Source organism: Schistocerca gregaria, chromosome X (genome assembly GCF_023897955.1).
Source record: "Schistocerca gregaria isolate iqSchGreg1 chromosome X, iqSchGreg1.2, whole genome shotgun sequence".
In the NCBI taxonomy this organism is placed as follows: domain Eukaryota; kingdom Metazoa; phylum Arthropoda; class Insecta; order Orthoptera; family Acrididae; genus Schistocerca; species Schistocerca gregaria.
In genome coordinates this window covers 143,715,798-143,859,976 of record NC_064931.1, presented here as the reverse complement: position 1 = coordinate 143,859,976, position 144,179 = coordinate 143,715,798, and the positions used below count along the sequence as shown (strand labels likewise).

Genomic DNA, 144,179 nt, shown 5'->3' with positions numbered 1-144,179 from the left:
GTTATTTTGCTCCCCAAATAGAAAAACTCCTTTACTACTTTAAGTGTCTCATTTCGTAATCTAATTCCCTCAGCATCACCCGACTTAATTCGACTACATTCCATTATCCTCGTTTTGCTTTTGTTGATGTTCATCTTATATCCTCCTTTCAAGACACTGTCCATTCCGTTCAACTGCTCTTCCAAGTCCTTTGATGTCTCTGACAGAATTACAATGTCATCGGCGAACCTCAAAGTTTTTATTTCTTCTCCATGGATTTTAATACCTACTCCGAATTTTTCTTTTGTTTCCTTTACTGCTTGCTCAATATACAGATTGAATAACATCGGGCAGAGGCTACAACCCTGTCTTACTCCCTTCCCAACAACTGCTTCCCTTTCATGTCCCTCGACTCTTATAACTGCCATCTGGTTTCTGTACAAACTGTAAATAGCCTTCCGCTCCCTGTATTTAGCCCCTGCCACCTTTAGAATTTGAGAGAGAGTATTCCAGTCAACATTGTCAAAAGCTTACTCTAAGTCTACAAATGCTAGAAACGTAGGTTTGCCTTTCCTTAATCTTTCTTCTAAGATAAGTCGTAAAGTCAGTATTGCCTCACGTGTTCCAATATTTCTACGGAATCAATACTGATCTTCCCGGAGGTCGGCTTCTACCAGTTTTTCCATCCGTCTGTACAGAATTCGTGTTAGTATTTTGCAGCTGTGACTTATTAAACTGATAGTTCGGTAATTTTCACATCTGTCAACACCTGCTTTCTTTGGGACAATATACAGAATAATTACTTGTACGCCCTAGGCGATTATAAGAGGACCTGCAGCTTGTTTAAAACAAAGACTTTTTTATTGTGTCTGTGGTAGGGAGTGCGGGAACCTTTGAGGTCGGTCCAAATTCTACAGCCTACGTAGGTGCCGTCTTGCTTGCGGCAGCAACAAAGATAGCGAAAAACGCGGGTAAGCGAGCGGCGCACTTCAGAGCAGTTCCGGGAACAGGGCGGAGGGGAGGGCGAGAAGCCGACTCTCGCCCCCGCCCATGGACTCTGCGGGTCTTCTGCGCAGTATTTCTGTGACTCGTTCAGCTGCTCCGCTGCCGCCTGCATTCCCGCCAGCTCCAAACGCCACGTCACCGCTAGTGGCGTGACAAATCGTAATCTAGTGACGCGTTGAGCCACACCCTTCGGTCAGGATTCTTACGACACAGTTATTAACAGAGCTTCAATTGCTTTGAAATATTTATGGAAACTCACCTATACCGTAGTAAATTCCTCGCACTGATTCTTATTAATATTTTAAAACTCCTAGCGTCGTAGATGACGTTGAGACAAGCAATTTAATAAAAGAGACATGGGATCGCAAATGTAGGGAAATACCCCAGAAGTGGGTAATACATGTTGAAAATGTGATGTCACTCCAAAAACACGGAGGGTATTTTAGAGCGAGTGCGTTGAAGGATGACTGAGTGATGCAATACTTGTATACAAGCAAACGGAACAGATTTCGAAAACTTCTTGTAAATGTGATCTGTTATAAACACAGAATTTTTGTAATTATTGCCGTCACTGTAACCAAGCAAAAGCTGTTCTTGTTCTGTATTTCCTTCCTTTTCCCCCTTCTTGTTTTTTTTTTTTTTTTTTTTTTTTTTTTTTCAGGCGCTATATGCTAAAGAATATGTATGTCATTTACTGGTGATAACGCAGTTCGGAATATTACAGGGTGGCGCACGAAATGTGTTACCATTTTCTTTTTGAATATAAACTTTACTGTCAATACAATCTGAAAGGAACATATACTACAATGAAGAGCCGTCAATGGAGATTTGTTCTAACTCAGCACATGCTCAATATGTACACCATTTCGTTTCCTAACTTCCTTCAAACGAACACTGAAGTTAGTGATTACCCTACGGCACATGTCTGCCGTAATTTCACTTCAAGCTTGAAGAATAAGTCCTCTGAACTCCATTAAATTCCACAGCTTCTTGCTATTGCCTTGCCCTGCAACACGCAGTGGTTTATGCAAGATGGAGCAAGGCCACATACTGCAAACACTGTGTTGGAGTTTTTACACGAGCATTTCAACATGCGGATCATTTCACTCAGGTTTACAGGTCGCTTCAATGACGGACAAAATTGTCCAGACATCAATCCATGTGACTTTTTTCTTTGGGGGTACCTAAAGGAAAAATTTTTCCCGAAACGTCCACGTGATTTAATGGAGCTCTGAAGACTTATTCTTCAAGCTTGCAGTGAAATTACGGAAGACATGTGCCGTAGGGTAATTACTAACTTCAGTGTTCGTTTGAAGGAAGTTAGGAAACGAAATGGTGGACATAATGAGCATGTGCTGAGTTAGAACAAATCTCCATGGACGGCTCTTCATTGTAGTATATGTTCCTTTCAGAATGTATTGACAATAAAGTTTATATTCAAAAACAAAATGGTAACACATTTCGTGCCCCACCCTGTACGAGGGTTGTCCAGAAAGTCAGTTCCGATGACAGTGAAAATCGAAAACCTTTTATTTGCAAGAGTTGGCTACACTTTCCAGATACTTCTCTACATAGTCGCCGCTCCGACATAGACATTTGTCAGGGCATTGTACCACATTCCCAACACCATCGTCATAGAAGGCAGCCGCCTGTGCTTTCCGATAATTCTCTACGCTGGTCTATAGCGCGTAGCCTGGGTCCAAGTGTTGTCTTCGTATCCAGCGTTTCATGTGAACAGAGATGATACTCAGGACGAGCCCGTTAGGGCTGTGTTGTGGGTGATCGAACACTTCCCATCGAAAAGTCTGCAGGAGCGTCTTCACTGTCCCTGCAGAGTGCGGCTGAGAATTGCCATGAAGAAGGAAGTGCGTGGCAGTTCTGTTATGTGGGCTGCATTCATTAAGGTGAAACCACTCAGCAGGCCCTCCTACTTGTCAGGAGACATCGTTGTTCTAGGTTTCGAGATGTATTGAAGACTCCTCGAACACCCAAGTTGTGCAGTTTCCGAAATGCTCGTTCCGAGCCTCTGGGGCATCACAATTTGCCCTCTGTCAAACTCAGATAGATCGGGCACCTTCCACATTCTACACACAGACAGCACATTCGCTGATACTACATGCACCGTGTGTGTCTGAGTAGCAGTCATTCTTCGCCAGGTGACCCTGCTATCATCTGGATGGGTTTATATCGAAAGTAGACCGGTGGTCATAATGTTCTGGCTGATCAGTGCAATGATTGAAAGCAAACTGTTAAAAATGGATGAACGTCATATTTGTTCCTAAGCTTACATATAATATCAAAATCTGCATGAAGGCTCTGATGTCCATCAGAATAATTTAGTAGATGATGACCCTATGGCATTATCGGCCGAGAGATTCCGTCTGCCGTTGTTCGACTGCATAGTTCAAGTCTTTCTCTTTGACGCCACTTCAGCAAGTTGCGCGTCTTTATGGTGAAGATAAGATGAAACGATTAAGACACCACAAACACTCAGTACCCGAAACCCGAATGAAGAAAATCACGCCACATTAACAACATTAACACATTTAGTTGGGTGATAACAGCGGTCTCAGAAGTATTTATCCAAAACCATGTCTGTGCAAAATTTTATTGCAGCCTTGCTTTAGTGCAAGGAAACTTCTGTTTTCCCACTAGTACAGTCTACAGCTACACTAGAGCGACAGTGACGCCACAAGAGTTTACTCCATTTTGAGGCAAAATAATCATATAAAGAAGACTTGGGTCTCCCATAGAGCTTTTGAGTCTTCAAAACTTGAAGATAACAAAAAATATCTTGAGAAACTATATAAAACATAAATGCTAAACATTTAGAAACTACTGTATGTGTACAAATAAAAATGTAAACGTTTGTTGATTCAAAATATTAAATCTCCGAAAGCTTTTCAGCGACTGCTTTGAAATTATGACACTACGTTGGATACGAGTACACGCGTGTTTTAATTACGTACTGGAAGGACATCTTGATATATAAAGTGGGAACGATGTTAATATAAATCTCGATAACCTCTTAATCGATTTACTTCATACGATATTGTAGTCCCTATGTTATTCTGATTACGATGCAAAGTTCCTTGAATAATACAGGCATTGCAATATCGTACTTATCCGTCGATACCGGGCAAGTGAAGTTCAAATTGACGTGCTGGCGTCCAGCTCGCCAGATCTGAACCCAATCGAACACATCTGTGATGTGATTGAATGTGCCATCAGAGTCCCCTCCCTGGAATGCAATGACCTTCCAGTGCCTCATTCCTTCCTTCCCTCGACGCATCGCCGCTGTTATCCATGCCAATGGTGTACACACCGGCTATTAGGTTAGGTCGCCGGCACGGTAACTCAGCGTGTTCGGACAGAGGGTTAGCTTCCCTCTGTAATAAAAAAAACTGAGTTAATGGATCAACAACGAACTGAAATAGGTGTCTTTCGACGTCCGCCTCGAGCAGATACAACGAACAAAAACGAACAAAATGAGAGTAAAAAAATAAAAATTAGGTAGGTCGTCATAATGCTCTGCTTGATCAGTGTATGCATTTGTGCACTTCCTCGATCTTTAGCAACATTTACCTGGGTCTTTTTTTTACTTATGACTTCATTGTCTATCTTCTACTTCTTCTGTACTCTGTTGAGATCGAAATACACTACTGGCCATTAAAATTGCTACACCAAGAAGAAATGCAGATGATAAATGGGTATTCATTGGACAAGTATATTATACTAGAACTGACAACTTGGGTGCATAGATCCTGAGAAATCAGTACGCAGAACAACCACCTTTGGCCGTAATAACAGCCTTGATATTCCTGGGCTTGAGCCAAACAGAGCTGCCCATGCAGCTTCAACACGATACCACAGTTCATTAAGAGTAGTGACTGGCGTATTGTGACGAGCCAGTTGCTCGGCCACCACTGACCAGATGTTTTCAATTGGTGAGAGATCTGGAGAATGTGCTGGCCAGGACAGCAGTCGAACATTTTCTGTATCCAGAAAGGCCCCTTACAGGACCTGCAACATGCAGTCGTGCATTATCCTGCTGAAATGTAGGGTTTTGCAGGGATCGAATGAGGGGTAGAGCCACGGGTCGTAACACATCTGAAATGTAACGTCCACTGTTCAAACTGCCGTCAGTGCGAACAAGAGGTGGCCGAGACGTGTAACCAATGACACACCATACCATCACGGCGGGTGATACGCCAGTATGGCGATGACGAATACACGCTTCCAATGTGCGTTCACCGCATTGTCGGCGCACACGGATGCGACCATCATGATGCTGTAAACAGAACCTGATTTCATCCGAAAAAATGCCCTTTTGCCACTCGTGCACCCAGGTTCGTCGTTGAGTACACCATCGCAGGTACTCCTGTCTATGATGCAGCATCAAGGTTAGCCGCAGCCATGGTCTCCGAGCTGATAGTCCATGCTGCTGCAAACGTCATCCAACTGTTCATGCAGATGGTTGTTGTCTTGCAAACGTCCCCATCTGTTGACTCAGGGATCGAGACGTGGCTGCACGATCCGTTACAGCCTTGCGCATAAGATGTCTGTCATTTCGACTGCTAGTCATACGAGGCCGTTGGTATCCAGCACCGCGTTCCGTATTACCCTCCTGAACCCATCGATTACATATTCTGCTAACAGTCATTGGATATCGACCAACGCGAGCAGCAGTGTCGCGATACGATAAACGGCAATCGCGATAGGCTACAATCCGACCTTTATCAAAGTCGGAAACGGGATGGTACGCATTTCTCCTCCTTACACGAGACATCACAACAACGTTTCACCAGGCAACGCCTGTCAACTGCTGTTTGTGTATGAGAAATCGGTTGGAAACTTTCCTCATGTCAGCACATTGTAGGTGTCGCCACCTGCGCCAACCTTGTGTGAATGCTCTGAAAAGCTAATCATTTGCATATCACAGCATCTTCTTCCTGCTGGTTAAATTTCGCGTCTGTAGCACGTCATCTTCGTGGCGTAGCAATTTTAATGGCCAGTAGTGTATTTATTTTGTAATCCTCTTGCCCTGATGGGCCAAACAGATTGACTAATACAGAAAGTGAAACTGAATGCTACCTCGTTGCGTTGTGAGAACGTGCTACGAAGGGGGAATAATTCTAGCAACGATACGGGAAACATTTGAGGAATATGCTGACATAGGCGACTGTGACAAAGTGCCGATTGTTACGCCCTGGGACCTGGGGGCGAAGATCTCGGAAAAGGCGACGCTATGGCTGGGTACTACTGTCGTCAGCATCAATGGAAACTGGTCGAAGGACAGTAAAACCACGAGTCACGAGTAGTAGGCGACAAGACGTTAGACAAAGTACTTACGGGCATTCAGCCAGGTTGAATTTTCGACAACTGCCGATATTTCGGCGGATGCACACTCCGCCATTTTCAAGGCTTAACTGCAACGACCAGTTAAGCCTTGAAAATGGCGGAGTGTGCATCCGCCGAAATATTGGCAGTTGTCGAAAATTCAACCTGGCTGAATGCCCGTAAGTACTTTGAACATAGTTTACGCCAGGAGAAGCTCAGGTATCACAAGACGTTAGACGTCCACCCCCCCCCACCCCCCCCCCCCCCACCACAAGTCACATAGCTTGAGGATTACCGACTCTGTAAGCAGGACAGGTGTCAGTTAGTGGCAGACCTAAGACAGAGTAGATTCTGGTGCAGTCACAAGGGTTTGGGAGCAGACCGTTCAGTGAAAATTGCTGAACATGAGGTTTTGCAGCACACGACCGTTATGTGTCCTCCTGTTGGCCCACCTACAATCGAGATTGGACTGTGGATCAATGGAAACGTGTCGTGTGGTATGGGTGAATCACGTTTCTTGTTATACCAGGTCGATGATTCCATCCAGATATGCCGACGGCCAGGCGAACGGCTGCTCGAAACATACACTGCCCCACAGCCGCATGATGGTGGGAACAGTGTTATGCTATCGGGGGGATTCACAAGGGCTTCCATGGGATCTGTGACCTGCAGCCCTTCGCGTTTGATGTTCGTTTATTCATTTATTTATTTACACGTCAAGTTTCGTAGGACCAAATTGAGGAGCAAATCTCCGAGGTCATGGAACGTGTCAGTAGATGAAATTACAACATAAAAGCAATAACAGATAAATATAAATGTTTATGAACCCGAAAAAAGTCACTCCATAAGTTTAAGTAAACGCAATCAACAATACAATAAGAATCAACTTAATTTTTCAAGGAACTCCTCGACAGAATAGGAGAGACCCATGAGGAAACTCTTCAGTTTCGATTTGAGAGCGTGTGGATTACTGCTAAGATTTTTGAATTCAAGTGGTAGCTTGCAGCAGTATACTCCACACTTTTTTGCACATGAGTTAAGGAAGTCCGGTCCAAATCCAGGTTTGATTTCTGCCGAGTATTAACAGAGTGAAAGCTGCTTATTCTTGGGAATAAACTAATATTGTTAACAAGAAATGACAGTAAGGAATATATATATTGAGAGGTCAATGTCAAAATACCCAGACTCGTGAACAGGGGTCGACAAGAGGTTCGTGAACTTACACCACTTATTGCCCGAATCGCCCGTTTCTGCGCCAAAAGCATCCTTTTAGAATGGGAAGAGTTACCCCAAAATATAATACCATACGACATAAGCGAATGAAAATAAGCAAAGTAGACTAATTTTCGTGTCGAACGATCAGTCACTTCTGATACCGTTCGAATAGTAAAAATAGCAGTATTAAGTCTTTGAACAAGATACTGAACATGGGCTTTCCTCGACAGCTTACTATCTATCTGAACGTCTAGGAATTTGAACTGTTCAGTTTCACAAAACATATGCCCGTTCTGTGAAATTAAAACGTCAGGTTTTGTCGAATTGTGTATTAGAAACTGTAAAAACTGAGTCTTACTGTGATTTAACGTTAGTTTATTTTCTACAAGCCATGTACTTAGGTCATGTAGTGCACTATTTGAAACTGAGCCAATGTTGCACACACCATCCTTTACTACCAAGCTAGTGTCATCAGGAAACAGATATATCTTAGAGTTACCCGTAATACTAGAGGGCATATCATTTATATAAATGATGGACTCTTTCTACAGAGTAACTGTCGGTGTTGCAAGGTCAGAGTTTACGTAGATGTTTGGACCACCAAATTCGACTGATACGAAACCAATGGAACATATGTGGGACGCAACCGTGCGTCAGCTCCAGGCGCACAAAGTGAACAGAACTGCGTGACCCGGGCGGAGACATCTGGCCTCCAGAATTTCGCCACAGGCTTACCGAACCCATGGCACACTGAATCAGTCCTGAATTGGGCTATCCTACTATTAATCAAATGGTCATTTGGCTCATCGGGACTTGTTTGAGCCACGTATCGAGCTTCAGTCAGAAATCAAATATTGAAGTGAGGCATGTGGTACCGGCTCGAGTGAAACAGTAAATACAGTAGAACCGCACTAATCCGTCACCTTCTGGACCGGGACCGTGGTCGGAACGAAAGAAGGTCGGATTATCCGAAAAATCTAATATTTACTGCAAAACTATAAAAGACATTTAGTGCAAAAAATTAAACTCTTTAAGAACTAAAAGACGTCTACAGTAATATAAAAAGATGATTTTTTACACAGTGTTAAACAATATATTAACTAAACAACGTCTACACACGCTATAATATGTATTTGTTTTAAAAGGAAAAACGACAAACAATTTACAGTACTGGACTGTTCTTAATAACTTATAAACGACATATACTGTAAACTAAAAATGTATATAGCACTGTATATAAAAAAGAAATTTTTTACAAAGAAATAAACAACTGCATGTATAAACTAAGAAATGATTATACTACATGCATTGTTTTTACAGTAAAAATGGAAACAAATTACTTGAAAAAAGTCAGTGACACATTTTTGTTTAGCAGATGTTATTCTAGATTTAGCTGCAGTGTCCCTCCATTGTTTTATCCACAAAACGTCCATTGGATGTGAATTTGGATTCTGCTCGATGTATTGAAGGGCGATGTCAAAAGCGTTTTTTGCATCGTTGTGTGAAATCCGGGTGGGGGTTCGTCTTCGCCGCCCGAGTCCTCACTCACAGTTTCCTGGCTAACAGCGGAAACAACCTGGTCGTCATTGAGTGTCTCAGGCTTTGTCACATTCGTTGATCCACTCTTCAACTTCATTGACAGGGACGTTCGGCTTCAGAGTTTGTAGATCTTTAACGATTTCCAGTGCGCCGTTGTTTTGCTCGTCTTCGGTATGTTCATTTTCAGACATAACTTGTGGCCAAAGCCTACGCCACGATTTCCGCAGTTTGTCTGGTTTGAGTTCATCCCACGCTGCAGCGATTGTGTAGATAGCATCTTTGATGTTCAGGGCTTTCATTGTCTCAAATGAGTTATGATCTGCTTCAGAATTTTCCAAAATTGAGCTGATATACTTTCTGCGACATCGCCCTTTTAACCATTCTATAACGCCCTGATCCATTGGTTGGATGAGTGAGGTCACATTAGGAGGCAGAAAGAGAGCTTTTATGTCCCGTTTCACCAAAGCTTCCTCCGATGGATGTGATGGTGCGTTTTCCAACAGCAGTAGAGCACGAACAGACATATATTTTTGCTTCTAGTCTTTTTCGACCGATGACACAAACTCATCGAAAAACCAGGATTTAAAAAGGTTGCAGTCCATCCAAGCAGATTTTTGATTGCGGCAATAAACCGGCAAGGAAGATAAGTTTATATTTTTGAATGCCCTTGGCTTCTTTTTGCCAGTGACGAGCAAGGGAAGCTTGAGGGTACCATTTGCGTTGGTACAAGGAATGAGTTTCGTTCTTGCCACGGATTCATTTGAAGCTTCGAGCGTTTTTGTTGGCAACATTTTAAAGTCCAGCCCTGTCTCGTCGATGTTATACACTTGGCAGGATAACAGTTCGTTTTCTTCTACAATTTGTTGAAACTTAACAGAAAACTCCTTCGCAGCTGCGGCATCGAAAGATAGTTTTTCACCGAAAATAGAAACAAATCGAACACCATGGCGAGTTTTCCAACCATCAATCCAGCCTTCTCTGGCAGCAAATTTACTTTCGGTGTCCAGTTTTTTCTGCAAAACTATCGACTTTTTTTTAGAATTGGCCTGGATATTGGAGTTCCTTTCTTTCTTTCTTGACAAAACCATATCCACAATGCGTATCAAGTAGTTCAAGTTTAGGCTTTTTTAATGTTTTGCGATTCTTCAGAGTGTTTTCACCATCAATCGTAACTGTATAGGATTCAATGTCCTTCCGATTCTACCTACAATCCTTCATTGTCGTAACACCTAGATTCAGTTCCTTTGCAATTTTTTGGAGCGACTCTCCTTCGTCCAGTCTTTGTAGCATTGCTAATTTTTCATTTAGTGAAAGAATTGCGTGTTTACGTTGGAGTCCAGACATGTTGAAAAACAGACAACACAATGAATCTACATTAATAAGTACTGTAGAGGACACTGAATAAAGCAAAACTGCACAATAACCTACAGTATAACAATATGCACATTTATAAACACCGCAACAATGGCCCCAAAATCGTACAGTCAGTGACAAGTCGGCACAGGCTCGCGAGCCTTAGCATGGTCGGACTAACCGGAGTGACGGACCATCCGAGGTCGGATTAGAGGGGTTCTACTGTAACAGATATTTTTGACGCCTAACGGTACCCTTCACCTTTCCACTGTACCTACCACAACCTCAAAGCAACACGTCAAAATTTTAGTGTTAGGCGCTGGACGTTTTTTACGATGCCTTTAGCACTCGGCCGGCCGCTGTGGCCGAGCGGTTCTGGGTGCTTCAGTCTGGAACCGCGGTGCTACTTCGGTCTCAGGTTCGAATCCTGCCTCGGGCATGGATGTGTGTGGTGTCCTTAGGTTAGTTAGGTTTAAGTAGTTCTAAGTCTTGGGGAATGATGACCTCAGATGTTAAGTCCCATAGTGCTTGGAGCCATTTGAACCATTTTTCTTAGCACTTGTTCGTAAGTAAATAATTTGCACAAACGTTTACATCTTGCGCTTCACAATGTACAGTTAAATAAAAGAAATCACAGGCGCTGTAACAATGAAAATAAATTCATTCTGTAACGAATTCTGAGCTTTCGTGCTTTAGCCGACCGGTGTGGCCATGCGGTTCTAGGCGCTTCAGTCTGGCACCGCGTGACCACTACGGTCGCAGGTTCGAATCCTGCCTCGGGCATGGATGTGTGTGATGTCCTTAGGTTAGTTAGGTTTAAGTAGTTCTAAGTTCTAGGGGACTGATGACCACAGGTGTTAAGTCCCATAGTGCTCAGAGCCATTTGAACCATTTTTTCGTGCTTTAAACAAGTTCAGAAACAGGCTGTGGTTCAATGATTTTGTCATTAAGTACACGGAAATTGTGCAGTGAAGCCCCTTTAACTGGACTTTAAAGTAAAACGCAACTTATTTGGCCCCCATCTCTCAGGCTGTTCCCTTTTAACTTCATTTCTCAGAGTTACAGTTCAGTCCTTTGCCTTCACTTAAAGTAAAACCAGGATTACGCTTTCGTTGTCATTGCACTATTCTCGTGAACTTCAGATCATTACTTGTAGCCATTTATGAAACGAACTGAGCTACTAAGCAGGAAGAAATGGCCTCCTGCCGTTAGTTAAACAGTAATAATTGCTTACATACAATATGATTCACACTGTAAAGTCAGATTGTGTGTGTGTGTGTGTGTGTGTGTGTGTGTGTGTGTGTGTGTGTGTGTGTGTGTGTGAAATCTTATGGGACTTAACTGCTAAGGTCATCAGTTCCTAAGCTTACACACTACTTAACCTAAATTATCCTAAGGACAAACACACACACCCATGCCCGAGGGAGGACTCGAACCAGCCGCACAGTCCATGACTGCAGTGCCCCAGACCGCTCGGCTAAGCCCGCGCGGCCCAGTGACATTAATGTGACGACCAGTCATAAACCTGAATAACCACCTTTTGCAACACGGACCTTTGCGAGATGTGCAGGAAGAGTCAGCAAGGTTCCAGAAGGTACGGAAAGACACTTGAGGGAATTTTGACACCAATGTCAGCTGCACTAGGTTTGTCGGTTGACGATCCATGGTGCGAACAGCCCCATCGATGTGGTACTGCAGGTTCTCGATTGGGTTTGAATACGGGGAGTTTGATGGTCAGAGGAGTACGATAAACTCAACCTGGTGCTCTTTGAACCACGCTCGGGCACTGGCAGCTGTGCGACACTTTGCACTGTCCTGCTGGTAGGTGCCATCGTGCCGAGGAAAAATAAACTCCGTGGAGGTGTGTACCTGGTCCCGAGGATAAATACATTCTTGTATGGATCAATTGTGCCTTCTACAATTACGAGGTCAACTAGGGAATGCCACTAAAACATTCCCTAGACCATGACACACGGTGGATATTTACTTTCAGACGTTCCTCGCCGTGCGCGTCATCGGCCAATGTCCGAGGAGCTTAAAACGCGATAATATTCTTCTCGGGTGTGCAGCCGGATCATAACGTCATCTTGACAAAAATATTTCCGCGGTCCAATTGGCCGCCATCTTCAGGTGAGAGTGCTGATACACGATCTCGCCGGAACTGACTTCTCAGCGCAAGCGGTGGCCCCTATATAGGCCGCAGAAGGCCCACAACGCGTGCGCGAGAAGGTGCTGTAACTGCCCTCTAGAGCAAGTAAACATACAGCGCCCCAGTGGTGGGAACAGGTGACATCGAAATATGGCTATCAAAAATTAAAAATTTATTCCGACGATCGAAACACATTCCGTTGTTTTTTAATGTCTGACAACACCGGGTTCCAAGTCTTGCTTAAAAGATAACCCTTGTCTCTATTAATAAGATTATCAGATAAACGAATCTCTACGGATTCTTTTAAAACACAGTCCCAATAGCGAGAAGTAGGGGCAACCATTTGTGTCTCGTCATACAGCATTCTATGTCCCTCGGTGAGACAGTGCTCCGGCACTGCAGATTTCTCAGGCTGAAACAGCCGTGTGTGCCGCTGGTGCTCTACACATCGATCCTGAATGGTCTGGATTGTCTGACCAATACAGGGTGTTACCAACAGGTACGGCCAAACTTTCAGGAAACATTCCTCACACACAAAGAAAGAAAATATGCTATGTGGACATGTGTCCGGAAACGCTTACTTTCCATGTTAGAGCTCATTTTATTACTTCTCTTCAAATCACATTAATCATGGAATGGAAACACACAGCAACAGAACGTACCAGCGTGACTTCAAACACTGTGTTACAGGAAGTGTTCAAAATGTCCTCCGTTAGCGAGGATACATGCATCCACCCTCTGTCGCATGGAATCCCTGATGAGCTGATGCAGCCATGGAGAATGGCGTATTGTATCGCAGCCGTCCACAATGCGAGCACGAAGAGTCTTTATATTTGGTACCGGGGTTGCGTAGACAAGAGCTTCCAAATGCCCCCATAAATGAAAGTCAAGAGGGTTGAGTTCAGGAGAGTGTGGAGGCCATGGAATTGGTCCGCCTCTACCAATCCATCAGTCACCGGATCTGTTGTTGAGGAGCGTACGAACACTTCGTCTGAAATGTGCAGGAGCTCCATCGTGCATGAACCACATGTTGTGTCGTACTTGTAAAGGCACATGTTCTAGCAGCACAGGTAGAGTATCCCGTATGAAATCATGATAACGTGCTCCACTGAGCGTAGGTGGAAGCACATGGGGCCCAATCAAGACATCACCGACAATGTCTGCCCAAACGTCCACAGAAAATCTGTGATGATGACGTGATTGCACAATTGCATGCGGATTCTCGTCAGCCCACACATGTTGATTGTGAAAATTTATAATTTGATCACGTTGGAATGAAGCCTCATCCGTAAAGAGAACATTTGCACTGAAATGAGGTGTGACACATTGTTGGATGAACCATTTGCAGAAGTGTACTCGTGGAGGCCAGTCAGCTGCTGATGTGCCTGCACACGCTGTACATGGTACGAAAACAACTGGTTCTCCCGTAGCACTCTCCATACAGTGACGTGGTCAAGGTTACCTTGTACAGCAGCAACTTCCCTGACGCTGACATTAGGGTTATCGCCAACTGCACGAAGAGTTGCCTCGTCCATTGCAGGTGTCCTCGTCGTTCTAGGTCTTCCCCAGTCGCGAGTCATAGGCTGGAATGTTCCGTGCTCCCTAAGACGCCGATCAATTGCTTCGAACGTCTTCCTTCGGGACACCTTCGTTCTGTAAAGCAGTGAGTCGCATGTCAACACAAGCACCGAAGTCAACATTACCTTCCTTCAATTGGACCAACTGGCGGTGAATCGAGGAATTACAGTACATACTGACGAAACTAAAATGAGCTCTAACATGGAAATTAAGCGTTTCCGGACACATGTCCACATAACATCTTTTCTTCATTTGTGTGTGAGGAGTGTTTCCTGAAAGTTTGGGCGTACCTTTTTGTAACACCCTGTATAAGCCTTCCCACAGTGGCAAGGGATCTTGTACACACCGGGCTTCCTCAAACCCAAGTCATCCTTAACTGAGTCAAGAAGTGCTCTAATTTTGGCTGGCGGACGAAAACTACTTTTGATATGATATCTTTTTAGAATTCTTCTTATCTTCGAGGAAACGCTCCCAGCTAAAGGCAGAAAACCCACCGATTTGCAGGTATCTTCTGGTGGTTCAGGTGAAGGTCCAAACTGAAAACCACGACGGACAATTATCTGTATAGCCATTCTGCTTGAACACAACCTTAAGGTGGTCCAATTCTTGTGTCAAGCTTTCTTCATCTGAAATGGCATAAGCTCTTCTCGCCAATGTCCACAGGACCCCCGTACGCTGGAACGATGGATGACAGCTAGAAGCATGCAGTTAACGGCCCGTGTGCGTAGACGTTCGATAAACACTATGTCCCAGTGTCCCATCAACCTTTCTGAACACCAGAACATCCAGAAGCGGAAGTTTTCCATCACTTTCCACCTCCATGGTAAACTTGATGCTAGGATGCAGGGAATTAAAGTGATCTAGGAGGCGGTCAAGAACTTCTCTCCCGTGAGGCCACACCGTAAACGTATCGTCGATGTACTTCCAGAAACAGGTTGGTTTTAAAGACGCCGTCTTCAGCGCCGTATCCTCAAAATCCTCCATAAAATGATTGGCGACTATTGGGGACAATGGGCTCCCCATAGCCACTCCGTCAGTCTGTTCAAAATATTTGTCATTGAATAAAAAGTACGTCGACGTCAGCACATGGCGACAAAGCGTGGTTGTTTCCTCATCTAGTTTCGCACCAATTAATTGCAACGATTCTTCCAGAGGAACCCGGGTAAAAAGCGACACGACATCAAAACTCACAAGCAAATAAAGAGAAAAGGACTTCAATCTCTGAATAAACACCATAGAATTGGGAATGTGATGTTCACATTTACCGACGTTACGGCCAAAAAGAAATGGTAAATACTTGGCTAGATTGTAGGTAGGAGCACCCAAATTACTCACGATCGGACGAATCGTGACCCGTTGCTTATGAATCATGGGTAGGCCGTATAATCTCGGCGGAACGGCAGCACCAGGACGAAGTTTTTTGAGAACATCGTCAGGTAAAGAACTCTTCTTCAGAAGTGAAAGTCTTCCGTTTTATCCGTTCAGTTGGGTCGTCCTGCAATCTTCGGTATGTTGAGTCTCAAATAAGTGATCCATCTTTCCCAGATAGTCATCCCGTGACAGAAGAACCGTTGCGTTGCCTTTGTCCGCTGGTAGAATTATCAGATCTTCCTCTTCTCTAATAGACCTGACTGCTGCCCTTTCGAGAGAGGAGATGTTATTCCGTGGAGACGGTGCCCGACGCAATGTATGTGAGACCTCTTTCCTAATATCTTCAGCTTGCTCCTCAGAAAAGTTGAACACCGCTTGTTCGACTGCGCAAATGAATTCGGTGATGGGCACATTCCTCGGTGTAGGGGCAAAATTCACGCCTTTCTCCAACACTGACAGCCTGGCGTCGTCCAGGTCTTTACTCGTGAGGTTAATCACTGTCCGTCGACGGGTGTCGTCATCACATACCACGGGTTGAGAACAAAGCTGTTGCAACTGCGAAGACTGTTTCAAAACGGCGCTCCTATTCATCCAATCTGATAGTGCCCAAGAAGAACTATCCATACATTCCCAGGACGCAGCCGTCAGCAGCGCTGATACCTCCAAGTGCAAGAAAAGTCAATCCTTGGAAAAGAGATCCAATTGTCTTCAAGTGAAACGAATGCGCTCCTTTACTAAGGCGAAGCTGTCACGCTTCTTGATGTTGTTGGCCGTTTTCGTATCAATAAAATGCACAAATCTAGCGAACTTAGGTATTACTCTTCCATCATGGCATCTCAGCAAAAAAGCGAGGGCACTCAGCAACTTCCCTTGCTTCTTAGGAAGTTTATCAAACTTCTTCACAAGTTCCACCATCTCCTCCCCGTAGAGGCTTCTGATGTGATTACGCCAGCAAAGCCTTCGTGGTCACAGTTCATTCTTTTCTTTCTTTCGCTTACGCCATAGTCCCACAGCGATCGCATGGTCGGTCTTCCGTAATCAATGTACCCCAACTGTCTGCGTCTAGTGTAAATCGTGAAATAGTGTGGAGGTGTTTCAAGTGTATGTGACGCGTGTAACTGAGGCAGAACGTGGGAACCAGTCCGGTATTCACCTAGTGGGATGTGGAAAACCGCCTGAAAACCACAACCGGGCTAGCCGGCACACCGGCCCTCGTCGTCAATCCGCCAAGCGGATTCGATCAGGGGCCGGCGCACCTATCCGAGTCCAGAAAGCAGCGCGTCAGCACGCTCGGCTACCCTGGCGGGTCCCTTCGTAATCACAGTTATCTACGAGTATTACAACCAGTAGTAATAATTCACTTTGTGTAGCGCGCTTTTTTCTGCGACTTAAAGTGGACCTAGCGAACGAATTTTCGATCTACTTTGCAAGTTGCTTTTCCCACAGAGTTCTTAAGCTCGTCACGACTAACACATTTTTTCTTCACTCCTGTTATCATAGTTTCAGTGAACGAAGGCAGCAATAAGAACTGAGATATTGCACTGCGAACACATATGAAATACCAGAATGGAAAAGCAGGCTACATTAGTGTAATTCAGTGAATTATGTGATGGGAACTAAGTTATCGACATTAGCTAGTACTTAAAGCAACACCAACCAGATCGAGTCGACAAAAGTCTCCCGGGTGCTACACGGGCTCACTCTAACAACGCTTATCCGTTGACGATACAAAACTGATTGTTACAAATCGGTAGAGACCATAGTGCGCAACGATGTTTGGACCAGCCATGTGACGGTTTCTGCCCACCGGCTCTGTCAGGCACTAGAATGGCGACAACCGTTTAGTGTGAAGGACTGCTGGTGGTTTTCTTGAGACTGAAGATTTTATTCTGGTTGTCGTATCCACTGATTTTAACACTTTTGTTTGACGTTGCAGGTAAAATACACTGATGGGAACAAAATCGCAATACCCATGAATTATGCGACATAAAGTAAAGTTGATAGCCACGTTCCTACATCTGAGAGATGGTGCAAATGGCTCTAAGCACTATGGGACTTCACATCTAAGGTCATCAGTCCCCTGGACTTAGAACTACTTAAACCTAACAAACCTAAGGACATCACACACACCCATGCCCGAGGTAGGATTCGAGCCTGCGACCGCAGCAGCAGCGCGCTTCCGGACTGAAGCACCTAGAACCGCTTGGCCACAGCGGCCGGCTATCTGAGAGATGACTATATTCAAATTTCGTTCCACTCGAGAAAAAGTGGAGCTAGTACCAGCAGTATGAGGATGCAAATCAAGTTTGCTTTAAATACATTCCGTAACGGTCAGGAGCTTCGGCTACCTTTGAGACTGGTCGAGGTCAGTTGTTAGTCAAGAATGCCTGTAAGGCGACAAAGACGCCATTATCAGCACGTCACTGAGGTCGTGTAACGGGGCTACGAGACGCTGGACGTTCCTTCTGTTGTACTGCTAAAAGACTTGGCAGGCATGTAACCACTGCAGATAATGCTGACAGTGGTAGTCAAAAGAATGTATGGTCGCAAGAAGACCCGGCTCCGACTGCCATGTGACACTTAAGAGAGGAAAGACCATCACGTTCGGCGTATGGCTCTGGCGGATCGTACTGCATCTGCAGCAACAATTTGAACAGCTGTTGGCGCCAGAGTGACACAACGAACTGTTACACATCGGTTACTTCAAGGACAGCTCCCAACGAGGGTCGAGGTCTATTATGTTTTCTGATGAAAGCTGGTTCTGCCTCTGTGCTGATGATGGCCGCTTGCTGACTAGAAGTAGGGCAATTGACAATCTGCATCCAACCTGTTTGCGAGCTAGACACACTGTACCTACATCTGAAGTTGTGGTCTGGAGCGTGATTTCGTATGATAGCAGGAGCACTCGTGGCTATACCACGCACTCTGATAAATTCTACGTCTACATCTACATCTATATCCATATTCCGCAAGCCACCTGACGGGATGTGGCGGAGGGTACCTTGCGTAGCTCTATCGGTTCTCCCTTCTGTTCCCGTCTCCTATTGTTCGTGGAAAGAAAGACTGTCGGTATGCCTCTGTGTGGGCTCTAATCTCTCTGATTTTATCCTGATGGTCTCTTCGCGAGATATACGTAGGGGGGAGCAATATACTGCTTGATTCCTCGGTGAATGTATGTTCTCTAAACTTCAACAAAAGCCCGTACCCAGCTAATGAGCGTCTCTCTTGCAGAGTCTTCCACTGGAGTTTATCTATCGTCTCCGTAACGCTTTCGCGATTGCTAAATGATCCTGTAACGAAGCACGCTGTTCTCCGTTGGATCTTCTCTATCTCTTCTATCAACCTTATCTGGTACGGATCCCACACCGGTGAGCAATATTCAAGCAGTGGGCGAACAAGTGTACTGTAACCTACTTCCTTTGTTTTCGAACTGCATTTCCTTAGGATTCTTCCAGTGAATCTCAGTCTGACATCTGCTTTACCGATGATTAATGTTAAATGGTCATTTCATTTTAAATCACTCCTAATGCTACTCCCAGAAAATTTATGGAATTAACTGCTTCCAGTTGCTGATCTGCTATATTGTAGCTAAATGATAAAGGATCTTTCTTTCTATGTATTCGCAGCACATTACACTTGTCTCATTGAGATTCAATTGCCATTCCCTGTTCCATGCGTCAATTCGTTGCAGATCCAACTGCATTTCAGTACAGTGTTCCATTGTTACAACGTCTCGATATACTACAGCATCATCCGCAAAAAGCCTCAGTGAACTTTCGATGTTATCCACAAGGTCATTTATATATATTGTGAGTAGCAACGGTCCTACGACACTCCCCTGCAGCTCAACTGAAATCACTCTTACTTCGGAAGACTTCTCTCCATTGAGAATGACATGCTGCGTTCTGTTATCTAGGAACTCTTCAATCCAAACACACAATTGGTCTGATAGTCCATATGCTCTTACTTTGTTCATTAAACGACTGTGGGGAACTGTATCGAACGCCTTGCCGAAGTCAAGAAACACGGCATCTACCTGGGAACCCGTGTCTATGGCCCTCTGAGTCTCGTGGACGAATAGCCCGAGCTGAGTTTCACACTGTCGTCTTTTTCGAAACCCATGCTGATTCCTACAGAGTAGATTTCTAGTCTCTAGAAAAGTCATTACACACGAACATTATACGTGTTCCAGAATTCTACAACTGATCGACGTTAGACGTCGGTTTGGTGATTCGACCAGTTGTTATGCCTTTCATGAACATCATTCCAGGGGGCGTTTTCCAACAGGATAATGCTCGTCTAAAAACTGCTGTTGTAACCCAACACGCTCTACACTCTCCAATCGACCACATATGGGACATCATCATGCGACAACTCCAGCGTAATCCACACCCAGCATAACCGTCCGTGTTCTGAACGACCAAGTGCAACAGGCATGGAATTCCATCCCACAAACTGACCTTCGGCAGCAGTACAACACAATGATGCTGGCGGTTACACCCATTATTAAAGTACCAGCATTTCACATTTGCAATGACTTATTTCGTGGTTACATTAACCTGTGACCTTTAATTGTTAATCACTTAAATATGTTACCTAGACAAGTGTATTCCAGAAATTTCATTACTCTACATTAATTGTTTTTTGGTGCTGCGATTTTTTTCTACCAGTGTGTTAATGTTTGTGTAACAAATACAAATTAGCTGTGTTAACACTGATGTCACCTTCCTCTATAAATTCGTTCTTAATATAATAAACTACTGGACTTTGTGGATCGCTCTCGAAACAATAATTCTAATGGCACTTAAAGGAAAATAAGTCAATAAGTTACAGGGCACAGTGGCTATTAGATTTATTAACAGAGCGTCTGTAGTGCACAAGTAAGTGAGAAACGAATTTTGTAATTTCTCGAACAAGAGTGGCAAACTTTAAGGCTACTTCTTGTTTATAATTCCTATACAATTACCCAAAACTATCAATGCTGACAATCGATTGTGAACCTTCACAGCTTCAGCTGTTTATTAAGTCTGATCAGCTGCCATACCACCGGTCAACAAACGACGATACAAGTACTGTCTTTCTCACATTTTTCTTGCATTTCTATTTCTTGTTAAGTTTATCTTGTGGTAACAACGAATGCTTATAAAATTGTAATAAAAACGGGAATCGCAAACATTACGACGAAATTATCGTTGTCATTCACAGTCTTCTTCCATAACCTTGAAAAAATCTGGTTAGGAAGAAAATAAATATGTGCAACAGAGAAATGTGTTCCACCAAACTAACTTCTCGAAACCATCATATCCGAACAAATAATGGTGTTTTTATTTCTTATTTTTCAATAATAACACAAAAACTACATTTTTGTGTAAGCAGCATTAAGAATTTTAATTGGTGACGATATCCGTCTTTGTAAAGGTCTAGTCTAATCCGATTTCACTCCGGCCAGTATTGGGGAGACGTCATGGGTGAAAAGAATTCTAAATAACGGCGGCACCCCGCGTTCTTCATTTGGCATTGCCAGAGGAGAAGGAGATGTTTTGGTGTGAGTTAAAGACGTTACCGCTGGTGAGTATCTAACTCGGGACCTTTCACATACCAAGCAGCAACTAACCCGCCAGGCCGTCCTCAGCGAAAAATGCAACTCTAAGAAAGCAGACTTTTCTACTATCGTCTTATACTGAAATGTGACGTATTTTCCAAGTTGTAGGCATTAATCTGATATTGAGAACAGCGAAACCAAAGATGCTGAGTAACTATCAAGAGGTAAAATATCGTGCCAACGATTCAAATTTTCGACTTTCTTCTTCGTAGAGACAGACGTACTGTGTGAAAATCAAGACAAAAATTTAAAAAAAATTGTTAAATGATTCGTACATTGACCTCTTGGATTCAAAAGCTGACACTCATTCTACTGCTGACGGTGATGTAGGACAGTATTATACTGTGGTAGGTCTCAATAAGTACTTGAAAATCAAAATCACGATTTCTCGTCAACAAACGAAGGGAGCGTTGTTTCTGGAAGGCATGTATCACTTCTCCATAAATAGAATATTCCTGCAGAAGTTCGAAAATCGATACTTCTCTTCTTACAGGAGGGGGTACGGAAATTTCCTCACCCATCTGATCCATTTTTAAACACACGTAAGTTGCATGACCGGGACATGAAACAGCCAGAAGAACAAGACGAAGTTTTTAGCCAATCTCGAGAAAATCCCACTGAAGAATTTTCGATGCTGTTCGCAATACACAATATGTTCACATTATATTTGAGGCACCCAGAAGCAAACGGCAGTAAATCGACTTTTTCTCGAAGATGAGATGTTGCCTTCATTTTGTTCTCTATGCAGCCGCCTATCGATTAGCCCCTTAAAACACGAGCAGAACAGCTTATGACTGCCTTAAAACGTACCTGCAAAATAGGTTACTGGTGTAAAAGCCGTTATACCTATTTCTGGCTGCAAAGTAAAACTGCGTGAACCCATTGCATGATGAAGTAGCAGAATTTGGCGTATCCTTAGAATCGCCATTATCTAAAGTCTGAAGATGCAAAACTCGCCATGTACACGTTATGTATTTTGTCTGAATAATGCTGTTCCCCAGCTTACCGGCCGGAATGACCTAGCGGTTCTATATGCTACAGTCTAGAGTCGCGCGACCGTTGCGGTCGCAGGTTCGAATCCTGCCTCGGGCATGGATGTCTGTGATGTCCTTGGGTTAGCTAGGTTTAAGTATTTCTAAGTTCTAGGGGACTGATGACCTCAGAAGTTAAGTCCCATAGTACTCAGAGCCATTTGAACCATTTTTTTCCCCAGCTTATTACTTCATGGACGTTAGTTTTAAGTCTATGTGTGGCAGTTTCGTCAAGTTGTCCATTCTGCACGCTACTGACAAACAAGAAACAGGAGCATTCTCGCTGTTACCTATCCATAGTTGGGGTTTTTCTTGGCTTGCCTACTTTGTGAATGCATGGAGTACGTTTCTAATATTTTTCTCAGATAAAATATCAAGAGTGCTTCACTAGCTCCTCCATAATCATGGATGTTAATCACGGAACATATGTACAATCAGGGTCAAATGGGAAAGGCCGTGAAAGATGAGCAAACCCTTATGACTGGGTGAGGAACAAATCAAAACGCATGTGGTAAAATTCTATCTCGTATTTTCTGCTATTTCACTGCACGGAAATAATAAGAACTTCATGTAGACAGGGATGTAGTCTACGCTCCTACTGTTCAATCTGTACATCGAAGAAGCAATGATGGAAGTAAAAGACAGGTTCAGGAGTGGAATTAAAATTCAAGGTAAAAGTTATCAGTGATACGATTCGTTGACGACATTGCTATCCTGAGTGAAAGTGAAGAAGAATTTCATGATCTGCTGAATGGAATGAATGGTCTAATGAGTATATAATATGGATTGAGAGTAAATCGAAGAAAGACGAAAGTTGTGAGAAGTAGCAGAAATGAGAAGAGCGAGAAACTTAACATCATAATTGATGGTCACGAAGTAGATGAAGTTAAGGATATCTGCTACGGCAAGGAGGACATCAGAAGCATACTACCACTGGAAAAAAGGGGCATTCCTGACCAAGAGAAGTCTGCTAGTATCAAACATAGCCCTTAATTTGAGGATGAAATTTCTGAGAATGTGAATGTGAATGTGAATGTGAATGTGAGTGGCAGTGCCTCATGGACTGTGAGAAAACGGGAACAGAAGAGAACTGAAGCATTTGAGATGTGTTGCTACAGACGAATGTTGAAAATTTGGTGGACTGATAAGGTAAGGAATGAGGAGGTTCTGCGCAGAAACGGAGAGGAAAGGAATGTGTGGATAACACTGCCAAGGAGAAGAGACAAGATGATAGGACATCTGTTAAGAGTTCAGGGTTTGAGTTCCATGGTACTAGAGGGAGCCGTAAGGGCAAGCACTGTAGAGAAAGACAGAGATAGGAATACATCCAGAAAATAATTGAGGACATAGGCTTCTGGCAGCGGAAGCACTGGGAGGAGTCTTTCTTGTTCCATAAGCGTTAGATGGTGGCTTTGATGCCATCCGCCCTCTTCACCGAAAAGAGCTTCTTGTTCTCAAGGTTGCGATCACCAGAAGCAAACATGGAAACACACTAGTAAGAAGTGAGGCGGCCTACAGAATGGGCACTGGTGACGGTAGAGAGATATGCAGACGAGAAAATGCCTACTCGTCCGTGGAACCAAATGTTGGCTGAATTAGAAGAGTCTTAAAGGAAGCGAAACTGTGGGATAGTGATTTCTTGCTCAAAAAGCATTTCGGGCGGGCTTGGTACGAAAACGAAAATCTTGCTTTCTATAAGAATATAATCGATCGTCAAACAGCTTTGAATAATGCAAAGGAGGACTCAAACTCTGACATTCATTCAGAGGATAGTGAGTTGCCAGTGTACTTTAGAAGGAACAGGACAGGACTTGTAAGTATACGACAGCTGAACTACTAGTACTTTCAATCTTTTGTTTAATGACAGATACTATTTTAATCACTGTCACTTATAGTCTTTAAATCTTTTTCTTTTCTCCTTTGTACCGGTATTAAGGTGTCTTTTTGCTGTTACGTGATGATTGTATTGTATTGTCTTGTATGTTAAACGGGGACCTAGAAACGACGGAGAAGCTCCGTCCCCACCGCAGCCACAGTGGTCCTCAACCCCACGACGACTACCGCAGTCCACTTCACCCCTCCGCTGCCCCACACCGAACGCAGGGTTATTGTGCGGTTCGGCTCCCGGTGGACCCCCCACACCAGACGAGTGGGACCCCTATGTTTGCATGGTAGAGTAATGGTGGTGTACGTGGAGAACTTGTTTGCGCAGCAATCGCCGACATAGTGTAACTGAGGCGGGATAAGGGGAACAAGCCTGCATTCGCCGAGGCAGATGGAAAATCACCTAAAACCGTCCACAGACTGGCCGGTTCACCGGACCTCGACACAAATCCGCCAGGAGGATTCATGCCGTGGACCAGGCGCTCCTTCCCGTCCGGAATATGTGATGATAATGTACGCACATCCATCTCTACAGAAACCTACAGCAAAACTCCGTGGGACAGATGCAAAACTCGGTGAATCCAAATTATTTTAGGTTGTAATTAGTAAAGGAAAGCCGAATATTTCAGGAATTGTCACAGATATACTCCCTAGGTACACATAAGTGTACAATGAAAAGGAATTTCGAATACCTGCCACTCGAAGGATGTAAGTAAGAAATTTTTTGCGTTTCTTGGGGAAAATGTTCTTGTGCACTCACTGTGTTTTGTTTCTGGACGCCTCATTTAGGAATTTGTGGTACAGGCGTAAACGCACTGATACGTAAAACGATGTCCTAGAATCGAGCCAATCTCCCAGCAGGACTTTCGTAATGTATACTCGCGTGTGAGTGCAAAATATTTGCAGTCCTTATGTTTGATACTCAAAAGTGCCTAAGTTATGTGTCCAATAACAATTTTTTAAGGGAACATAGTATCTAAAAATTTCAACTCTCCCTTCAACCGTTCATACCACTTTTTGAGGAATATATTACGTAAAAATTTGAACTGGTCTCTCAACCAGTTCATACAATGGCTCACGTAATGACTGTGAGAACGTTGGACGAATACCAGAACATACTTTTCATTAGCTAGATGGTAAGGTTCTTACTTGACTCTCCACTGTCAATGGAAAATCTTTTTGCGTCGAGATGTTCTGAACACCACTGTCGCGGAAAAATGGAACTGAGATACTATGAGTCATAGTATAAATTTGTCCCACAGACGCATCGTATTTCTACATAAACCGTTTCTTAAACAGATGTTTTAGGGCACGTAGCGTATACATTTACCAATATTAAATTCAACACTACGTATAGCTTAGTAGCTCAAATGAATGTATACTGAAAAAAGACGTCTATATGTGGCCTCAGTACTTCGACATGACGTGCACAATCCAGAGTGCTTACTGCTAGCCTCCACTGCTCCACAGTGACAAATAAGTATCAAGTGCATAAGAACTACGCCGTCAGTCTTCGAATGCGATTTTCTTAATGGTGGCTGAGAATTGTGCCTTATACTCTCTCCTTTTGGAAATCTCAGTCACGAAACTTACTGATGCTGAAAGAGGGTAGAATCGTTGACAGAACGTTCACATCCCTCCTTGTTAGTGAAAATTCAACGTGTGAGAATCTTCTCATGAATGGTCTGCTGTGGGAATGCGAAATCCGGGGTTCTGTTTCATTCGCAGCATTAACCAAATAACTTTAGAAATATAGTGCATGGAGATATCTGTCTCTTATAAATTCATAATGATGGAAACATTCAGCCATATCTACCAAAACCGACGCTACGAAATAGGCACAAATCCAAATTTTAAAACGGACATGTTTCTCACGGTACTCGATCTCGTGACTGTATGGTTTAGAGGCACATGCGCTAATAGGAGATCAATTTTGCGTAAATCTTAGGACAAAAAGTATATACGAAGTGTGTAAGAGAAATAATGAGATTGACAACACTGCGAGCGATCTGCCAACACTGTGTTGCTCTGCTTGCCTAGACTGGTGTGTTCATCCCTTCCAGATGCTCAGTCCGAGTTTCAACTCCATACAGCCATACCGTGATTTTTGAGAGCGCTATCGTTGAAGCTGTGTTTTTGTTGTGTGTTACGAAAATGGAACAGCCAACTTTAGAGCAACATAATTCCATAAAGTTTGTGTTAAATTTGGGCAGTCCGCGAGTGTGACCTCTGAAAATTTGGAACAGATCTATAGGAAACATTCCTTAACAAGAGTACATGTTTTTTTGCTGGCACAAATCAATTTCGGAAGGCCGACAACACGATGAAGATGAATCTCGCTCAGGGAGACCTTCAAGTTCAAAATCCCGCGAAAACGTCGAACGTGTGCATGCTCTTGTGAGATTTTTCCTCCAGATCAAATTGCCAACCAAGTGTTTCACAAAGATCTCCTTGAAAGGCTCAGTAAAAGGGTGAATCGAGTGAAACCAGACATTGCTTAGACAAGTGGACGCTGCAAAATGGTAACGTCTCATGTCGCAGAACCACTTCCATCACAGAATTTTTGACCTCAAAACCATTCCTACTGTTCACAGCTCCCCCGTATTCACCTGATGTGAGTGAGTCCTTGTGAATTTTTTGTCTTTCACCGAAATTGAAAATGTCTTAAAAGGACGTCATTTGGCACTCCGGACAACATTCAAAAGAATGTGACCAGCGTGTTACAGGCCCTACCAGCCGAAGCCTTTCGGAGCTGCTCCAAAGACTGAGAACAATAACTCCCCCGGGTTCCTGGGTTCGATTCCCGGCGAGGTAAGGGATTTTCTCTGCCTCGTGATGACTGGGTGTTGTGTGATGTCCTTAGGTTAGTTACGTTTAAGTAGTTCTAAGTTCTAGGGGACTCATGAACATAGATGTTAAGTCCCATAGTGCTCAGAGCCATTTGAACCATTTTGAACAATAACTACGCACTGAAGAGAACTACTATGAAGCGCACGATTTTATTGTCTGACAAATATGAAAACTGTGGCAGATGAAAAAATCAGTCTCATTACTTCTCTCACACACTCCATACCTAAGTAGACCAGTTCGTTTTCTAAACACACCATCTTGGCACGTCGAGTTGCGTACTCTACTGTCACTCGGTGTTGCACTAGCAACAAGAGAACTAGTTGTTTATAAATGAAAGGTGTTATTTTACCACAGAAACACTGAATTATCATTTTCACAGTTCCATATAACGGGTACAACTATAGCAAGAATAATTCTAAAACGTCTTAGACACGCTGAAGAACAGCCAGCCGGAGTGGCCGTGAGGTTCTAGGCGCTACAGTCTGGAACCGAGCGACCGCTCCGGTCGCAGGTTCGAATCCTGCCTCGGGCATGGTGGTGTGTAATGTCCTTAGGTTAGTTAGGTTTAATTAGTTCTAAGTTCTAGGCGACTGATGACCTCAGAAGTTAAGTCGCATAGTGCTCAGAGCCATTTGACCCAAGCTCAAGAGCATTCCATGAAGCAGCAGGTTGCCGTGTAAAGGAAACCTTGTTTATCTTCGTTCGTCGTGTCGTCCAGTGTCATAGGTCTAATGCAGAGCTCTCGCGAGCGTTAAGCACCCACAGGAAAACGCGCCATGAGCTCCGAGTAGAGTATAGGAATGCATCGCCTTTCCTCGATTGCTCATTGACGGGTTTGAAAATTGCGTTCCTTATCCTGGCAGGTTGCCATATGAAGGATAGGTTTCTTGATAAAGGTTTACTAAACGGCTCTTCTCCTAGTATATTCGTATCGTACAATGGAGCTTTTGGAATGTACACTACTGGCAATTAAAATTGCTACACCAAGAAGAAATGCAGATGATAAACGGGTACTCATTTGACAAATATATCATACTAGAACTGATATGTGATTACATTTTCACGAAATTTGGCTGCATAGATTCTGAGAAATCAGTACCCAGAACAACCAACTCTGGCCGTAATAACGATCTTGATACGCCTGGGCATTGAGTCAAACAGAGCTTGGATGCCGTATACAGGTACAGCTGCCCATGCACCTTCAAAACGATACCACAGTTAATAAAGAGTATTAACTGGCGCATTGTGACGAGCCAGTTGCTCGGCCACCATTGACCAGACGTTTTCAATTGGTGAGAGATCTGGAGAATGTGCTGGCCAGGGCAGCAGTCGAACATTTTCTGTATCCAGAAAGGCCCATACAGGACCTGCAACATGCGGTCGTACATTATGCTGCTGAAATGTAGGGTTTCGCAGGGATCGAATGAAGGGTAGAGCCACGGGCCATAACACACCTGAAATGTAACGTCCACTGTTCAAAGTGCCGTCAATGCGAACAACAGGTCACCGACACGTGTAACCAATGGCACCCCATACCATCAAGCCAGGTGATACGCCAGTATGGCGATGACGAATACACGTTTCTAATGTGCGTTCACCGCTGTAACGCCAAACATGGGTGCGACCATCATGATACTGTAAACAGAAGCTGGCTTCATCCGAAAAAATGACGTTTTGTCATTCGTGCACACAGGTTCGTCGTGAGTACACCATCACAGGCACTCCTGTCTGTGATGCAGTCTCAAGGGTAACCGCAGCCATGGTCTCCGAGCTGATAGTCCATGCTGCTGCAAACATCGTCGTACTGTTTGTGCAGATGGTTGTTGTCCTGCAAACGTCCCCATCTGTTGACTCAGGGATCGAGACGAGGCTGCACGATCCGTTAAAGCCATGCGGATAAGATGCCTGTCATCTCGACTGCTAGTGATACGATGCCGTTGGGATCCAGCAGGGCGTTTCGTATTACCCTCCTGAACCAACCGATTCCATATTGTGCTAACAGTCATTGGATCTCGACCAACGCGAGCAGCAATGTCGCGATACGATAAACCGCAATCGCGATTAGCTACAATCCGACCTTTACCAAGGTCGGAAACGTGATGGTAAGCATTTCTTCTCCTTACACGAGGCATCACAACAACGTTTCACCAGGAAACGCCGGTCAACTGTTGCTTGTGTATTAGAAATCGATTGGAAACTTTCCTCATGTCAGCACGTTGTAGGTGTCGTCACCGGCGCCAATCTTGTGTGAATGCTCTGAAAAGCTAACCATTTGCATATCACAGCATCTTCTTCCTGACGCTTAAATTTCGCGTCTGTAGCACGTCATCTTCGTGGTGTAGCAGTTTTAATGGCCAGTAGTGTATCATATCGGATATCTACATATATTATTTCCGGATAGTCCGTTCGTTAGTTCCCATGTATTGCGACAAGGCTTTCCCTAGTCGCTAAACGATAAGATTCGAATTATCTCTAAAACTTGGTAACATCGGTAACAGGTTGTGATTCTTGAAAAAAGATATGTATGGTGCACTAAAATGTGTTCTGTTGAATGTGTAACACACTAAACTCAAATGCTGCGATCAGTGGCAAGATAAAAAAAAAAAAAAAAACGTAATGTTATCTTAACTATGACGTGTTGATGACATATTGAACTGAACATAACGGTTGCTTGCTGCTTTTATTATTTTTATTTCATTATTTTTAGCTGTAGACAAATATCAAAAGTGCTTAAAAGCTGATACCGAAACAATGTGTGATGTAGTAAGCACAAAAAGTACAATAAACTTCGAACTACTTGTCATAGAGTCATGTATCTGCCAGGTGGTTCAGAAGTGCATACTGCGGACGACTTCAAACAGAATTTGACTGTAATATCATAAAATTTCGGTGTTATGAAGATCGCGAATTGGTGGCGATTACAGTTCATACCGTCAACAGCCCAGAAATATTAGAATTCTTTTATATCAGTGCAAAGGTCTTCGCAGACAATTTAGAGAAAACAAACTTTCAAAAATTCTAGACTTTCCGTATGATACACTCTACATAAGCACTCTGGCAATGAAGACGTTGCATAGATCTGTAATTTACTTATTCATTGAAATTACCATTGTATCAGAACAGTGCAAATATATTTCACAAAAGGAACTGGCAACATTACAGTCAGCTATTTTCCACCTTTTGCCGAAAACATTGGGCGTTCCCTGGATTTATATTAACACAGATAAAACAATACACCTCCCTTCGAGTCAAAGTATGATCGTGTTTTACAGATAGTTCATGTTTCTACATAAATGATTCCGTTAAAAAGTGGTTGTATTTGTTATGATTTTCAGTCGTACGACTGTTTTGACGCAGCTCTACATGCTAGTCTGCGTTGGCCTTTTCATCTCGGCATATCTCATCTCTTTGAACCTGCTTCCTATACCCGAGCTTCGGCCTCTTCCTTGAGTTTTTACCCCGTACACTTCTATTTATTAGCAAACAGACGATGTGCATCATTCACCGATCCCTTCTTTTAGTGGGGTTGTGCCACAATTTATTTTTCTCATTTCGGTTTAGTATCTCTACATTAGTTGCCTGATCTACCCATATAATTAGCAACATCTTCCTGTACCATCACTTTCCTGACGTTTCTCTCTTCTTCTTTCCATTACCGTTTATTGTCTATGTTTCCTTCCGTAAAGGACTACACTCTAGTCAAACAGCTTCAGAAAAGGCTTCCATAAATTTAAATTTATATTAGATGTCAGGAAATTTCTCTGTTTCAGAAGTTCTTTTCTTCTTATTGTCAGTCTGTATTTTAAATTTTCTCTGTTTCAGACATCATCATTTATTTTGCTATCCTAATAACGTAATTCAGGAGTAACTGACTGAATAACGCTTGTATTTATAAATATTAAAAACATTAGTACAGGTATTTTGCTAGCTCAAATGAGTGTATAGTATAAGTAGACTCGAAAGACCTTGCATGCACAAGTCACACCACGTAGTCGCCACTGCTCGAGAGCAACAACCATTTTCGAAGTGTATTAGAACAATACAGTCAATTTTCGAATGCGATTTTTTCGTTGGTCGCTGAGAACTGTGTCATAATTTTGCTTAGTGTAATATTTCGTTATGAATTTTATGCATGTCGTAAGTGGTTCGAACTGATGACGAAACGTTCACACGTTTTCCATGTTGGATAGCTAGAAAATGTCAAATTACCCAGAATAACTTTTCTATTCGACCATAAGAAACAATTCGGCTTAAGAATTTTTTAGGTTGGTCCATTTGTGTTCGTGTTATGGCGTCTATCCATGTTTGACAGACCAAAATATTTTTTTGTTTTAATTTCAATTTTACCAATATCTTGTAACTTTTTTAAGTAAATTAAATCAGTTTGTTTACTTATTCAGCACATCGATTCCCACATGAGGAGTCAGAATACAAATTCGCGAGTACGATATTGATAATTTAGGAACTATTAAACTATTGACTTCAAGATATTATTTTTGGGTTCTATCAATAGATAAAATTTCATCCACTGACAATTAGTATTTTAAAGTTTTAGAAAGTTATATATGGTACTCAGACAGTAAAAAAATTAAATTACTCAAAAATTAAAGAACTAAAAGTACAGTTAATTGTCATTTCGATCCGATATTAAAATGTCATTATATTCAATTAACTTTGAGCAAATAACGTCACAAAGAATTCATGGTAGTCGTTTTGGAAATCAACTATCAAAATAAAATTCTGACATATTTTTCTGGATAGTAGTAGTCGTATGGGATGATTGTCTTGGAACCAGTGGAGGGGGGTGATCACAGGCCTGGTGTAAGTCTTTTAATTTGACGCCACTTCGGCGACTTGAGTGTCAATAACTTACTCTAATAATACCACTGGCGAAGGACGACCTTTCAGTTTAATGTCGAATCCAAAACATGTGCTGTTCCTGGAGTATACTCGCATCATTGATAAGTGGAGGCAAGGGTAAAAGAAAACTAAAAAATATCAAGACCTGCCTGAGATTCAATACAAAATTGCCAAGTATGCACTTCATCACTTTTTTATTGTCTATTTCGATTCGTTTCGTAGTAAGAGGTTCTGTGCGGTTGTCGCATAACCTCTTCTAAATTCATTCGCTGAGAACTTTTTTAGAAGATGTCCGTCTCCTGACCAAACATGCTGAGTTATCATGCTATGAAGCCTGACTTGTGTGGTTATCAAGGGACGTAGCGTGGTTAATTTAAGGGGTGGCTGTCGCCACTCCATTACTTCCTGATCGTAGTATACAATGAGTGCCAAAGAAACTGATACACCTGCTTAATAACGTGTAGGTCCCCCGCGAGCACACAGAAGTGTCGCAACATGACTCGACTAATGTCTGAAGTAGTGCTGGAGGGAATTCACACCATTGCCACACGGGATTAGCCGAACGGTCTCGGGGGCTGCAGTCATGGACTGTGCGGCTGGTCCTGGGGGAGGTTCGAGTCCTCCCTCGGGCATGGGTGTATGTGTTTGTCCCCAGGATAATTTAGGTTAAGTAGTGTGTAAGCTTAGGGACTGATAACCTTAGCAGTTAAGTCTCATAAAATTTCACACACATTTGAAAATTTTGAATTCACACCATGAATCCTGTGGGCTTTCCATAAATCCGTTAAGAATACGAAGGAGTGGAGATCGCTTCTGAACAGCACGTTGCAAGCCATCCCAGAGATGCTCAATAATGTTCATGTCTGCGGAGCTTTGTGGACAGCGGAAGTGTTTGAATTCAGAAGAGTGTTCCTGAAGCCATCCTGTAGCAATTCTGGACGTGTGGGATGTCGCATCGTCCTGCTGGAATTGCTGTCGGAATGTACAATGGACATGAATGAATGCTGGTGATCAGATAGGATGCTCACGTGTGTGTCACATGTCAGAGTCGTATATAGACATATCAGGGTTCCCATATAGCTTCAGCTGCACAAGACCCACACTATTACAGAGTCTCCACTAACTTGAACAGACCTATGCTGACATGCAGGGTCCATGGATTGATGAGGTTGTCTCCATACCCGTACATATCCTTCCACTCGATACAATTTGAAAAGAGACTCGTCCGATCAGGCAACATTTTTCCAGTTATCAACAGTCCAATGTCAGTGATGACAGGCCCAGGAGAGGCATAAAGCCTTGTGCCGTGCAGTCATCAAGGATACACGAGTGGGCCTTTGGCTCTGAAAGCCCATATCAGTGATGTTTCTTTGAATGGTTCAAGACAAATAAACTTGCTTCACTGTAGGCAAAAGAAAAATAAATGTTTCTTATAAAGTATCAAATTGCTCTTCACACTATTTCAGTATATAAAAATCTTAGATTATATTAAAAACTAAAACAATGCATTTGAATATCATATTAAAAGAAATTCTGCTAAAATAACAAATAATTTGAATATAAGAATCAATGTACATCCATTTGATGAAGAGAATAAGGTGTGCCATCTGCAGATAATAAAAGATGAGAAGGAAGAGTGTGTTAACTATATAACAATAAGACAGACAAATGGTCATAAGACTTTTATACCCATTACATTCATAAGTTATCTGAATTAGTGTTTCTCATGTGCGTTCTCTAATGTCTTCTACCTGTCTTCCATTAGGTAGTAATCATAGTCTTATCTGTTGTATACTGAGGTTCAAAAGTCATGAGGTACCTCCTAACATTTGGCGATCCTCCTTTTGCTCAGAGTTGTGCGGCAACTCGACGTAGCATGGACTCAACAAGTCGTTGAAATATTGAGCCATGCTGCCTCTATAGCTGTCCACAACCAAAAGTATTGCCAGTGTAGGATTTTGTGCATGAACTGACCTTTTGATTATATCCTGTAAATGTTAGACAGGATTAACTTCGGACGATATGGCTGGCCAAATCATTCACTCGAATTGTTCATAACACTCATGCCAGTCATCTGCTGCCATAGCCCATTTACGAAACATTTCACAGCACTGTCATAACAGATACGTTCGTCACATGTCCCACATTAATATCTGACGTTATTTCATACAGTGTTTCTTGTCTGCTAACGCTGACAACTCTATGGGAACGCTGCTGCTCTTGGTCGTTAAGTTAAAGACCTTGTCCACTGTGTTGTCTGTGGTGAGATATAATGCCGAAATTCCGTGTTCTCGGTACTCTTTTGACACAGTGGATCTTTGAATATTGAATTCCCTAACGATTTCCGAAACTACCATTCTCCATTCAAAGTCTGTTAATCCCTGTTGTGCAGCCATAATCACATTGGAAACCTTTTCACATGAATTATCTGAGTACCAGTGCAGTGCCCTATCAAATTCGTACCTTGTGTGTGAGATATTACCACTAACTGTGTGTGTGCACATTGCTATCCCATGACGTTTGTCACCTCAGTGCAATCCTTCAGTGACTGTGGGTAGTTCAACCGCCATCCATATATGTGGAGTCATATGCTATTCACCTCCTTTTAATTTCGTTAATTCTGAATACAGAGTTCTACTGTAGTCTGTGCCAAATGCTATTTGTGTACTTTGCCCTTTGCTCCTAGCAATACCGAAAATACATTTGTCCTTTCTTCATTGGTAGACCTTACTTTCTGAATTGTTTTTACATTAATAGCCCATGATTCACCTCAGAAAATCAACACCATCAATAAACGACGATTGCAAACTTTCCATTTACAAAAGACCAAAAGTATAGATTTAGTTCTGCTTCCAAAAAATTTAGGCTGTGTATTTTGTATGTTTGAGAAAGATAGTATTTAACATGTTGATTCAAGTGCCATTGATCGACTAAAGAAGTTGATAAATGAGTTCCACTGCAGTATTATGGAACCAATACACAGAATTGACACCACAAGAAAATAGGAAAGTCTTTGAAAATTAAAAGAGCTGTGCTACAGAAATACACTCACAAAATTTCTTGAACTCCAAGAGATTATTATACCTAGTATCTCTTCCTATAAAATTATTGTATAGGGTAAAATTATATCTCAAGCAGATATATTTTTAATTAGTTTTACAATTATGTTTGTCTGTTAGCCATTCAGAACACATGGTAAATTGTCAAAGAGTTTTATGTTTAAAATCGGTTAGAACAAATGATTTCTGTATTTCTTATAATGATTATGAGCAAGTATTTTACTTTTTTGATACAAAATGTATCTTCATACTATTACCAATGTCAGTAACAGAGGAAAGTATATCATAGATTACTCACTTGTTTTCTGTGACATCTTTTGTCATTAACCTACCATGTTTTGCACTGATCCAAGAATCATTTTGAAGATACCAGAATGTGTGTGGCTTAATCGAAATAACATGACATTGCAGCCCAAAAACACAGAAGGAAGTTTGCAATTAAACATTCCTTTATCAATGATATTGTGAGAGACAGAGCTTAATCTCCAGTTGGACACAGTCTTGGAAGGAACTCGACCAAGTACTTCAGAAAGACACTATCCTCTTACTCGTATTAACCAATTTAGGGAAACCACAGAGAATGTACAGTTTAATGACTGGACAGTTATTAGACCTCAATCCTCACAAATATGAGACTGGTCTGTTGACCACTTGCCTCATTGTTCTAAAGCCATTTCAAAGTGGATGTTTTTCAATGACAAAACATCTTATCCTGAAGAGAGTGAAATCATTGGTTTCCTTACACTTAAGTTTTAAAAAAAACCGGTTTCACGTGTTATCAAGAGGGTGGTCATAGTTTATCTGAATATCTACTCTCTATTTGATATGTGTTGTTCTTGTTACCCCCTCCACCCATCTTTGTTTCTACTGAGAGAAAATGGCCATATACCTCACACATTAATTTAGCTTTTTTATTTAGTTATATTTGTGTGTTTCAGTAAGTATTGCATCAAGTTATAGGTCGTGATGTCTATAGCCAGTGTATGCTTATGTATCATTGCCAGAGACCATAGGTTTTGGGAAATATTATGAACCAATTTCAACAAAATCTCATTGATTCAAAATTATGGTGATGTACCGAATAATATATACATTTACGTTATATTTCACCAGAATTGTAAGGAAATAATAACCGAAGAGGAGCTAAGCAAGATGATTTGACATGACCATAATCATTACATTTCTGTTTTTCATTCACATTTGTCTGATAACAGTTTACATTTTCCAGGGAGTCAAAACATTAACATAGACGAACTAATAACGTATGGCACAAGTAATAATGGATTAATAAATTTCAATTCTTCTGTGTGCATGATAATGAGCTCTTCAGTCACCTTATCTTCACTTTCTTCGTCTACTAAATATACTTCATTCACTTTATCCACAACACTTAGCTACTCAAATCCTGGTTTGTATGCATTGATATTTAACAACTTGTATATATTTTCCATTATCTACATCTTCACAATGTCTTGCATTGTAAATTAAAATATTCGTTTTACTTGTAACACAACACCTCATGCATATTTTCTAATTTTTTTTAAATCGTGTTCTTACTTACCCTTTTGATAAACCATGGACCTTGCTGTTGGTGGGGAGGCTTGTGTGCCTCAGCGATACAGATAGCCGTACCGTAGGTGCAACCACAACGGAGGGGTATCTGTTGAGAGGCCAGACAAATGTGTGGTTCCTGAAGAGGGGCAGCAGCCTTTTCAGTAGTTGCAAGGGCAACATTCTGGATGATTGACATATCTGGCCTTGTAGCAATAGCCAAAATGGCCTTGCTGTGCTGGTACTGCGAACGGCTGAAAGCAAGGGGAAACTATGGCCGTAATTTTTCCCGAGGTCATGCAGCTTTACTGTATGATTAAATGATGATGGCGTCCTCTTGGGTAAAATATTCCGGAGGTAAAATAGTCCCCCATTCGGATCTCTGGGCGGGGACTACTCAAGAGGATGTCGTTATCAGCAGAAAGAAAACTGGCGTTCTACGGATCGGAGCGTGGAATGTCAGATCCCTTAATCGGGCAGGTAGGTTAGAAAATTTAAAAAGGGAAATGGATAGGTTAAAGTTAGATATAGTGGGAATTAGTGAAGTTCGGTGGCAGGAACAAGACTTTTGGTCAGGTGACTACAGGGTTATAAACACAAAATCAAATAGGGGTAATGCAGGAGTAGGTTTACTAATGAATAGGAAAATAGGAATGCGGGTAAGCTACTACAAACAGCATAGTGAACGCATTATTGTGGCCAAGATAGATACGAAGCCCACACCTACTACAGTAGTACAAGTTTATATGCCAACTGGCTCTGCAGATGACGAAGAAATTGAAGAAATGTATGATGAAATAAAAGAAATTATTCAGATAGTGAAGGGTGATGAAAATTTAATAGTCATGGGTGACTGGAATTCGGCAGTAGGAAAAGGGAGAGAAGGAAACGTAGTAGGTGAATATGGATTGGGGCTAAGAAATGAAAGAGGAACCCCCCTGGTAGAATTTTGCACAGAGCACAACTTAATCATAGCTAATACTTGGTTTAAGAATTATGAAAGAAGGTTGTATACATGGAAGAACCCTGGAGATACCCAAAGGTATCAGATAGATTATATAATGGTAAGACAAAGATTTAGGAACCAGGTTTTAAATTGTAAGACATTCCCATGGGCAGATGTGGACTCTGATCACAATCTATTGGTTATGACCTGTAGATTAAAACTGAAGAAACTGCAAAAAGGTGGGAATTTAAGGAGATGGTACCTGGATAAACTGAAAGAACCAGAGGTTGTACAGAGTTTCAGGGAGAGCATAAGGGAAAAATTGACAGGAATGGGGGAGAGAAATACAGTAGAAGAAGAATGGATAGCTTTGAGGGATGAAGTAGTGAAGGCAGGAGAGGATAAAGTAGGTAAAAAGACGAGGACTAGTAGAAATCCATGGGTAACAGAAGAAATATTGAATTTAATTGATGAAAGGAGAAAATATAAAAATGCAGTAAATGAAGCAGGCAAAAAGGAATACAAACATCTCAAAAATGAGATCGACAGGAAGTGCAAAATGGCTAAGCAGGGATGGCTAGAGGACAAATGTAAGGATGTAGAGGCTTATCTCACTAGGGGTAAGATAGATACTGCCTACAGGAAAATTAAAGAAACCTTTGGAGATAAGAGAACCAATTGTATGAATATCAAGAGCTCAGATGGAAACCTAGTTCTAAGCAAAGATCGGAAAGCAGAAAGGTGGAAGGAGTATATAGAGGGTCTATACAAGGGTTATGTACTTGAGGACAATATTATGGAAATGGAAGAGGATGTGGATGAAGATGAAATGGGAGATACGATACTGCGTGAAGAGTTTGACAGAGCACTGAAAGACCTAAGTCGAAACAAGGCCCACGGAGTAGACAACATTCCATTGGAACTACTGACGGCCTTGGGAGAGCCAGTCCTGACAAAACTCTACCATCTTGTGAATAAGATGTATGAAACAGTCGAAATACCCGCAGACTTCAAGAAGAATATAATAATTCCAATCCCAAAGAAAGCAGGTGTTGACAGATGTGAAAATTACCGAACAATCAGTTTAATAAGCCACAGCTGCAAAATACTAACGCGAATTATTTACAGACGAATGGAAAAACTAGTAGAAGCCGACCTGGGGGAAGATCAGTTTGGATTCCGTGCAAACACTGGAACACGTGAGGCAATACTGACCTTACGACTTATCTTAGAAGAAAGATTAAGGAAAGGCAAACCTACATTTCTAGCATTCGTAGACTTAGAGAAAGCTTTTGACAATGTTGACTGGAATACTCTCTTTCAAATTATAAAGGTGGCAGGGATAAAATACAGACAGCGAAAGGCTATTTACAATTTGTACAGAAACAAGATGGCAGTTATAAGAGTCGAGGGACATGAAAGGGAAGCAGCTGTTGGGAAGGGAGTAAGACAGGGTTGTAGCCTCTCCCCGATGTTATTCAATCTGTATACTGAGCAAGCAGTAAAGGAAACAAAAGAAAAAATCGGGGTAGGTATTAAAATCCATGGAGAAGAAATACAAACTTTGAGGTTCGCCGATGACATCGTAATTCTGTCAGAGACAGCAAAGGACTTGGAAGAGCAGTTGAATGGAATGGATAGTGTCTTGAAAGGAGGATATAAGATGAACATCAACAAAAGCAAAACGAGGATAATGGAATGTAGTCGAATTAAGTCGGGGGCTGCTGAGAGAATTAGATTACGAAATGAGACACTTAAAGCAGTAAAGGAGTTTTGCTATTTGGGGAGCAAAATAACTGATGATGGTCGAAGTAGAGAGGATATAAAATGTAGACTGGCAATGGGAAGGAAAGCGTTTCTCAAGAAGAGAAATTTGTTAACATCGAGTATAGATTTAAGTGTCAGGAAGTCATTTCTGAAAGTATTTGTATGGAGTGTAGCCATGTGTGGAAGTGAAACATGGACGATAAATAGTTTGGACAAAAAGAGAATAGAAGCTTTCGAAATGTGGTGCTACAGAAGAATGCTGAAGATTACATGGGTAGATCACATAACTAATGAGGCGGTATCGAATAGAATTGGGGAGAAGAGGAGTTTGTGCCACAACTTGACTAGAAGAAGGGACCGGTTTGTAGGACTCGTTCTGAGGCATTAAGGGATCACCAATTTAGTATTGGAGAGCAGTGTGGAGGGTAAAAATCGTAGAGGGAGACCAAGAGATGAATACACTAAGCAGATTCAGAAGGATGTAGGTTGCAGTAGGTACTGGGAGATGAAGCAGCTTGCATAGGATAGGGTAGCATGGAGAGCTGCATCAAACCAGTCTCAGGGCTGAAGACCACAACAATGGTAAAATTAGCAACAAAATATCTCATCCTAAAACGTAATTGCTTCAAACCTATTTCATTTATATTGCCCTAAAATGTGTCTTTTGTTATTAACTGATTAATAAAGGAAAATAAGGAGCCAATTGGTAAATCAAGCATTGGTAACTGACAAGTGTTTGTAAAATTAATGAACATAGTATCATAATATTATAAAATTACAGCACATAAACTAGTTCTGTAAGTAAAACCATTAAATAGATGACTTATTTAAAATAAAGAGGAAAGAGGGAAGAATAAAGGAAGTCACATTTTGGAACAGATTTTATAATTGTAAATCCCTACAATCTTTAGTTTTCTTTATGATGTAGATAATTTTCAGAACGAAGCAGAGTGTGTGTAGATTTCAAGCTTCCTGGCAGTTTGAATCTGGCAGGAAGTTTCGATGTAGATAATATACCTTTTAGTTGAAATCTGACACACAGACTGTTCATGTTGAAATCTAATCGATAAATGAGGCAGCACATAAATTTTATTTCGATAAACTTACTGTAATTTTGTCCATTTTCATTGTAATACAAAATGCATATTTTCTAGTATGTAAAAATAGATTTTTTAAAGAGGTCGATGTAGTTTACAGCAGATCTGGCAACAGATAATCTGTCTGTAAAATATTAGTGTCTCTCTGTTCTAGGGATGGACAACCCAGACATTTGCCTGGGTCCCAAAATCTAGGAGCGCCATTTTGGATATAAGTGTGTGAAAAATGTTAATGTGTCAAATACTCTATAACAGTAAAATATTATTGCATGCAAACATTAAATTTAAACTTCAGTGATATGATCAGTTACCTTGCACCTGTTATCTACGCTTCAATTTTTATGGCGAGGTCTCTCACTGTGTGGCCTGTTGCTGTGCTGCCGAGAGCCTCTGTTTGTACTTCGCTACTCCTTGCTGTAGTAAAAGTTCCCCACTTCTTCCAAGATACCACTGTTGCTGTTCCGTTACCTATTGTTATGTGGCTCTCAGTGAAGCGATAGGCACCTATGGGTCATTTTATGGAATGGAACACTAAGAGCATGAGTCCTACTCACACATATTCTTTTTTTAAAGATAAGTACACCTATAATTAAGCTGTTGTTTTGTTTGAGATGTATTAGTTTATCATAAATCCATTATTGGTTCAAAAAATGAAAGTGTTTGTTAAGAAGATAAATATTCAATTTAGCAAAAAGTCTATTTATTACCTCAATAAAGTAATGTATCAAAATAGAATGCATTCTATAGGTATAATTATTTATATTTCTAATTTATGAAAACAGTATTTTGAATAAGTAATTCAAGAGCTTTATTAAGTTCATTCCTTCGATAAAATGCGTTTTATAATAATATGTATGAATAACTGAACTGAATGGAATTTCAGAATCAAGAATTATAAAATTTTGTATTTTGGTATAACTGTCATCAAGGAGTGTGGCTGAATGAAATTCAAAATGTTTATTTGACACCACAAACGGTCGTCATGCCACAGTCACTAAAACAATGAAATTTGTAAAAGTTTACATAGATTACATAACTAGTTTCGACACACAGTGTCATCATTTTCAAATTCAACCGCAAACCTGCAAAACTGCATTAATAACTGCAAACACACTTCTTTCAAATGTTATGAAAATACACTAAAACCAGTCAACTGAAGCAAAGGCAACAGTAATGGATTACAAGACGTCATGATACTTTTTGTCTGATCAGGCATTTCAGACCTTAATGCAGTGTAGATGAAAACTGCATCGTGATGAAAGATGCAAGAGTAACAATTCTTGTATTAGCACCAAATGGGAGTGCAACGTCTGTGTAAGATTTCATTAGCAGAACACAATACAGTTCTGTTCTGTGTTCTAGTTTTGGGCTTGCTGCACGTTATAAGATAACGACATGTGACCCTTTGTTCGCAAAATGATTGTTGCATCACTGCAAGAGATAATGCAAGAGCGTAGAATATCTTCCATTGTGGTGCAGTTTTCATGTACACCACATTAAGGTGTGAAATGACTGATCAGCCAAAAATTATCATGCCGTCTTCTGATCCGTTTCTGCTGCCTTTGTTTCAGTTTACTAGTTTTAGTGTATTTTCATAATATTTGAAAAAAGTATGTTTGCAATTATTAATGTAGTTTTCCAAATTTGTGATTACATTTGAAAATGAGAATACAGTATGTCGAAACTAGTTATGTAACCTGTTAAAAATTTCGTTGATTTAGTGACTGTGGTTTGAGAACCATTTGTAGTGTCAAACAAACATTTTAAATTATAAAATCGTTTTTAATGACTATTTGTGTATTTCTGAAATATTTGTTATTACAAAGCACATATACGATAACATTAGGCATCCTTTAAATTCACAGGATACAAAAATATTTTGTGTAGGTCATAAACATGTTTTATGTTAGTTGGCGGACATAATTTTGAAGTTATGTTAATTTCGGTTGTACCTTATTTATATCAAGGACAAATTTTTATTTTTGTGTTTTTTGCTGTCTGCATTCGTTAATTTATGTGCATGTCTTTTCCAGAATGTCTAGTGATCAAAGAAACTGGTTACCAGAACAAAAAAGAGGCTGGAAAAAGAAGCCAAGAGCAAGAACAAGCTGCTGCATTCGAATATTATTTCCAGAGTTTTACCAAAATTAATAAAACAATCGGGAATTGTTATAGAACAAAATATACATTCACCCAAGGATGTTAATGACAAACAAATGTATGAAGTTTCTAAATCAACTGTAACTGACAACACTCTCACTCTATCATCACCATACGAAAGCATTCAAAAGTTCTCACCGATCTGAAACCCACAGAAAGCATTCCACAAATTTTAAAATCATTTAGCCCAAGAATTTTACGAGACGCTAAAAAACTTTGGTTAGTAATACAAGGTCCATCTAAACCACTGCATAATTACAAATTTACTTCCTATGATAACAGTAGATGTTTTAGTGCAAATTATTGTACACAAATTTTAACTAATGGAGAGCAAGGATTACGGGACTGGTTAGCTCATATTCACAAAACTGTGTTTACAGATTCTGTTGCAAAATTGGCTGCTGTTAGTTGTTTTTCTTCAGAGGAAGGTTTCTGAAGTTGGAAGCACATCGGCAAAAGTTTAGAAGAGCATGAAATTCCAAAACTCCGTATTCAGTCCCAAATGCCATGACTAAAAATGATTCAAAGGTTAAAGTGTTTTAAAACAACACAAGCAGCCAATCAATGAATTATTAATGCCAAAACAAATTATTGAAATGATGTGCTTCTGACAACCATAGCAATTAGTGAAATGCATGGTAAAAGTGGTCTGGGTCTTCAAGTTACAAGTGACAAGGTGTCTATGTACAAGAAAAGAATTGTAATGTCTTTAAAAAAGTTGAGTTTCTACCTGAATTTGATTCTATCATAGAAGAGCACATTTGTAGGCTGATAAAGAAAGAAGAGACTAAACTTCACTATCTCAGGAAAAATATACAAAAATCTAATAGATCCACAGTATCAAAGTGTAAAGTCTCATATTATTGACAAATAAAACAATCCAAATATTTCTCCATGATTATAGACTGTGCTTCTGACATTAGTAAAATATAGAAGATGACTCTTATAATCAGACATGTTTCAGTCGATAACATTGACAATGACATTGAAATTAAAAACAATAAAACCATTTTAGGCTTTTTACCAGTCAAAAGATTCACAGGAAAGCAAATGTCTGATATTATATTTGGAGACCTTTATGACTTGGGTTTAAATTTGCAGGATATCAGAGGGCAGGGATATGACAACAGGTCCAATATGAGGGGCGATAAAGGAGGAACACAATCTAGAATTAAAAAATAGTTTGCAAGTATTCTGTTTATTTTTTCGGCATCTACTTTTTTGGCTAATACCTTTAGAACATGTTCACAATTCGGCTTTGAAATCACTGAGTGATACTAGATGGGAAAGCAAGACTGAGGCCTTAAAGCCTCTGAGTTTTCAGTTGTGAAATGCATACGATGGCTTAATCAGAGTTCATGAAAACCGAGAAATTGATAATTTAACAACAGGTGATGGCTTGGGTTGATTAAATTATTGTGTAAACATTTAATTCTTGTGTTAATTAGTTATTTGGCATAAAATACTAAATGCTATTAATCCAATAAACAAGTTGATGCAAACAAAAGAATTTGAGCTAGCCTTTACACTTGATCTATTGCAAACTACAAAATACTTTTTATTAATCTTCTGTTGAATTCATTCTTTGACAAAACTATCATTCATACAAAACAACTTGCTACCAAAATTGATGGGAGGCTAATTTTCGAACAACAATAATATGATACATTTGAAGAATAAAAATGAACACCTCAGTAATGGGACAATGTGGGCATCAGTGCAGTTTCTCAGTGTGGGTTGCCTACTTCAGGGGCAAGTATAAATTCAGAGCCAAACCTATTGTTCTCTTGTGATTGACAGGTCCTTAACCTATTGTTCTACTAAGAGGATTATAACCCCTGCGGATAGTCTGTCCTTTAGCGTCCCCCCATCCCCTTTCCGCTCCCCCATCCTTCTGGGAACTCCCCTTAAAGATACAAGCACACTTTTGATATCAGTATGATTGACTAATTAATTAAATCGATCAATCAATTAACCGCTCTCCTCTGGGAAACCCCTACCCCTCCTCCTCCCCTCCCTCACCTGGAAATTGGTGGGAGAAAGACTCAGTTTTCTGGCCATTTGGAGGAAAACCGATTGCAGTGCATGTAATATTGTTGAAACAATTTAGGCAAGTGTGGAATAATGTTTAGTTAAACAGTTTGTGGGATACAAGACTGTGTATGGAATATAGTTTATTTATTTATTTAAGGAACTTGATAGATATCGATTGCAGTGTATGGAATTTTGTTTAAAAAATTTAGAAAATGTGTCAAATATTGTTTATTTAAACAACCTATGTGTACAAAGTGAAGTATGGAATATTTAAACACTAACAGTGCTTTTCATTATGATCACCTAAGGAAACACCTATTTACACTGTCACAGACTGGTGAAACATACCTGTAAAACTTACTTGCATCTCAGCATGCACGCAGGCTGTGTAAAGTCAGGGTGCACTTGAGGGATTTTGGAAATGTCAGTGGGTTCGGCGCACCACTTACAGCTGTCGGCTGCTATCCCAAGTGATCTCTATGCGTAAACCAACCTGCCTCCCAATGTATCAATTTGATTGCCTAATTAATTAAATTACTATCCCTCTGTTTTCCTTACCCCTTCCCGCTTCTGGAAATATTAATTGATCGATCACAGTGTATGGTATGTTGTTTAAACAATTTAGACAATGTGTGGAATATTGGTTATTTAAACAATTTACAGGATACAGTGTATGGGGGTGTATGGAATAAAAATTTAAAGAATTTGTCAGGAAATTCCAGTGTATGGAATATTTAAACAATTATGGCACTTTTTTCATTCCGATCATGTAAGGAGACACGTAATTACACCATCACAGATCCCTTAAACATGAGTGAAAACTTTCTCGCATCTTGCCACCTGCACAGGCTACCCTGGCTGGGCACTCCATGCCCCATGACAGCTGTTGGCTGCCCCGCTGTGTAGGCCTGTGTAGCGGCACGCTCAGGCTCATGCACCAGGGACTTGGAACCATCAATGTCTATGCCAGCTGCTACAACTAGCAGTGACCTAAGCCCTCCCAAAACAAAAACTTGCGTCCTGGCGGAGTCCACTGCCATCTCAAATGGTCTGTATGCATGAACCAACCTGTCATTTTCAGGTGCCCACGAGAGATGCCTTTCTTTCAAGGGAAATGCCTGATTCTGAATCGATCCAGAAATACTTCTGAAGTTAATAAATAATTAATTTCCAGTCACGTGATCATGATTTAGGGGATATAAATCGGCCATGGTAGGTATTTCACACACACAGGTCACAAAACTAGCAGCAGGCTGAATTGAAATACACTTAAAAAGAAAAAAAAAAGATAGTTGCATACGAAGAGAGAGACAGAGAGAATTGTAGTTTGCTTTGCAGATGACATAGGAACTATGACATATTTCGTTCCGCCATGGCCTCTAAACTGCCTATGCCTTCCTGGCGCACTTCCTTGCGGTGCATTTCATATAGGTAAGAAAAAGGAGACACTACACTTTCAACTACCTAGTTTCAACTATTTTTCAAGGTCATCAAACCACCCACTTCCCATATTTGAAATACATGCACATTGATCACTGTACATGGAATATGTCTTAGGATTTTTTATAGGTTAGCGAATAAGACAGGTAAATATTCTCATACAAAATCTTTAGTAACTTTTGCATGTACATTTTCACACAGAGAACAACTGTTTCCTTATTTTTGTGAGGTTTAGTTTTAATAATGTCCAATTTAATTTTTAATTTACAACTTAAATCCACATCTGAATCATCTGCTTTTTCTCCAAACAGCAATTTGACATATACAGAGAAGGTATATTGTCGAATTGTAATATACATAATTTTCTTCCTCTAAAATACTTGTTTTATGGCTTTGACTATTAGCTCAGTTCCCTCCTGCAGTTCCTATAGGCGAGAGCATTTGAGGATTTTAATCTTTCTTCTTATCTTCCCATGCTGCTATTGTTAAAGTGTTCCATAGCTTCCTGTGTGCATGTCAGAAACTCTTCTGCTCCACATTCTTGCAGGATTTCTATACTGAATTTTAAGTTTCCAACGTTTGCAAATGAGTGTCCATTGCCAGTTTCAAACTTGGCATGTGGCTATTTTGTTGCTAGGTGGACAACATCCAGCTCTCCACAGTTAGACAGAATATAAACATCCTTTTTAAGTCTATCCAAATGGGAATACAGCTTAATAAACATATTTTCATGTATCCCATAATATAGTAATAATGTAAACATTCTCGATTCCATTTATTTCGGCCAGTACTGCAACACATGACCAGTTTCCACTGCTGTTTAATGTAAATGCCAATAGTTTGTATTCTCCCTTTCTAGTCAGATTTTTCCATGCATTGTGTTTAAATCCATATGCAAACCTGGCCTGCACATCCAAAATAGCTCCTTCCTTTCCCAGTTGCAGCTTATATTCTTCCTTTAGGGCAGTTATCTTCTCCATATACTCCATTTTTATTTTCTTTATTTCAAGGTTCTTCATTCCTGACTTCTTTTCCATGCACTTAATATTGTAACTGCACTTAAAGGAGTAATTTCTTTAATGGGAAATGGTCTAGGTCCGTTTGATACATTGGTTCTTTTTCTTAAGGCTTGTGGTATAACATTATTTGTAGGAACCAGGCCAATTCGGCGATATCTATATCAGTCTGTATTGTGGAGAACGAAGTTCTAGACTGAGAAAAATAAGTTTCTCCTGCTCCTGAGACTCACATTCCCAACTGTCCACAATTCTACATATATAATGTACTTTATAGATATTTGCCCATTCACTCATTACTCACGGGAAGCATGCAAGGGATAAGTCCCTGCAGTCACGCTATTCATCTGTGTCCTCGGTGGCTCAGATGGACAGAGCATCTGTCATGTAAGCAGGAGATTCCGGGTTTGAGTCCCAGTCGGGCACACATTTTCAGCTGTCCGCATCAAGGTATATCAACAACACCTGGCGGCAACTGAGAGTTTCAGTTAGTCATCATTTATTCCAGGGAAAAGCTGCACGGTCATCAACAGTATTCTGTTCTTTTGAGAACAGTTACTGTCTTCATACATATAGTCTTGTGTTATGTCCTAACCCAAAAGGTAATAGTCATCTACATGTAGCTGCTGCAATGTTCCAGACAGCTCTTCCATCAAAATATCCATTCTAACGTCAGCTAGTTCCACTTTACATGATATAACCACAAGACTTTTATATTTCCTTTAAGTAATTTCCAGTGCTTCCTTGTCAATTTATTCCTGTATCCCTCTTGCTGTCACACTGTTGTTCCCATATAGGAAAAAAGGCCACAATTGTTTAAATATTCTACACACTGGAATCATTTCCTGGCAAATCCTTTAAATTTTTATTCCATACTCCACAATACACTGTATCCTATAAATTGTTTAAATAGACAATATTCCACATATTGTCTGAATTGTTTAAACAATATTACATACACTGTGATCAATCACCCAGTATTTGCAGAAGGGGGAGGGGGCAAGGTAAACAAAGGTGTAGTAATTTAATTAAGTAATCAATCAAATTGATACAGTGGTAGGCAGGAGAGTAATCGAATAACCTGAAGCAGCTCGTGAATACCTGCACTTTTGGCCAAGAATGAAAGCCTAAACAATCTTCTGAACTTAATTAGAAAGTTAAACATTCTCCCTAATCTTATTATTGCCTTAGGAATATTGCTAGTGATACCAATAACTATAGCAAGTGACAGGGGAGTTTCTCTAAATTAAAATTAATTAAGAAATTTTTATGATGTGGTTTGGCCACTTTGGCAACTGAACCTGAACTTTCGGATCAAGTAAATTTAAAATATATAATTAAAAATGGTTGCAGAACTGGAAGTAAGAAAAAACCATTTTTGTGATTTCAGCGTATTTGATGTTACCTTGTTTTATTTTCAAGTAATTACACGTAAAAATGTAGAAAATCAAATGGTTAACAATTTGTGGCTAGGTATAAATATTTCTTAGTTAATTTCTGCTGTTTTGTACTGCTTTGTGTTCAATTTCATTTTTGTTAATTTTCAACAGTGACTCTATGATTTTAAATCCTTTTTTAAAATATTTGCTTGTTCAGTGGAATGTGCAAGCACAGCTTAGTATTTAGAACTAGTGCAAACAACCTAGACTTTAGATTTAGAATTATCCCACAAGTGTCTGTTCAGAGAGTTCTGTTGACGAATGATCTTTTTATGTTCTCATTCATTTTATTCCAGTAAAGTTATTATTGAATTTACATGAGCTTTTAGTCTAGTTTTGTACAGCTCCCATTCACACGCCATAAACGCATATCAAGATTTAATTTTCATGCTCAAACAGCTACTTTGGTATTTTTGTCCTCAGTTGTTGTATCTTTGGGGTTGGCAGCATTTTGAACCTACAATCAGTCAGTGTCATATACGGGTTGCAGTTGGTGTCGCTGTGTAGGTGGATTCTTCTTCTGTTGGAGTGCGGCATACTTTGTAAAATATATTGTGGACACACACTGCGCAAAGTATGGCTAAGGTAAATAAAAATAATTCTCTATTGTACCAGCTGTAATTTATCAGCTCTGTTTCTTTCTTTATATCTCCCCAGGAGCATTGTCGGCATTATGCTTGAAGGCGCGGGTCCCTTTACGATGGAACACCGTTATTGCTGTCGCAATTTAGAAGTAATAAATTGTGAATCAGACACAGCGAAGAAAATTCATTGTGCGTAATTGCGAGCGATTGATTGCTGGATAAAATTTTGGAAGTTGTCGTTCGTTCATGTCGAGTCTTTCCAAAAATGCCATCTGTTTTGTACGGATATTAACTGTTTACTGTTATGTTATTTTGCAGAGATTTTGCCAGTGAAAGTATGCAATATATTAGCCGCATACTGGAGGAAAATTTTGCCTCATTGTTTGAGGCGATATGGTAATGATCACGTCCTTTAGTTCAGCGGACTAATTCGCGCAAACGCACTTTCCAATAAATTTGCACAAAAAGAAATCTGCCTTCGACTGAAATACGGAAGCGCAAAATACAGCCGCGGCTGTGCGTTACTCTGAGCCAGCAACACAGTGGAAAGAAACTGGGACGCAGTACTTGACAATATGGCTTCTGTCCGCACCCATCTGCTCGTCTCGAAACTTAGTCTTGCGCACAACATTTTGGTATGAGCGCGTTGGCGCTCGTTAACGGTTGCTCGAGAAAGCATAGCAAATTACGAATTGTTGCCGGTTACGAGCAGTGTCATCGAGTGTCCCCGCTCTAAGAAGCGCGCATACGTGCGCATAACCATCATGTACTGTAAATCCCATTCAAAAGTTGAATCCTAAGGGTTGTGGAGTTATTAAAGAATAACAAATATCATGCCTTACATTACTGAGTAACACCGACTGACAATACGTAAGAATGCAGGTAACTATGGTCCACAACAGCTGCTACTTACAAGGATATTGTAACTTACAATATTATAATTTCACCTGTCTTTTTAAAGCTGTAATCTTTATAAGTGTATATTAAAATACACTCCTTTGTTGTTTGCCGAAAATTCTACGTCACGGGTGTTACGACAGCTATGTGAACTTATTTACAGCATAAAACGTTTATCTACAGTTACCGTAATGAATAAGTAATCACCTTCTGGTCACGGCGACTATAGCTGAAAACTAATTCATTATTATAAAATTGCAACCAGTCTGCGTAAAACGCACTGTCATTGACAAACTATTCTAGTTTCTGTTTGAATGCTTTCAAGCTCTTAATATTCAGTCTTGTATTATAGGAAAGTAAAATCAACTTAATCTTATAGGATGTTTTTAACATGAGCATGCGTGATGCTTTTTTGAGATGTCGGTAGCATGATATACCTTCCTGAACAAAATGCCGTCGTACGTTGCCAGTTATGGTATAACGTGGAAACAGATCCATGGCACAGCCTTTACGTTTGTATATGCGCGAAGCATTGTCGGTATTCGTAGCCACGTGAACGGTCAGAAAAGAATTAGTATCCAGCGAGGATCGAACACAGCGCTTACATATTCTAGCTTGTGAATCAAGCGCCAGTAATTCCTTCATAAAAAAAATATTATTATACATCAAGTTCCGAAATCGTGTCACAACTTGACCAAAAAAGACGTAAAAATTGTTTGTGTACAATAACATTATCGTAATACAATCTCAATAGCACTTTGCATTGTAGTGCACTGTTAATAGAGTAAGTTGTGGTCTCAAACTCTCCGACGTTGCTACGTCATTCTTTTTATTGCGAATCATGTCTAAACCAAACAACGTTTTTGAACTTTTTTTAAGACGAAAAACCTTGTACACTTATTTTCAGTTTATGAAGGCAACACATAACGTACTTTGCGTTTATTTTTCGATCATTGTGTCAAAAGCGAAATGATTTTATTTCTTTATTTCCACGACAGTTTTAGTTTTACAAGAGAGTCTTCTAGCAGCCATGATGTTTCCCCCAACTATGGCCAACACCTTTGTTCTGTGCCCACCGCTCGCTGCAGAAAAGTGACATCTACCAGTCAGCCGTCCAACTACTTCGATACATAAACAGTACTTCGTTGCAGTTTAATTTTGACCTTTTAATATAGCAGACATACTGCAACTGATACATTTTGAAATAAAATATTGATAAAGCGAAAAGCACGAAATTTTCAGCATTTAAAGTGTGCTATTTTTACACATATATGCATTAGTTTCCAGCATAAAAAACATACCATCGCACGGTCATTAGCACACATATAGGCCATAAACACTAAAAGCAAGTTTTGCATTAAATAAGGCGCGTTATTCAATGATATTTCCTTTAATACACAGCACCAAAAACAACATTTTTTACCACATGTTCATAAGCGTCTTGTTTCTTAAATAAACTATTCTCCCAGTCTCTTTCTCTCTATGATATAGCTCATTTACTGATTGGAAAAATGAGTGTATCTTAAATTATAAATTATTAAGTGCAGTATACAGAAAGAGGTGAAATCGAAAAAGAGACTAAGAATACATAAAATTTACTCTTCAGTTGCTTCAAATAATTTAGGGAGTAATATTCCTGAGATTAAAAACAGCATAACATTAATAATTCTGTGCACGTTGTTCCAATTATTGTACTTTGGAAGTGGGTTGCTGTGACATACAAAGCAAAATGTTATGATGGTGAAGTTATTAGAGTGATTTTTCCAAATAAATATGAAGTATCAGTGACAGCAGGGACATATATACCAGCTCCGTACAAATGAATTCACCCACAGATTGCATGTGCTGTAGCAAAGTGTTGAAAGGTATTTCTCCTTCTGTTATAGGAAATAGTAGGGGGGCCTTTCAAGTTTGATGACTTTTAAAGCAAATTTTGTCTTTCTGTTGTTTCCTTTAGTCTGTGGACTGTTTTAAGACTCTGTTCTTTCACTGGAACTTTATTTCTGTTACTGCTACCACTCTATTTAATTTTTTCTGTCTCAGTCATTGGACATGCCCCTTCCAACACATCTCTGTCCTTTCTATCTCATAACTTAAATTTGGTAATGGTCGTATGTCGAGATACTGTATGGTATGTAGCCTATAATTCTTGGAGTTTCAAATCCATGTACAAGTTAGGTTTATTTTCATTTGTGTACATAAATCACAGAGTTAGTACAACATTCTGCAGGCCATAGTGCCAGAGACTCAATTTTCATTACGTCCATCATGTCATTATTATTATTATTATTATTATTATTATTATTATTATTGTTTTTGAACTGCACACAAACATAACGGTGAATTGTTAAAAATTGCTCATTAATCTTCTTTATCAGATAATAAAAAAAAGTTTGGATTCCAGACTGAAACCAAAGATTTTCCTAACTCCAAATGCCTGTCCATCACTCATGGAAAAACATGTATATTACCCCATAGTATGTTGTCCATAGAGTACCTGCATTTAAAGTTTTGGGCATTGTCCTCATAGGCATGTACTAGTACTTGCCTCTGGAAAATATTATTTACATGTTCTCTCATGGCCTGTCAACAATGCCCAAGTATTAGCAACAGTCCACCTGATTCATAATTGAACATTCAAGTTTAAGAGAGATGTTATTTGACTTAGCAGTTCTGCTTGTTTTGCATTTAATTTATATTACTTTTTTCTTCTCCTTTTTTAGTGTTTATAAATAGGTTACCTTTGCTAAAGTGTGTGTTTGTGTGACTTAATGAGAATCTCTCTCGTCCAGCTCTTCTTCTGAATCAATGCTCGCTATGAAAACAATGTCATCTGCATGCATCATTAAATTGTCATTAACAGCTGAAGGTGTATCATTTACATTTAACATGAAGATGTATGGCCCCAGAACTGATCCTTGTGGTATTCTGTGCTTCACTAATTTAAAATTAGAGTACATTCTTGTGGCTTTAATGCAAATAGTATAGTAGAAACAAATGTGCTGTGTTGTTTTAGGATTTACAAATAGATGACATACACAAAATCAAGTGTTTGCATGATTTAATGAGAATCTCTGTGTTCCAGCTTTTCACTTCAATCAATGCTTGTTATGAGAAAAATGTTGTCTGCATGCATGATTACATTGTCACTAACAGTTGCTGGCATATTATTTACATGTAACATGAAAAGGTATGACCCCAGAATTGATCTTGTGGTATTCTGTGCTTTAAATTTAGAGTACATTCACATGACTTACTGTAAATATTATACTAGATACAGATGTGCTGTTGTCCTGTTTTAACATTCACAAATAAATTAAATATGCCGAAGTATGTATTATTTTCATAGCTTAATGAAAAGTTCTCTCTTCCAGCTCCTTTCTTCAATCAGTGCTTGCTGTGAGAAAAATATCCTCTGCATGCATGATTACATTGTCACTAACAGCTGAAGGCATATCATTTACTTATAACATACAAAGGTATGGCCACAGAAATAATCCTTGTGAAATTCTTTGCTTCACTAATTTAAAATTGGTGTACATTCTTGTGGCTTTCCTGTGAATACTATATTAGATAGAAATGTGCTGTCTTATCGTAACATTAACAAACACACTGCTGACAAAAAAGTGAAGCACCCAGAAGCGGAAGAAGAAACAAAATGGAACTTCACAGTTTGAGAGGGTATATGATGTTGTTTCATTTAGGTTAAATTTGAAAAGGACTTGGCAGTTTGATGCCACATATCAATATGAAGTTGCACCCCCTCTGACCTGGGTGCAAGGATGATTCCATTGGGAAGTGTGTCATGAAGCCATTGTCTCCTCAGCTGAGGCAAAGTGGCCCACAACAGTTGTAACTGATCCTTGATAGCCTGATCAGCAAGAAGAAATAGCTTTGTATCTTTGAACATAGAGTGGAAAGTCATTAATATGTATTAAGAACAATAAGGAACCCAAGATTGAATCTTGTGGAACCCCATTCTTGAAACCTCCATAGTTTGAGGAATATGCTGATATTTGTGCATTATGTGAACTGCTTATATCAATGTTCTGGAAAAGTTTCCAGCTAAAATATCATACTCAGTCTGTCAGGAAAAATGCCATGTTTCAGTGAGCTATTATCTACATAACTGAGAATCCTTCTTATCTCAGGAACAAGCTTTTAGAACTTCCTTCGAGATGCCACCAGTTCTATGTGAGCTATTCACTTTTAAGTGAGTATATTGTTTTCCTAACTTCAGAAGAACAGGTGGGTAGAAATTCAGTTTTATCAAATAGCATAGATATTGTTCTTCCATATATAGGTTTGCCTTTTATAATGATCATCTGGATCCTATTTTCTCCACATTTAAAAAATGATAATTAAAAATATTTTTAACCTCTGACTTTTTGTATATAAACTTTTCATTCAGTTTCATGGTAATACAATCTTCCTGTGCTCTTGGTTGCCCTGTTTCACATTCAGTAATATTCCAAATTGTTTTAATTTTATTTAAGAGTTGCTAATCTCAGACATTATACACATACATCTGGATTTTAATAACTTTCTTCAATGCAGTACAGTCGTTTTTATAATATTTGAATGTTTCTTGCTGTTAGATACATTTTCTTTTTCCAGTTTCCAGGTATTTTTATCCGTTTAGTAAGCCATGGTTTCTTAGTTATATTTTACTCTTTTCTTAGGGAAACTGTTTTCTAAAATACTCACAAAAATATAATGAAAACAGTGATATTTCAAATCAGCACCAACTTTCTGGTACACCTCTTCCCAGTCTAACTGCTGCATGTTTCGGCTAAAATTTACAATCATTAAATTGTTAATTGAATGCATCATTTTGGAGGACTGTTTTGCATTACTGTGTGGAGCTATGTTATATACAATACTGTAACTAGCTGTGCATCATGATCAGGAAGGCCATTCTTAACAGTATACATGTTTATTTGATTAAATGTATCTTGGTCTATGAAAATATTATCTATCAGTCTGCTTCTTTCTCATATTACCTGAGTAGGAAAACCAATAACTGATGTCAGATTGAAAGAACTGAATAATACCTCAAGATCATTCTTTCTATCAGACTCTGTCAGAAAACCTACATTGAAATCTCCACAAATAATGATTTGCTTCCCTCTGGCTGACAGAGAGCACAACAAGGAATCCAAGTTTTTCAGAAATAGTTCAAAATTTCCCAGTGGGTACCTATATGCAGTTACAATTATAAAATTAGCAAGATTTGGTTTAAGCCCGCAGGCACATACTTCTGTATGTTTCTCTCCACAAAATTTTTTTTGTCTATATTTTTCACACTATAATAACACTCTTTTCCATATTGTCTCTGGTTTCATGTTCTGAAAGCTTATATCCACTTACATTTATCTTTTTCATATCTGTGACTATATGATGTTCAGACAGGCATAGTACATCTATTGCATTCTCTGTTTCTAAATCTTCCAAACAAACAAGAAGTTCATATACCTTGTTTTTTAATCCCTTGATATTCTGATGCAATATACTAACATTATTTTTCTCTGTACTTTTATAAGAATTTCGTGATATTGTAACATCTTTAGTACCTGCCTGTCTGATAATCTCATTATGAGTGATTCCTTTCAATGTTGTATCACTGGACACTGATCTTAGCCTAAAAAAGAGGTACTCCCAGGAGTTTCAGCACCCCTTAAGGATTTTGCTATCAACCCAGCCAATTTATCCTTACCTTTCCTATTGAAATGCAGAGTATGCCTAGTGAAATCACACCTTCCAGTAGCAGTGACAGAAACCAAACCTGTGTCTGATCCAGTAGCCACCCGAAACAGCTGATCCAACTCCATATTGACCCTCCTCACTGAGCTGTTCAACTGGGACCAATCATCACAAAAGCAGGCACCAGCCCAACATTTGTATGGTACATTGGATAAATTATTTTTACCAGATGACTCTCAAATTGTAGCCCTGGTCCCTATCAATACTGTTTCCTGCTCCACACATTATCCCAATATGATCCTGCTTTGTAAAACCCATGCACAAGGATCCTACATCCTCTACTTCTTGGCTGAGATATGCACTGGTCTTGAAAAGTTTGTGATCTGGTACATGTCACCTTATATTTTCTGCAAAATTTGGCCCACACTTATTCCATGGCTACTTCCTAGCAACAGAACTTTCCTCCTACTTTCTACTTTCTACTTTTTTAATATTTTTTAAACAGCTTAATGAAAGTCTGTTGGGTATTCACCACACCTATGTCTACTTGAGCTCTTTCCTTACTTAAGTGAGGTATCAAGGCAAATCTATTTTTTGTGCTAATGATGAAACTATCAGATACTGTTCCCTGCTACCACTTCCCACTTGTCTTCACCCTTCTCTCCCCTTAATTTCATCAGTTCTTCCCTAGCACTATCCAGTTCAGCCTTAAGGGCACTAATCTTCTATTCCTGCTCAACTATTTTCCTGTCCCTTGAACACATTTTGAAATACTGTGGAAGAGTCTCATTTACTTCCCCAATTCCCATGCCACTACATCCACCCACTGAAACTGTCTGTTGCAACAGCTCCATAGAACTAAATTCCCTCTGGCAGCTCAAACACTTTGCACTCATGGTTGTTTACAAATTTATTACAAAATATAGCTGAAAATAATGATAATATTCTATTATCTACAGATCCCAGGAGACACTAAAGTTATATATATAATACTATCATATGTTGTTGTTGTTGTGGTCTTCAGTCCTGAGACTGGTTTGATGCAGCTCTCCATGCTACTCTATCCTGTGCAAGCTTCTTCATCTACCAGTACCTACTGCAGCCTACATCCTTCTGAATCTGCTTAGTGTATTCATCTCCTGGTCTCCCTCTATGATTTTTACCCTCCACGCTGTCCTCCAATACTAAAATGGTGATCCCTTGATGTCTCTGAACATGTCCTACCAACAGATCCCGTCTTCTAGTCAAGTTGTGCCACAAGCTCCTCTTCTCCCCAATTCTATTCAATACCTCCTCATTAGTTATGTGATCTACCCATCTAATCTTCAGCATTCTTCGGTAGCACCACATTTCGAAAGCTTCTATTCTCTTCTTGTCTAAACTATTTATCGTCCATGTTTCACTTCCATACATGGCTACACTGCGTACAAATACTGTCACAAACGACTTCCTGACACTTAAATCTATACTCGATGTTAACAAATTTTCCTTCTTCAGAAACGCTTTCCTTGCCATTGCCAGTCTACATTTTATATCCTCTCTACTTCGACCATCATCAGTTATTTTGCTCCCCAAATAGCAAAACTCCTTTACTACTTTAAGTGTCTCATTTCCTAATCTAATTCCCTCAGCATCACCCGATTTAATTCGACTACATTCCATTATCCTCGTTTTGCTTTTGTTGATGTTCATCTTATACCCTGCTTTCAAGACACTGTCCATTCCGTTCAACTGCTCTTTCAAGTCTTTTGTGGTCTCTGACAGAATTACAATGTCATCAGCAAACCTCAAAGTTTTTATTTCTTCTCCATGGATTTTAATACCTACTCTGAACTTTTCTTTTGTTTCCTTTATTGCTTGCTCAATATACAGATTGAATAACATCGGGGAGAGGCTACAACCCTGTCTCACTCCCTTCCCAACCACTGCTTCCCTTTCATGGCCCTGAACTCTTATAACTGCCATCTGGTTTCTGTACAAATTGTAAATACCTTTCGCTCCCTGTATTTTACCCCTGCCACCTTTAGAATTTGAAAGAGAGTATTCCAATCAATATTGTCAAAAGCTTTCTCTAAGTCTACAAATGCTAGAAATGTAGGTCTGCCTTTCCTTAATCTTTCTTCTAAGATAAGTCGTAGGGTCAGTATTGCCTCACTTGTTCCAACATTTCTACGGAATCCAAACTGATCTTCCCCGAGGTCGGCTTCTACTAGTTTTTCCATTCATCTGTAAAGAATTCGCGTTAGTATTTTGCAGCTGTGACTTATTAAACTGATAGTTTGGTAATTTTCACATCTGTCAACACCTGCTTTCTTTGGGATTGGAAATTTATATTCTTCTTGAAGTCTGAGGGTATTTCGCCTGTCTTCTGAGGGTATTTCGCCTGTCTCATACATCTTGCTCACCAGATGGTAGAGTTCTGTCAAAACTGGCTCTCCAAAGGCTGTCAGTAGTTCTTATGGAATGTTGTCTACTCCAGGGGCCTTGTTTCAGCTCAAGTCTTTCAGTGCTCTGTCAAACTCTTCATGCAGTATCATATCTCCCAGTTCATCTTCATCTACATCCTCTTCCATTTCCATAATATTGTTCTCAAGTACATCACCCTTGCATAGACCCTCTATATACTCCTTCCACCTTTCTGCTTTCCCTTCTGTGCTTAGAACTAGTTTTCCATCTCTTAATATAGAAATGTAACACATTTAAAATTACTTTTAAATGCTAAACCTGTACACTCAAAAACTTAGTCCGAAAATCGCTTGAGTGTTATTTGGATATTTTGCACTTGAAAAACACATAGAAGATGTAGTATAACCCTTCAATTGCCAAAATAGATAAGGCTCTACTTTATTCATGTGAAATGAAAACAACTTCAGTTGTGCACTTAACACACACAGATATCTTAAGTTTGTGTATGTCTGGAAAACATGAAACCCGACACCCATAAAATGTTTTGGTTTCTCAATACAAATTTTCAGAAAAGTGAAATCTTCAATAGGTAAGTGAGGATAGGCACTAATTAATTGTTTCAGGGCATAATATTAATGTAATTAACAGCTATTACAAAATTAATCACTTATGTTTACGAGCTCAATATTCCAGCATATGTTTTCTGGGTCAGGGCTGTCAGCTGCCAACATACCATTGTGCCATCACATTTCAATTAGCCACTACCAGTCATGACCTGAAGTCATGCCTGATGACTGCCCACATCATTACACCAAGAGTAACATCACTGGGCGTGTCCATATTGTAGGAAGAAGAGGACCTCTCCCCAGGTTGCCTCCCTACTCACTCGTTTCAAACTCTGTCAGATGCTGATAACATTTGCTCACGTGAGTATAGGACATCTTCACAATGACACTCGGCATTTGACAGTTTTCAAATGCATTTTGTACCATGCTTGGCCTGGTAACGATATTAAACATGAAAACACTAGTGCACTCTGGTGGCTGTTCTACTTGTCACAGAGAATTGCAATTCTAATCATTTAGATACCCGCCGATGGTTTGTACACATATAAAGTTACTTTGACGTGCAACAGTATCTTCTGGGTGCTTCATTTTTTTGGCTGGTAGTGTGGATTACACACAATGAAGTATGTATGTGTATGAGTTAATGAGAAACTCTCTCTTCCAGCTCTTCACTTCAATCAGTGCTTGCTATGTGCAAAGTGTCATCTGCATGCTTGATCACGTTGTCACTAACAGCTGAAGGAAAATCTTTTGAATATAATATGAATAGGTAAGGCCCCATCACTGATGCCTGTCAAAATCTGTACTTCACCAATGTAAAATTAGAGCACATTTTTGTGGCTGCATTACCAATATTATACTTCATACACACACAGTGCTGTCTATTTTCCACTTACAGTTTATGTTGGCAACTTACTCTTATGCTAGAATTTGTAATAGGTTTCTATGACACATTCAGTTGAAAGCTTAGGAAAAAATCCAAAGTAAACTGCAAATATTGTTTTGTTAGCCCAGTGCTTCTGGTTTACCAGCTACAATGTTTTGTATTTCTATGTTTGCACCTCTGCTTTCCTAAAACAATCTTTTAATGCTAATATAAAGGTTTCTGGTTGTCGGCTAGGTTTAATCTTCCATGATCTTTTGGGGAAGTGTTGAAATGGATTAGGTGAGGTGGGGGGGGGGGGGGGGGGGGGGGGGGCACACATGTGTCCCTGTGTGATCAGTGTGTCTCCACTCACTCCCCCCCCCCCCCCCCCCCCCCCCCTCAAGCAGAGTTCAGTCAGTGACCACCATCTCTGTTTGCAAGGCAATCAATAGTCTTGACGTTGATGATTTCCCTTGATTATGCTGTCCCAGACTTTCACTAGAACTGAATAGCGCTCTAGTCTATTCAAAATTAAACATTTGGCTTTCTTTCTAATTATGCTCACCAACTGCCAATTTGTTTTTCTACTAAAGTTGAATGTACCTAGCATGCTCCTGGCAGCAATGCAGTTTATAATATTGTCTGCACTATGTACTGCAGCTTACACTCACACTTAATGCTGTAGATACCGGTTGTGGGCAGTCAAACTGGATTCTGCAGTGGTCACAAAACTTTTAAGCATCATGAGAGCAAGTGACTTCACATTTCCATTATATGAGATCCCAAACAAACCTTTGTGATGCAGTCACAACATGTATCCCCCCCTTTGGTACAAGCCAACATAAGACCAACCTTTACATTCCTAACATTGAATCCACTTCTCTTTGGGACGAATGTGGTGGAAAGGCTCGACACATACAAGGCAGTAGCTATCATTGTCTTCCGATGATGATTCTTCAGGTTTTTTCTGTTTTCACACTCTTGGCTGGCTGCTTTTTAAATTTAGCTTCTTTTCCGCTTTTTTGCCTGAGGACAGGCCTTTAGCTCTTCTTCTATAGCCAGTTTCTCTGGAGTGTTTTTAAAAATTGCAGACTTTCTCCTCTTTCTTTCTTTTCTTGTTTCTTGCCTTGGACATGCTTTTGGTAATGGACAGGCCTTTAGCTCTTCTTCTTCTATAGCCAGTTTCTCTGGAGTGTTTTTAAAAATTGCAGACTTTCTCCTTTTTCTTTCTTTTCTTGTTTCTTGTCTTGGACATGCTTTTGGTAATGGACGAACACCTTCGGCTGAAAAGGCTGTGCAAATTGAAGAAGATGATTGTAAACCACTAGGTCCTGCATCACAGGCTTTGGCATTTGAAAGTGTTTTCTCACATACTGCTACTGGATCAGGATTAGATGTCCTCCCAACTTCAGACGGGTCACTAGAAATTGCTAATGATTCTGCTAAGGACATAGTTTGCTCTCCATAATTGAAAGCTTGTGCTGGGCGATCAGTGACAGAAGATAGTGCAAAATCAATTTCACTGGTACTATACCTGTGCAGTGAAACCCTGCTGCAATGTTTCTGGGAGCTACAGCAAGTGGACATGCTTCCCTTGCAATTGAAGGGATGTCATAAATTGACATGGTCTTTCCCAGATGATTCTGGATCCAGTTGTCAGCAAAAGCATTCACGATCTTTTTAAATGGACCATAAACTGAACGGTCTAGAGTCTGCCTCCTGTGTGTACAGTGCAGTGGAAATGACAGCATAACAATCCCATTGCTTTTGCAAAAATTCTGGCTTCTGATCGATATAAGAGATTCATGATTGTCAAGAAGCAGTAAACATTTATCATCAGGAGTTGGTTTACAAAATGGTGCCACTCACATTTCCTGCTCTAATGCAACCAATAGGACCGTCTCAAATAAAATGGTCATGTTACCCCAAGCGAGGGAATACAAAGAGAGGTGGTGTACTGTTTCCCTGAGCATTGGTGGTAATAGCAACAGTGACAAGAGTGCCTCTTTCAGCCGACATGATAGCTCCTACCTGCTTTATTCCGCATTTAGCAACAATCCTGTTTGGTTTCTGAACAGTGGTAACACCTGTCTTGTCCATATTCCAGATGTCCATGGGCTCTAACTTATATCTCTCCATAATGCTAGCCAGGTTGTTGAAAAAGGCATTCACATTTGTTGGATAAAAGCTCGTTGCTCAAGTAAGGCTTGTGGGTTGAGTTGACTGAGTAGACAACTGGGGATTCCTCTTCATGAATGCTGAAAACCAGTCTGGACCAGCAGTTTTATTGTCCTCCCAAGTTGATGAAATTGGTATATTGTTTATTGTTGCCAGCTTGCGAGCTAATTTACGGATATCCTTAGGGTAAAGTCCGTAAAATATCCCTGATGCTTTAATCAATTATTCAGTTATAATTTTTTCTTGTTCATCGGAAAACACTCATTTTACACTTCTATATCCAACACGAGGCATTGCTGTGCTGCTATCACTGATAAGTTTCTCTTTCTTTTTAATGTACTGATGCACTGTCACATGGCACACATTGTGTTTCTTTGCTGTTACTGTAATACTTATATTATAATTTGCAACATCATCTGCCACAGTTTGATAAACAGTAGTAGGAGTTTGTCCTCTTGTAGTCGTCCTAACCCGTGTTCATGGCATAATTCCCTGTAACAAAATGACTAGGTAAATAACAAGCCTGCTCAGTAATAACAATTTTGTTCAGCAAGACACTGTAACCCCTAATAGTATCATACCTAATTTACTTTTTTTGCTAATGAAAAAAAAAATAGCATGCGATCTGCAGCTAGTAACAGGTATGAAAGAAACACTGGTACTTTCTCCCAGGCAGTATGCTTCTTTTGTCCCCAACTATGCTTTTCTGTTTAATTGATATTTTAGACACAATCTATACAAGTAATGAAAAAGTTGATAGTGGAGGCATAAAACTGAAAAGTTTCACATAGTTAAATTATTACAGTAGACTTACGTTTACAGCATAATGCCACCGTCATCACGAAACTAAGAAAATTTATGTGAGACACTGAAAAAATGTTTTACTGTGCCACACTCAGTAGAGACTCTCCAATACTGGCCAACAATTGGCAGGCAGTTTGGAAACATGAAGGGAAGACATTGTTTGAATCAGTCATTTTTGGAGCTACATACGAAAGTAGGGGAGGGATGTTACTTTCATACCCTGTTACTTTTGTCCCCGGTCTCCCCTACTGTATTCAGTATGAATTCTAAAATAGTAACAAAATAAAACTATCATTCAATCTTGCACATCATCTTATAATGCTTAAAAATATTAAATTTCCGGTCAGCTCTCAGAGTTTAAGTCTCACTGGACTCAGAAATTTTATAAGCATGAACGAATGTGAAAATATTTGGGTGGTCATGATTTCCACCCTGAAACCAACACTTTACTGCACTGTTAGGTCCATAATGTGTTACCTGAAGACTCCTTGAACCAAATTTGAATTCTGTATCCTCTGCCCATTTGAAACAATGTGTCTCCCAACTCAGCTTCTCAAAAATTCCTTGCTCCCAAGAGCCACTCAAAATGCTCAAGTGCCTATCCGCTCATGCCAACAAGAACTTTCATTTCCCCTCCATACATAATCGTAGCTGCACATTAGATGCAACAACATTGGAGGATATCTGTGGAGAGGTGAGAAAAACATGTGGTTCCTGAATAGGGGCAGCAGCCTTTCACTAGATGCAGGGGCAACAGTCTGGATGATTGACTGATATGGCCTTGTAACATTAACCAGTGTGGCCTTTCTATGCTGGTACTGTGAAGAGCTGAAGGCAGGAGGAAAATTTGCAACATAACAAATATTTTGGAAAGAATCTGACCAGATTAAAGTTTGAGATGTAGGATGTAATGGCTGGTTCAGCTGAGGCAAATTGATGCAGAAGATGACAGAAGGCGCTTTCACAATCAGCCATACACTTGATGACGGAGGGATGTCCAGCAGCAGGTAAACGATAGTTTTTCCCAAGGCAGTTGAAGTCCAGAATGAGCTCCTAGCTAGCTGCAAGCATGGTCTGGTAGACAAGAGCTACTTTCAAATATTTATTAATTTTTTAATAATTCAGTGTTTCATCACAGTGCAAATCAAATCCTAGCAGCATACTCAAGGCACTGAAGTGCATCTATTGAGACAATAATATTATAAATATCACAAAAACTACAGAAGTTAGGTAAGCACAGTAAATAAATATTCTTACAATACTCGTCGAAAACTAGTAACTGCTGAACATTTCATGTGATCTTAATAAATAAGGTATCGGATAATAGCTTTTGACTCTAATCATCCCCAAAAGCCACACATTTGAATGTAATTTATATATTGTGTTATTATGTTTTTATATATTTTTCATTGCATAAATGTTTTAGATCATCATTTATTCCACAGTAGCAGAGCAAATGAAAGCAGTATAGCAATTCTCAGGTCTTCCAATATGTTATCTTGTTGCATTTATCTAAATTATTAAATCTTTCTGATTTATTTAACTAGAAGTTAAACTGACCAATATTAAAAACCAGAATGAGATTTTCACTCTGTAGTGGAGGGTGTGCTGATATGAAACTTGCTGGCAGATTAAAACTGTGTGCCAGACCGAGACTTGATTTCTGGTCCTTTCCCTTTCACGGGCAGGTGCTCCACCAACTGAGCTATCCAAGCATGACTCGCACCCTATCCTCACAGCTTTACTTCTGACAGTACCTCGTCTCCTTCCTTCCAAAGTGTACAGAAGCTCTCTTGCAAACCTTGCAGGACTAGCACTCCTGAAAGAAAGAATATTGCAAAGACATGGCTTAGCCACTGCCTGGGGGATGTTTCCAGAATGAGGTTTTTGCTCTACAGTGGAGTGTTCACTGATATAAAACTTTCTGGCAGATTAAAACTGGGGCACAAGTCGTGCTTGGGTAGCTCAGTTGGTAGAGCACTTGCCCGTGAAAGGCAAAGGTCCCGAGTTCAAGTCTCAGTCCGGGGCACAGTTTTAATCTGCCAGGAAGTTTCATATCAGCACACACTTCACTGTATAGTGAAAATCTCATTCTGGAAACATCCCCTAAGCTGTGGCTAAGCTGTGTCTCTGCAATATCCTTTCTTTCAGGAGTGCTAGTTCTGCAAGGTTCGCAGGAGAGCTTCTGTAAAGTTTGGAAGGTAGGAGACGATGTACTGGCAGAAGTAAAGCTGTGATGATGGGGCATGAGTCATGCTTGGGTAGCTCAGTTGGCAGAGCACTTGCCTGTGAAAGGCAAAGGTCCCGATTTCAAGTCTTGGTCCGGCACACAGTTTGCCAGGAAGTTTAATATTAAAAACGTTTGTAACTTGAAAGTGGCAAATTATCCATAAGATTTAATACCATCAATAGATTGAGTGTGAAAAGATGCTCCAGTTAAGCAGGCCAAATTTATATTTTTAAACATTTTAGTGTGCGTTCTTTATTATTTGTCATGTGTACACATGCACTAGATCCATATTTAATTATTTATGTCCAAACTTTTATATGTAGAATATTATGTTTGGTTTCTATAGAACGTAGAAAAAATGATATTTCATTTAAGCCATATTCCTAATTTGTAACATTACTATTATGAAAATAGTGGTCCATTTTCTATTTTTTAAACTTGTACTAGTCCACACACAGTCTGAAATAACAACATATCTTAATATTTAATATATAGAATGGGTGATACAACACATGATCAATTGTCTATACGGCAGACACTATACAGAAAAAAAAGAGTGAAATGGGAACTCTAAATCTTCAAACAGCAAATGAAATAAGAGGGGGAATCATGAAAAGGCTAGGATGAATGGAAAAGAAAGTTGGGTGGTAAGAACTAGTTGAAATTGAGTAATCATAATTGGTGTGGTGAGCAAGTGGGACCACACTGCTAATGAAGATTCCCAGGCAATATCATACAACCGACACTTTTATTAAAAACACAGAACATACAATGAAACTGATATGACTGTTAACCAGGGATGTAGGCCTATGCAAGTCTGAGTGATACAAAATAAAAAGTAGCTGAATAAGTTCCACAAGGAAAATAGAAAGTGGCTGATTAACAAGTTTATCAGTTATGATGAATAAACTCTAAGAGTCAAAGTCCTATAGAACATAAATCTCTGAAGGCAACTACTTGGAGATAGAGCAGATTCTAAGTCTAATTGGTTTATAATGTCACTGAATCATAGAGTTTCCTGGCTTCCATAGTGACTACTCAGCTGCTCATAGTGGTGCTTTTGTGACAGTCCTCCAGGACTGGAGCTGTGGCTGGAACTGCTGCTCTGGTGCCAGATAGCCACTGAAATGCAGGCCAGGTGAAGTGCTGCTTCCTCCATGCTCTGGTGGTCACATGATCAACACAAGCAGAACAGTACTCCACCTGTTGTGTCAATCAGCAGCAGCATGCATGTCATGGTGTGGTGTTGCTGGCACTATAACTTTCCCGGGAGCTGTTTACAGGTTTCCTTGAAAACATTCCAGGATGTTTATGTTGGCTGATGTATTTGTATACACGTAGAAAGTGCCAGCCTGTGTTACTGTGTGGAATGTATCTGTTAGCATGTCAACCCACTGGTCTCAGCTTCATTGCCGGTAGATGCAGTTGCAGGATGTAGCATCCCTCATCCCCTCCCCCCCTCCTAACCTCCCCTTCCCATCCTCTCCTGGAGAGAGATGGTGGAAAATCATGTCAATGTCTGGGAGTTCGATAGTGATGGGTACATCTGCATCTCAGGTCTGTCAGAGTCCATATCTACATCTACATCTACATCTACATACATACTCCGCAATCCACCATGTGGTGTGTGGCGGAGGGTACCTCGTACCACAACTAACATCTTCTCTCCCTGTTCCACTCCCAAACAGAACGAGGGAAAAATTACTGCCTATATGCCTCTGTACGAGCCCTAATCTCTCTTATCTTACCTTTGTTGTCTTTTTGTGAAATATAAGTTGGCGTCAGTAAAATTGTAATGCAGTCAGCCTCAAATGCTGGTTCTCTAAATTTCCTCAGTAGCAATTCACGAAAAGAATGCCTCCTTTCCTCCAGACTCTCACCCAAGTTCCTGGAGCATTTCCGTAACACTCACATGATGATCAACAAACCTAGCAGCCCGCCTCTGAATTGCTTTTATGTCCTCCCTCAATCCAACCTGATAGGGATCCCAAATGCTCGAACAGTACTCAAGAATAGGTTGTATTAGTGTTTTATAAGTGGTCTCCTTTACAGATGAACCACATCTTCCCAAAATTCTACCAACGAACCGAAGACAACCGCCTTCCCCACAACTGCCATTACATGCTTGTCCCACTTCATATCGCTCTGCAATGTTACGCCCAAATATTTAATCAACGTGACTGTGTCAAGCGCTACACTACTAATGTAGTATTCAAAGATTACGGGATTCTTTTTCCTGTTCACATGCATTAATTTACATTTATCTATATTTAGAGTTAGCTGCCATTCCTTACACCAATCACAAATCCAGTCCAAGTCGTCTTGTATCCTCCTACAGTCACTCAACAATGACACCTTCCCGTACACCACAGCATCATCAGCAAACAGCTGCACATTGCTATCCACCTTATCCAAAAGATCATTTATGTAGATAGAAAACAACAGCAGACCTACCACACTTCCCTGGGGCACTCCAGATGATACCCTCACCTCCGATGAACACTCACCATAAAGGACAACGTACTGGGTTCTATTACTTAAAAAGTCTTCAAGCCAGTCACATATTTGGGAACCAATCCCATATGCTCGTACCTTAGTAAGGAGTCTGCAGTGGGGCACCGAGTCAAACGCTTTCCGGAAGTCAAGGAATATGGCATCCGTCTGAGACCCTTCATCTGTGGTTCGCAAGATATCATATGAAAAAAGGGCGAATTGCATTTCGCAGGAGTGGTGCTTTCTAAAGCAGTGCTGATGCATGGACAGCAACTTCTCTGACTCAAGGAAACTCATTATATTCAAACTGAGAATATGTTCGAGAATCCTGCAACAAACCAATGTTAAGGATATTGGTCTGTAATTTTGAGGATCTGTCCTTCTACCCTTCTTATATACAGGTGTCACAATAAACTGATAATGACTGTTAACAGAAGATGGAAGTCCACACAAGTATGAATGATACAAAATAAAGGGTTCCTTAATACGTTCCACAAGGATAATAGGAAGTCACAGACTAACAAGTTCACCAGTTATGATAAATAAGCAATGAGAGTCAGAGCCCCACAGGACATAAATCTCTGAATCTGAGTACCTAGAGACAGCATAGATTCTAAGTCCAATTGGCCATATACAGTCCCTGAGTCATGTAGTCTGTTGAAGACATGGTTGGCAAAGAGTGCTGTCTTCCATAGAGACTGCTGGGAGGTGCTTTTGATGTGATCCTCTGGGGCTGGAACTTCTTCTCTAGTGCCATGTCATCACTTAAATACAATCCAGGTAGATAACTGCTTCCTCAATGATGTGGTCAGCATGTGATACATCGAAGCAAAATAGTTCTCTACCTGTAGAGCCATCAGTGGGGACATGGGTGCCATGGTGTGTTGATGCTGGCACCATGACTTTCCCTGGAGTTCTCTGTAGGTTTGCTTGAAAACAAGCAATCATGTGTATGTTGGCCAATGTGTTTATATATAAATGTCATGTGCACACTTTTGTTGCTGCTGGCAGTGTGTCTGTTATTGTGGCAACACATGCGCTTCAGTTGCAGTTCCAATAGAAATAGTCAGAGGATATAGCAACTGGGTTGGGGTTGGTTGTTTAGGGGAAGAGACCAAACAGTAAGGTCATCGGTCTCATTGGATTAGGGAAGGATGGGGAAGGATGTCAGCCGTGTCCTTTCAAAGGAACCATCCCGGCATTTGCCTGGAGCAATTTAGGGAAATCACAGGAAACCTAAATCAGAATGGCCGGACGCGGGATTGAACCATCGTCCTCCTGAATGCGAGTCCAGTGTGCGCTAACCACTGTGCCAATTCGCTCGGTAGCAATTGCTAAATCACCCTTTTACTCAAGTGGTATCCTGCACATACAATGAATTCTATTTTGTTTTTGTACTTAGAGCCAGTGCAGTAATACAATCTCTGGATAGTTTTTGCAATCAACAAAAGCTTCACAGTTTAATTGAGCATCTAACTTGATGACTGGAACTCATCTTGTTGATGACATTGCGATAACCTCATCTTCAATGCCAAACAATCATCTAGAGCAGTGGTTCCCAACAGGTGGTCCGCATACCCCCAGGGGTCCGCGAGCTATGCCAGAGGGTTCCGTAAGATGCTATTAGAATAAAAAATATATTAAATATATTTTGTATGATAACAGAATTTTTGTTTTGGCCACTCAATATTTTTTACAGTAGTGAATATGTCAATGTTTTTTCTAAGTACCAAAAATAGAAAACATATAAAAAGACTCTTAATTTGGCTTTTTTAGGTACTTGATACTGTGATATGACAAGGTAGCAATCACGCTCGACGAGGGGGTCCTCAAGAAAATTTTGTTGGGAACCCCTGATCTAGAGCATGTGCTTTTCGGAATAGCTTAGTCAGTCTGGAGCTCTGATCTTCCACAACCTATGAGCGCTTGTAATACTTGCAATGAATCCCATCCAAGAATAACATTATGGCTACATTTTATTAAAATGACAAAGTCAGAGGGCTGAGTTTTGTCACTGATAGTTATTCTTGTAATATATGCTCATATTGATTGTACCTATGTCCCATTTCAAATAGTGAACACAATCACTTTTTTATCAGAGAATATAGTCTTCTTTTGCTGGCAATAATGAGCATTTTACATTACTGAAATAGAAGCCACCGAGTCAGCTAGAACCCATCCAGGCTGGCTGTCAGTAATGACATCAGCAACATTTCTTGACATCTACCTGCCATCTATGGAGGATTTTCATCTGTGGCAGCCTCACCTCCATAGGTGATCACCTAAGTTACTTTTCCTAAATTCAACAACTAGACTAGTGGCTGGTTCCTCTGTTGGGCAATGGGGAACAGCTGCAGCATGCTGTGGAGTGATTTCATCTAGGGTACAGCTATGAGCTTCATCCCACAGGTTGACTACAACTATTTGTAATTGAGAATAGTAGCGCTGGGATGGATGATGTCTTGTGTTGTAATATTCATTGACCACTTACTTGTCTTCTTTCTCTGCAGAAGCATACAGTGGGTCTACAGTGCAAACATACTGGCATGTTGTCCTCTGCCCCCCCCCCCCCCCCCCAAATGTATAGTCATCTGTGGGGTGATGCATCATCTGTTGGGTTGATAGTTGTGGCATAAGTGCAAGTTGGCTGAGTCCATTCTTCATGATACATTTGTCTGGTAATGTAGATTAGTGCTAAGGATCGATATGCCTCTTCTTCAACATTCTCTATTACCTCCTGTCATATAGGGTTGACATTCATAGCTGCTGTCACTTGCTTCCTCAGTGTGACAGCTGTGGCTGCCATAAAATGCTGTATTATTTTTCTTATAACCTGGCATTTGAGGGAAGCGAAGTCCCTGCCATAGGGATCACATTCAGAAGTTGATCATACCTCATTCATCCAACGCTTTTTTTTTTTATGTTGCACTTCCTCAATTTGGTGGCCTCACTATGTGAATTCCTCAGTCTTTGTGACATCCTTTATAAGAAGTGCTCAGTACATGTCTTCTGCAACTCCTTTCATCAGGTGTGAGATTTTGTTGTCTTCTGTCATATTCAGGTTCACGGGGGGTCTAAGGCCAAAGCATTTTGTATGTACAATTGTGTCCTTTCGCCATGATGCTAGGCCCTGTTCATCAGTTGTATTTCTGCTAAGTAGACCTGCTGCTGATTGTTGCCAAACATTTGCTTCAGCTCAGCCTGGAATTTGTCCCAGCTATTAAGGTTCTCTTCATTGTTCTTGAACAACTGCTGGGCTGTACCATCCAAGTAAAATTAAACATTTGTTAAACACACCACGTCATTCCACCAGTTTTTTATGGCTGCTCAGTCAAATCCTTTCAGCCATTGTGTCAGTCCCAACCAGGGTCTCAGTAAAACACTGATGTATGCTTGACGTGCAAGTGACTTTTGCTGTTTTGAAATCCATATATGGATCTTAAAAACAATGTACTGACTATCTTCCAGTACTTTCCCATGTAGGTAATGCTACTACACTGCCTAATTGGTGCCAATCTGTAGGTGAGTGGTCATCATAGATGGTTGTTACACGGAGGACCTCGGCCCGATTCCTGGTACTGCCTGACACATGTGACATGAGCTTAATAGCAATTATGACAACCTACTATGGCTGAACTCTGAAAACAGTGCTGAGGGACCAAACACCTTACAGGAATGCAGCTATGTGATGTCTTCAACAACCAAACATTCCTGTAAGTTGTTTGACCAAATGCATTACAAGTAATTCATTCACATGATAATATTGATCTCCACGTGTGTCTGGAATCAAGTGGCCTGCAATGTTTTTTAAATCTGTTGAAGTGTGTATGGTGGAGGATCCACCTAAAAACACAACAATCTAGGTAACCCAACAAGTGTTCAGTCAGGTAAAGATTAACAAAATTTTATGACCAGGGATGTTGCTTGACCTCAAACTTGTAATTTTTTGGCTATTTGTAAACATTTCTACCAATATAACAAGATGGAATTTACTGCTGAAAGCCTCCCTCTGCCCCAGAGAACACAGTTATCATGTCTTGGGCAACATTTTCTCCCAGGTCACATTCATAAGAAAAAGATGCAGTGATGTGTGTCTTCCACTTCAATTAATGTGTGTAGTAAAAACCATGCCATGAAGATATTCTTCAGACAGTAACACTGCACTTACTGCCATCTTTTATTCTGATACTGGCTGCAAAGCTTTCTCCTTCCACATTTCTTGCTTTCTCCATTATATTTATTCAGAACATCATCATTAATCCACTCATAATAGGCCGGCCGGAGTGGCCGTGCGGTTCTAGGCACTACCGTCTGGAGCCAAGCACCTGCTACGGTCGCAGGTTCGAATCCTGCCTCATGCATGGATGTTTGTGATGTCCTTAGGTTAGTTAGGTTTAATTAGTTCTAAGTTCTAGGCGACTGATGGCCTTAGACGTTAAGTCGCATAGTGCTCAGAGCCATTTGAACCATTTGAGCCACTCATAATACACTTCACTATAAATAAATGCAAACAGTTATTAAATTTTACGATATGAGCAATACTATCACATTGACCCAACAACTGATAATCCCTGTTTTGCAACTTACATAAACTGGTTCTTTCACTCATGATAGCAGAGAGTGTAACATGATGAGACAGCCTGTCACCCCCCCCCCCCCCCCCCCTTTGTATACCTACTTCTCATAACATACACCATGAGTTATGTTTTGTGGACATTATATCTAGAGGTGATTATAAGTCTGTGTCATTGTGGTGCATTCTGTATGTCTTTCTACTTTTGCATGTAGCAGTGAACCTATGTCACATTTGTGGCGCACATGCAACATCTTATGAACTCACAGTGCCTATTCTCGAAATACATGCCACAACAAATTTTCTTTATGTGGCATGAACTACTTTGTGTACCTGACTATACAGAAGCTTTTTACCTATATGTAGTTTATAAATGGCAATTTCCAAGATTTCTTATATGGCTAGGAGCTAGTGATGTTTTCAGGTATTAGCTAGGTAATTTAAATATTTACACATAGATGTAACTGTTCAAATTCTACTTAAGTAGATGTAAATTCACTTAACTTATTCCCAGTTTCTGCACTAATTTCTGTTCATACTAAGTATTTTAACAGTTACATAGTCATAAAGAAAATCTTCAAGATTTTCATTCCATAAACTTTAAATGAATCCATTGTTTCAATGCTACAAATCGAAAACCCATGTTGTGTTAACTGAAAGCACTGAGGTTCATACAAAATATCCTGTCAAAAATATTTTATTTACCAGAAACAGACTCATCAGATAAGAAGTTAGAAATGTAGTTTATGAGAATTTATCTAAAAGGAAAATATACAAAATTAAATAAAGTAGCTAGTTCAACATCTTAGAAAACAAGGAGGCAATTATTTCATAAAAGATGCTTATGCAAAAAGGAAAAGGTGTTGCAAGTGTGAAGAAAACAAAAGAAATGAAAATCACAAATGGAGCAAGGCAGCTATTAAACAGTAACTAACAACAACAAGAAAATTAAGTAAGTGTTTCAAGATTTTTTTAAATTTTTGTATACTTCAGCAAATGAATTAGAAACTCAGATAGTTGATAATGCAAATAATAGCTTTGTGAAGGTGATGCCAGATGTGTACAAAGCTGTTTGAAGTATAAAGAAATGAAAGATGATGCCAGATAATGTTTTTTTTCATAAAAAAATGATTTACACAATGTTTATGAATGAAGACAATTTCCCAAAACTGAGTGTAATTAACCCTTCACAAATGTGGAGGCAGGCATAGATCAGGAAACAGACTGGACTGGGAGATGTAATTGTGGCCATAATGGAAATGGGATGGGGGTGTGCGGGCCATTAGTTATTCAGCTTTTTAGGGTTGTTGGGCCATGGAAGTTCTTTGCTGGATTTCAAGAGAAAAGATGAAGATGATATCCTAATAGAAGGTGGTTTGATGACATTAGAAACATGCAGGACCAACATGGTTTCACATAACTGAAGGCTTTAATATATGGAAAGGTCAAAACGAGGTCTCTATTCAGCAGTGGGTCTCAAATGGATGCTGCTAGTGATGATGTGCCATATACAAGCTTTCAGAGATTCCATTCTTTATATTTCCTCTGCAGTTTGGCAAAGAGTGAGTGGTGGCAATTAATTCCCTTATCCTTTTCTTGATGATTAGAGTACAATCACCTAAAGCATATAAAAACAGATACTGGCACTGATAACAGTATGTATTACATAGGACATGATGTTCAAGTGAAATCATACCTCATGAGATGATATATTCTCCATAAACAGGAATCAAGGAACTATAAGGTGATGTGAATAGCTGACAGCAGTGAACGATTACATTCTTTGAACAAATGTGTAATCTGGGTCAACAACATCAACATATCAGTTCCCATTTTGGAATCAATGATATCAGGTGTAACTGAATCAGAGATTTTTAAAGATAGGGAGCTGAGAAAGACAGATAGCAGATATTTCATGGAACAGAACTGCGCTAAAAATAACAAATAGAAATGGAAATCTTTGTCTGTTTTTTTCTTTTTTTCTCCCATATTAGTCAATGTGTGTGACAAATCATAAGACAGGCAACTAACATTACAAAATAGCGAAATGTGCCATTCTATAGACAAACCAGTTTGAATTGGGGAAGAAAGTTAGCTTTTGAACTGTCTTTTACAATTTATGGATTCTTATTTCTAACACTGTTGTGCTCAACAAATTAGGTAGGTTGAACTTGTTTCTTTCATTCTAATGTTTTACTGGTTTTGGGTATTTTGCACAATTCCCCACAGCAGTGGTCCTCCTTAATCTAAATATTTAAAAAATAAGACTGAATGTTCATGCTGTCATAAACCACAGTGTATCTTCTGTTTCAGGATAAAGTACAATCCTCTAATAAATCAATGAAAATATCAGCTCGTGGACAGATTCTCAAACGCAAACAGACTAATAGCAAAAAGTATAATGTAACACAAAAGGTGTTAAAAAAATATAACTTGCGAGTGAAACCATGCCCTTTGAGACAGTATTTGATCCAGAAACAGAAAACCGGAAACTGTAAGGCTCTTCAGAATGAAACATCAGGAAACAATAAGGTAAGAAGAATTGCTGCAATGAGAAAGCAGTCTGATGCCTTAAACAGTTTAATACAATTTGTGATAACAACTACAACAATCTTTGATACTAATTTTATAGGAAATCAATTGTCACTCAGTGCAAGAAACTGTACAATAGGTGAATTCCTTAATGTTATAAATGTTTTTATCTTCTCACACAAAAATTACTATTTACCCTTAAAGGGTCAGTGCATGGAGCACAAAAACACATAACAGAAATTGGCATTCACACTATCTTTTGAGTACTGGCTCTTTTTCTAGCAATAGTACACACCTGCTCACATGCAACCACACAGAGTCTTTGACTCTTCTCTTTGGCTACAGGAATGTGGATTTGGGTGTCTGTGTGGTTATGTGTGTTACTAAAAAAAGACCTAGTGCTGAAAAGGCAATGCAACTGCTGTTTTCTGTTATGTGTTTCTGCAGTTCACAACACTGATCTACTATAGGGGAGTGGTTGCCTTTCCCTTATTTTGTTTATTGCTTCATCCAAGAATTTCCATTATTCTTATAAATTGTTATTTGAGTCTCTGCTGTGATATAAAATTGGAGAGAAAGCCAATGATTGGCTTAAATCACATATCTCAAAGTGCAAAGAGTTGTAATTACCTCAAAGAAAAATGTTAAAACATAGTGTTAAGAGACTAAATGCTCAGGCAAGACACACATAAATCTTCACTCATTAACAGGTGGTATCATCTTTGACAAATAATTTCAGGATTAAATATGTACGTGAAACAAGGGGTGCTATTATCTGGTGTGTGAATGGACCAAATATTATATTGACTGTTGTGATTGTCAGTCAAGAGACTGGTTTGGTACAACTCTTCATACTAGTCTATTCTGTCCAAGCCACTTCATCTCTGGATAACTAATGCAACATATGTCCATTTGTACTTACTGTAGTGAAGCCTTTGCTCCTTCTACAACTTTTTATGTCCCCCTCCCATACTTCCATCCATTACCAAACTGATGATTCCTTAATGCCTCACATTGTGTTCTGTCAATCTGTTTCTTCCTGTATTCAAGTTGATCCATAAATTTATTCATCATTAGTTATATTATTTAGACATCATTAGTTATATTATTTAGACATCTAATCTTCAACATTGTTCTGTAACACCAAATTTCAAAAGTTTCCTGTTTGAGCTGTTCATCATCCACATTTTGCTCGCACACCAGGCTACACTCCAGACAAATGCCTTCATAAGAGACTTCCCAGTACTTAAATTTATATTTGATGCTAACAAGTGTTTCATTTTCAGAAATGCATTTTTTGTTATTAGCAGCTCTACTTCAGCTATCATCACTTACTTTGTTGCCCATATAACAATACTCATCTACTATTTTTCCTAGTCTAAATCCCTGAACTCACCTAATTTACTAATTTAATTCAACTAAACTCCATTATTCTTATTTTACTTTTGTTCACATTGGGAGGCCAAAGCCACAACCAAGTCCAAATCCAAAGGCAGGGTCATCAATGAAGTATAACACTTTGCACTGAAAGCATGTTTATTACTGGCACCAATGTACAGCCATAACAGATGCTGGATGGAGAGTGCACCCTTTTTACGCACACATTGAATATTGCAGAATATACCAAAATTACACACATAAAATATTTCAAGAACTTTGCAAAAATGATAAATACTAAATAATTACTGGTGGTTGAGTTTGAACTGGCGACATACAGCACACTAGCCCATGGTGTTGACCAGCATGCCTGTCGCAATATTCATCTGGTAACGTCATTGCAATAGAATCTTCCAAGTCCATTCCCATTTGTGACAGAATTACAAGTCACTGGCAAACCTCGAAGTTTTTATTTCTTCTCTCTGAACTTTAATTCCCTTTCCAAATTTCTCATTGGTTGCTTTTACTTTTTGCTCACTGTATAGATTGGGTAACATAGGACACAACTCCCATTTCAACTACTGCCTTCCTTTCATGTCCTTCAATTCATAATTAGTTTCTGCACAAACTGTAGATAACCTTCCCCCTGTAGTTTTCCCTCCTACCTGTAGAGTTTCAGTCAATCATGACAATAGTTTTCTCTAATTCTACAAATGCTAAAAACATATATTTGCCTTTCTTCAGTCTGTCTTCTTGGATAAGTCAGTATCACTGTGCATGTTCTTACATTTCTCCAGAACTCAAACTAATCTTCCCCAAGGGCAGCTTCTAAAAACCCTTCCATTCTTCTGTAAACAATTTATGTAAGTATTTTGAGACAAAATATTACAGTAGACATATGAAGGATGGTGTTTTCTTTGGGACCACACTATGGGAAATTAATGTTTATTGAATATACATGTCCACAACCCAAGCTTCCAGGCTTGACACCGTTTCACCCATTCCATAACTCCACAGTATACTTCAGGGTATGGTAGTCTGTCATTGTCTGTCTTTCGTATTGGCGTTATTGATCATCACTTCTGTTACTATTAGTAGGAATTTTATTCATTCACAGATCACTATAGATCTATATAGATTTTTGGCATGTCATGGTATTACAGTTTAAGACTAGACAACTGTTAATCATATATAAGTCCATTTAATACTTACTTACAGGCTTGTGTCTGTATATGTGCGGATGGATATGTGTGTGTGTGCGAGTGTATACCTGTCATTTTTTCCCCCTAAGGTAAGTCTTTCCGCTCCCGGGATTGGAATGACTCCTTACCCTCTCCCTTAAAACCCACATCCTTTTGTCTTTCCCTCTCCTTCCCTCTTTCCTGATGAAGCAACCATGGGTTGCGAAAGCTTGAATTTTGTGTGTGTGTTTGTGTTTATTTGTGTGTCTATCAACATACCGACGCTTTCATTTGGTAAGTTACATCATCTTTGTTTTTATATATCACTTATCTTTGTCTTCTGTTTGGAGTACAGTCTGGAGTCACCTTTTGGCCCACTTTTCTGTTCAAAATCTGGTTTCCCCATATATGTATTTTATTTTTGTCTCTTTTTATTTTTCCCTGTATTATCTATTCTTGGTTAAACCACACATCCTCTTGGTTGTTTATTCTGTTCAAAAGCAACTCATGCACTTTCTAAATAAACATGGGCTTCCATTTCCATATTGACTGCCTACCTATCTCTTTTTTTTTGCACACTGCCATAATCAAAGGCATATGTACAAAACAACTCAGTTACAAACTGCTGGCAAAGAACATACATTGCCAATTACAATCGAAGTACTTCAATTGCAAACTGCTGACAGATATAAATGATAAAATATTACAATATTTTTCAAAAGTGCAGCTTTTCAAAATTAAATTCCGATTTACCTTTCCGTGTTTATGATGTCTGCCTGTCAGAATGTCTATTTTTCTGAAATCTCATGTTTTGAAATTCTAATACATGAAATGTTCTTGCTAATTTCAAACAAATAAGGAAACTGTATAGCTGTAAAATACTTCAGTGTATTGAGTTATAATGCAAAAAGCAAGCATCGCAAATCTCCAAACTAATATGTCATTGGGCCCACCCGGTTAGCCATTTGGCCTAACACACTGCTTTCTGGGCAGGAAGGCGTGCTGATTCCCAGCACGGATCTGCCTGGCAGATTAGTGTCAAGGTCCGGTGTGCTGGTCAGTCTGTAGATGGTTTTTAAGGTGGTTTCCCATTTGCCTCAGTGAATGCGGGCTGTTTCCCCTTATTCCACCTCAGCTACACTATGTCGGCAATTGCTGCGCAAACACTATCTCCACATACACGTACACCATAATTACTCTACCAAGCAAACATTGGGGTTACACTTGTCTGGTGTGAGATGTTCCTGGTCGGGTCTCGCACAATAACCCTGGGTTCGGTGTGGGGTGGCAGTGGAGTGAGTTGACTGCTGTAGCCTGTTGTGGGGTTGTGAACCACTGTGGGCTACAGCGGGGTCGAAGCCTCTCCGTCATTTCTAGGTCCCCAGGTCCACACAATACAATACAATACGTCACTGAAATCTTCAAAAGGGGCAGCAAAATATTTATTTTGTATAATGAGTGCAAATCTAGATATATTTCAGCATCAAGTACCAATTTTGTAAACTAGTATGACTGATTCTGTACATCTACTACTTTGAACACAAACTGTGATGTACGTAGAAGATTATATTTATTCGAGTAAATCATTACTGTATCTACCACCATTCATTATATTATTTTCAAGAATGATGACAGGAGGGAAAAGGGGATGTAGATTTTTTTTTTTTTGTGTGTGTGTGTGTGTGTGTGTGTGTGTGTGTGTGTGTGTGTGTGTGTGTGTGTGTGTGTGTGTGTCCTCTGCATTACTTTTCTTTAGCGAAAACACAGCTCGTACTTGTTTTTGATACCTGTAGTCAGTTTTGGCAAGAAATTTGCTTGTGTAAAATGGTTTCTATCCTTGCTCTTGTTTTGAATATGATGGCAGCTGGTAAGCTCCCCATAAACCTTCCAGTAAGTGATGGCATATGTGTCAATGACAGCTGCTGCTTAGTAGTATCACGTTCTTCTTCCTAACATTTTGCACACACCTAACTTCGAGATCATAATTGAAGTGTACTTCACATATCCTGCACCTATTTCTACATGAGGCTCTTCTCAATTAAACTCTGGCTTAAATCTGTTATTAGAATTTACAGAGCAACTTTTAGGTCACATTTTCTTTGCCCTTGCCTTCTTACCACCTGACAGTTCCCATCAACCCCACTGTCTCTCTTGATCATGACCTGTTTCCACCATGCTTTATCCATCTGCACCTTTCCTCTGTGCTTTATCGATCTGCACCTGAAAGGAAAAAATTTTTCCTTCCTGCCCTTGATCAAAATGTTTCGATGAACTTACAATATCAGGAGAGAGTCTTCAGTTTTCCTAGTGTTCTCACCACTACAACTCCCAGAATGAAAATATTTTCTACAAGATTGGCAACAATACTAACTACTTATTACCCTTTGGCAATGGGTGAAAGAAGAATTAATTACAAGATTTCTGACCAGACATAACTTGAAAGAACATACAAAAGTTTGTTATGGATGTAAATTTTGCTATATGTAAGATTTACAGGTGGCCAAATAATAAACTAGTAGTTGTTTTGTTTTGAGAAGATTCAAATTGCTAAATTTGTTATAGTTAGGTTTTCTGACACACATAACCTTGAAAATTTAGGCTTAAGTTGCATCTACTGAACTAGAAAGTATCATGAAACATGTTCCGCAATTCAACCCAGAAAAGCTAAACTGCACTTTTATGGTAAGAGTAGTTACTACTGAACTAGTAGCTGCCTTTATTGAAAGAAATTTATTCTATTAAGAAAATGTCAACATATTTCTTTTAAGTTTGTAATGTGAAAAATTTTGGCTTAGGTCGTGATTATCAAGGTTTCAAATAACACAGATTTTTTAAAGAAAATGTACTACAGGAGTGATAAATATTCACAGATGTAAAATGAACTGACACTACAGAAAGTGAGAAACATGAAATAAAATTTAAAAAAACATTTTTTACTCTTAAGTAACCACTTTTTGTGCACAAAATATACATTGTCTCATTTGAGAACCATCTTGGATAATGTTAATTTTTGACAGCATTCCAATGGATGTTTACAGTAGACAACAGCAGTAGAAATCAAACAGACATGGACTTCACACACAGATAAGTGAATGGAAAAGGTCTGCATCAGAAAAAGTATCTACACCAATGGCAACTACACCACTAAGGCTAAATTGATGTTGGTCTCAGGCGGGGGTGTTTGCAGGCATGGATGATCATGGATGGCAGGTGTCTCCGGCATATACACTGACTGTGGAGGAACCTGTAATTAATTGTAGAGGATTACATCTATAGTAACATTAAACATATAATCCATCAGTATGCAATGATCAGGGCGATTGTGTGGGAAATGTTCCATGAAAATTATTGTTATGTATATCACTGGCAATATATACTGCATTTATTACTGACAAACTTTTTCTTACAAGAACAGTTTTGGTTCACTCATCATGGATCAATCTTGCCAATATTTGTACTGTGTCAGACAGTGCAGTGCAGCAATTTGATGTGGCATGTACTCAACAAGTCATTGGAAGTTCCGTGTAGAAATATTGAGACATGCTGCCTCTGTAACTGTCCATAATTGTGAAAGTGTAATCAGTGCAAGATTCTGTGCTTGTTGAAATTGTCCAGAATTTTCTTCAAACCAATTATGAACAACTGTTGCCTGGTGACATGGGTTCATTGTCATTCATAAAAATTCCACCATAGTTTGCGAACATGAAGTCCATGAATGGCTGAAAATTGTCTCCAAGTAGCCAAACACAACCATTTCCAGTCTGTGATTGGTTTAGTTTGACCAGAGGACCAAGTTCATTCCACGTATACAATGCCCAAACCATTATGGAGCCACCACCAGCTTGCACTGTGCCTTGTTGACAACTTGTGTCCATGGCTTTGTGAGGTCTGTGCCACACTCAAACCCTACCAGCAGCTCTTATCAACTGTAATTGGGAATCATCTGACCAGGCCACAGTTTTCAGTTGTCTAGGGTCCAACTGATGTGGTTACAAGCCCAGGAGAGGTGATACAGGTGATATCGTGCTGTTAGCAAAGGCACTCACATTGGTTGTCTGCTGCCATAACCCATCAATTCCAAATTTTGCCACGCTGTCCTAACAGATACATTTGTTGTACATCCTATGTTGATTTCTGCAATTATTTCGTGGAGTGTTGCTTGTCTGTTACCAATGACAATTCTTCGTAAACATCATTGCTCTGGGTAATTAAATGAAGGCCACCGTATGCTGCGTTGTATATGGTGAGAGGTAGTGCCTGAAATTTGGTGTTCTCTACAAACTCTTTACACTATTGATCTCAGAATATTGAATTCCCTGATGATTTCTGAAATGGAATGTCCCATATGTCTATCTCCAACTACCATTCCACATTCAAAGTATTTCAGTTCCCATCATGTGGCCATAATCATGTTGGAAATTTTGTCACATGAATCACCTGAGTACAAATGACAACTCTACCAATGTACTGCCATATTATACCTTGAACATGTGAAACTACCAACATATGTATTAGTGTATATCACTGTCCCATAACTTTTGTCACCTCAGTGTAACAAGCTTGTGGTGCCATTACAATGTAGCCTGATACATTTAAATGAGCGTGGCAGCCCATATTTTGACATGTTTGTAGATGCTTCGAGGACCATATGAACCATTCCCAATGACTTCTGTAAATCACAAGGTAATGTCTTGCAAATTGGACCATACTGTATAGGGTGGTGCATGTTTTGAATAAAATGGCTCTAGCATGGAACACATCCATCTCTGGGCGGTGTTCATTAGACCTTGATTGTTCCTTATCCTCACACATAACATCCCCTGTAGTTTGTGTTGGGTATTCAAAATCACCCTTTCAGAAGGGAAATTATTAAATGCACTGAATTTAGAACTCATAGTTCATTATGAACATATAAAGAGCAGTTAAATGAAAATGAGACAGATAAAAAAATTAAGTAAGCTGTTTATTATCCCATAAGTAATTGCAATAATTGTTAATACATTTATCGCACCATAACCCGAAATTTTGCATGACATAAACACAAAAAATTCTATTCAAATTTTCTTGATAGTGCAAAATTCGATAAAAAAGGCAGCTACTAGTTTCATCAGTGTCTATTGTTGCAATAAAAGTGTAAATGTTTCTAAATCATATGTTACTAACATTTCGTATTCTTTACTAGTTAGTTAGACATGATCTGGGCCTACATTTTCTGTGTTATAAATGATTAAAAACCTGACCAAATATGCTTGATAACATAAATTCTCTTGTATGTCTAAATCAGTACAAAAACAACAACAACTGCACATAAAACCTCTGTGTCGTTTTTTGTTTACATACAGCCTGTCTCACATCCTTGACAAATTTAAAACATTCTTTAAATGTAATTATTCTTTCGAAACTGGCCATGAATGAGAAATGTGGGCCCTGTTATACGGTAGTGAGTAGAGGGATTTGTTGCCAATCTTGTAGGAAAGATTTTCATTTGGTGGTGTTGGGAGGGGGGGGGGGGATAGGTGGGGGGGGGGGGGGGGGGGATGCAGTGGGGAGAATGTTGAGAGAACATAAGAGGCTCTCTCCTGGAACTGCAGAGTACGCAGTAGGAACATTTTGATTGGGGAACAGGAAAGGAAAATCTGTGTCCTTCAGGCACAGTTGGAGTAAGCAAGGAAGGAAATGATAAGGATCAAGGGAGATAGGGGGGAGGAGGATGGTTGGGAACTGGCAGCTGGTAGGAGGATAGGAAGAAAGAGAATGCGATCTGACATTTTTATCATCAGCACGAAAAACAGGTATATACGACTACCAGAATTAAGTGGAGAAGAGCCTCAGCTAGAACAAGGAGCAGGAAATGTGCAGCACACTTCAACTGTGGCCAAGAATCCTAGGAATGTACAAAGTGTTAGGGAAGAAGAAAGTGCTGCTGCTAAGTAATATCCATGGGTGAGGTGTAGGCCCTAACTTACAGGAAAGTTTAGGGGCAGCATACCAGGCCACTAGTATCTTCAAGCTGAATGCAAGGCTAAGCCATGTTATAGAGGACTTAGGGTCTTTATGTAAGAACTTTACAAAAGAGAACCATGTAGTGGCAGTGGGTGGGGCGGAGACAGTTTGGACAGGGGTGGGGCATATGACATAGGTGGTGACCTGGACAAGATACCATATTTACTCGAATCTAAGCAGCACTATTTTTCTGGTTTTTGTAATCCAAAAAACTGCCTGTGGCTTAGAATCGAGTGCAAAGCTAGCGGAAGTTCTGAAAAATGTTGGTGGGTGCCGCCACAACTAACTTCTGCCCTCGAATATATGTAGTGCTACACAGGCATGCTTTGCAGGCACAAAGATAAATACTGGTGCCAAAACTTCTCGTCAGTAAATAAATTTAAAAAAGAAGGTGGAAGACGAGCTTTTTTCCTCCTCCCCGAGTTTCGACCACTGCATTTTCATACATTATCCAACGAAGTAAATACAAATTCCGTATTGTTCATCTTGGAATGTTGGAGCATTTCAATGTACTATGAAAGTCCAACTGGCAAGACTGTTTGGAATGTTTGTCAATATGGCCAACTCTACGTTCTGAATTTTTTCCTACCTGTGAGAAGAGATGGTTGCTAATAGGAACTTTTATGAATTGCGAAGAAAGCAGCAGTGTAAGTAACAACAAATAGCAGTCTCTTGCCATTGTTTTGCTAATGAGATGATTCCTCTCGTTTTTTTTTTTTTTTTTAATTGTAAGTGGCGGTAGCTCACACAAAAGCAAGCCATGCCGCGAGTGGTGACAGGCCATAAACACGCACTATCAGAATGCGACAAACAATGCATGACACAGTACAGTAATGCATTTTCAGCTTAGAGTGACGTAAACACCTATAACAAAGAAAACGGCGTTTATCAGATCAAAGAAAAATAAGCAATCAATTCAAATCAGATGAAGCACGTGAAAAAGGAAGGGTACCCATATAAATAGGGAAGGAGCGCCTAACGCATAGCAATGGCTACCTGGTAAATCTTAACTGCTAAGCTTACGACTCGAACCAAACTACTATAGCTGTTTCGTCATTCATTTGACCTAAATTGTGTTTCATATTACAATGGACCAACTTTGTTTTGATTTGGAGATGCGGCCTAAAACTTTTCTCTCCCCTTGAATTTTGAGTCTCAAATTTCAGGTGCGGCTTAGATTTGGGAATATTTTTTTCCTTGATTTCGAGTCTCATTTTTCAGGTGTGGCTTAGATTCGAGTGCGGCTTAGATTTGAGTAAATACGGTAGCTTCCCTGACTCATGACACCAACGTACAGTTTGTTGAGCTGTTCCAGCATCATGATTGACCACACCTTGATGGAGCTGTGAGGCGAATCAATGTGAGTTTAGGGATGGCTCTGAGGGCAGACAACTTTGTTCATGTTTCACTAGTGCCCATCAGGACTATCAACAGATGGGGTTTCGCTACACATGGCATACACCCAAAAAGGACTGGGAAGGGAAGATTGGTGCAGCTGATTCATGAAAGTATAGTGGGTGGATCTCGGGCCACACATGGTCAAATACCTGTTGTCATGGGCAGAAAAAGTAAGTTGTTTTTAGGATAAATCCAGACAGCAGGTTCCCCTACCTAAAGAGTATCTCCAGCAGTTTAAAAAATACTGAAACAATCAATCACAAGACAGATTTTAACACTCTAAATATCACACATACCAGATGCCACAAAGAAAAACAAACCATGGGAAAGACTAACTACCAAAACATGCAATCAACAAAAAATAAAATATAATTATTTGAAGTTGAGCTCCAATAATTGAACTGCACTGTAGTTTGTGTAACTGAGAACTGGTGTAGAGACACAGAAATCCAACATGTAGTATTATCATTATATGAAAGGGTAAACTCTTACTGCAGAACTGCTTCAAGGGGTGGAGGGTCATTCATTTATATCAGAAAATGAGCACACTTCAAATCAAGACATGACCTCAGTACAATAAGTGAAGATAAACACTTTCAAATATCAGCTATTGAATTAACTGGGCTTGATATCACCAAGAAATTAATCATTTTGTGCGTGTATATATCTCCCAGTGCTAGTGTTGACACTTTTTTCAATAAATTAACACAAGTTCTAGATAAAGTCTCAATTACAAAGGTCAACATAATTCTATGTGTAGGCATTAATGTCAACACTAATATCATAAATGAATCTAGCAGCATCCTCATAAATATCCTTCAAAGTTTTGGCTTGTTCCTATTGGTGAATAGTGCAACAAGGGTTACTACAATGACTGCATCAGTAATTTACCATGTGGCCACAAATATGGGCAGGGAAAAATGTGATGTAGCTGTAAAGGATCTCAGATTATCAGACGATCTCTGTCAAATAACAACAGTAAAATCAGGCATCGAATCATTCCCTAAACTACAAGCCTACAAACGAGATGTATCGGAAATCAAAATTAAAGATTTTTCAAAAGGATTACCAAAACAAATCTGGGATGAAGTGTATAAGGAAACCAATGTGAATATGAAATTCTCTAAATTCTCCACATTATTAAAATTGAACTTTGAAAAGGCATTTCCAAAAGTATGCATGTCTGTATCAACATCTCACCAAAACAGATGGATTACAGCAGGTATTAAGAAGTCCTCCCATACACTTAAATACCTCAGTTCCATGAAAAAGAGCTGCAACAATCCAGAATTCTTAAATTTCTATCGTAGATACAAAAAGATCTATAGGAAGGTGCTGATTGCTGCAAAAAGTCATTTAATGACAAAATAATATATAATACAGAGAATAAAAGTAAAGCAGTCTGGGATGTTATAAAAAAGGAAAGGGGGGAGGCAAACAAACACAGAATAACATACTGCTAAGGAAGATGTGATCTACAACACTTATCAAAGTGATCCACAACACTTATGAAAATATGTAAACGAGTATTTTTCAATAATTATGGAGAAGTTAGAGCAAAAATTCCCCAAAACAAATATAACACCTGTAAATAATGTTGCACTAAATACAATGATGTTACTTCCAATCACAGAGAATGAAGTCAATAAAACTGTTCAAAAACTAAGAAATAAAAAATCTGTAGGCTTAGATGAAGTACCAATTTATGTTCTGAAACAATGAACAGAGATTATACAAGGCCCCTTAACAAATATAATAATGGATCCTTCACATCAGGGACATTATCAGAGCAGTTAAAACAAGCAAAAGTTGTACCTTTCCTTAAGAAAGGTAATGCAGAAGACATAGAAAATTACCAGCCTATTTCCCTGCTGTCACCGTTCTCAAAAATAATAGAAGCAATTATGAAAGACAGATTAATGAATTAACTGAATAAATACACTCTTTTGAGTGAATCACAGTTTGGTTTCCAAAGTGGCAAAAATACAGAGTCAGCCATAGGAGAATTCACAAAAGTTGTACTTGATGTTCTTGACGAAGATGAGTGTGTCACAGGCATATTTTTGGATCTTTCTAAGGCCTTTGATACAGTTGACCACAAGTACTATTAAATAAATCAGTAGCATTAGGATTAAGAGGGGTAGCTAATGACTGGTTTCGATCATATGTAGCAGATGAGTAGAGATAACACATAGTTTTAATAGATCTAAACTTTTAGTAAAACACTTATCAGAAGCAAAATACATTAATATAGGGGTTCTGCAAGGTAGCACATTAGGACCAGTAATATTCCTGATATACACCAATAACTTTCTCAGTAGTGTTACTTGTGGTGAAAACATTCTCTTCACTGATGACAGCAATATTGTAGTCACTGAGAAAACAAGAGATCTCCTTGCAGAGAATTCAAATGAAACTCTCAAGAAAGTTTACAATTAGTGAATAAGCAACAAAGTGACATTGAACATAAAGAAAACTAATGTCATGAATTTCAGTTTGAAGAGGAAAATGACAATATTAAAATTACATGTAGATGACACATCTATAGACTGTGTAACAAATGCAGAATTTCTAGGAATGAATATTGATTCTCAGTTGAAGTGGTGTGGACACAAATAGATACTTGCAAACATAATGTCATCAGCATATTATGCCCTTAGAATCCTATCATCAGTGTGTTACAAGCAGTGTCTTGTACTTACATACTGTTCATATGTACACTCAATTCTTAGGTATGGCATTCTTTTTTGGGGAACAAATGCACAAAATATGAACACAATTTTGAAACTCCAGAAAAGAGGCATAAGAATAATAACCAAAAATAGTAGTTGAGCTCATTGTAAAGATCTGTTCAAAACACTGGGGATTTTAACTGCTCAGTGTGAATATATTTAGCAGTTGGTTGTACACATCAAAATAACATTGGTAATTACTACACAAACAGCTCTGTCCATGACCATGCAACAAAAGCTAGAGTCAACTTACATTTGCTAAGAAAAAATAAACATAAAACTTAAAACAGCATTTTCTATCAAGGAATAAAACTGTACATTAAATTTCCAAAAGTGATAAAAGAAATTGCAAAATACATTTATTTAAAAAGGCAGCTAAAAAGTACCTGTTATTCAATACATTTTATACATTGAAGGATTACTTAGATAAAACAGAGTAGCGGTTTGGTAAAAAAATGTGATACAAATAAATAATAATAATGATTATAAAACATCCACCAATCCACATAACACTTTCACACTATGTTTCTTTCCTTCTTTTTTTCCTTTTCTAGAAAAACTTACCTCCAAGCTATGCATAGCACAGTATTAACACCTCTTCCTCTTTCTGAGCTCAACATCTTACTCATTACAGAGGGATGCTGACTTAGTTTTTCAGGATAGCAAATGGGAAGCTACAGTACAGAAAATGGCCCAGAGATCACCACAGTGTGTGTGTTTGTGTGTGTAGTGAGTGAAGTGTTATAAAACAATGTATGTATAGTGTGTGCAGTGACTGATAGTGAGATATGAGTGAACAGTGTGGCATTACATCATTTAATAAGTTGTTTGTAAAAAAAAATCCCACTGTGAGACGAGATGGTCAGTGCCTTCATGGAAAAATGTTTGCAGGTGCCTGCAAAACAAAGCAAATCAATGTCCATGAATGTCTTCTTCATGACTGCAAAAATATGTAAACAACATGGGGAGAGATTAGGACTCCACAGAAATTGTGTTAAGGGCTTCCCAGTGAAACATTATCTGTATAGCCAAAACAACATGGGAAAAATGTGGGTGGGCATCATCCAACAGAATGACACTGTCCATCAACATTCCAGGTTATTAGGACTTGATAGCATGCTTCAGTTTTTGCAAAGTGTCCATGTACCAATGTGTGTTAATTGTGGTGCCATGTTCCAGAAAGTCAATAACGGCTGCTTGACAGACATCACCATTCTGTTGCTGGATAACGCCTGCCCACATGTTGTGAGGATGGTGTTGACTATGCTGAAGATGTTTTGCAGGGAAGCCCTTACACATCCTCCACACAGTCTCTATCTCTCCCCATTTACATATTTTTGGAGTCCTGAAGTATCACATTTGTGGCTGTCAATTTGCTTTATACAAAGGGGTGCACACTTGGGTACAATCATGGTTCCTCAAGCAACTAGGATACACCTAATTCCATTAAAAATTCATGAAGAGTTTCATTTCACACACTTCCACAATAAAAGCTTGTGATATATCTGATGACCTCACTGTTGATGGGGTGTCAAACCCAAATCTTTCTTTCTCCTTTACCTAGTTTACAGAAATGAAAGAAGTTCACCATTATAAAAACTAGCATTCCAGTTAGGAATTTGTAGCTGGTAATTAACAATCTAAAGATAACAATAGTACAATATAAAATTCTGGAAATGATGCACAGGAAAATAAGAAAAACTAGTGCTTCAGAAATAGTTCTTCTGTACATTGTAGATATTTTAATGCCAATCTACAAATGGCTAAGTTTCATATTCTCATCTGCATGTATATTTCTGCTTTTGAGTAATTTTCCTGAATTTTTATGGACAATAGGACCACAGCCTTATGTAATTACTGAATCTACACCTACATCAGACTCCACTAGATATCAAATGGTGTTTGGCAGAGTGTACTTGTGGTACCACTAATGGATACCCACTTCACTGTTCCACTTGCGAAAGCATGTGGCAAGAATGGCTGTCAGTAAGCCTCTGCATTAACTCTAACTTCTCTGATTTTTTTGCTGTAGTTACTTTGAAAGATGTACATGTTGTTTGACTCTTCCCAGAAAGTATTCTCCCGAAATTTCAATAGTAAACCTCTCCATGATGATGTGGAGCATCTCTGTAACGCCTTCATGCTCACTAAAGTGATCCAGTGGCGAAATGCACCATTCTTCATTGGATCTTTTCTATCTCTTCCATCAGTCCTGCCTGGCAAGGATCTCATACTGACGAACAGCACTCAAGATTCAGTTGAACAAGCACCTTATAAGCCACTTCATGGATGAGTTGCATTTCCTTAAAATTCTTTCTATGAAACTCAGTCTGACATCTGTTTTTCCTACTATTTGTTTTATGTGGCCATACCACTTAAGGTCTCTCTGGATAGTTATGCCTGGATATTTTACACTAGATACTGTGCCAGCAGTTTGTCATCAGTAGTGTAGTTGTACAGCAGTGGATTTCTTTTCCTACATATATATAAATTATCTTACATTTATTCATGTTCAATATCAACAGTCAGAGCCTGCACCATTCTTCAATGCTCTACAGGTCATTTTGCAAACTGATACTGTCTTTAAGCATTTCTACTTTCCTATAGGTAACTGCATCATCTGCAAATAGTCTTAAAGAGCTTATGATAGTTTATACTATATCGTTAATATACGTTATAAACAGTAATGGTCCTATCACACATCCTCGGGCTACTCCAGAAATTACATTGACATTTTGTCGATTTTGTTCCATTAAGGGTGAAGTGCTGAGTTCTGTCAACAAGGAAGTCTTTAATCCAGTCACAAATCTGGAGCAATACTCAAGAAGCTCATATTCTTTTTACTAATCGTCTGTGTGTGATAGTGTAACATGCCTTCCTGAAGTCAAGGCATCAACCTGAGCATCATTGTCTACAGCACTTTGGATGTCATGGAGAAACAGTGAGCTTAGTTTCACATGACCTCTGTTTGTGAAATCCAAGTTAATTTTTACAGAGGAGATTTTCATTCTCCAAAAGCATCATAATTCTTCAGCTTCAGCATTACTGTGCTCCCCCCCCCCCCTTCCCCCATGAACTATGACTCTACCATTGGTGGGGTTGCTTGCATGCCACAGTGATACAGACAGCCATACTATAGGTGCAACCACACCAGAGGGATACCTCTTGAGATACCAAACAAGCTTGTGGTTCCTGTAGAGGGACAGCAGACTTTTCAGTAGTTGCAGGGACAACAGTCTGGATGATTGAGTAATGTGGCTTTGTAACATCAACCAAAATGGCCTTACAAACTTCCAGCATACAGGAACAATTGTTGGTCAGCAACTTCTATTATCAGTACTACAAAAAACCAGCAAATTTCACTTTTTATTCAGTTGATGACTAGTTTTTGGCTGGGAATTATTTTCAAATCATCATAACATATTCAACATTGGTATTTCCAAAAATGCGAAAATCATGTTAATAATGTGCAAATGAATAGTTACAGTGCATACATCTGTATGTATGTACCCCTATTTGATTTCGTACGTATGACCCTGTATACACCTGACAAGAAGTCCTGTTCCTCCTGCCACTTAACGTCACTGATTCTCACTGTGCCTAAATTCAGCCTATCCATTTCCCTTTTTAAATTTCCTAACCTATTCTCCAATTAAGGGATCTAACATTCCATGCTCTGAGTGCAGGGCATTTTTCCCCCTCTCCTGATAACAACATCCTCTTGAGTAGTCCCTGCCTAGAGATTCAAATGGGAGACTATTTTACCTCCAGAATATTTTAGCCAAAAGGATGGTATCATCATTTAACCATGCAGTAGAGTTGCACACTCTTGGGAAAAATTATGGCTGTAGTTTCCTCTTGATTTAAGCTGTTCACAGTACCAGCACAGCAATGCCATTTTGGTACAATGAAAAACCAGTCAAAGTTGCAAATTTCACTTTTTTTAATCGCACAATTATTAGTTTCAGGCCAGGGCCCATTTCCAAATCACCATAGCACGGTCAACAATGGTATTTTCATAAATGCAAAAAACATCTATATGCACTGTAACTGTTCATTTGCACATTTTTGACAAAACAATGATAATGGAATGTAGTTGAATTGCTGAGGGAATTAAGTTAGGAAATGAGACACTTAAAGTAGTAGATGAGTTTTGCTATTTGGGCAGTAAAATAACTGATGATGGCTGAAGCAAAAACATTTCTGTAGAAGAGATATAGATTTCAATGTTAGGAATTCTTTTCCGAAGGTATTTGTCTGCAATGTAACCATGTATGGAAGTAAAACATTGATGATAAATGGTTTAGTCAAGAAGAGAATAGAGGTTTTTGAAATGTCATACAACAGAAGAATATTTGTGGCGGGGGGAGGGGGGGGGATAAAATTTGTAGAGGGAGGCCAAGAGATGAATACAGTAAGCAGATACAAAAGTATATAGGTAGCAGTAGTTTTTGGACATGAAAGTGCTTGCAAAGGATGGAGTAGCATGGAGAGTTGCATCAGACCAGTCTTTAGACTTTAGACAATAACAACAATATCAACAACAACAAAAGATGTTCCATAACTCTACAACAGATTGGTATCAATGACATATGTTTATAATTATGTACACCTGTCATATGGCCCTTCTGGAAAGCATGAATGACTTGCACTTCATAGCAGTCACTTGGTACCTTTGGTTGCTCCAGCAATCAACAGTAAACTGCTGATAGAAGGGGAGGAAGTTCTTTTGCATGATCTTTGTAAAATTTTATAGGTTTCTCATCTGGTCCTGATACCTTCCAACACTAAGGAATTATTGTTGCTTTTGTATCCCACAATTGGTTATCTCAATATCTGCCATTTTGATATTCATATGATGACTGAAAGGACTGACAGTGTTATGATCTTCCACGGTGAAACAATTTCCAAAGGCCAAATTCAGTATTCTCTGTTATCTTCGATTTTGGTGCCAGTATGGACACTGAGTGAATGGAGGATTTAGAACCACTTACTGATTTTACATAAGACCAAAACCTCTTAGGGTTTTTACTCAGATTGGTTGACAAAATTTTACTTTCAATGTCATTGAATGGTTCTCCTGTTGCTCTCCTTACACTCATTTTCACTCTGTTCAGGTTTTGCTTGTCTGCTACATTTTGATTTCTCTTGAATCTGTGAGGAAGCTCTTTTTCTTTACATAGCAGTTTTCTAATATGGCTGTTAAACCATTTTGGGTCTTTCACATGCCATATGACCTTGCTCAGAACATACTTGTCAAACACATATTGAATGATGCTTTTGAATCATTTTTCCATTTATGCTCCACATCTTCCTCATCATCACTGATATTTGATGCTGACTACTTAGGCACTCTGCAATTTGTATGCTGTCAACCTTGCTAAGCAAAAATATTTTCCTGCCTTTATGAATATTCCTTGTAATACCTGTAGTCATAATTGCTATCACAGCCTTGTGATAACTGATACCTTCCTCTATGTTAACTGTTTCAATAAGTTTGGGTCTCTTTGTTGCTAGGATGTCTAAGATGTTACCTTCATAAGCCGGTTCTCTTAACTATCTGCTCAAAGTATTTTTCAGATAAGACATTCGGAATAATGAATCCTTTTCTCTGCCACCAGTTTTGATAGCATGACTCTCCCACAGCATGACTCTGGCAAGTTGAAGTCACCCCCAATTACAATGGCATGATGAGGAAAATTATTAATGATATTCTGCAAATTCTCTCTGAAGTACTCTACCACTACAGCCCCTAGCCCAGGCACTCTGTAAAATCATTCAGTTATCATTTTTGACCAACCTTTGATGCTTAACTTCACCCAAATTAATTCACATTTGGAATCCATCATAACCTTGCTAGATGTTAGAATTTTTTGCTGCAGTAAATGCTACACCACCCTTGCAACTAACCTAACCTTACAATAAATGTTCCAATCTGAACTTAGGATTTTGTTGCTATTCACTTCTTGTTTCAGCCAGCTTCCTGTTCCTAATACTATCTGGGCATTATAACCTTCAATAAGTGATACTAATTCTGAAACCTTTCCTTGGATGCTCCTGCAGTTTACTGATATCATATTAACCTTTTCTATATCTGATCTTTGAGGACTAGCATTCTCTGAGAACATTGGGAATGTTGTAACTTCGATTTTGACATGCATTTTGTCTCCAATCCCAAGGGTGAGTTTCTCTAACCTAAGAACTCCCCATGTGCACTTACTGCATGTAGTGCACACCTGACCTATTAAGGGGAACCCTAAAGTCCTGTAACCGATGATGGAGGTCAAGATATTCACATCCAAAACTGTTATAGAGTCATCTGAGCCTCTGGTTTAGACCTACCACTCTACTCCAAGCCAGAAGACCATGATCAACCCTGGGTGCAATGTTACAAATAATCAGCTTAGCCTGCACTGTGCAAGTGATGCTAATTGCCTTCATCAAATCAGACAACTGCTGAGAGGAACCAAGGGTGGCCTTAAAACAGAAGCAGCAGGCATCATTCATGCTTCCATGTGCTGCTATTTGTAGCCAGTTGCACCTAGTGTGCTTGATAGCTGCCAGTGGGGTCTCCTCCTCATCAAGGATGAGAACCCACACCAAACATACTAAGTGTACACTGACATTCTTTCCCATCTCGCATGCTATTTCACTAAGAGGCTCCACTACCAGTCTGACAATGGTGCTCCCAGTGACTAGCATACCGTCCTTCTGCACTTGTCCATTCTGGGCAGGAAAATTGGCCACTGGTCCAAGAGAAGAGGCATCTCGTGCTGTCTCAGAAGTGTTATGAACACTGACAGTACCTCATATCTGTTTCTTAGGCATTCAGCCATGTGGCCTGTTCTCTCTTTTGCCTTCTGCCCAGTGACACACGAACCCACCACTGTGTGCCACTCACTATTGAATGAGGATGCAGAGTTCTCACTATAACCTGAGATTGCAAGATCCACAGCTTTTAAAACAAGAATGAATTTCTCTACTGAAAATGGATGTATCAACAGTTACTTTTTACTAGAAACTCTGGTTGCACAAAAGTCTACTAGGAATGAAATATTCAAGCTCTAGTGCACTGATCTAAACTGTATGCTGTGTACTAATAGGAGATTTAAACATGGTCACGTGACATAGTGCCTCTGACGACCAAAAAATTGCACAAGGAAGCCCCCTCACACAAGGATATACACTAAGATTTCTGCAAAAGCAAAAACTTACAGTGAGTTGGTAAACACTAATTTGCCTAGTAAAATACACAGATACAGTTCACCCTTTCACAGAAGTATGTGAAAAAAAAAGAAAACATAGAAGCTAAACTAAATTACTGTGTATCAGGCAACAACTACTACTGCTATCACTACAGGCATATACTTTTGAGTTGGCATCTGCCACTCTACAGATGGTTGGAGCATTCTGCACATGGCTGTTAAAATATTTATTGCAATTTCTACTCTAGGTCATTTTCAAGCATTTGGGATGTTAAAGTCAAACTCTACAATGCTACTTAATGACCTCCTGGAACATAGTTCCCAGCAGTATACATGTAGAGCAGCAAGTAGACTTAAAGCACCACAAATATCTGGTTTCATACTGCTGGGAACTATGGTCCAGTACCATGCAGAGTGACTGCACGGTTTGAGCACCATGTCAAGGACTAAGCAGACCTTTCCACTGGAGGTTTGAGTCCTCTCTCTCAGGCATGGGTGTATGTGTTGTTCTTAGCATGGTCCCTTAGGAATACAAACACATCTGAACATTTTTTATGGTCCAGTATGTCCCAACATACACTATGTGATCAAAAGTATCTTGACACCTGGCTGAAAATGACATACAAGAAGCTCCCTCCATCGGTAAGGGTGGAATTCAATACGGTGTTGGCCCATCCTTAGTCTTGATGACAGCTTCCACTCTCACAGGCATATATTCAATCAGGTGCTGGAAGGTTTCTTGAGGAATGGCAGCCCACTCTTCATCAAGAGCTGCACTGAGAAGAGGTATCGATGTTGGTCCGTGAGGTCTGATATGAAGTTGGTGTTCCAAAACATCCCAAAGGCATTCTATAGGATTCAGGTGAGAACTCCATGCAGGCCAGTCCATTACAGGGATGTTATTGCTGTGTAACCACTCCGCCACAGGCCGTGCATTATGAACAGGTGATCGATTGTGTTGAAAGATGCAATCGCCATCCCCGAATTGCTCTTCAACAGTTGTAAGCAAGAAGGTGCTTAAAACATCAATGTAGGCCTATACTGTGATAGTGCCATGCAAAACAACTAAGGATGCAAGCCCCCTCCATGAAAAACATGACCACACCATAACACCGCCACCTCCAAATTTTACTGTTGGCACTACACATGCTGGCAGATGATATTCACTGGGCATTCGCTATACCCACACCCTGCCATCAGATAACCACATTGTGTACCATGATTCGTCACTCCAGACAACATTTTCCCACTTTTCGATCATCCAATGTTTATGCTCCTTACACCAAGCAAGGCGTCATTTGGCATTTACTGGTGTGATGTGTAACTTATGAGCAGCCACTCAACCATGAAATTCATGTTTTCTCACCTCCCACCTAACTATCATAGTACTTACAGTGGATACTGATGCAGTTTCGAATTCGTGAGTGATGGTCTGGATAGATATCTGCTTATTACACATTACAACCCTCTTTAACTGTTGGTGGTCTCTGTCAGTCAACAGATGAGTTCGGTCTGTAATCTTTTGTATTGTACGTGTCCCTTCACATTTACACATCACTATAACAGTGGACCTAGGGATGTTTAGGAGTGTAGAAATCTCACATACAGACATGTGACACAAGTGACACCCAATCACCTGACCACGTTCGAAGTCCTTGAATTCCACAGAGCACCCGATTCTGCTTTCTCACAATGTCTAATGACTGCTGAGGTCGCTGATATGGAGTACGTGGCAATAGGTGGCAGCACAATGCACCTAATATGAAAAACATATGTTTTTGGGGGTGTCCAGTTACTTTTGATCACATAGTGTAGCTTCATAGAGTGGACTTCAACAACCCACATTTGTTGACAATGACCAAGTTTCAAAATTGAAATCACTATATGTAACAGCCACATAATTAATGATTTCAATCAGTAATTTTAATTGATTATTTCTTTCATTTTGTTACTGTTATTACTAGTTTTATAGTATTAATTATTTATAATTATCGCTATTTGTTACAAGTAGTGTACATATGTACAAATACATTAAATCATAGGTCTCTCTCTCTCTCTCTCTCTGACCTGTATAATATTTACATGTATAAGAAAATGATAGGAGTAGTGATTCACTGTTAACAATGTATATCATATTTTTAATGAATACTTTAAAACATCATTTATATTACTCAACCATTCCTTGTGGCTAATTTTTAACTTCAACAAGTATTTATTGCACATTTACCACAGTACATAGCATGGTCATGCAGAGAGAGGCCGACATTGATGCAGAACAGATTATGGATGCAGCAATCACACTTAAGTTAGTTTGTTCATAAGCAAAGGCCATAAGCCTGTCAGTGGCAGAGTTTGATGCGCAGCAGTCACTCATTAGTCCGAATATTAATCCATAAGTAGGGTCCAGGACACAGTGATGGTGTAGGAAACTTTAGGCAGATGGCACATGCTGAGAATCAAACATAAAATGCCTATAGCTGATTCTGGCAGTCTTATATATAGCCCCGGATAAGTGTAACAGCTCAGGTCACATGGTGCCACTGGTGTGGCTTGAAGATCACATGGAATTAGAGGTGCCCTCCATTTTGTCATCAGAAACTTCTGTTGTCGGCTCCATGTTTATGTCTACTGAAACTTCTGTTGTCGCTTCCATTTTTGAGGAGGAGGAGGATATTAGTATTTAATGTCATGTCAACAATGAGGTCATTAGAGATGGTGCACAAGCTCAGATTAGGGAAAGTTGGGGAATCAGCCGTGCCAGGAACCTTCCTGGCATTTGCCTAACATGATTTAGGGAAATCACAGAAAACCGAAACCAGGGTAGCCAGACACAGGTTTAAACCATCATCCTCCCAAATGTGAGTCCATTATGCTAACCACTATGCCACCTAGTTCGGTCAGGTCCATGTTTATGTCTATAGCCTGTACATCAGCCTTGGCATTCTCTGAAACTAGTGCCATATTTACATCTTCAGTTTCCAGCCAGGATACAAGATCTGCAACCCCCCACCCTCCTTGTGAATTTTGGATAAATTCCAGAGGGCCCCTCTTGCAGACGTGTGGCTGAGTTTGGTTATGGATGGGTTATGTCCCGCTGTCAATAACTGGTTCCACCAGAACTTGGGAAGTGGTGTTGCCCCAAGGGCAGGTAGTGCTGGTGCCTGGTGATGTCCTGGTGGAGGAGAAAGAGCTGCCTGCTGTGGCATGCAAGTATTATGGAAGTGTCAGTAGCTGTGTCACTTCATGGGGCTACATTTGGTTGCATAGCACATAATCTTGTTGCTATCAATAGAGTCAACATACATGTGCCATCCCAGATTGTTGAAGGGTTTTGCAAAAGCAGATGCATGAGGATGCACAGTTGTTGACCATGGAGTACTTCAACAGGGCTGTTACTACTGACTGTCATGATCAGGCCAAGCCTCTGTTGGTGTCTCTCCCATGGATGCTTGAACATGTGCACCATTCTTTCTGCCTAACCATTAGATACCAGGTGAAAAGGTGCCATGATGTGCAATATGCCACTCCAGGAGCAAGCTTCTTCAAATGCTTTGGATATAAATTGAAGGCCATTGTCCATTACTGTGATGTGCTATGTTCTTCGTGCAGTTCATTCCTCAGTCACGTCTATGTAGTAGGTGTAATACTTGGGACTTCTTTGATTCGGAAATGACCTTACAGAAGTTGCTGCAATCTGTGGCCAATAGCATAAGTCCATCAGTTATCAAAATGAGACCTTCCAAGTGAAAGAGTATCTGCAGCAGCAAAGTTGCAAAGGCTGGTAACTTGTGAGGTCACTCTTGACCAAACCAGCACAGGATTTGCTGGTGCTTTGAGTCTTGTCTTGTAGCATAGGCTAACGTGAGGGCTGTTATGAAAATGTTTTGCGCAGTGTCATGGTCTGAAAAGTTGATCTGAAAGCAGACCTCTGCACCCCATTATCAAATGCTGGGCAGGGAACCGTGGAGAGGCAGGACAACATGTCAGTGTTAGTGTGTTTAGTTGTGGACAGGAGTTGCAGCTACAGAGACTCAAGATCACTGCAGGTGCTATGTTGTCCCCTCTGGTAGCCTATTGCATTATGTGAATATTACCAGTAAGGGCTTATGTTCAGTGATAGTTGGAGGTGGGCTCCATAGAGATAGATGTGAAATTCTGTGATGGCATACAGAATGGCTAAGGCCTCTCTTTCTATCTGGAAGTAATTCCTCTGGGAAGGTGTTAGCATTTTTGAAGTAAAAGCAATTGGCTGACCAATCACTTTGGCATTCTTTTGACACAGCAATACCCTATGCCATATTGTGATGCGTTGGCTACCAAGATGAAAAGTTGGCTAGTTTTACATGATGCTAGACATGTGTCAGGCGAGAGTTGTTCTTTTAGCTTTTTGTGGACCCTGTTGCAGGTTGTTTTCCACTTAAGCAGCACCCCGTCCTCCATAGCAGTCTGAGAGAATGGGTAATGGCAGCTGCGTATAAAATAAATTTCATATAATAGTTTTATTTTGCTAATTAAATATTTCAACTGTTTTATATGCTTAGGTATTTTCATCTTATCAATGGTTTCTAAATTATGATGTGTAGGACAGACACACTTTTGTTTTGAATGTGGCCCAAATATTGCATTTCCGCCTGGAAGAACTTGGTTTTGCTCATTTCGTAGCATAGCTCAGCTGCATGCAGTATCTTGAACAAGATGCATTAGATTTGACAGGAATTTCTGTTGATTAGCTCCTGTGATGATGGTGTCCAAATATTATATATGCTTGACATCACTCAATCATGGCTGCATTATAGAGTAATATGAAATATAGAAGTAAAAACTTCAACAGCCAGGATCCTTAATTACAGTTTTATTTTTGATGACTAGTTTAGGCATATCTTAGTTGCCATCAATGGATCTTTTGCAAATACACCTAAATACATCTCTGTCATATCTACAATATCTTGTCTCATGTTGTAACACATCATTCCAGGAACATGAAGAAAAGATACATCAGCATATCAGTAATAAAACAAGATTTGCATAAAACGTCATGCATATTGCACTGACTATATGAGCTCATCTTCACACAACATGTGGAAGGAGACTTTTCTTTTATCTGTTGTGTGAACATGAGCTTTCACAGTCATGATATTTTATGTAAATGTTGTTTTATTATTGACATGCCATTGTCTGACTTCTTCATGTTCTTGGACTGATGTGTTATGACATCACAAGATATTGTGCATATGATGGAGATATTTTGATGTGTATTTTGGATAATAGTGCAATGTAGATTTTCCAAATCTGGTCATGAAAAATAAAATTCCAAATAGTTTACAATTATGGCATGTTTCACACCAGTTATTTAACTACTGTTGGAATAGTGCTAGTGCAACAGCAGTGCTGAAAGGCAGCTGCTAAAACTGGTATAGATCAAATAGTGTATTAAAGACAGGGACAAAATAGGGTAGGCTCTGCAGATATTTATCTGCCAGGTCAATCTTTGAGAGTCTGGCCAAGAGTCACTGACTTGACAGCAGGTACCGAAGGTAGGAAATAAGCTATGTATGTTCATCTATAATGTAAACAATTTGATATGTGAAAAGAACATTAATCTTTGTACTAACCTTTGAAACTGTTTATATTTTTGTTTATGTCATTATTGTGCTAAAAAAACCAGCTTAAATATAGTTTGCACCATTTTTGCTTGTAGCTTTCCTCCATAATTTAAATAAAGAGAAAGAACTATTGCAGGATGCCCTCAATAAACAAATTTTATTCTTATTACAGATTGGAGTGCCCTCACCTAAAGCACATGTGAAAAGATTATGCCGTAGAAAACTTCACAAAGGTACACAGACTGACATCAGTATGACTTTTGCAACAGGAAATATACTGGAAGAACATGATATAGTGGCATCCTGCTCTAAGGGACAACATGAACAGTGCGCTATAAAGAAGGAACCAGGAAACATTCAGGTCATAACAGGTGCTGACAGGAAGAATACTGGTTCCACTGACAGTTTAATCCAAGCTATTCCATCAACATCAACAGCAAAGCCCCATTCATTGCCAGAAATATCAGCTACAGTTTCACCAAAAAGAAGTGTATGTGTAATGACAGATGCAGTCATTACAGTTCAAAAAGCAGTGGCAGCTACACAGGCACTACGAGTACCACAAAGAAATGCAGCCGTGATGTCAGAGAAAATTATTACACATGACAAAACAGTATCAGCAAGATTGCCACTGACACCACCAAAATGTAATGTAGCTGTGATGACAGATATAGTAGATGAGAAAATAGGAAACAAATCAAAGCAGGCATCAAAACATGGAAAAAGAAGTGCAGCAAAGACCTCAAGAAAAGGAGATGATATTATATTAATAAGTAATGCGTCAACATCAGACACAGGTGTTCCACAGAAAAAAGATGTCGGAGTAATGACTGATGGTTGTGTTAAAATTTGTCTTCATGCACATGAAATATTAGATGATCTACCAGATTTGATGGCTTTGGACTGAAAACTGAGTTTATAGAGAGAAAACTTGAGTTTATATAGAGAAATGAAGATTTAATGGTCAGAGGAAATAAAAACCTACTTAGAATACTATCTTGGGGGGGGGGGGGGGCTCTTTCATTTGTTTAGAGACTGAAGTAAAATAATGTGTAGTGCAGCTAAAATTTCAAATCCTACAGATAAAGTGGATAGGATATCCAATGATGTAGAACATAGACAAAAAAGAAGTAGTGAGAGAGGAAGAAAATGGACCACAAAAGACTCATGAAAACAGAGGAGGGGAAATAAAATAAAGGATGAAAACATCAGAACCATAAAAATTGGAACTAATAGAAAATTCTCAAATTAATTAAGGTCAAAGGTATCATATGACAATGTTACACTATGTAAAGTAACTTCTTATCTGTAGATTTTTTAAATTACGTAACTGTGAAAAGTAAGAGATGGCTTGAGTGTGGAAGTATAACAGAATAAAATATGCCGTTAGTATAAACTCTTTGTGCATGCTCATACATGTTTGCATGTTTTATGCTGTACACCTCAGTCTATGAAACTTGATATTGTGTACGAGTGAGATGACATATAAATTGATAGTAAAATTCAGATTCATAGGTCTCTCCTCCACAAACCTGCAAAGAGTTCTTCATTTATAGCAATGATTAATCATACATCTTTAGATAATTATTTTAAAATTGGATTGTGTGTTGTGTAATAAAATGTAATCAAAATGCTGATGCTTTTGTTTTCTACTGTAATTTCAATTAATGACTGTATTAGCACTTCTATGTTGAAATAAAGAGTTTATTATATAGATTATACAATTAAAACAATAATAACCAAAACAATGAAAGAAGGTGGCATTTTTTTCTATTTTTACTGTACTAATTTTATTTGTTCACAACCAGTTTCAGTCTTCTAGGCCATTCTCGAGTGCAAAAGAAATGAAAGAAATATATTCACAGCTGTGAATACAGTGCTTTTGTTTCATACAGCTGTTGATTGCTGTGGACATTGCATAGTATGCCATATAACATAATCATTGCAAATAATACATTCTCAATTGATTTTTATGGCTCTACACAAAATTGAAAATGCTATATTATCTCCACAAATAGTGGAAAATGCCAGCTTCTTTTAATAAATTCAGTCCTGTAGTACCCACTATGAAGAAAATGTACAAAAATGACAATGAAACATTGTCTTAGGTCAAACATTTATTTATTTAGTACTGTTCAGCACATCCGTTGGATTTATTGATGCAACTTACTGAGAGCTCTAGCAGTAACCTGGCTAGGAATGTTGGAGGTATTCATCACTGCGTGTGCAAATTCCACATTAAATAACTGTATTTGATGGCTTTTCTTTCACTGTTTGCTTAAACAAAGAAAGTTCTGAAGGTTGCTGTAAATATACATAGCAATATAGGATATAAATACTACTACTACTAACATGAAGAATGCCTTGATGTATGTCCTGCTTTGAATTTAACTACATATTTCAACATCCTGTCTTTGTAAAATAAAAACATTGCCAATCGCTGCAACACTGGTCATAAAATCTTACACTGCGTGACATCAGAAACAGTACAGAGTCTATATCATAAATTGCAACACCAGAGTTACAAGTAAACAACCACAGAGCAGTCCAAGTAGATACATATCTGTAGGAAGGATTTGAGCATTGATATAGGGAGAAGGTATAAATGGCATTCATGTTAAACACAGAACTGGCTTTACACTGCTGAGGTTGCCCCTTTATGTCCAGATCACAAGTAGACATGTTGCTTATAAGAGACAATGAGAGTGGCTTTCACAGCTGGTATCTGCAATCTTGCATGGCAGCATGGAATATCATTCATCTTTCTTGTTTAGAACTTGCAGGTATACTCATAAGTTGCAAGGTTTGAACTAGAAACTGCAGATCAGCAATAATGGCTAAATGGTTCAATTACAAAGTATTGTACTTAGCTTTTGTTGCATTTGTTTCCTCCAAGTTGAAACTGCACTGTGTATTTCCCAGTGGCACTTGAAATATCATGTAGAATGTGTTTCATATACTTGGTTACCTCTCAAATATAAACACTGGTCATAAAGTTTGCTGGAAAACTTCATTTATTCACTGCCAAACTAATCTCTATCCAGTGTACTACATTGCACAATCTGCAGTAGTGTTTTGCAATAATTGTATATACAGAGCATTTGACAAGTGCATCCACATTGCAAAATTCTTTTGCCTTATAAATGTAATTTTGACAGTCATTTGTGATCAACAACAGGTTAGATTGAGAGATATTGTGATTTAAATTTTGTTGTAATTTATTATTTTTGGTTTATTGGATATCTTCAAACATGGTAGTAATTTTGGCTTGTAAACAAACATTACTAATCAGGAGAAAATAATTGATTGTTATGACACTAAGTAAATATAGGTATCACAGACAGTATATGGATAGTCGTCATTCCAATTATAAGTGTTATTCATTAACCTAAAGCATAAGAATGTCAACTGGAAGGACCTTTTTCAAGCACACTATGATTTGGTGCTCTACAGGATACCGAGCTATAAAGTGAATTGACCTATACCAGGCATTAAGTGTTAAAAGCACCCTCAGTGGATAACTAATCCCTCCACCTTTAATCACCCTCTACATTCAGAAACGAACAGGATGTAATGTGATTTGTCTACAGGGAGAAGGCACTGTGCTGGAGGCTCAAGTATGGAAGGTGCTGACAAAGAATATTCTGCTGGTTGTTGAGAGTCCCTGAAGAGGGGGGGGGGGGGGGGGGGGGGGGGGAATGGGGATACTGATGGCAATTGATTTGGATGCAATAATTGTGTCTTTGTCAGAATCGACTTCTGCTGTGCTGAATTATCGTAATCCTGAGGCAGTGGCTGGGTGGTGATGGCCAGTAGTGTCAAGGATTCAGGTTGCATTGGTTCTAAGGCAGAGCTATCAGAAGAACTTTATTGCAAGAAGGCTGAAAGTGTTCCTGACAAGGTGCCTATATAGGCATCCTCTGCTAATGCAGCTGTTTACGGTGGCACATTGGCCACCAACAAGTGAGCATGTGTAAGTAGTATGTTATATTACAAGCATTCCGAGTGCAAACAAAGTGTCTTAGCAAAGTGAAAAATTACTCCATTAAGAGCTTCACTTCGAAAATCAAGATCTCACCTTGATGAGATATGCTTTTGCTGGATATTCCACAATCTTTTCACGATTTTTTCCTGAGTTAGGTATCCCGATATTCATTTTCTTAGTTTGATTTATCTTAGCTCTGTGACAGCTGTTCCAGAGCATGATGAAGGTGTTGCAGACACTCCTGAGCTCAAAAAACAGCTAAATCTGTATATCAGCTACATATTCAGTCATTTGGCTGTGGTTTCCTGAGGTTTATTTTCTGAGTTCAGATTCTCTAAACTCTGTGACCACCACTCCAGGGCATGATGAAGGCAGTGTGGACAATCCTGAGCTCACAAAATGGCAAAACCTGTAGATCAACTACAGATTCAGATGTTTCATGAGCTCAGTATCACCCATGATGCCTTCATTGTGCCCTGGAGGTTGTTTGGAGAAAGCTGGTGCCAGTTTATCAGTTGATAAACCATTATGTGTTCACTCATGATGTTCATGTAAACGGAGTCCTGATGTGATTCTAATCAGCTGGATTAAAGGTCATGTTGATGCTAAATTTCTGTAGTGGGTGATTGTACTGTACATACTAATTTTTGATGTATTGTATGTTTAAGATCAATAAAACTACACACTGATCTTCCCAAAACCTGAGAACTGATGTCTTCTTTTCTTTTGTAGTCCCTCTGGGTCCTCAACATGGTATCCTGTCTCTGTGTTTGTGCTCTGTGATAATGTGTATGAATAGCTTATTTGGTAAGGGGGTGGTGTGGATGGGTATCGTAAATGGTACACTCCATTGAACATTTGGTTTATCACTGGACAACAATGTAACTATGAGTTTATTTGCTGGTGACACAGCATTTTAACCACCAGCAGAAACCTACAACAAATAACAGAGCATGTGCAACAACAGCTAAAAATCTCAAAACTTGACACATTAAAATATAACCAGGTTTAATAACGAATTAAGGATGCTTCCACCTTTTTGCAAGTGCACACATTATTGTTTTGTTTTATCACCCATACATGTTTCACTATAGTTGTGGCATCCTCAGTGGATTCTTTTATTATTATTATTATTATTTTCATTTTATTTTACACTATGTGTATCCTGTGGCTGCCAAAACCAAAATCAGCTGCATGTCTAAATTAGCACAACATGTCACCATTATAGTATTTTGCTAGTCCTTAGATGTGACAGGTTTGTTTTTATGCACCAAACATGTTTTTGTGTAGTTGAGATGAACAATTTCTTCTGCTCATTTGTAAGTACTGCATCCTGTTATATGGCTATGGCTTGGACACAAGTTTCACTGCACAAACTTACATTTCTGATGTTCAAGTTTAAACCAATTGAAACAACAACTGTATTTTCACCAAAAAACAAATATTGAACAGAGAACTAAAAATTTATAATGAACTAATTCCATGGTAGGAACATGCAAAATATCTCAAAGTCTGACTAGGCATCTACAGTAAAATTTATCAGAGCACTATTTCCAATGCTCCTCAGCAAAGAACTTCACAAAACTCAAACTTTTCAAAGTCAACATTCAACTGACAATACTATATGGAAGTGTAGTACAGGGCACTACCAGGCAAATGAGTATCAAAGATCTAAAAATCTTAAAAAACAGATGCCTCAAATAGAGTCTACAATCGCAATGGCACACCAGGACAGTAGAAGCATACAGATCTCCATGGGAAAATGACATACAAAACACAAAAGCTACACAAACAGACTCTTTGCCAAACTAAACAGTTCTAGAAATGTAATCAGACAACTAGAAAACACAGCAACAATTCACCTTAGACTGTGGCTCAGCTATGAAGTGCTGAACAACTGAACAATTAATAACCAGTGTTGAAGATAATCTGCTTAAGGCCAAATTAAAATAAAGATCAATTAAAAACACAATCATGAGGGAAAAAGCCCAACCCACTTAAAAACTCGAGTTACCATAGGAGAAAAGGATCCAATTAGCAGCCCGATGCCCTCAAAAAGTGTAAATAAAGTCAATTTTTTGTCAAGCTCACACTCTAGAAGCAAAGATGGTTAGTCTTCAGCACAAAAAACATTAAGTTTTGATGGAGAAGACCTGGCATCCTTGGTGTATAATGATTATATCTAGTGCCCATTCAAGCCTGGATCCAAATGTATCTGTGCAGATCAGCAATCCAGGTCAGAAAAATGGCTTCTTTGGGAGGGGGAGGGGTACAAGAGCTCCATCAAGGAGGAACAGTGGTGACTAAGCAGAATGTAGGTTGGGCTGCATACAGAGTTGGGTCTACAGGTAGCCAAATAGTTTGTCAGAACTTTGTCCTTTGTTGTCATCTGTAGCACTTTTTTTCATCTGTGACTTAAAATGTCTTTATCAGCACCTCAGCCTCCAAGTTGGATGTGAACGTGTGTGATTGTGAGGTGCTGAATTCTATTCCTGTGGCAGAAAGAAGAAAACTGGTTTTGTGTAAACTGCGGACCTGACACAGTGGTCTTGGGGGACCTTCAGTAGCGTAAATGGTTGTCAGAAATGCTGTGGTTACTGGGCTTGTGTTGGACACCATGCTGGCGATGTTTGGGAAACTGGACAAGGAATAATCCCCCAAGAGCAACAAGGAGTCCAAGAGGCGGCCTATAAAATCTATATGGATGCATCAAGGGATTGGCATGGGATCAGCCATTGTGATTAGTGGTGCGGCTGAATTGATGACTGGTTCCACATATAGGTTGCAAATGTGAGGACAGGCTTCTCAACTTCTGGATCAAAGTCTGGCCAATATGCACAATGCCAGGCTCAATTACTCATCTGCACTGTGCTCAATGTCTTCTATGGATCACCTACAACATCTGCTTGTGGAGGGACTTAGGGATGATGACCACACAGCAGGACCTCACACAGCACACTGAGGTGATAGTGCAGTGAGTGGAAGGTTCATAGAGAAGACAGAGCATTTGTAGGAAGACACACCAGCCAACCCATGCTGGATTTAGGTGAGGGCATGTTGTAGCACATGGAAGAAGGGAGAGAGATCAATAATTAGAAGTTGCTTATTTATTATCAGTTTTATAAATGGGTATTACTAAGGCATACTTCAGTCTTTCAGGAAATACCCTTTTACTCATAGACTGATAACAAAAGTATCTCAAAGGGGGCACTACCAAGTCAGCAGATGACATGACGACTTTGATGGAAGTACCATCATAGTCAAATGAGTTCTGCTTTTCAGTGACAAAGCCTTTTGTGATCTCCTTGGCTTTTCCAAAAATGATGTCAGTCGATGGAGTGTACAGTGCCTGTCTAAGTACTTATAATGGATCTGCTTTTGATGATCAGTTTCTAATTTCTACATTTCCTGCTACCAACAAGAATAGGTCATTAGAGTCTATGAAAAATGATATAACTCAAACAGAGTTTTTCCCACAGCTACTATTATCAGTGAGGCAAATATGATTCACCTTATGCGTTCTTTTCACACCTCATAATGCTCTAAATTTCCTTTAGTTGGTTTTTGGGATTTTGTATTTTTTATTGGTAGAATATGATTTATTTTTTTTCTTGTTTATGACATGATGAAGATTTCTGCACTATTGCTTATACTACACAGCCTCCCTGAGGATTGGGCTAAAGAAATTAGCAAGACGTGTCCCTTATGTTGCACTGGGCTCAGCAACCATTGCATAACATCTCTTCTGTGGGGGGAGCAGCTATTCATACCCATTTTCTTATGAATGATGATCAAGTAAAAGTTTTACCAGCTGAATGCTACAATTTTTTTGTCAGGGGATGGTGACATACTTAAAATGGATTCACTGCCCAGTGATTGGCTTACAGAAGGTTATGGATGATGCCCATGGAAAGGGGTAGATGCAAGACTCTTTCACTTTTGAAAATGAATGTATTGTTGGAAGGTTTGTGCAAGAGACTTGACCCTGGTGCTGTTATTCCACCAAGACTGCGTGTACTGCCAAAGATACAAAGGGAAGGGGTACTCTATGCTGTATGGTTAGTACTTTTGGTGCATAAAGTTACAACCTGGTGAAGTACTTAACATCATTTCTTCATTCATTTATTGACAAGTTTGAAATGAAACCATATCTTTAATTCTATGAATTTTATTCAGCAGTAAAATCTGTGAGGCTGGATGCTTAGGATTTCTTTGTGAGTTTTGATGTGGTATCTCTATTTACACATGTCCCTTTGGAAGAAAACTTGCATCTGATTAGTGAAAAACTGGATTCAAAATTGTCAAAGCTTTGTCACAATGTGCTGACACCAGATATTTTTCATTTAGTGGCAATATTTTTTACAGACATGGAGTGGTTATGGGTGGTCCTTTATTGTCCATAGTTGCTGATTTATCATGGAGGTCTTTGAGGAACGGGCACTGAGGTCTTTGGCTTTGAAACCAATGTGTTTCTGGAGATACATTAATGATGTTTGTTTGCCTGTTTCCATGGAAATTATACTCTCATCTGATTTTCTGGATCATTTTAACTGTTTATTTATTTATTTGTCCATATAAATCTCTTTTTCAGTACATATATTGTACACAGGATATTGGATAGAAAACCTTTTTAGCTACTGGTTTTTCAAATATCAAATACACATTATTAAAATTTTTATAACAAATTGCATCTATACAGTTAACAATTACAATTTTTATAAATACTGTACATTTATAACTTATTTCTCCAATTAAAGATACAAATTACATTTTTTCTTGCATAAGATACTGTGAGATTGAATAGCAGCAGTTTTTCAGAAGGTAGCCTGTCACAGACTTTTTAAAGCTTTGTTGTTCAGGAAGAGATTTTATATGTCTTGGTAATCTGTTGTAATGTTTTGTTCCTGCATGATATACACCTTTTTGGCATAAAGTGGTGTTGCAATGATTAACACATTAACATGTATGTCACTGCCTGACCTGGTACTGTAATCATGGACACTTTTGTTTTGAGGAAAAAGGTTTTCTTTTCTCAGTATACTTTTTTGACATGCATGACTACTTCCAGTATAGAAATGCAGGGAAGGGGTAGGTTCTTTAGATCTTTAAAGAAAGGTTTGCATGGTTTTCTGCTGCTCACTTGTTTCATTATTCTTAGAATTGCCTTTTGTTTCCTGAAAACTGTTATGGCCTGGTGTACATTTCCCCATCAAATGATACCGTACGTCAATATTGAATGTACACGAGCAAAGTATACAGCCCTAACTGTTTCTGCACTAGTATTGTTGCAAAGGCTAGCTCATTTTTGCTAGTTTTGAATTTAGAGATGTGATATAAGTGTTCCATTAAGATTTTCCTGGATATTAATCCCAAGAAATTTAGTTTCATTGACAGCACTAATGTTTTGGTTATCTATATATGTTACGGGTTGTGCCTCATTTTTAGGTTGTGCCTCATTTATATTTTGATCAGTGAGGAAATTCATGAGTACTGTTTTTTGGGGATTAACTATTGCCCTGTTTCTGGTAAACCATTCACACTCCTTTTGTAATATCTTTTGGAGATGCAGTAAGATTTTCTTCTTTATTCCCTTCAATCAATAGACTGGTGTCATATGCAAACAGTACTGGTTCAGAATCCCTAATGTGTGATGGGAGATTATTAATGTACACCAAAAAAAAAGAAAAGGACCTAAAATGGAGCCCTGTGGAATACCATGACTTAGTCCACATGGTTCTGAAAGGTGCACCTGGAGTTCATTTCCTTCCACGTACTTATTTTCAGTTACCTGAGAGCGATATTCCAAATACGATTTAATCCACTGGTTTGGCAAAGCTCTTACACCATACCATTGAAGCTTCCTCAGGAGTACAGAATGATCAATCACATCAAAATCTTTTGTTAGGTCCGAGAATAAACCTGAGATATTTCTGTGGTTGTCCACTGCATTTAAGATAGGATTCATCAGATTGAAAGTGGCTGTTTGAATTGATCGCTGTGGTCTAAAGCTTCTCAAATAATGTAGTTAGTTTTGAAAGGAACACTTTTTCAATAATTTTCGAAAACCCTGACAATAGAGACACAGGCTTATCATTACCCATGCATTAATAATCACATTCTTTATATAGGGGTATTACTTTTGCCATTTTCAGTTGCTGAGGGAAGATTCCACATGATAATGATGAGTTGCATTTGTCCAATAAAGGCAGAAGTATTCATCTTGCTGTTATTTTTTAATATAATCTCAAATATCACCAGTTCCAGATGAATAATTACTCTTCAGTGAATTAATGGCGATTAGGAGCTCTGTTGGGCTTATTGGACTGAGGAACGTGGATTTATTATTTATTTCAATAGATAAAAGTTCTTTTCGTGTTGTATTAGGTGGATTTCCAAATTTTTCGTTCACTACTTTTCCAGTAACAGTTGCATAACAAGAATTGAAACTGTTTGCAACTGCCCTATGCTCAGTGACATTCTTGCCATCATGTGAGATCACGAGTTGTCTTCTTCCCCATAAGATCCTGCACAGCTTTCCAGATGGACTTTGTTTTATTGGATGACTTCATAATCTATTTCTCATTTTCCTTAATTTTTCCCTCTTTTATGATGTGTTTCAAAACTAGCATGTATTTTTTGAAATAACTAATAAAATCTGGACTGCTATGAGTTTTTGACTGCAGGAAAAGTTCCCTCTTTGTTTTGCAAGAATACTCTAATGCCTGATGTAATCCAGTTTTTGAATCTATCTATGCTTTTGGAAATCACTTACCTTCATGGAAAAGCTATGTCAAAGTTATGCTTGAAAATGTTCAAAAAAATTTTCCATCTTTTTGTTCGTAACAGAGGTATCATATACTTCTCTCCAAGATTGTTCACCGATTAGAAACTGGAAGTATTCAATACTTTTCCTACTGCAAATCCTTTTATGGGTAATATTTTGTATACTGGTCAAAATGTGATTTACAAGTACGATCAGCAATTGCGAAAAGTGGTCACTATAGCCGGCATCAAAGTTTTCTGATTCACACTTGTCCATGTTTACACATACCTGATCAAGGAGAGTGACACTAGTTTCTGTTACATGTGTTGGAGAGCTAACAGTCAGACAACGATTGTAGGCTTTTATAATATTTAAAAACTTTTCCCTGTGAGGGCTATGGCTCAAAGTCAACACTAAAATCACCTCATAGTACCACTGTTTCCCAGTTGTCTTAAGTTTGCCTAAAGCAAGGTCAAATTTTTTTATAAAAACACTTATGTTGTTAATAGGGGATCTATACACACATAAAATAATAGTTTTTTCAGACATTAACTCAACAGCTGAGATTTCAAAGTGTCCTTCACAATCAAGTTTGTAAACAGATACTATACTCTTCTAATCTACATTTTCTTTTACATATATACAAGGTCCCCCATGTTTTGATTCCATTGTACAAAAATAGTTTGCAAGGTTAAAATGCATTATTTTTAACTACTGAAATTACTCATTTTGTAACCAATGCCCACAAAACATCTTTCCACTCACTATTAAGGAGTGTATTTATTTCATCAACCTTGTTTGTTAATTACTACATTCTGGTGTACAATCTTCAGTGTGAATTTGCAATTTAATTCTGCATCACATTTTTTTGTGGTACAGTCTAACCTCACTTGAGGGGAGCAATTGGTGTTGCCAAATGTGTAACAGTGAAGCACCCGGCATGATACTGGTATCAGACATTCCATGCAAATGGTTACAGAATTCACACAGTATCACATTGTCATTCCTCTCACGGTACAGGATTTGCATGAGCCTTTGACCTGTTGGTTCTAAGCAACATGAAATCCGCACCATCTTGAGAGCATTGTAAGCAGGGTGGGACAGGGAGAGGGTGGGGTCTTAATATAATATCCAACACCACTGAAGTAGCATGTTGAGCAAGGTTACTGATCACGAAGGTGAACTGTTCAAAATTGTTACTGACTTGCTGTTGCTTGAAAATGCTCTTCGTTATTGCAAGCTAAATTCTCAGTTGATCTGATGTAGATAATGGGGCCTGAATTTACAGGTGCAATATGCAAGGATTGCAACAGCTGAAGAGTAGTTATTTCTGTTGATCCCACAAGTGGTATCATTATGGTGAAATGACTAGAACCACGTTCTCCCTGGGTTTGATGACTTATGACACTGTTGAAATTATGTGCGAAGAGGTGTTCTGTGATTGTATCGCTGTGTCCGATGGCACGACCAGTGCAGTTGAAACAATGATGTTCCAAGATGGACTGGTGTGTAGTGTAGAATCCAGAAGCTGAAGCACAGGAGGCGGGCACTGTAGAATCTCAGTCTCATTTCTAACGTCCTTAATGGCGCCATTAATGGCGTGCAGAAGGTTATGTGCGGTAGTCATGGCAGATAACCTATCCACGACGGCACAGTTTCGTCTTTGGGGTCACCAATTATGTAGGGACACTATCTCCTAAACACACAATATGTACACTTATAGTGTGATTAGATTAGATTTGATTCAGTTTTCATTTCACAGACCCAAAAAATGAGATTATTCTCACGGGTGTGGAACATGTCAAAGTATAACATAAAACATTTGAATATAATACACTACTGGCTATTAAAATTGCTACAACACAAAGATGATGTGCTACAGACATGAAATTTAACTGACAGGAAGAAGATCCTGTGATATGCAAATAATTAGCTTTTCAAAGAATTAACACGAGGTTGGCGCCGTTTGCAACACCTACAATGTGCTGACATGAGGAAAGTTTCCAACCGATCACTCATACAGAATCAGCAGTCGACTGGCATTGTCTAGTGAAACGTTGTTGTGATGCCTCATGTAAGGAAGAGAAATGCATACCATTACGTTTCTAACTTTGATAAAGGTCGGATTGTAGCCTATCGTTATTGCGGTTTATCGTATCGCGACATTGCTGCTCGCGTTGGTCGAGATCCAATGACTTACCAGAATATGGAATCAGTGGGTTCAGGAGGGTAATACGGAACATCGTGCTGGATCCCAATCGCCTCGTATCACTAGCAGTCGAGATGACAGGCATCTTATCCGCATGGCTGTAACGGATCGTGCAGCCAAATCTCGATCCCCGAGTCAACAGATGGGGACATTTGCAAGACAACAGCCATCTGCACAAACAGTTCGATGACGTTTGCAGCAGCATGGACTATCAGCTTGGAGACCATGGCTGCAGTTACTGTTCACACTGAATCACAGACAGGAGTGCCTGTGATGGCGTACTCAACGACGAACCTGGGTGCACGAATGGCAAAAAGTAATTTTTTCGGATGTGTCCAGGTTCTGTTTACAGCATCATGATGGTCATATCCATGTTTGGCGACATCACGGTGAACGCACATTGGAAGTGTGTATTCATCATCACCATACTGGCGTGATGGTCTGGGGTGCTATTGGTTACACCTCTCGGTTACCTCTTGTTTGCATTGACGGCACTTTGAACAGTGGACGTTACATTTCAGATGTGTTACGGCCCGTGGCTCCTCTACCCTTCATTCAATCCCTGCAAAACCCTACATTTCAGCAGGATAATGCACGACTGCATGTTGCAGGTCCTGTACGGACCTTTCTAGATACAGAAAATGTTTGACTGCTGCCCTGGCCAGCACATTCTCCAGATCTCTGTCCAATTGAAAATGTCTGGTCAACGGTGGCCGAGCAACTGACTCATCACAATATGCCAGTCACTACTCTTGATGAACTGTGGTATTGTGTTGAAGCTGCATGGGCAGCTGTACCTGTACATGCCATCCAAGCTCTGTTTAATTCAATGCCCAGGCGTATCAAGGCTGCTGTTATAGCCAGAGGTGGTTGTTCTGGGTACTGATTTCCCAGGATCTATGAACCCATACTGCATGAAAATGTAATCACATTTCAGTTCTGGTATAACATATTTGTCCAATGAATACCTGTTTATCATCTGCATTTCTTCTTGGTGTTGCAATTTTAATGGCCAGTAGTGTACTTTCTACCCTGGTCATTTGTCACGAGATAGTTGAAATAGGTTAATACAATGCAGTAAACTGGAACAGCTAATGTCTACAGAATTAATACACTGTCAGAATGAAACACTGTTATGCACTAGTAATAAATTTATCATACACAAAATACCTAATCTTGACTGTTGTGACCAAGTGTTGTCAGAACTGAAATCTAACATATTTTTACTTAAACTGGTTAACAGTCTCTTAAGATATTCATCTATGGAGTAGAAGGTGTTGCCTATCAAAAAGTCTTTCAAACTCTGTTTAAACCATGCTCTATCTGAAACCAAGTCTTTAATGGTTGCTGGCAATTTATTGAAAATATATGTTCCTGAATATTTGACCCCTTTTTGGAACAAGGTAAGTGATTTTAGGTCTTTGTGTTGATTGATCTTAGTCCTAGTATTGATACTACGTATTGATCTATTGGTTGGCAACAGAGATGTATTACTTGCAAAAAATTTCATTAAGGAATAAATATACTGAGAAGCAGTGGTTAGAATACAAAGTTCCTTGAACAGGTTTCTACAAGATGTTCTTGAATTTACACCACAAATGATTCTTATCGCATGCTTTTGCACCCTAAAAACTTTTATTCAGTTTGACGAGTTGCCCCAGAATATGATCCCATATGACATAACAGAATGGAAGTAAGCAAAGTATGCAAGTTTCGTACATATTTATGTATCCTACACCTGACAACATTCTCTTGGCAAATACAGACTTGATTTATTGATCCATTTTCATCTAGAGCTGCACAATGTGCAAGAGATATTTGAATTTTTTTGGTTAATACTAACAGTTTTACATATAATATACCTTTGTACATCATAATACACATTAATATATTAATTAATGATGAATACTTAAATAAATGTTGTTACGCTATATACAGAGAGATAAAATACAAATGTTGTTCTGAATGACACTACATTGGGTAAACACACCAAAATTTAGTTTTGTAGGTATTCATTTACTGTGAAAAAGCAGTGATCAACCAAATACGACTTCAGTTTAGATTTGAAGTGACCAATGTTTGTATGTGTTTAATGGTATCTGGTAAGGCATTGTATAGTTTGATACTAGGATGGATAAGGCTGTTTTGAAATAACTTTGTTGACACTTTGAACATGTACATCCAACTTTTGTCTTGTATCATAGCTGTATATTGTGTGATTTTGAGTGATGAGTGGTCTTTTTGTATATAAGTTTTGCTTTAAATACATTATATTTTCAAGTATATATATGCAAGGAAGTGGCAGGATCATCGTTTTTTGAAACAATGGTCTACATGATTTGTGACTATCTACCCCTTCCATTACTTTTATAATTTTTTTTTAATTTTTAACGTTTTGATGGTAGCTTGGTTAGGCACTTAAGCAATTCTGTGGTATGTCCTTCCCAACTGAATTTATTATCGAGCTGTAATCCCAGAAATTTAACACTGTCAACCTCTTCGATCTTCATGTCTTCATATGTTATACTCATGCTGGAAGAAAATATCTTACAGGTTCTGAACTGCATATAGTGGGTCTTCTCAAAGTATAATGACAGAGAATTAGCTTTAAACCACTGCGCACAGATACAAAACACACATGCGTACCCATTAGCAAACTAACCAGAACAGGAAGCAACAAAGAACATAAGAAATTAAAGACACACTGCACTTGTCACATATAAATTTGTCAATTATGTCATTCGCAAAACCACATTTTGTCAATTCCCAATGTAAACGTTGTTATTAACATTATTCATGATGCCACTTATTACATGTAAATGCTTTGGTATAGATGAAAATAAATAAATGCCTTATCTCCACCCAGTATTTAAATTTTATGGGCAAGTAATGTAGAATAAGTGTTGCAGTCTGCTCTAATATGACACTTGTGGCAAAAGGACATGAGAGTATCAAATAGCAGTATGCCTGCTACTTAAACTTCTGCGACTATAGTGAAATGGAATGAAGCAAAAAACATAAGATCATTGTTTCACATGTTCAACTTCAATTCTGCATCAGTTCAACAAGCTGATTTTCCCTGCAAAAAGCTTTATACTTGCTTATTTACCTGGCAGCCGCAGTGAACTGTTTCGCAGTACTATAGTGCATTTCCAAGGAAAGTATTTTCTTGAACACATACAACTAAAAGAATTACCATATTCATATTGTCAACACACTAACTGAAAAACTGTAGACTTGCTTCCCACACTCTTCACTCTCATGTTATCAACCTTAATGCATCTACATCACATATACTTGCATTTAATCAACCTTAAAGCATCAACATCTACACAAAACCACATCATTACTAGGAAGTACATGACGGAAAACTCTGGTGTATGGCATGCTTTCAAAAACAAGAGACAAGTGGAACTGTCATTATTCTGAGCAAGTGAACTGAAATATATTTTCATGTATTTACAGTGGCTTTCAGGTCAGATGACCACTGGAACTCAAACAGTTAGTTTGAGCACGTACACTTTAATGTACAGTACTTCTAAAATGTGAGTACTCTAAATACTGTCTACAATCTGTGCCTATGAGACGTTCTCCCTCAGATGGTGCTGTTGATAGAGAGGGGCAGTGAGGTAGCTAGTGGGAATCTCATCAGTAACATTACCAGATGCCAAGCTGCTTCATACAAATATTGCAATAAAAGGCTAATGGAATTTTCATGAACATTATGCTTCCTCGACAAGTGTTTGTCACTATACTTTGAAAAAACAAACTACAAACAATTCAGAACTTTTAAGAGGTTTCTTACCAGTATATGCACAAAATATGAGAATCAGATAAAAGAAGTGGACAGTGTTAAATTCTTGGGATTACAGCTTGACAATAAATTCAAAGGGAGGTGCATGCCACAGGACTGCTGAAACACATAAACAAATCTCTCTTTGCAGTGTGAATGTTGTGACATAGGTGATATAAAAATTAAAAAAGCTGACATACTATGCTTACTTTCATGGGACTTTCTTTTGGGGTAACTCATTAAGCCAAGCTAAAGTTTTCTGGATACAAAAACATGCAATAAGAATTGTGTGTAGTGTGAACTCAAGAACATCCTGCAGAGGCCAGTTTAAGGAATCAGGGATATTAACTACTACTTCCTAATATATTTATTCCTTGATGAAATGTCATTAAAATATGTCTTATTCAAACCAACAGTTCATTTATTGGAATCAATACTAGAAATAAGAGTAATCTTCACAATAACCTACTTTTGTCCAAAAACGTGTCTACTATTAAAAACACACACACACACATTTTCAATAACTTTCCAGCAGCGATAAAAGGTTTAACTACCCCTAAAGTTCAGTTTAAGAGGAGTATAAAGGATTTATTACTAATTACACATAATAATGCGAATATTAGTGCAATCTGATTTCCGTACAAATTCAATGCAGTAATCATTGTAGGTGTTGTAAAATGATTCTTCTATTCATCGTTTACTAACTCATAAATGAAAATATGTTTAGAAAGTTTGGGTTCACTCCGCATGCATGATGATCATTCCACTCTGCTGCGGAAGGAACATCAGCGTGTATATATATTTTCGACATCCTGGAGTATCTCCTCGCTATGGTTCAATTGGAAAGAAAAGTACATCTAATCTAATTTAGTAAATCACAATTATTACTTTATGTTTCTACTGTTGACATGACACGTTACTTTCACTGTAAACAGTATGTATTTTTCTGCTAATGGGGGCAACTAAGAGGGGAGGTTGGTCACAACATTAGGAAATAAACAATAAGCTCACTTATAAACTGGAAAACAAACTTATCTGCAGACACGGGCAGTCTCAGGGATCACTTATTTTTGCATGATTTACTAATAGTGATACTTTGTTTCATTTGCAGACGCGATACAGAAAGAATTCAAACACCTCCAAACATTGCAAAGAGGTTATAAATCGTATTCTAATGACGAACTCGTACTGGACTTTGTCGCGATTTATATGTGTGAACACTACGCGAAAATATTATTCCATTACTAGAAATTTAACGCCCAAGATGGAATTTTGATTTATAATTACTATCGACCGTTTTGATAAGATGAAAATTTCTCTCTGCATCGAACATGTCCACTACTGCCACATGTTCGTCTTGACTTGGATAGCTGAGCACGCTATCCTTTCTTCCTGACAAGTCCCTTTATGCTGTTACACTGATATATAATAGCAGGAACTGTTTTACTGTTATAATAATAGTGTTAAACACGAAAACGCTATTTCAATAGAAACAGCTACGCCCAAAAGCGTTTGCATTTCGTGAAGCTCCAACATCCTCCTGCTTGGAACACTATTTTGCATCAAACAAATAAATTGAAAACATGGAAGATATTATTATTGATACACCTTCAATATTAACTTTCACTCTAGTTCAAACTATTATGTCAGTTCTTTTACGGCTTCTGTGAGTTGCCAACCCTCCTCCTTTCTCCGGGCTTGGGACCGGCAACAGCAACTGCGGAGCTACTGTATTCGCTCTCACAGCAGCTGAAGGCGGAGTTAAAGAGGTTTTCACCACAAGCTTGCATTTAACAACTATTTTGAACTAATCACATATTAACAGATTCATCTGTAATCTACAATTTCTCTTACAGCTTCGTCGCCGGAGGTGTGGAATTTAATGGCTGCAAAACTACTGACAGTTAACGAGTGTGAAACGAATCCAATGAAATTTAGTGTTCTTGTCTGTCCATCAACCCTGCATGCCTTAAATTTAGCAATTTACTTGGGCTTTCAATACTAACAAACATGAAATAAACCGATATAACACACATTTTGGCGTAAAATCACCTACCCTGTTCGGTCGACGTAGTGTTTCTTAACAGCAATACGAGATGGCAGCACGGATACCATCATACTGCAGGATTCAGAACTTGTGTTCCTTGACCAAAGTTATCCCACCGTCTATCTGTATTTTCCAACGAGTTAAATTTAACACGTTGGTGTTTTCCATATCTTTGGCTCTGCTGTAACCAGTATCCAACATTCCAACTAGTATTTTCGCAATGCACATGATAGTAGAGTGCATTTATCACCTATTTTAATAAATATGTCTCTAGATAAAAAGGAAAATTTAGGTACACTGTCGAGCAAGTTTCCGACTTTATGTGTACTTACGTCTACAAGTACACTTACGCAGAAAGAGGTTTATTTATTTACTGAGTCATCTGGTCCCAGAATTAAAATAATGATGAATTATATTCAATAAGAAGCAAAAAGAATCTTGCAGAAACTGTTACAAAGATCTTCATATTTTGACCTTTCCATAAATACATAATATTGATTATTGAAGACCTTTGTAACTGCATTGAGGTATCCTTGTATGTTCAATAATATTGTCAAACTATCAATGTGTTGACCGTCTGATATAGCGTATTGACGTATTTCCAGTTTTAAAAATATCGGTGAGCCGTACAGATGGGCCTCAAAATATTTTTAGTACTGTCAATATATACAGAATGTGTGAGATCAAATATTGACTGACAATATTCTCCCCTCAGATGTTGATAGAGCTTCATAAACCAGTCACAGGCGTTAAATAATGTGCACTGTTTTTTTTCAATTCGCCGTTGTGTGTATCATACCACAGATTCAATGTTTAAACGAGTCTTTTAACATAAAAGAGTTTTTATAGGCATATGCAAAGGTAATCAATAATCATTGTACATGCCACTTTAGGATGGTTGTCTGAGGATGCTGTATGACATTAATTTGAATATATATATATATGTGTGTGTGTGTGTGCAGTGACTAGTAGAGTTCGTTTTCTTGTGTCGGTATTTATTTACCGGCATACAGTTTTAATCTGCAAGCAAGGTTCAATCGAAAGGCGTTTGTCCAGGGCACTTAGTACTTCCCTGCAGTGGGATAACTGCAATCAAACGTAAAAATTCAGTGCATTATGTACAAACGATACTGGGAAATTCTTTAATGTCTCATCAAAACCGTGCTCTGATTTAAAAAAAATTAAAAAAATCAAGATATCTATGAACATCAGAAAGCCTATTTTCAGCATAATTAGGAATGAAACAAATAAACTTGGCACGGCAAATCATATTTACCAGCAAGTAGTGAAGCAGATTATGTTTTAACATCAGACCACTGGCCACAAAATTCTGTGAATTCTTCCTGACACTGGAAAACAAATCCATTAGATTTCTTTAGATTTTGTCTGCTCCACCAGCAGACAGTAGTTCTACCATATCAAGTTGTCAATGAGGTCATAAATTTCTGTAGGTCACTAAAAAGTAATTGTGCCAACTGAAATCTTGAGTTATCTTTGTAATCATTTGATGAGCCACGATATATTTCCTGAAATTCGAAATCTGCATTTGTAATATTTATTTAAAAAGTCGGAATAAGCAGGTGAGCTCCGTTACAGACACATCTCTGTCCTCCTTGTGTTCTCAAAACAATTTGAGAAGGTAGCTTGTAACAAAATGTTAAACTACCATTCTGATAATAACCTTTAACAGAAGCTTAGTTTGACTTCTGTAAAGTCTTTTCTATAGTGGTATCCAAGTATTATGTCAAAACTCCATCCTAGTAGAAATAAACAAGGAAAATTAGTCTGTTGAGGTTTGATCTTACCTACACTTTGTGTAGTCCACACAGTTCTTCTAAGAAAAAGAAAATGTCATGGCATTATAGGTATTCCCTTTGCGTGGCTGGAGTCATACTTCAATTATAGGAAAGAGGGGGGCCATATTAACAAATTATGTCACAAGACTAGCACTATATTTAAAGTGGGAAACTTTGAATTATAGTTTCTTGCAAGGTTTGACAATTAGCCGACTCCTGTTGTTGACCTACATAAATGATTTACCATGGGCATTACAAGACTATTAAAAAATTGTGATATTTGCTACTGAAAAAATATTCTGCTAAAGAGCTCAAACACACCCATACCAGATGCTACCAGGAGAATTATGTAACAGGCTTACAATTACTTAAGGCTTAATCTTGCAAAGACTCATATTACGCATTCCCAAACAGATAAAAGTGATCAGTGAGCACACTCTGACTGACGCTCCATATATGGAGTTCATAGATGAAGATAATGATTATGTTTGGTGGGGTGCTCAACTGTGATTGTATTCCTACTGCATGCTTCTGCAGAATAGAAAGGTACTTTTTTACCTCAGCTGGATTGCCCCCCAAGAATATGGCATTGGGCAGTACTGAGTGAAGGCATGCAAAATATTTTAGAAATCCTGTCTCCAGGTCAGCACAGTGAGAGTGAGTTCTAAGCTGAACTGAAATGTCTGTCTAACTTAATCATTTACTGGTGCCACCTGTATGTCTGTGAAGTTCTCAAGATGACTGAGTGTTTGTGTTGTCACCTATGGCCTGTGGTGCACCACAAATGCCTGTACCAGTTTTATATAGCACCATTTTGTCATACATGGTATACTTTAACCACATTAGCACACAGACAGTTTCCAAACTCAGCCATTTTGGAAATGCTTCCCCCCTTTGCCCACAAGCCAATGATAATGCCCTTTTGGGCCTCAGATAAATCACTCCATTACCACAGCAGAACAATGACTGCATCATTTTCCAAGTCCCACCAACAAGCTTTACATACCCTGCCATCTGTGAGTGGTTATTGCATGTTGACATCAAGTATAGGTGGTGGTCACATTATTGTGACTGAACTTTCTATTTTCACTTTCAGTATTGTCAGTGCTGTTTTTCTGGGGGAAGTGTACCCCTCAACTTTTTCATCGATAAAGTTATTTTATGAGTTGCATGAATTTTATGTTTGTGATCTGATTCATCTCAGTCATCTGGTGCACAACGTTTTCTGAGTAGTTTATTTATGAATTTCCAAGCTCTTCTCAAACTGGAAGTGATTATTGATATCAAATTGTATTATAGCACAAATGTACTGTAATTGTGTTTCAGATATTATGCAGACACTATATCATGGCAGATTTAGGTGGGGAGTGTTTTGAACTGTAGTCGCGTAAGATATCGGTAGAGGTCGGGCCTCCACTACCACTGCCAACCACAGCAAACAATTGCACTGTAGCCTCTGCCAAATGCTTTGTATACTCCAACTTACTCTGTGTTTGCATTGCTTGTTTTCTTTTCTTATTTTAAAATGTCTGGAGGGAATAATGTGGTGTATAAAGGGATTCAAATGCGTCTCTCACAACAATAAAATTAATCAGCGAACCCTATCTATGGTCTTTATGTCAGTTCTGCTTTTGTGGAAGCACAGAATGTGGACATAAGATGTCAGTCCTTCAAGAGGGAAGCAAGGCTTATTCCCCTGCACCATTCCTCTGCCCTCAGACAGTCTAAATTCTCATTTATTTATGGTTGCTCCCGACTGCCATGATATACTGTTCACATAATTGTCATAATTGTTTGGGTAAATATTTACAAGATTTGTGACTTTGAATGCCACACATAATTCTAATTATACTCTTCTGTGGGATAAATATTTTGGGTTTCAATATAGAATTTTCCCACAATATTACACCATAGGACATTCACACATGAACATAATGTTTATTTTCTGATTTACACCTCAATCTTATTCCTATTGCAAAAGTAACTAAATCTTCAGTAGAAGTAGAATGAACTGCCACAGTTCTGATTCTTTTACGGTTGCTGTATTTACTACTGATGGCCTTGCCATAGTCGTAACACCAATTTCCATCAGATCACCAGAGTTTAAGCACTGTTGGGGTTGGCTAGCACTTGGATGGGTGATCATCTGGGTCTCTGAGTGCTGTTAGCAAGCAGGGTGCACTCAGCCCTTGTGAGGCCAATTGAGGAGCTACTTGACTGAGAAGTAGTGGATCCGGTCACGAAAACTGACAACCGCTAGGAAAGCAGTGTGCTAACGACATGACCCTCAGTATTGGCATGCAATAACGCCTATCGGTGGAGATGATACAGCAGTCAGTCAGTACTGTTGGGCCTTCCAAGGTGTCTTCAGATGGAGTATTTTTTTTTTTTATTGATGCTATTTTTTAGACATACCCAACTTCATTAACTTTTTTTTTTAATTCAGGGAATGATATTTCTTGGGAGACTGGAAAAGCACTGTGCAAAATGACATTTAAAATCTTTGCTGTTAACACTTCTCACTTCTGTATTTGTTTCAACAGTTATTCTTGTTCCATCAACAAAAAGAAATAATTTGGTATCCTGTTTCAAATAATGTTGCACATCACTCATTTCTAGATAAACGAGCTTCCTTTTTCAAGCTTTCTTCCCCAAAGCAGGTGGTCTGTGTATGACATGTTAAAACTTTTAGTTGCTGAAACTGTCTGTTGTAAGTTTCAGAATTGTTCTTTTTTTCAGTAAGATGTAAAAGATTCCATTGTTGTACCATATATGGCAGACATACATTTTTTTGAAGTTCAGGTTCATACAATCAGACACTGTGAATAAGTCATAGATATCTTCATCTGTGGCTAACTAAGTAAGCTCACCAGAGAAAATATTAGTAACTATCTTAAAAGAGTGTACTAGTTACTTTGGAGCACTGTGGGTTATGTAGACCTTGTACCAGGCACTCACATGACCCTCCAGAACTGATGTAAGTCATGGCAGTGAAATGGTGTGCATATGCCAGTCAGTTGTACAGAGTCGCTACAGCTGTGTGGGTTGAGGTTGAGATGTGGCAGACATGTTTGAATGAGCTCATCACTTTGCTGTGATTTGCCCAGTTTGTTGTTGTATCAGCGTGGATGGTCCAGTGTGTCTGCAAGAAACGGTGTACCACTTTCAGCTATGTAACATAACATAAAAACTGTGGTCGTAAAAAGATCTTAACCAACATGGACTGGAGACAAGTGCCACACCTAGTCACCCAACACTAATTGCTACTGTCAGTGATTGTGCATCAGTCTCAACCAGTTTCTGAGGGAACACTGTGAAGCAAACTGCATGCAATAGCCATTTGAAGTCAGGTACCTCACAAACAGTCAGTGTTCACAGCAGCAAATACAATTGCATGTTCTTTACCCTGGGTATTAAGCTTCTCCATTGATACTAACAAGTGCTCATCTGTAAACATTAAGTGGCAGCAACCAACTGTCATGGGAGCACACCTCTAAAGGCATGTCTGGTAGATACAACAGAAATTGTTTCACACTAATGCTAAAGTGGTATTCTGCCTGAGCAGATAGTTTGAAGGAGGGAGTGAAAATGTCACAGTGTGAGCTGCTGAACAGCAAACCTCACTGGTTACACATTAAGTTTAAGGCATCCGCGTATGGTTGTAGCAGGCCAGAATAATAGTTAAAGGCCAGATTAATAGTTAATGCTTTGGCCATAGAGTACAACCTGCTAATACTGACAGGAATGAATATAGGTGACTGCAATTTAGTCACAATTTGAGGGCATAGAGGTTTTGGTAAACTCAGCTAACATAAGAACTGTCTCACAGCTGGGTACATCTGATTGAATTGTTAGATCTGAACACAAATAATTATTGTTGTGGACACATTGTTGCAACTCAGCAACCATTAAGGTGGCATATGTTTGCCAGTCCTTACTAGCTGCTAGGTAAATATGGGTCTGCTAGCGTGTATTTTTGTAATGATTCCCACACAACAAATTCACAGGCAGTGCAAGTGATAGGTAGTTTTATTTGCACCACAAGGCTCCCATCAAGGTGGATTATTTCCACCTTTGCAGCAGTGTAATAATAAGACAAGTGAGATTCAGCCACAGGGTAAATCATTTGTGAAGGTGTCAAAGGTGAGTGGAGACATTGGTTAATACAGGCATTAACAAATCACCAGGCAGAAGAGTGGTAGTGAGTTCATGTTGAAAGCCTAGGTGTATAGTAGTATGCAAAATGTTTACTTGTAACAGAGCTGCATGAGTGTTGTAGAGAAGAATTTGTGTAGCTCTTGTGACTTCAAGTGCAGCAGTGAGATTGGATAAATCCTCATGTATCAACAGGAGATCTTGGGCAACAGTGTTTATAAATATCTCATACTGTTGCATCAATGCAGTGGTAACTGTTGGAATGTGTTGAGTGGGGGCAAGCCAATTGTCTTCTAGATGTGTGAGTCACACCCATTGACAGGTGAGAATGTCATGATTGCTATTTCATAGGGCAGTGGCATAGAGTATAGTGATGTCCCATCAGTTGGCACTATAATAGTCAGTTTTAGGTACAGATCTTCCTGCACTAAACCATGCTGTATTTACACAATGGGGCAGTACAGCATCACCAATGTTGTGTAACCATTCGCATTCATTCTTACCAAGTTTAATTACACTGAAGAGCCAAAGAAACTGGCACACCTGCCTAATATTGTATAGGGCCCCTGCGAGCACACAGAAGTGCTGCAACACAACGTGGCAGGGACTCAACTTATGTCTGAAGTAGCGCTGGAGGGAATTGACACCATGAATCCTACAAAGCTGTCCATAAATCAGTAAGAGTATTAGGGGGTGGAGGTCTCTTCTGAACAGTGCACTGAAAGACATCCTAGATATGCTCAATAATGTTCATGTCTGGGGAGTTTGGTGGCCAGTGGAAGTGTTTAAACTCAGAAGAGTGTTCCTGGAGCCACTCTGTAGCAATTCTGGATGTGTGGGGTGTCGCATTGCCATGCTGGAATTGCCCAAGTCCATCGGAATGCACAATGGACATGAACGGATGCAGTTGATCAGACAGGATGCTTGTCAGAGTCATATCTAGATGTATCAGGGGTCCATTATCACTCCAACTGCACATGCCCCCACCATTACAGATCCTCCACCAGCTTGAACAGTTCCCTGCTGACGTGCAGGGTTCATGGATTCTTGAGGTTGGCTCCATACCCGTACACATCCATCTGCTCGATACAATTTGAAATGAGACTCATCTGCCCAGGCACCATGTTTCGACTCATCTACAGTCAAATGTCGGTATTGATGGGCCCGGGCAAGGTGTAAGGCTTTGTGCTGTGCAATCATCCAGGGTACACAAGTGGACCTTGGGCTCTGAAAGCCCATATTGATGTTTCATTGAATGATTCACATGCTGACACTTGTTGATGGCCCAGAATTGAAATCTGCAGCAATATGCATAAGGGTTGCACTTCTGTCACATTACTAAAGCATGCTCATATTTTATCAGTTTGTTAGTCACATACTAAAATTTAGCCTCCTCATTATGAAATGATGTCTGCAAGGATTACAGCTTGATGTGGTGTATACAGCAGATTGGTTACACATTCAAGTTACACTCCTGATGGGGATGGATGGATATGTAGTGTCAATGACCCAACGAAAGTGGTTAATCAGAGAAATATAATATCACACATCACCTTGATTGACTGTGTAGATGGTAGAAACTCACACAGCAGGTAATGGAAGTCAAGCCAACATGTGAGTTCAGAGGCAGGCATACTCGTTACAGTGTGTTCCAATGCTTGACTAACTATTGCCTGTTACTTTCAAGAACAACCAATAGTCCATCCATGAACAGTCAGCTCCATAAACAATGCATTGTTATGGCAACAAAGCAAAGGTTGCACATATTTCTTCAAGAGACACATTGTCCCAAACCCCCTACATGGCACACAGTGAACTTGCACACTGCATGAAAGCATATTGTTGATGTATCAGTCTTGAAGCAAAGGACTTCTCAAAGCCATATGTCGCTGACAGTGAACTTGACAGATGGTGACAAATACATGGCTGTAATCTGCTCGCAGTGGTACTGGTAGGCACAGGTGATGAGTGGGAGTGGAGGAGGGGGGAGGGGTGCAGAATTTATCCACCCTGTGTATGGAAACACTGTTGATTCAGTTCCAGACATAATTGAAGGGTTTAGTGCAAGAAGGAGGCAGCTCCACTTTTCCCAATTTGCAGCAAATTAAAAAAAGCGTTTTAAATATTCAGTTTTCACTGAAACAAAAATTAGACAGCCTTGTGTTGGGTTATGGGACGTCTAATACTTCCGACCAGAATACACACAAATACATGCACTCAGGTACGTGCAATGGAGTTTTGACTTTTAGAGCTGCCTCTGTTTTGCTCCAAAGTGAATGAAAAAACTCTTTTTTGGACCATTTTCTCCATAATTGACCATATTTCAGATTAAAAACATTTATTAATAAAGAAAGTACAACATTATTGGCATAATACATCAATATGTGCTGTTTTTCTTCAGTCTTCTAGCTCTCCCCCTTAGTCTTCTCAGGTTCATTTGAAGCATCTGACATCAACTGGTCATAAAACCACATATCATTTCTCCCAACATACTTTCAGGCTAGCTCTTTGACATCTTTAAACTTTAGGTCTTTAAGCAGGAGGAGACAATTATAAGCTTTATGAAGGTGGTCCATTGTTATGAGACTCGCAGGTCCTTGGTTGCAAATTTGAGCATTATCGAAGACAGTCATCCCTGTGGTGGCACTCCATTGAATAATCCCTTTACCAATGTATGGCTGTTCATAGAGGAATATTTTGTACTTAGTGATTAAATATTTTCCTCTTTTCTTGTTTGATATTGAAATGTAAGTGTTCTTTAAACAAAAGTTCTTCAACTTGTCAACAAAGTTGAAAATAAATCCCTGGTCCATTTCAGTGACATGAAATTTGGGGCTGGTTCTTCTGATAATGTGAGCATAGTCCACTGGAAGAAAAACTCTTTCCATCTTCCTCAAACACTTTTCTATATTACCGAATGCTCTGTCACAGGGCATAAAGCTGTGGCCCGGTTCAGGGAATCGATGAACGGTCTTTGTAAAGCAGCGACTTTTCACAAGCTAAAACAGGTACTGCGTTAACAAATGATTTTTATTTCGTGAGACACAGTTATCAGAAAATAGGTAAAGTATTTTGATATCATGTGTTAGAACGTGGTTGATGTAGTGATGTATAAAACTTATTGGCTCATTGGATGTCTTTTATCCAATTGTTTCATCATAGAGACAAAAATGATGTTTTCGAGTCTTATCAGGCAAAATCACAAAGTTATGGACCCACAACTGGCATTTATAAAATGCGTCCCCAGAAGGAACTTTGGGGAGGAGTATATTTTGTTGGTAGTCGAAGCACAACATCTCGGTGTCATTATTACACTGTGCAAGTGCCATCTTGTCTTTAATATCTTGATTGGCATCCTGGAGCTCCTTATGTCTCTCATCTGAGATAGAAGAGGCACTGAGTTCCTTTTGTATGTAGTCACACACTTTTGACACGTGTCCAATCTTGGGTGCCCAGGTCTGTTGTTGAAGTGTATCTTAGAGTACCGAAAGTAAAAATCGTATTCTGCTGGAGATTGAAAATGCCTTTCCATGTACAAATGATGATAGTGAGGTCGGCACGAAAGTATTGTCTATTGCCGTTGTCTCATTGACTGTAATGTGATTCTCACGTAGGAAAACTGTCAATGTGACAATGAACCTTTTGCACAGTTTCATCTGGAATTTTGATGCATCTTGTATTTTCCTTTCCCCTACCATCTGGCTTCGGTGTGATAGTTCCATCAAAAGAAAGTTGCTTTGTGATGGCATTAACGTTGTACAACTCTTTACCACCACATATCACTAATGCCAGATCGAATGATAAGTTTAAACAGTCAATCAAACAACTGCTATTAGAAACCTATTTATATTCAATCAGAGAATTTCTTTCAAACGAAAATAACTGAAGCAAACAGGCATAGTAGACTAAAAGGAAAATGTGCACAGGTATAGGGAAAAAGTAAAATGTGTTAACTTCTTAACAGCATTGTTTTGTCTAAAGATCTAGGTTTTCTACAGTATTATTGCTGTAATTTTTTTTTTAAGTGTAAAGAAAACGGGATTTAGAATATGTATGTGCTACATGACTGTATTATACCGCATATATAAGATGATGGACCCATAGTGTAGAATTATTGCAATTAAATGTTCTGTAATTTAGGTACATAGATTATGTATGCCTCATAAAATCCATTCAGTTTATAGTATCTAAAATTTTGTAACTATGTTGTAAATTTCCGGAAATGTTGTGTCTAAAATTTGTTAGTTAGCCAAGCAAAATTATAGTTAGAATCACTAAAAGTAATGTATTTTATTGGAAAACTGACAAAGCAAATATGTACCTGGTCTTACTCCATAGATGTACATCATAAGCTGCTAAATAAATAAATAAACTTCCCATCAAAAACACTGCAGGGGCATACTCATTGCCATTGCAATGTGCAGCTGAGAATTGTCGTGAAGAAGGAAATGCACAACAAGTATGTTACAGGGGGTTGCATGAAATTGGGCGAAACCCTATAGTGGGTACCAATATTTGGCAGGAGACACTGTTGGTCTAGGCATCTTTATGTGCTCACTGTATGCTCAAAACTCAAAAGAGCAATGTAACAGGATCGACAGGCGTACTAGAGACACTGCCCAACATATCTGTGCAAAGATTCATCAGATTTTCACTGACGTTTTCATTTTGCGACCTGTTGGATCTTGCTTTCCAAATAACCCTCATATGATAATATTCGTTTAAGTGTTATGAATATGTTGAATATGACCGTTAGTCTTTTGATGAAAGGGCACAGTTCTTCACTTTTTAATTCTAAACAGTTTGCACACTTCTACAAATAATGAGGACATAAAATTTGTTCCCTGATCAATAGAATAGCATCAAGGCTGCCAAATGGTAGTAACAAATGATTTATAAGTGTCAGCTATAATGTTGTCTATTGACACTAATATTAGGTATCTGTAAAAGTGATCAATTACTGACAGGATGACCTTTCTGCTGAGGGCATCGACTCTGTGGTGCAGTTTTCCAGGTTTATGACGTAATTCATAGCTATACTCCACTAGTTTTAAAACCTAATGTGTGAACTAGCTACTGGGATTCTTTAAATATAACAGCCACAACAAGGCAACGGTAAATTTCCTACCATATTTTAGCACTTGACACCAAACACTAAAGCCAAAAACTCTTTTTCTGCAGTGCTGTAATTGATTTCAGCTTTGTTGAACTGATACGTAGTATATGCCACCAATATGTGGCAAGGGACTGATTTCAGTACTGGTGACATTTTTTAAAGCACCCACCATCCAGAGAGACTTTCTTACATCAACAGTGGGAAGAAGTTTGCTAAGGCCACACAGCAAATGAGAAATTTATCTCCAAAAATACTATGAACCCAGTTTACCTTTAAAACAGCAGTAAAATAATTGAAATGGAAACAGAGAAAAAGTTTCTAGCATACTTTCATTAAAAAGGCTAAGATGTTACTGGCAGATACAAGGCAAAAAATCAGAAATACTTAGATATTCACAACAAACTAAAAGTATACCCTAGTAGCTGCCAATATTTATCAGAATATCTGGACTCAGATATATAACTTCCAGTTTACACTAATGCTCATATTAACTAGTTTTAAATTGTTCCAGTGCAAAGACTGAAGATAATGTGAAAGGTTACATAACTGATTGGCAAAAACTTAGTAGACAAAAACAGCAACTAGATATCACAAAAGCAATTGCTTTGGCTTTTTATTCTTCACAGCAACTACTTTCTTCTGTCATGATTTTTGTTATTTGTGTACTGTATAGGAATAGCCTACAGTGGCTCCATCTTCCTGTTAATGTATATCTTGACTTGTTTGCAGATTAAGATTTACAAAACATGATGCATCAAAAGACACATGACGTCACAAATATGGCGGAATCGACCATACACGGCGACTCCAATATGGCGCTATGACGTCATTACGTAAAAATGACCACAAGCACGAAAATACATTGAAAAACCAACACACATACGTTCCACAGAAAACCTAATGAAATTAACGGTACAAGTGTGGGAAATTGGAGTTTTTGGGTGGGGGCAAAGTGAATATAAACAAATTTAAACACACACCACCATACCAAACCACACAAAACGACGAAAAAAACCGACAACACAGAACTCTCCAAATTCCACTAAACACTATATCCCTTGAACTATATAGCTCAGCAGCAGCTCTCGATTCCACAAATTGGAATGGAACACTTCCCTTTACCTATATATGTCAACAGAAACTACCGATTCCAAATCATAAAACCCAAAACTACAACCACGTCCACAATCAATACTACCTTAAAAAAAAAAACAACACACCAACAAAATTGGAATCGAACACTTCCCTTGACCTGTTACCTTTACGACATATCCACATATGCCGTCCCTTCTTGCAGCAGTGTACCGCAGGTCTCTAGAAGAGCGTAGCGTTCCAAAGGATTGGAAAAGGGCACAGGTCATCCCCGTTTTCAAGAAGGCACGTCAAACAGATGTGCAGAACTATAGATCTATGTCTCTAACGTCGATCAGTTGTAGAATTTTGGAACACGTATTATGTTTGAGTATAATGACTTTTCTGGAGACTAGAAATCTACTCTGTAGGAATCAGCATGGGTTTTGAAAAAGATGGTCGTGTGAAACCCAGCTCGCACTATTCATCCACGAGAGTCAGAGGACCATAGACACAGATTTACAGGTAGATGCCGTGTTTCTTTACTTCCGCAAGGTGTTCAATACAGTTCCCCACAGTCGTTTAATGAACAAAGTAAGATCATATGGACTATCAGACCAACTGTGTGATTAGATTGAAGAGTTCCTAGATAACAGAAAGTAGCATGTCATTGTCAATGGAGAGAAGTCTTCCGAAGTAAGAGTGATTTCAGGTGTGCCGCAGGGGAGGGTCGTAGGACCGTTGCTATTCACAATATACATAAATGACCTTGTGGATGACATCGGAAGTTTACTGAGGCTGTTTGCAGATGATGCTGTAGTATATCGAGAGGTTGTAACAATGGAAAATTGTACTGAAATGCAGGAGGATCTGCAAAGAATTGACGCAGGATGCAGGTAATGGCAATTGAATCTCAATGTAGACAAGTGTAATGTTCTGCGAATACATAGAAAGATAGATCCCTTAACATTTAGCTTCAAAATAGCAGGTCAGCAACTGGAAGCAGTTAATTCCATAAATTATCTGGGAGTAGGCATTAGGAGTGATTTAAAATGGAATGATCATATAAAGTTGATCGTTGGTAAAGCAGATGCCAGACTGAGATTCATTGGAAGAATCCCAAGGAAATGCAATCCAAAAACAAAGGAATTAGGTTACAGCACGCTTGTTCGCCCACTGCTTGAATACTGCTCAGCAGTGTGGGATCCATACCAAATAGGGTTGATAGAAGAGATTGAGAAGATCCAACGGAGAGCAGCGCGCTTCGTTACAGGATCATTTAGTAATCACGAAAGTGTTACGGAGATGACAGATAAACTCCAGTGGAAGACCCTACAGGAGAGACGCTCAGTAGCTCGGTTCGGGCTTTTGTTGAAGTTTTGAGAATATACATTCACCGAGGAGTCAAGCAGTATATTGCTCCCTCCTATGTATATCTCGGCAAGAGACCATGAGGATAAAATCAGAGAGATTAGAGCCTACACAGAAGCATACCGACAACCCTTCTTTCCACGAACAATACGAGTCTGGAGTAGCAGGGAGAACCGATAGAGGTATTCAAGGTACCCTCAGCCACACACCGTCAGGTGGCTTGCAGAGTATGGATCTCTGCCAGGACCAGCCGCACAGTCCATGACTGCAGTGCCTCAGACAGCTCGGCTAATCCCGTGTGGCCAAGACCAACCATCAATTGAAAACAAAGTCTCCTTATTGTGCTTTGATGGGGCATTACCAGGTTTTGAGATTCCCTCATGCATCTATAGGCAGCTGGAGAAATAATTTGCAGTAGAGAGGAAAAAAAAATCTTCTAGTTTGTATCTTAATCTGTGCATGCTACTCACAAGTTGTAGTTGATACTTCACAAACTGAAAAAAGCCTTTATCATCAGAATCATCAGTAAGCTTATTTTAAATATCTTGTATTATCTCTAATTAATGCTCTTTATCTTCATAATCTGGAGATGTAATATTTTCAACAGACTTCAGTATACTTTCAATATCATAAAAATAATTTATTTTCATGGGAAATTGGTATCTGTTCTTGAAGTTATTCGCTGATACTCCTTATTAAAAACAAACTTCCAACTGTTCATTAATAACTACAGAGTAACATAAATTAGGTACAGATCCCGTTGTCTCAATGTTAACAAAAATTACACTGTCTGTCTTGCTAATGACAGTTCAGAGCGAAGAAAAATTGCCTTTATGCACCCCTGTTCACTGAAATATATTTGAAATTTTGTTTTCACTTTCTTATTGATCAGCAGAATTCACACTCTCACTCATCGCTTTCTGAAGTTGTGCTGCTTCCAGACGCGTCCACATTTCATTAAGCGATTTCGGTAAAGCCAGCAGCGATGACAAGTAGGAAGGCCAACCTGGAAATATCGATGGAACAAATCTATATTTTATCTTCGGTCATTCAAGATTTACAGTTAAAATCGGTCCTGTCTTCTCATCAAAGCAGCTTGCTGTCCACACAGTACTTTCTGGTTGGAAATGTTTGTGACAGATCTCTAACAGCACAACACTAATTAATATAGCTATTCTGTGAAAAAATTGTTGCATTAATTAGAGATAATTAACTGCTAGATTCATATTAACCTCATAGCAACGGTCCAGAACTAAGAAACAAATGTTACTGGTACATCATACATAACTGCTTTTAAAAACAATTGACAAATGTGGTGCAATGGCAACAAATAATGTGTCATAAATTTTTTGTCATTTACTTAGACTTGAATGACACGTAGGCACAAATTCCTGTCTGGGAATAGCTGCAATCCAGCAACTTCTCAATTTCACACATTTGGGAAATCGAAACATGTACACTTTCTCTTTTTTTTTTTTTTTTTAATTTGCCTGGCAAAAGGGAACGCAGCACTTGTACCCCATACTTTGAGGAAATGTGGGCGAATACTGTATGAAATACATATCACTTTCACGTGGCACAAACTTGCAACACAACATATGGTATGGGAAGTGGGAACTATAACTTGGCATGCGGGTCCCCGAATGAGAAACTGTCGGTAGCAGTCGGGAGATTTCGTCGCATGGCGATTTGTACATGTTGCCAACTGTACAGCGTAGACCGCATTTATCATCTGCTTTGTTGCCTGCTACATCGGTCGCTTAGCTGTGCTTTTTGTCTAGTAGCTGCGTTTTCACTGTTTTGAAAATGACTAATGATCCAGTTGCTGACCCATCGCGGGAGTTACCGTTGACTCCAGTTCAGAAAAAGAATCTGGTTATAAAGAGCACTTCTCGTAAAATGATGATGAATGTAGTAAAGTGATGTGATAGTGAAAAAAAAATCAAAAATCACTGTTAATGCCTTTATTTAATATGTCAGTACAAACAGTAATATCAATTTCGTTAGCATGAAGTATTTAACTGACGATTAACTTTGTCCTACACATAGCTGCTTTTGTGGGAGTTTAAGAAACACGATTGTGTTGCCTGCACTGTCACACACACACACACACACACACACACACACACACACACACACACCCTCAGCAGCCAGAGAGCTCGCTCCATGCTCTCCACACCCGCCGCTGGGGGATGCCAAGTAATAGTTTGCCTATAATACATGCCAACAGGACTACCGACTAGAGATAGATGTCCAACAGTTTGTGACGTCAAGTGCCAATATGGCCTCTGTGCATAGGCCTTGTAACTAGAAGGCTTTGCTCAAAGCCAGGTATCCATGTTTACTTTAATGTAATAGTTATTATTACTGTTTCATAAGCAGGGAAACCCAGATTCGAGTCTCAGCCATGACACAGATTTTAATTCCTTTATTCTGCTTCCATCATTATCACAGATGGGGAAAACTTTTAAAGATTTATAGTTTCTGCCCTAATGCAGGAGCGACCCGAACTTGGCAGGCAAGGTACTAGCTTGCATCGGACCTAACAGTGTTGCCCATAGGTGTGGGAATAGCAGTGTAATCCTCAGTATATATTGGACAGCCTTTGTGATTCCATATGTTGCTTGTATTCTCCAACTTTGATGTGGAAATTTCAGAAGATTCAATATGGTGAGTGTTTGCACTTGGCAGTTATTCCCTCCCATGTAGATTGACTGGTCGACTGCTTGTACTGCCATTCCACACATTTCCCGTCTTTACTTGCTTGAGAGAACATCGATTGTGGTGTGTTGTTTGTATCTAGATGGTGAAAAACAGGTGGAAGAGATGTTCTGGTCGTCTAGACATGAGAAAATCATACAATTATCAGTATTAAAGCCTTAGTTGACATTGTAAAGTATAACAATGATGTGGAGTCTGTTATATAATTGACATTGTTTTCATGTAAATATGTGTCTTCGCAGATGCGATAATTTTCTAGTTACTCAGAGGTTTTCTGCACATCCCACTTTGCTAAAGTTTCGGGTTTCTAGAGATAAGATTTCCACTCTTAACCTTCAGAATTACACTCTGCAAGCGATCAGTAGCTTACTGTGATATGGTTGATATGGAGAACAATCACGTAAATGGTATTATATGTGAAAATACATGAAAGTCAGGAAATTTTCATTAACTACTCAATGACTGCAGCATAAAAGTGTCATAAATGCGTCTCTTTTTGGCGTGTAAAATCGGATATTGCAGTTGATATCGGTTTCAAGGTCAATAAATTGATTTGTGATGAATGAAGCATTTCTCATTGCTGGAGCTCAGAAAGTAAATGTCCTTCTAATTTCAGAGTCTAGAGATGATCGCAACTCATTGCAGAAACCATGGCACCAAGCAGGCCAAATGGAAACATTACCATTAGTGGATGCCTTTGTGATGGGGCAAGCAGCCCAGCATTTGCACACCAGTTTGGAGAGTGGCCGCTGTCTGTGGAGGATGCTCTGATCGCACATCAGGCCAGCGTGTGTAGAAGCAGTTGCTTCATGACCGTTGGCCACAAAGGATGACTGCCGACCTCGTGGGGAATATCTACTGCTGTGATTATACAGGGCAGTCCATTGATTGTGACTGGGCCAAATATCTCACGAAATAAGCATCAAACAAAAAGCTACAAAGAACGAAACTTGGCTAGCTTGAAGGAGGAAACCAGATGCCGCTATGGTTGGCCCACTAGATGGCACTGCCATAGGTCAAACTGATATCAACTGCGTTTCTTTAAATAGGAACCCTCATTTTTTACTACATATTCATGTAGTACGTAAAGAAATATGAATGTTTTAGTTGGACCACTTTTTTCGCTTTGTGATAGACGGTCCTGTAATAGTCACAAACGTATAAGTATGTGGTATCACGTAACATTCCGCCAGTGTGGACAGTATTTACTTCATGATACATTACCCATGTTAAAATGGACCGTTTTCCAATTGCGGAAAAGGTCGATATCATGTTGATGTATGGCTATTGTGATCAAAATGCCCAATGGGCATGTGCTATGTATGCTGCTCGGTATCCTGGATGACATCTTCCAAGTGTCCGGACTGTTCGCTGGATAGTTACATTATTTAAGGAAGCAGGAAATGTTCAGCCACATGTGAAACGTCAATCACAATCTGCAACAAATGAGGATGCCCAAGTAGGTGTTTTAGCTGCTGTTGTGGCTAATCCGCACATCAGTAGCAGACAAATTGCGCGAGAATCGGGAATCTCAAAAACGTCAGTGTTGAGAATGCTACATCAACATCGATTGCACCCATACCTTGTTTCTATACACTAGGAATTGCATGGTGACTTTGAACTTCGTGTACAGTTCTGCCACTGGGCACAAGAGAAATTATGGGATGATGACAGGTTTTTTGCATGAGTTCTATTTAGCGACGAAACGTCATTCACCAACAGCGGTAACGTAAACCGGCATAATATGCACTATTGTGCAGTGGAACATCCACGATGGCTGCAACAAGTGGAACATCAGCAAAATTGGTGGGTTAATGTATGGTGCAGCATTATGGGATGAAGGATAAATGTCCCACATTTTATCGATGGCAATCTAAATGGTGCAATGTATGCTGACTTCCTTTGTAATATTCTACCGATGTTACTATAAGATGTTTCACTGTATGACAGAATGACGATGTACTTCCAACATGATGGATGTCCGGCACATAGTTTGCATGCGGTTGAACGGTATTGAATAGCGTATTTCATGATAGGTAGGTTGGTCGTCGAAGCACCATACCATGGCCCGCACGTTCACCAGATGTGACGTCCCTGAATTTCTTTCTGTGGGGAAAGTTGAAAGATATTTGCTATCGTGATCCACCGACAACACTTGACAACATGCGTCAGCACATTGTCAATGCATGTGCAAACATTACGGTAGATGAACTACTCGCTGTTGAGAGAAATGTCATTAGACATATTGCCAAATGCATTGAGGGTGACAGACATCATTTTGAGCATTTATTGCATTAATGTGGTATTTACAGGCAATCACGCTGTAACAGCATGTTTTCTCAGAAATGGTAAGTTCACAAAGGTACATGTATCACATTGGAACAACCGAAATAAAATGTTCAAACATACCTATGTTCTGTATTTTAATTTAAAAAAACCTACCTGTTACCAACTGTTTGTCTAAAATTGTGAGCTATATGTTTCTGACTATTACAGCGCCATCTGTCACCAAGCGAAGAAAGTGGTCCAACAAAAACATTCATATTTCTTTACCTAGCACACGAATATGTAGTAAAAAATGGGAGTTCCTAATTAAAGAAATGCAGTTGATAACTGTTTGACCTATGGCAGTGCCATCTAGTGGGCCAACCATAGCGCCATCTGGTTTCCCCCTTCAAGCTAGATAAGTTTTGTTTGATGTAGTTTTTTCATTTGACTGTTATTTCGTGGGATATTTGGCCTGGTCACGATCAATGGACCACCCTGCATATGGTGCATGTGCTTATGTTTTTTGGCATCTATCTGTCTTCGCAGTATATGTGTGGCGGTCAATAGCTATATGCAGGATCCAGAAGTGAGGGTTCTGAATGGTGCAGGATACGAACTGAATTTACTACAACGATATGCTGTGGTGATACAATCGTTCATATTGATATAGCCTGATTGGAGATCAGTTTCATGCTGAAAATTTCGACCTCTTCTCGACAACAGCAGAGCAGTGTAATTGACTAAGTGTCTTAGGCGATATTTTCCATATTTCATGATCTGGTGACCACTTTTGCTAGGTTTAATTGTCAGTGCAATATGACTGCTGTAAGTTTTACGATCCATACAAAATAGTTTGCTGCTGAAATTTCTGTAATTTTTGCATCTGCAAAAAGCAGCGGACAGTGCTCCCACTCCAGCAGCAGCAATTAGGTGGGGAACTTCAATAAGAACCAATCAAAATGCTCCATTCACAGGAAGTTCAATGACTTTAGAGAGTCACAAGACAGCCTTTGTGGAGACATAGGCGTCTCTACAGACAGGTTCCAACGAGACGGGGGCAAAGCAGTGCATCTACAGAAAGTTTCGTGACGTCAGAGAGTCACATGATGTCTTCTTTGTTCAAGTGTTCAGAGACAAGTGCAGGCAGACAAGTCTCCCCTGGTGTCAAGACAGATGGGATGCTGTCCCTCACCTACTATTGTGGTTTTAGAACATCTCCATTCCGGCATTTGGAGGACATCCAAATTCACTGAAAATTCCAGCCATCTTTTTGTCTGTAGGACAGTGCTTCAAATACTAGGAGAATCTTTTAGACATCGATCAACTGTGTGTCTGTGTTTTTTCCATGATTTGTTGCATGTTTCGAAAAATGTCATGAACTTTTAGATTTGTAATTGTTCTGGCTTTCTTGTCTGTGCTTAGACACCACTGTGCTTTGAAAAGTAAGGAAAATAAAAAATAAGTGCCTTAACATCCCTGACTCCAGCAGCAAATATAAGCTAAGCCCACTCAGTGTTTCCTTTCATGATCGGAATAAAACGTGCCTCAACTGTTTATATATTCCATACTGCTTTCTCACCCACAAATTGTATAAATAAACAGTATTTCGTACATCGTAGTCAGTTTCCTGACCAATTCTATAAATAAATAAATAAACTATATTCCAAACGCTGCCTTGTGTCCCTTAAGCTGTTAAAATAAACAATATTCGACACGTTGCCTTGTCTACCTGAAAGGGATTAAACAATAATCCATACACTGCAATCGACTTCCTGCCAAATGGCCAATCGACTGACCTTTTTACCACCAGTTTCCTGGTGTGGAAGAGGAGAGAGAGGGCTGTGTATTTCCCAGAGGGGGAGGTGTTAATTAATTTATCAATTTAATTAATTAGTCAAATTGATGGAGTGGGAGGGGGCTATTTGAATAACTTGGACCAGGAAGTGTACTTGTATCAGCAAGGGGGGGGGGGGGGGGTTCCCAGAAAGGTGGGGTAGTAGGAGGAGGAATGGGAGGGATGGATGGTTTCTCAGAATGGTGGGTTATCCCTGGGGGTCTAATCCACTTAGCAGAACAAAACGTTAAGGACCTGTCAATCAAAACAGAACAATAGGTTTCCCTTGAATGTATGCACCCTGCACTAAAAATGTACTAATACATAGTTTGTGCCACTATTAATTATATTTGGAGCAGTTGATTCAGGACATTCCTTGTTGATATTGGGATACATAAATGGAGAATAACCTTCACTGAAAAAAAAAAAGGAGAGGAGCCTTTTTCCCCACAGCTGTATTGAGTCATGTGCTGTGCTCAGCAAAGATGGCATCAACCCTATTGGTCAGTATGTCATAGTCGTTTGCCTTCTTGCTCGCACCCAAAAACATGAGAGTGCTCCAGTTAATTCTCCAGGCCGTGCACATCTGTCATCCTCTTAACTGGCTCACCAAACGAGCATTAAATGTGTCTCATCCGTTGATCATCAATGGGATTTTCAGTCCCTCAAGCGATGTTTCCTCTGTGCTAACTGTATGGCTTCTTTTACCCTAGGTAACCCTTTTTAATCCTGGTCTGTGACATGTTCTTGTATGGCACTTGTATGGTCCTATCACATCAGAACCTGGATGGCACTGAGCAACCCATCACTTACACATCATAGATGCTTCTTGTGGCACAATGTAATTATTCACAGGTGGAAAAGAAGGCACTATTTATCATTTTCGGAATTATAAAGTTTCACATTTTCTTGCATCAGACAAAATTCTACTGACAACAATTCACTGATTTCCTTATTCAGTCCTCATTCCAAGCTGCTGAACAGAACTGCCTGCTGGTTGCAGAGGTGTGCGCTCTTCCTCAGTAATCATTTTTATCACACTGTTATGACATTTGACACCACCATGTGAATGTGGATGCATCATTACAATTGTCAGTGGGGATCTGGATATCAAGTGACAGGAGGCTCTCATTTTCACCTCTGCAGCAGACTTTGCTGTATTTTAATTTGACAGCATGGGAGGTCACAACCGCCAGTCGCCAAACTGCTTTTTTGGAAAATTGCCTCAGCTATCCAGATGGGGTAGCCAGAATGTGCTCTTTCAGCAGTGGATTTAGGATAGTGTTTTTTTTTTATTTTACTTTACTGCATGTTTGACTCAAGATTGTCAAGGGGGTGCTTATGCTTCCCATGGAGCGGCAAAGATGTTGAGTGGTCATCCCTACATTGTACCCTTGCATACTGAAACTGCTGCTTGCTTCACACTGGGGTATGACTTTTTTGCTTCATACTGGGGTATGACTCACATCAAGGCTTTGGCATGTCATCATGTCAACTAGCTAGTGATCGATTGCTACATTGAACATCTTGTGTGGGCTTGCATGGTATGTTCGCAAAACCAGGCTGTACCTCCATGTCAGTTTTCTCCTTTCCCAGTCCTCAAGTGCCCTTGGGACATGGTGTACATCAACTTTGTGTGCCCAGTTTTGGGAAGCATGTAATTGCTGGTGGTTGATACATCACTAAATTTCCCATATGTTGACAGAAAATATTCACGTTTTTGCTATCGAAGGCACCCCAAGCCCTTATATCCAGTAACAGTCAGCAATTTGTCTCATGTGAGTTTGAAGACTTTTGCATTTACTGTGGTATCCACCAGTCGATTACCACCCCACTTCACCCAGCGTTTAACTCAGAGGTGTGTACATTCAAGGCTCAAATGAAGAAGTCTGTGTCTGGCTGTCCTGAGACAATGCACTGTCATGTTTTCTGGGAATGTACTGGGGGACACTATTTAATGGGTGTAATCAGGAGGAATGATTGCATGGGCATGAGCCACAGGCTCTTCTGGATTTGTTGCATCCCGAGTTGAATGCCACAGATAATCACACTTCTCCGTGTTTTCCTCACAGAGCTGCTGTTAGGGTACGGTCTTTCACCTAGCAGGAGGGTTGGCTACCATGTTTAGTGGTGGACCACAAAGGCTGGCAGTTGTTTGAGGTGGATGTCAGTCTGGAGCAACTGATTCATCATTCCACTCATTTGTAGCTGTGACCATTAGAGCTTCAGTGCCACCATCTCCACATCAGCTGCACAACAGTGATGACTGTGGCATTATTCTGGTGGTGGGTACCAAATTGCAACAGCATACTCACCTGCTGCTGCCTGAACCGTGCCCTCAGCCATCCTACATTCGACTGTGAATGGGCTGAAGGTAGGGCTAGCTCTTGTGCCTGCTACCACAGAGCCAATGGTATTTGAACCAGTGCCCCTGCTCACCAGTGGCAGAGTCCTTGCCCTAGCCCATGCTGCTAGACCAAGTGTCACTCCAGCCTCTGGAATTTTCCATCCCTCCAATGGAGCAAGCTCCACGGGCGTTGTGTTGATAGTCGATCTGCTGCCATAAAATCTTCCACACTCTCTGGTCTTGAACCAGAGGTCATGACACAAACTGGGCCTTTTCAGCCCAACATGACCTCTTCAGGGGGAAGGGATTTAATGTCCCTGTCAACAGACATTGAGACTGCTGCAGAGGAGCTGGAGTGCTTATCACAGTGGAATAGTACATAATGATGTCATGAAGGGCATGTGCAGGCCTAGCTTGGGCAGAGCAACCAACTAAGATGTTTTTACCTGTCGGTGGCAAAAGGTCTGGTCCAGCAGTTCTAATGCTGATTTCAATGGCCATAGGAAATCCTTGACTTTGTGCAGTGTTTTGTTTCCATATTCTCAGTTGTCAGTTGGTTGCAGTGGTCGCATATTGTGTTTACGTCTATATTCACTCCCCACATGGTGTTTGCACTCTCTATTCCACCGTAGATTGAATCATATGTTGAAATTCATTCTCTCTTCCAGGTTTCAGCTCCTGGCATGTAGTCGACCCACCACTGGCTAATGTTGATACACTTGTGCCGTTAGTGACTACTTCACAGTCTTGTCATCCCTGTGTCAAACTAGAATTAGAAATGCAGAATTATATCAAAGAGTACAGTAAGACCTACCACAAAGTTATTAAAGATTAAATAAAATGGGGTACTGATGAAAAGTTGTGGAAACAGAAACACAAGACACTGGTGATATGGAATGTCATCAGGTCTGAAACAGGCAAAAAGCCAGTGGCAAAAATTTTAGTTTAAAGCAGGAAAATGGATAAGAATCTGATACTACTTTAGTAGCTAATAGTTTGAATGAGTATTTCATAAAAATAGCAAATCACCTTATCCAAAATCACTTTCAAGCTCTCCATATGCAGCACACTAAAAACCCACCAGAGCGTCTATGTTTCTCAATCATGTCATACATAATGAACTCATTAATATCTACATGATTACTCTGCAACTCAAGCTTAAGTGCCTCACCGAGGATTCTTCAAACCACCTTCTGACTCTTTCTCTACTGCTCCACCCTCTAACAGCATGTGGGGAAAAATGAACACTTAAATCTTTCTGTATTAGCTCTGATTTCACTTATTTTATTATGATATTCATTTCTCTCTAGGCAGATTGGTGACAATAAAATACACTGGACGAAAGAAATTGTAATGTAAACGAAAGTTGGTAGGCGTATTTCTACACCTGAAGGTTGATTTCCAAGTTGATGTTAGTCAAGAATGCCTTTAAGACTCCATTATCATCACCTCACTCAGTTTGAAGAAGGTTGTGTAATAGGGCTATGAGAAGCTGGATGTTCCTTCTGCTATACTGCAGAAATACTTGGAAGGAATATAGCCACTGTACATGATTGCTGGCAGTGGTGATCAAGAGGCTGAAAAGTCTTGAGAAGATTGGTTCCAGGCAGCCATGTGACACTACTGAGGGAGAATATCAACATGTTCAGCATATGGCTCTGGCATAGCCTACTGCAACTGCAACAGCAATTTCAGCAGCAGTGGGCATCACAGAAACACAATGAACTGTTACAAACAGATTGCTTCAAGGACAGCTCTGAGCCAGACGTCTTGTAATGTGCATTCCACTGACCCCAAAACATCGCCATTTGTGATTTTGGTTGTGTCAAGTGATAGCTTATTGGAGGGCAGGGTGGAGGTCTGTTGTGTTTTGAGTTGAAAACTGGTTCTACCTCGGTGCCAGGGATGGCCATGTGTGTGTTGGTTAGGAGGAGGTCAGTTTAGGACCTGCAACTAAACTGTCTGCACCCTTCTTCGGACTTTTTCAGTATCCGTCAGTCCTATTTGGTAAGGATCCCATACTACACAACGGTACTCTGGCAGGGGACTGACAGACGTAGTTTAGGCAGTCTCTTCAGTAGACATGTTGCATATTCTAAGTGTTATGCAAATTAAATGCAGTTTTTGGTTTGCCTTACCCACAACATTATCTGCATGACCATTTTAATTTAAGTTGTTTGTAATTGTAATTCCTATGAATTTAGTCAAACCGACATACTTTAGATTTGAGTGATTCATCCTGTGACCAAAATTTAATGGATTTCTTTTAGTACTAACGAGCATGACTTCACACTTTTCGTTATTCAGAGTCAACTGCCAAATTTCATACCATACAAATATCATCTCTAAGTGATTTTTAGAATGGTTTTGATCTTCTGATGATTTTACTATATGATAAATGATAGAATCATCTCCAAACAATTTAAGAGGACTGCATAGATTGTACACACTGTGACCTTTCTGACAGGAACTCACAAATTCAGTTTCACAACTGAAGTGGTACTCTATAGACACACAATTTAATTCGAAGTCTCTTGTGAGGGACAGTATCAAAAGCCTTCTGCAAATCTAGGAATATGAATTCAATTCAAGATGAATAGAACTCATTACTTCATGCAAATAAAAAGCTAGTTGTGTTTCACAAGAACGATAGTTCCAAATTCTGGAATATTTGCTTCATCTTCTTTGATGGAGGAATTTTGGAAAACTAATAACTCCACTTTAATGACTCTGTCATCGGTAATATTACCACTGGTATTGCACAGTGAAGGTATTGATTGTGTCTTGCCCCTGGTGCAGGCCTACTTTACATACAATCAGAATATATTTGGATTTCCTGTCAGATATCGAGACAGAGTTTTGTTTCAGAAGCTATTAAAAGCATCTTGCACTGAAGTCTGCGCTAAGTTTCTGGCTTCAGTCAAAAATGGGCAATTTTGAAGATTTTGTGTTCTTTTATATTTGGGATACTTTTTTTAAAGTGTTCTGACCTGCTTTGTGTATCATGAGGGATCAGATTAAATAAACTGTTGTGTGGTTTTGCTGACATTCTACACTGTATTATAAACCAAACACTTCATAATATAATAGAACCTCTGAAGCATATTA

The 144,179-nt window shown here is 39.3% G+C and overlaps 1 protein-coding gene across 1 annotated transcript; it reads left to right on the top strand.

Annotated features, from left to right (window-relative positions):
- The first annotated feature begins 48,735 nt into the window (after positions 1–48,735).
- Positions 48,736–101,348, top strand: LOC126299479 (uncharacterized). The gene is made up of 3 exons (XM_049991419.1): positions 48,736–48,850; positions 73,878–74,096; positions 99,768–101,348. Exons 1-3 carry the CDS (start codon positions 48,842–48,844, stop codon positions 100,500–100,502), a joined length of 963 nt encoding a protein of 320 aa, XP_049847376.1. The 5' UTR covers positions 48,736–48,841; the 3' UTR covers positions 100,503–101,348.
- The last annotated feature ends 42,831 nt before the right edge of the window (positions 101,349–144,179 follow it).

Excerpts from the sequence above, each read along its gene's own strand:
- LOC126299479 (XM_049991419.1), top strand. Across the intron at positions 74,097-99,767 it reads AAACATCAGGAAACAATAAG|ATTGGAGTGCCCTCACCTAA; the intron begins GTAAGAAGAATT and ends TTCTTATTACAG.